The sequence below is a fragment of the Scleropages formosus genome, chromosome 8, assembly GCF_900964775.1.
Source record: "Scleropages formosus chromosome 8, fSclFor1.1, whole genome shotgun sequence".
In the NCBI taxonomy this organism is placed as follows: domain Eukaryota; kingdom Metazoa; phylum Chordata; class Actinopteri; order Osteoglossiformes; family Osteoglossidae; genus Scleropages; species Scleropages formosus.
This window is the reverse complement of record NC_041813.1, coordinates 20,924,384-21,030,989: the sequence shown is the minus strand read 5'-3', so window position 1 is coordinate 21,030,989 and position 106,606 is coordinate 20,924,384. Positions and strand designations below refer to the sequence as shown.

The following is a 106,606-nucleotide window of genomic DNA, read 5'->3' as shown; positions in this document are numbered from 1 at the left end:
AATATATATAATCTATATATTATTTAATGTTTGAAGCAGTATGTATCAGTATTGCCTTATTTAGATTGATGGACATAAATCATTTGAAATATTTTTTAATTTAATTCAGAGATTCAAAAAAAAAAAAAAATCCCATTTTAAGATTATTAGAACTCGTGTGTTCATTTTAGTTGTTTGTTGCTCAGTTCCAGCACCTCACTGAAAGGGGACGGCAGAGAGAAAACAGAGCGCTTGTGTTGAAAATGGGAAATTTCCTCCATAAAGTGAAAGGGCCAGCAGGTGTTGTAGTGGTTAGGTGTGTGACCTTGCAATCTGATGGTGCCAGTCTGAATCTCACCTCCTGCTGTAGTACCCTTGATCAAGGTACTTACCCTGAACGGAGACAGTGAAAATGACCCTGCTGTATAAATGGGTAAGTCATTGTAATTATCATTTTATTGATAACGGAACGAAACAAAGAAAACAATCAGAACACAGTAAGGAGTGCTGTCCTTCCTACAACCACATGATGATGGGCAGTACTGTCATCTGCACATGTGCTCTGACTGCACCCTTAAGCAGAAATAAGTAAAACGACGTTTGTTTTCATTTGCTTGCCCCGTTTCTTGGCACTGCGTCGGAAACGTTACGGTAATTAAAAGCACACTTTTTGAAAGCGGTCACCCTGTTCGCCTCACTCGAGAGAGCACGCCACATTTCTGAAGTCGGCATCGAGGGTGACAGTCCATTAGTCATGTCAAAATTGGTGTAAATCTTCCCATAAGAACGTCTCCTGCTTTCAATATGCACCACATTTATCTTTGTTTTTTATTTTTTGGTGGAAAAGGAGACTCTGTTTTACTTTAAAAAATGAAGCTAATGAAAGTTTATATGTTTATTGGAATGATAAAATATCAATATATGTGAAAAATGTTCTCGACAGAGGTTTCACATTGTAGTTACAATGAGTTTGCTAAATTACCGATGTGGTACAACTCATGATTGCTTTGGGAAACTTGCTGTATTTGTCAGCAGCGGCCAAATCACACTTAATGATTCTTGCACTGCTAATGATTCACAAATAATAGTAACAGTTTACAACCACATTATTTAAACTCTCATGTATGCTGTTTGTTTCCCGTCGCCTGTCTGCACATTCCTGCCCATCGTTTGTTTTCCAGCTGCTTTGTCTCCGTGTTTGAAGTGGTCGTTCTGGCCATGAAGTGTCTTGGGTGCTTACAGCTGTTCCCGTGCCTACCCCCACCGCCCCCATCTCTAGATATTGTTTATCGAAATCTTGATGTGCATTAACCAAACATTAGGAATCGATGGGCGGTCTTACACGACCGAGTGAGGCGCAAAGCATTCCCATGTCTTCCGGCACGCAGACTTGATTTGAACAACAAACCATTTACTGCATGACGTGACCTTCCTCTTTACAAATAGCCGAGTCAGGGGAATTCAGCGTGGTGTTCGTGAGGTCTGATCGAGCTCCCCTAAGAATCCACCCACGAGCACACAGTCCTGGCGGTCAGATCATCAAACTGCTGATGGCCATACAGAAAGCTGATAAGGTGTGAAATGAATATTAATACGGAGAACAGAAGAAAAAACTGTGAGTGGGTTTAAACAAACCATTTCTTCTAAAATCTGGCTGTTTCTCTAACAGTGAGAATTGAGCCCACGCAACAGTTTCACACAAAGCTTTTTAAAAAAATGAATTTTTATAAACCTTGAGAAGCAACAGATTATTGTTGAAGGGCATCGATCTGAGACAGTCTCATTTATGCTGGTCTCAGCTTCTCGGGTCCTTAAAAGCAACAGGAAAGTTACCGTTAGGGCTTTGCACCAAGATGTCTCCCTTCTGTTTGGAAATATTTTAACCTTCTGCAAGAAAGTGGACTGAAAGCCATCAGTTCCTTCTCTATAGAAGCAGTGAAACAGGGAGGAGCTCCATGCTCTTCGGGTTGCGGGTCTAGAAACCCTGTCCCAAAAGGGCCTGAGAACCTATAGAGTGAAGCTCTGCGGCTTCTTGTCTCTGCCAACTGGGAAAATTAGACTCACGCTGAGAAGAGGCATGGGGCATAAATTGATGTGGAAGTGTTATGAATAGAGATTTGTTGCAGATGTGCCACTTTGCACACTTGAAGCAGCTTCCCATCGTGTCCCACCCCCACGACGCCGCATGATTAACGCAGGCGGCTTTACATTGTACTGAGGTCTGGAATGCGGATCTGTGGTCTTGAGGCAAGAAATGCTGCATTCGCTTAAACGCGTCATTGTAGCTGACTGCGTTGTGTGTTGCAAGCAACCCACCTGGTAGCCTGATGGTTCTGGTTCAATACAAAATAGCAGTGGAGTTTATGTTGTGGGCCAGAACTGGACCTCTCCTTCTCACACAGACAATTTGATGTGGCAGATACACTGCTTGGTAATAGAATTAGGTCGGTAGCGTAGAATTGCTGGCTAATTTAGGATTAAATTTTCAAAACAGTTGTCAAGCCATCCCAGGTTTGTCTCATGGCCAACCCAGTTTAGTTGCAACAGGGCTACTGCTCATACTACTTCGGGGGATAGTTTCTTTTTAGGGAAGTTGGAGAGAGAGATCCACAGGAATGCTGAGGAGCTCAAGGATACACCCATAGAACCTTACGGTCCTCATCAAGTGTGAGCAGCTACTTTCAGGTTTTGCAAGAACATCTCATTTGGATTTAGGACAGGACTTTGACTTGGCCATTTCCAAACTTTGTGTTTCCTCCTTGCCATTCTGATGCTTGGAAAGGAGGCCACAGCACTGCGTGTCCTACAAGTGATGGGAGTGGACAGCGAGACAGAGTAAGATGGTGGCGATGAAGGCCACAGCTCTGTCTTCTCTCCATCCACTATTGATCACACCAGCTCACAAGTCTCAGCACCTGGCAATTAGAACCAGGACCTAATGATAGGTTCCCTCTCTTATGGCAGCAGAGTGGTGGTGACTTGGGGGATTAGACGCCAGCCTAGTGGAAATGAAAGGGCACTGGCAAGAGAGAAGCGAGAGTTTTGTTTGTTCCTCAGATGACACCAGTCCCCCCATTCCAGGTGTGCTTCACAGAGGGGCGTGGCTCTGCTGGGGGAGGACGTAGTGCTGGGGCGCTGGGAGTTGGGGCCATTGTGCAGGCGAAAGTTCTTGTTCCCGTCACCCTGTTTTACCTCACAGCTCTCTTGAGTTATAGGCCCCAGGCCCTGAGTTTGGATTTAACAATCAAGTGCTGTTGCTGGAGACTGTGGATGGATAGTGAGACGGAAACAGGGAGGGAGGAAGGGAGAAAGGAACCACGCACAGGGCATTTTGTCCCTTTTTAATCACAGGAACTTCAAAGCTTCTTCCCAGGTTGGGCGGACATTTTCCCCTCCCCTGCGCAGCAGCCGGGCCCTAATAACCATGGGACGCCAGACAAATCAGAGGGTCTGCGAAGACCGACACACCGGAGGTGGGTGGTGTAAGGTGGGGCTTACGCCACAGCTTTAGTCGAACCCTAGTCACGGGGACATTTTCACCCCAAATTCTTTTGTGCAAAACGGGGACCTCCTTTCGGGTACCTCAGAGACACCCTGTTCAAACTGGATCACATCCGTGTACATCAGGCCCCCCCATACGTATCCCATGGCCCCATCATGTACCATTGTTTGTTAAGATAAAAAAAGAAGGATAGCTAAACCCACCACAGTCTCTCATCATCAGTCACAAAAGGCTGCTCACATTAAAAAGAAAAATAAAAATCCCAGCGGATAACAAGTGGAGGGCCATAAAAGGGATGACATGGCTGGGGTGGAGGAGAAGGGGACTTGCAGGCTCTGATCTTTTTTGTGACGGATTTACTGGCAGGCCTGAGATCAGGCCTTGGCGAACTGGGATCTTTACTTAATTAAGTCACAGAGAGTGCTCACCCAGCTTTGATGTCCACTTCTCCCAGACTGGAGCCAGCAGCATCGCCCGCCTCCCTTCCTCCCTCCCCTCTCCTTCCCTCCAAGTCCCGCGTGGCCACACCAGACAGTTAGTGCCACTGTTGTTCTCCAAACATGGAGGAGCAACGATATTCACTGACCGAACGAACCTGTCTGTCCTGACACACACACACACACACAATTCATCGCCCCCCTGCAATTTTCATTCACTCCCCGCACTCAAAAAACGTAAGCAGCACAGATTAAAAAAATTACAAAATATTTAATTTTTTTTATTTTAATGTCAATGCAAAAGGCTCAAAAGCACCAGTAAAGAAAAGCCACTGCAGAAGAAAACATCTGGAGACTGCAAAAAAAAAAAAAAAAAAGAAAAGAAAAAAAGCAAATTTATGTTGTTACAAAGATGCACAGAAGAACATAGTGGGCTTCAGACCCATAAAACCGGTTTGTTCCTGTCGCAACTAACAGTCATGAATATTGTGATTATTTCATTATTATATTCCTAGATGGCATCTCCAATGGCACTGCTGTCACACAGAGTCATGTGACATCTGGAACAGAGTGCTCCAAGGAGGAAATGGAGAACAGATGATCCTTAACTCGTCTGGGGAAGGGGGGGGGAGAAAAAAAAAAAAAACACAACTGCGAATGCTTGTCTGCAGCAGGTCATACTTAGCAGGATGTGTGAGATTAAATCTGTTTGTCAACAAGCACTGGAACAGTTGTCTGGTAAGCACGACAAGACTGGCTGAGCATGGACCTGTGCAAAGAACACGAGTGCAACGCGCTCACGTCGGATTCCACAGACGAAGGCGCGGGTGACGTGGTGGCGGGAAGTTGGAGTCACACACTCCTATAAATAAGTAATTATTCTCAGCTGTGGCGCATCTGCGTGGTGTCTGTCTGGGCCCGTCAAGCTCTCGCACTCGCTTCAACCCAAAACACAAACAACATGAGCTAAGGCGTGTTTACGCCTGCAAAACCTCCTGTACTGAGCCAACGACCACACCGTGTTGGAGTCTCAGTACAGTTACAGTTTGGAGCGGACACTCGGAAGGAGTCTGAAGACGTGTTGATGGTTTCACAGTTAAAGGAAAACGTCCTTATCTGTGGTGAACTTTGACCCTGCAGTGTTACCTACTGTTTAACATATCACCGTACTTCCAGCCCTTTTTCGGGGATGCGTTTGGAAGGTATCTGTAATAAATTTAATGAAAAGGGAAAAAAAAAAGTGAAGGCTGAATGGAAGTTACTGATTTCTTGGCAAGTATAAGAAAACTGGTTCCGTTAATCAATTTTATCTACATTATTATTTAAAACTTTCTTTCTGTCCAAAGGATTAGTTACCTAAATGTATATGTCATTGTAATTTAAACTGTTCTGTAAAAGTTTAGGACTCTAGCCAGGCTAAGAAATAAAAGATTTTGTAAAGATGATCCAAAAGAATGATGAAAAATTTGTCACAGCCCCTGTATGACTGACTGTATTCATCCAGTCTTGTTCGCAACCGCAAAATGTCCCCGTCACCAAAAACGGTGCCTGACGAGTCCCCGAAACCCTGATGACGCTCTGCTCTTTCTTGGATTAGTGTCACAAAAAAGAGGATGCATAATGTCAAACGGCTGCTTCCATCACAAAAAATCTGGCATTTACACACAAAAATCATGCGCTCATCAAAAAGTGACATGGATACGAGAAATTGGCACAGGTTGGGAGTCTCAGTGCATACAGGCTTGTTTCAGCACTCTCTGTTAACTTGAACCCTCAGTAATTGTTGGGTTTGATGTGAGAAACCAGACGTCATGAATTCCATTCTCACTTTTTACACCTACGCAGTAAACCCCCCCACCACACAACCTGCCCATAAATAATGTCAAAAGTATGAACCATTAAAATAATTACACCCCCCACGCATGCATTACACAGAGCCAAAAGAGGAAAGAGTCGTTTAGTGGTCTAATTAACCGAGTTCACAATGCTTTCTGATAATTGGCTGAGGGGAGAGAAAAACATCCAAGTGGATCGGCGGTAAACTACATACAAGACAAAAAAAAAAAAAAAAAAATCCTTGTTTTGATTTTCGCTGACACTGGGAGGAAAACAACAGAAAAGAATTCAAACTTTCGGAACAGCCAGCCGGAACTGCTTGGCCCTGGGGACTCAGAATTATTCTGCAGTGGTTCCACCCATCAGGGTCTCCCAATTATTTGTGTGTGTGTGTGTGTGTGTGTGTGTGTGTGTATGTGTGTGTATGTGTGTGTGTGTCTCAGTCCCAGAGGCTTTTGCACTCGTCACTGCGGGAGGTCCTGGGCAAGCTGGCAATCCACAGGAACGCACAGCGCTGTGGGAAACGGCAGCGGAAGGAGGAAGGGGGGGAGGCGACACCAGTAGGACTCGATTAAAGGATGGGATCCTGTATTTCCTGTCTGGCCTTTTGCCTCAAGGCTCCTCTGCTCAGGTCTTCCTGCAACCATTTCCACACTCGGACAGAAAAGGGGCGATGAACAAAGTTTAAGTGTAATAGAAGGAACCATCACAAACTAACAGAGAGGAAGAAACGGAGGGAAAGTTCCACCTGATATGGGCTGAGAAACACCGACGCACCGGTTGTATTTCTAGAGCCTGCTTCCAGAGAGCAGCGACGCAGAAACCACGTCTCGCTGTGTCCCGGAGGAGGTGCCGTGGCTGCCAGGCGATAGGACGAAGCCAGGCGTCGGGATCAGTCACTGGGCGCCGGGATGATGCTGATGTGGAGGAAGTTGTCCGGGTAGCTCAGGTGCTCGCTAAGCCATTGGATAGGAGTTTCCAGCATGGGCTCAATCCCGTGAATCATCACCTGATACTTCTTCTGCCCATCTGGATTGCAACAAAAACAGAGAGGGTTACCAGCAGAAGTGTGCCAGGATTAGTTTGCACTCACTCATTAGTCGGGACCCAGGAACCCTTGATCAACACAACAAAATAAACCTTCCATCAGCTTTCTTGGTCAGACTGAGGTCAGAGTTCAACACACGTCTCAGTGCAACCACAACAGCATCTGTGCACCATCCCTAGTCAAAGTGAGAAGTGGAAACAGGAAATATAAAGCAAGTCTGGCACAACAGGTGCGATGTGCATGGTCCCTGTACAAGATCTCCGAACACTACATGTAAACAAAGCTTTCCTCAGGGAATTATTCTGAAGTCAGGCGATCGAGGTCTGTGTCATGACGCAATGGCTTATAGGTGCGTAAGAGCTGCAACAAGCTGGTGACATCAGTTCCAGTCGATGCCAGGTGAGCGCTGCTACGGGAACTTTGAGTGACTCACTGTGTGCCATAAACACAGATAACTGCAGCTTTCACAAAACCACTTCCCCCCAAAAGCACTGCCTTCGTTCTCACTTTCAGAGCCACCGACCCTCAGACACACATCCTCCTGCATGCAAGCACCCAACACTTCATGTCATAGCATGCTGTGCGCATGAGTTCTGTATGTTCCTACAATATTACACTTACTCATTGTATCTGCATACATTACACACACTTTCATACTGTAATACACTACACCCACTCATATGCACTTCTGAGCTGCAAATACAATCATTTACTAATACAACATACACCCCTGTAATACACTACACCTACCTGCCCATTGCTTTATTATGCCTGCTCATTAGCATGTGCCTTTATAATGCTGTAGCAACAAATGCTAAGTACCCTGTAAGTAGCATTTAATGGTGTTCTATGACTGTCGCTTAGTTGTTCCAGTCACTGGCCCTCAATGGGCTTGTATAACAAAGGGTAGCCCTGGAGTGCAGCTGGTAGAACTAGTCCCTCAAATTCTTAGGCTGGGAGTATCGACATGAGTTCAATCTGCATGGAGTTTGCACGTTCTCACAGTTTTTGCATGGGTTTCCTGCAGGTGCTCTGGTTTCCTCCCACAGTTGAAAGACATGCATTTGAGGCAAACTGGTAACTCTAACCTGCCTGTAGCGTATGAGTGAGTGTGTGTGTTACATTGCTCTGCTGGATATGTGTGAATGAGTGTAGGGAGTTCAGTGCAGTGAATCTAACACTGTAAGCGACCTTGAATAATAGTGTTGGCTAAATTTCATTTAATACTCTTATATCAGGAGGAAAGTGTCTGTTACGTGAATAAATAAAAGTCTGCTGGTTCTCACCAGAGACTGAAGCCTGTCTCCATTGCAGCCCCAAGTGAGCTAGTGAGATGCCCACAGAAGCCTGGCTCCATGATTACATAAATGATCCTTAACGAAGAACCCATACGAACAGCTTAAATTGCACGCAAACAGGCTGCACCGAAGCAACATTAAGAATATTTATAACACAAAGCAGTTTCAGCACTAACCCCATTTTAAACATAATGCAACACTGGCGTTAAACCAGTGGCAGTGGAAACCAGGGCACAACATTATCTGTAACCTGAGCAGAGTGGCAACGCAGCAACCCAAGACCCTGTGACACAGGGTGCAGCACAGGTGGGATGGTGCCTTCTTCCAAGTCATCGTGAATCTCAGCCTTTGACTGCATCAAAAACACCTTAATTGAATACATGGGTCCTGGGCCGATCATCCATCCCTCCAGAAGAACTGTTTTCTTCACCAAAGCAAGGGGTAAACCCAAGAGCACACATTCACTGGCCTATTCATTTCTTGGGACAGGTAGAGACAGCGGTGGAAAGAGATGGAGCGATAAGAAAGAGTGATGGGGAAACAGTGATAGGAAGCTGAAGGAAGAGGAGCAGAGATGAAGAGTCTACAGAGGCAAAAGAAGAAAGGATACTAAGACGTAGAGACTGGAGTGAAACTGGACCGAGTCTCACCCAAAGAGGTGTCCTTTGACCCTCTCAGATGCAATACATTGCTTTCATGGTCCTGTTGCATTAGGATACTTACTGAAACACATACTGTACATAAGAAATTTTCAAAGCACAACGGAAAACAGCTGATTATCAGAAATAAGACAGCCCACTTCTCACCTGGTCCCAGTCAACAATGCTTCCAGGAATGAATGGCTATTATTAGACTTGACTTCTCGAAATTCCCGCTAAATGCGTCAACATACAGACGGTGCTGTAGGAAAAAGACCCGGATGTTCAGAAACATTACAAACGGGCAGGAGTGGCTGAGTCAAACCTTGCCCCTTTTCAAAAGCTCTAACCGGACTGGGTGTAGGCCACATCCTCTCAACAGTAATACCGTAACAGGCGGACACCACAGAGGTGGGTGGGACAGGTAAGAAACCTTAACATAATATCAGGAAAATTGTTTCATCAAGCAACTGTCAATATGGTTCACATTCGGGTGTTACAAAATCAATATCAGCATCTTTCAACATAGGCCCACTGCTTCAAACATACCGTGACGTGCAGAAGCCAATAGGCATAGAGAGGAGAGTTCACAGATAAAATAAAAATAATATTTAAATGTTCTCCATGTCAACCATTGCACAACAGCACGGCATCTTCAAGGAGAACTGGAAACACAACACTGAGGCTAAAAGCCCAGAGTCTTTAAAATTATGCTGCACTGCAGCCTTATGGGGCAAAAGAGTCAAAATTTACATTTAATGTTTCATTACAGGGGCAGCATGGTGGCACAGCTCCTGGCCCAAATGTAGCTCAGTATGTACAGCGTTTACACATTCTCCTTGTGTTTGTGTGGCTTTCCTCCCACAGTCTAAAGATGTATTTCATGTGAACTGGTGACTGGTGCCAGTCATGTGTGCGTGCGAGAGAGACAGAGAGACAGACTGCCCTGTCCAGGCCTTACCCTGTTTCACACCCTATGCTTCTGAAAAAGTGCCAGATCACTGCAATTCTGCATCAAGACAAGTGATTATCAGTAATTATTACTGAACATTTAATTAAAATTTTGCACTGGTGTCTAACAAAATTTAAGAACTGTCAAAAAAGCCTACTCAGGTCTAAAAGAAATTGTATAAAATGATATATAATGACTGCAGTATGAGAACTCTGCATGACTATCACAAGACACAGAAACAGCAACTTACATATAGGCAGATGACCCTCCCCCTGCCGACAACGGTCACAGGAATATGAAACACTGACACTGAATGACATTTGCACATAGCCACATTCACAGAAAGGCACTCAACTCTCAAAGCAGTCACCGGGGCAACAAGCAGAAAATCATGCATCAACAAACAAGAAACTTGCAGATGCTGTGTAGTGAGGATGGTTAGTAAGGTTCTGGTTCCTCGAACCCTAGGCCATCTTGCCTGAATCTTGAGGCTGCAGCTGCAGGGCTGGGGCCTCCCCGCTTTCACTCTCACAATGACGTGCCGGGGAATTCGATTATTGCGCCAAAAAAGGAAATGGCATACAATGCCAGTGGTACCAGTAGTACAAAAATTCTGGTCCAGGCAGTGGTCTGGCTGGCTGTCTCTCTCTCTCCTCTACCTCCACCCCCCCCCCCCCCCCCCATGGAGGCAGAGCTGACATGGAGAACACAGGACACGTACAGCATCAACACAAGAAAGGCATCCCACTCCTGACACCACATACACAAGCTCTCCAGGCCACTATTTCAGGAGAAACAAAACCAGAACCTCTTTATTTCACTGAGTAGCTATCAATATTACAGGAATTGAAGGACATGTTGGATTTTGGCAGTTAGACTTTGTGTCTTTGACAGCTAGGTAAACTAAGAGGATAATTATATCTGCCCGTAAGCCAAGAAATATTTTATTCAGTTGCTACTAATATGACATATTAGGCAGCTGTCCATGAAGGCGACGTGCAACGACAAATTCCCGCCTGATGACCCTGGCTGCGTCACCTTGGTGAGAAGAGCACTCTATAAATATAAACTGGATTGAAACTAAAATTTCACAACTATCATATAATCTTCAGGATACACCTTTGCGCATCTGAAACAAGTTCATTCCATGTAATGCCAAAGCTGCCATACATTACTGACATCACCTTTAGATATTCACATAAAAATTACCCCAAAACAAACTTTTTTATGAAAACACTGCCTGTTGGCAGATGTTTTCTTCCATTCAAGAAAAACTAAAAAGTATTAAAAGGATGAAAATAAAAAGGAACACAATTCTGTTACAGTGTAGACGTCATCATGTGGAATAACATGTACCCAGTAATAAATATGCATAAAAACACATCATCATTACCTGGACAGTATGGCCTCTTGGTTTCTGTTCAACCGCTCGCTTCCAAACATACTGCTTAACACAGGATTATCATGAAAGATACACAATGGCATGCCACAAATTCAACAATTCAACACAAATATGAAGAAAGCTAGAAACGGGATTACGGATACACTGCCAACCAGCACCTGTCTGCATTGTTAAGCGGACACCATTTCAGCAAATGTTAACGCCCATTTTTTTGTTGTCAAAAAAAAAAAAGAATTTATCGCTTCTTTTAAAGTAGAACGTATGCAAGGAAATGTATCGATCCATTTATGTTTTTTAAAAGCCTGCATGTTTTCTTGCAGGGGTGCTGAACCATCCCCCCCCAGGGGTAGGGGAAACACTGCACTGAAGAAGGCTTGCCAACATATACATGCATGCGTGCACACACAAATTTCGGGAGGAAAACATTGTCTTTGGCTCAGAAAGGATCTACCAGGACTTACGGGATCCCTGATGTTTACCAGACACACACTCTCAGCATCCCTGGGTTGCAGCACCGTCACTCCTTTCAACGCACGAACATTTCTGTGATGATATCTGTGCTCTGAGATGCATGACAAACACATGAGCAACTCTACTTTAAAAATGCTGTGGGATTCTGATAATCCAGGGATGTGGGAAACATCTGCGATTAAGTAAAAGTTTTAGTTTTCAGAAAGATTTCCTCTTTGGCAGTAAAGATTAGTCCTTTAGTTCATAAAAGAGCAGTGAACCAGCACATCCAGGGTGGAATGCAAGTAAACAAATACTGTGAAGTACCAACATTCTTGGGCTAACAGTGAATTGTGGCACCAGTGAGGTATGTCCAGGGCATCCTTTGAACACACACCCCCACATACGCAGGAGCGAGCATGCACGCACGCACACGCACACATTTGTACACATTGTGTTTTTACGAATATTCCAGTATAGATTGCTGTAGCTGAGTAACAGGTCAGACCCAAGGCCTCCTCATTGTGTATGTACCTCCTGGAGGCCTTCTGACCCTCAGCGACATCTAATCACATCTCCATAAATCCTCCTCATTCTTCTCACCCTCACAATCTCCTCAGTCTTCATACCTCAATATTATCCCAGTAATTGCTCACTATACACCAGGTCATTTTGGAGCACAACCCCATAAGACAGAACGAAGACCCCACAGCCATGGAACAGCCCAACTCAGAGGATGCCAAGCAGTTCACTGTGAAACCCCAGAAGAGTCCTCGTTGGAGAGAGCCAAACACAAGACAATAAATGATATAAACATGAGGGGAACATCCATGACAAAGCAAATTTAGATTCTGCCCTAGTTCAGAAGGTGAATCGGCAGCGGTAAGTCCTCGCTTGGGACGCACCATCTGAGACACGCTCAAATACAAAAGAAACGTGGGCCCGTCCGAAGCCTTCGGCTCACTATGAGTAGCGGTGTTTATTGGAACCAGTGACACTGGAGGGTGTGACAAAAGGTGGGCGGGCCTGATGAAGGCTTGCGACTTGCTGCGTGGGCAGACCCGTGAGCTAGGTCACTGTGGGGGGGTGCGGGGGGGGCAGTTTCACATGTGGGCTGTTCCAAGGGTTCCTTAGGGGTGGGGGGTTTTCTCTAGTCTCCATTTATTAGAAACAGGGCCACAAAGTACCTTTTACAACCGGAATTCGAAATTCTAAAACCGCCAAAAATATAAATGGGGAATCCTAATCAAACCAATTAAAAAGAAGACGCATCAAAGATAACACAGTTTCTTAAAAACCAAGCGCTTGTGCTTTGCGCTCCATGACAAACGCCCCCAGAGAACCGTTTGGGCCGAGTCCACCAACCGGCGTCACCCCCTTGCCTGCTCACGCGGTCGAAATACGAAACAAACGACGCGCATATACGTTCGTGTGGCTCATTTCTAATGAAAAGGAGATGTTTGCCTTTGGAACGGGTGCTGGAATGGAATCGCTCTCTTTGTGTTTCTTCCAGTGACTCTTCCTCCGTCTGGCCTGTCTGACTGGGGAAATACCCTGAACACTGACCTCACCGCCAACGTCAATGTGTGCATCCACATCTTCTGTGCCGGAATAGGATGCAAACAACAACAACAAATGTAAACATTTTCCATTTATGAAATCGATGTTATTTCTCATGACACTAACATCTTGGAACAGAGGAGCAATATCCCTGTTCCTGTGATCCCCCGTAGGAAAACTCTTCAGTATGATTCTAATCAGTAATGAACACACAGACATCTGGTGTTCAACAAGATCTGATAACTGTATAACCAAAAAACTCAAACTTATAATCGGGGCAGCCACAAAATGATCTGAAATACAGATGCCCTTATATATTTAATTAAAAAAAAAAAAAAAAAACGGTTGAGGCATCCCTTGAATAAGTCTAATTCATTCCTGAAAACCTGCTCATAAGGTCAATTCTCACACAAACTGTGGAGTACCATTAAATAGAAAAAGTATATCATGCAATCAAATACAAACAAAACCCAATTTAACATCAAGTGCAGAATTTTAGAAGCACCTTTCATTTCATGCGCAAGACCACAAAAATCAAAACTGCTTATATACAACATTTGCAGGCTGCCTTTTTCTATCACATTTTCATATTTTTTGCCATAATTTTTTATTTTGTTTCCTTCTGTTGTTCTTGAGGGCAGCAGGTGCCTCACAGCTCCTCGTTTACACTGCTGGATATGGGATCAAATCCTTCTGAAACTGTGTGGAGTTTGCACGTTTTCTTCATGTTTACATGGGTTCCCACCAGATGCTCTGCTTTCCTCCCACAGTGAAGCGGAGAATTCTATGCGTTTTATCACTTCCAGGTTTTAAACATATGTAAGGATTTCCTTTGCCTTTTCAGCTTCTATTAGCACTTTGTTAAAAAACTTCTGCTTTTGCACCAAGGCAGATATCCTAAATTGATACTTTTGTTCTCAGAAGGCATTTCTCTTAAGTGCGAGTTGATGGGATACAAATTAAATGTTACATGTAAGTGTGAATCATCGTAATATGAGCACTTGTTATGCAATGGATTGTTAATAATGGCACTTTTAGTACTTTTGGTACTAAAATGGGTCAATTTTAGAATAAATGCACTCCATCAAGTTTTAAGTATACTGAAAGTAAACGAATGGGGTATAATTATGTGTAATTGTTTTATACTATAAATAACATGCAAAAAAGCAGTAAAAAGCTAATAAACATTAAGAAATTTGTGACCAGATCAGACACACAACCGGATGCAGGTAACCACAGCAAAGCTGCTAGTGTGACACACATCACACACATATCCATACTCAACACACCTGTCAAAACAGTGGGAAGCCAGAACTGGTGAGACCAAAGGGTTTCTGAACTGCCAAAAACATCCAAAAAAAAGAAAAAAAAGTATAGTCCAAACAGTGTGGTATCATTCCAATCAGAAGAGAATCCACAAACAAAGGAGTAGTGGAAGCACAACAAACTAAGCATGAGACACAAAAGGAGACTTTCGCCTTCATCCTGCCGCCCTGGCCGCTAGCGCCAGTGCTGGAGGCCCGTGCGTGGCCCCCAGAGCCTGCAGGCCCACTGTTTCCCAACGCTATTGTCGGCTTATCTGCTTCCATCACGGGGGGCTCCAGACGGCTGTTATGGCTGCCTCCGTTGGCCTCCCTTTCACTGTCACCTCTTCTCTCTCTGCACCAACATCACTTCCGACAATCTACCCACTACACAGAAGGTCTGAGAGTGAATATTTAAACTTATCAGGCTGTAAAGAATCTGAGTATACACAAGCTTGGTTTCAGCGCAAAATCAGCATTTGTAAATGCTTATGAAAAGGAACACGAACTAAGGTATACACTCTGTGATCCTCTTTCATTCTTCCCCACGAGCACAAGGGTCAGAGATAACTGGGCAATTGCCCTAGGAAGCTGTCAGGCTTTTGTGGGCAAACATGTGGCAGCACATATGTTTCCCAGGAATCGGGATGAGTGAGAAAAGCCATCAGTTTCTAAATGGAGCTGAAGGGTAGCAAGTATAAGGTGAGAGTGGGGCGAAGGGTTTCTCCGTGGATATTGGAACATACCATTCTGGGGTATGGCAGCTGGGAACACCTCCTTCAACAAGTCCCCCAACGTGTGGGGACAACCATCTGATGCCACGGGCCGAAACAGCTTCTGGATGAAGGGCCGATTGCTTGTCACCTGGGGGGAGAGAGGTAGAGAAAGAGCCAAACTCAGGTCATGGAACGAGTGGCTGGAGAGCTGGGAAGAAACCACAGCGAAACAGGCCACAGCATCAGCCATGCCTCTCAACAACCCACAGGGCTATTACATACACACCTGGCTTTCCAGCAGAACCAAAGCGTACTATGAAAACAAATCCAGGAAAGCTCACGCAGATATTTCTCCTGAGCACTGCAGACTGCTTTGAATAAGGTCAATTGCAAACCCAATAAATAACAATGTAATGACATCACCTCAGAAAGTTCTCAACAACTACATTTACCACTTTGTGTGCTCACTATCAAAGCGTTTAAAGCCAGCTTGCCCATTAGCCCATAAAAGGGACATGGCGACTGATTCACTCCATACGGATGGGCACTGATGTCACGCTATGCACTTAACAGCCGGTCGTCTTTCCTCAGCATCACAAGCCTATTATGATACCCCACCGGGGGGGGGGGGGGGGGCGCATGACACTAATTTGGGCCGTTTCCTACAAGCTCAAAAACAACTTCAGAGGGACAAAGTGGCCCCTCTCTGGCACCCTCCTCTGCTTTGTCTGTTCTCCTCCTTATGGCTGTGAGCAGCATCTGCACCGAACTGCTCATTTCCCCATTGTGCTGGCTCTTTACCCCCCCCCCCCCGATGATGACTAATATGTTTGTGCGCTGCTGAGTGAAGAGCTGGATGAGGTTGGCGCCGGGCTTCACAGCAGGCACAGAAACCCTCGGGTTTGGGACCAAAGATGGCACCAGGGGGATGCTGCTAGGGTTTCAACCAGAGGACCTTAGTAATTTTCTCCAATGTGGAAACTGACTGCAGTTACTCAAGCACCATACTGACTATGCCCTCAACTCATGTTTTATATTTATGTTTTTTCTAGCCATGTTGTAAATTAAGTATTAAACATCACCTGTCAACTAGCCATACCCCTATAAAAAACAGCGCGGAACTGTACAGCTTACCAGTGTTCCTCTAACGCTAAGCCAAAGAAAACTGCTGGGCTGAATCATACTCAGTGAATCCCGTTTTATGTTTACCAAAATCACCAAAACTCAGCATGTTTCCGATCAACAGCAATGTGACCAACTCATCGGTACTGCACATCCAGAACAGCACATTCCAGCAAATGGCAGGAAACGACGGTGCGCTGACACTGTCCACAACATGACATCACTTTACCGGCAGCGCTTACAGTCAATTCTGCGCAACGGGCTTGCAGGTGTCAGTTCCAGCCTGTTTGGTAAACAGCTATTAATTGTGAAGCCACAGTATTTCTCACCCCGCACAAAATCAATGTTTGGAAGAGAGAGACATGTTTGGGAGTTTTTGCCTTTATGAGAAAGCCCATCTTGTTTATAACCAAAGTCATTAAAGTTTTTAATGTGTCATAAATGGCTTCGCAGCACACTATAAAACAGCGCTCTTACTTTCTCTTTATTGAAAACAGCATGCCAAACTCTCCAGCTAATAATGAAAAAAGTAACTGACAGATTGACTGGGTACTGAATGTAGGGGGTAACAGCTACAGAATGGAACCTGAGACCAAAGTCTCCTGGTGTAATTCACTGAACGATACATTGTTTTTACTTTTAATGTATATCTCGTAAATGTTTAAATGCCACAATATTCCAAACAGTGGCTGTATGAAGAAATGCACCCACAAACCAGAATAAATGTAATAAAACAGAAATGACACTATTGGTGCTCATCTATAGTCCCTGTGGCTGCAAGTACCCAGTAGCAGTGTAAAATGGTAAGATGCGATGAGGCTGTAACACAAATGATAAAACGAGCACAATTTGCTCTGCGGCCCCCCCTCCGACTGATTAAAATGTGTTTTTTTTTTTTTTTTTGAAAGTGCATGATGTCATGCTGCTGAACAAGGGTGGCAGGAAAAGCATGCTGCTGAACAAGGGTGGCAGGAAAAGCATTTTTCATTAAAATGTCACTTCCTGTGCATCTGAAAACCCACCACATAGGCCAGTGGAAATCAAATGAACAAAAAAGTGCCATTTAGGCCTTGTGCCATTTACAGTTCCACTGACTACAGATACTTCTAAGAAAAACAAACGTTATTTTACAAATGTATTTCCACAAAGATCAGTCACGAGATGCAGTTAAAGGTTAGTGTAACATTTAGTGTTTCGGGGTTATATAACTTTGTACTGTAGTGTTATTTCAGACAAACGCTGCTGTTTATCGAGATCTGACTGCATTTACACGTGGTTATGGCTGTGACACTAATACAAACCAAAAAATGTGCTTCTTATAGTGAAATTATGTATAGTAGGACCATTTTTCCAAAAACAAATAATTGAAAACTCTATTAACATTTCCTCTTTTTGCTGGGAGAGCCTTTGTTTAAAAGTTGATCCAACGTAATCTGATTTAAAATAAAAATACAGAAAATATAAACACTTGATTCGCAATATATACCAAATCTACACAAAGCAAGACAACGGTAGACACACTGAACGTGAACAGTCTTACCATTCTTAGCCAACTGATATAGTATTTGATACCTAAAAATATGGCAGGAAAGTTATTTCACTGATGTAATAAGTAACTTCAAAATATATATATACACACACACACACACACACACACACACACACACACTCAATTTCCTTAACCGCTAGTCCACGCCAGGGTTGCTGTGGTTTGGAGTCTATCCTGGAATCACAGGGTATTAGGCTATCAGGGTACACTCAGGATAGGATGCCAGTCCATTGCAGAACACCAAAATATGAACTGGTACAGTATTTAAAAACACCTTTTATGATTTTTACATAAAATTATTAAACACTTTCTGCCACTTTAAGTTTTGAGTTAAAACTGCTTTAGTAAGGGGTTACAGTGCCTTACAGAAAGACATGCTCACAAATAAGGAACAACATATCTGCGACACAATACAGAGCGTGGCACTGTTTTCTTTCACCTTTGCGAACTATTTGTGTTAAGAGTTCACCACCAACCAAGGACAAAGAGATTACTGAACGCAGTTGGACACATACAAAAGTCAGGGACAAATACAGACATACACACATATGCATATATATCCCCTTATGCTCGGAAGGGCTTTGAAGTGCAAGTTTCTTGAGGAGAATAGCTGAACGTAGAAGTGAAACAAGGGTGTCACGCTCAGGCACTGCTTAATTGGAGTTCAGCGGCAGAGGCGCTGCACGCGGGAGGCTGTCCAAGCTCCATTGTCGGATATCACAGTGACAGTGATAAAGGTGTCAACCCACGACACGTGAGACTTGCAGTCCGTGGCAATAAACTTCGCTCCGACACACTATAGGAACTAATCATTGGGTCTTGAAAAGCGAGCCGGTGACACGGCAGGCTTGGGTGTCGCAGCTGTAAGCCACACCACCGGGCCGAGGGGAAGAGAAGGTGGTGGACATGGCATCGCTCGCGATCCAGTTTCCAGAAAAACTGACTCATTTGGCTGGGAAGCGTCAGCTCGCTCAGGATCGGCCTCCGACAGCGCGCAGAGAGAGTGCCTCGCCTTTGATGCATTTTTAAGCACCGCCATTAATTATTGACTCCAGCCCCATACAAAAAGGCCCATTAATCCCAATGAGGTGCACGATATGCTGGACACCGACACTTTCTTTTGGGGAAGCGTGACAGGCAAGCTGGCAGCGGGGAGATGAGAAATGTCCTCCGTCACCCCCACAATCCGGCTGTCTCGAGCAACAGACGAGGCCTGCAAAACCAACAACCGAGTAAACTGACGTCACTATCCGTAAATAAAATACCAATTAAGAGAAACAGAGGGCAGCAGATAGCACAGATGTTAGGGGTGCTGTCTATGGATCTGAAGGTCGTGGGTTCTACTCCCCTTTCCTGCTGTAGTGCCCTTGATTGAGGTACTTGAATTCAATTGCTCCAGTGAAAATTACCCAGCTGCGAAAATTGGTAAATCGGTGTAGGTATCTTAAAACACTAAGCTCCTTTAGACAAAAAGCTTCAGCTAAATGAATAAACATTAATGAAAAAGCACGTGTGAGAAATGGTCACACAAAAAGAAGAAAATCATCTGCTCCTCAACTTCTTCAAACATTACTTGAAAACAAAATTAGATTCAGCCTCTCAGTTTGGACTAAAATAACAGGGCTCTAATGTTATCACTCCATCACACAGCGATAAAGTAAATCACTGCTTCCTTGAGCACCAATTTGGAGGAAAATTACTCCGAAACTGGAAATAACGGCAGCCTAAGTGGTACAGTGAAACTCAGTGGAGAGAGGGGAAAAAAATTAAATTTAAAAAAAAAAAAAAAATTCCAGGACATCCTACAGAACACCTCACGCTGACATAAAAATGAAACAAGCTAAAAATACGTAGCTACTGAAAGAGGTATATTTTTAAGAGAATTTTTTTTTTTTTTTTGTAAGTCTTGTTTCCATAATGGATAACCATAATTATATATGTACCTCCTACAATACCTTAGTCAGGTAGCCGTCGCGCGGCATGTGAACACGACAGGCTTCCAGAAGGATCTGAAATATTTTAACACTGGCAAACAGCTTAATTTCTCCTCGCAGACGAAAACCTAGCTGAAAGCTTAGTCATGAAGAGAAGATAAAGAGAACAACTATGTACGAAATACAGCTGTGACTCAGTAGACAGCGCGGCGCGATGGCGCGAGTCACCGCGTGAAACGCACGCCCGCGAACCCATGCTCCGCTCGGACTGCACGCGCCGGGCGAGCTTCGCGCTTCGCGTTTCGCGCGCTGCGAGGAGGCTTCCGAGAGCGTCTGCCGGGCAGCGCGAGCGCGAGCGCAAACGGGGAAAGCGCGTCCCCGACGGAAGTCTGCGATGGGGACGCGGGGCCATCATTTGAGTAAATGTTATCATTAATTCTGTCTGCGTGGAAGATAAACCGTGTTATTTACACGAAAGACCGCAACGTGTTTACAGACGCTCAATTAGGCCTAATGGTGATTTATACATCCGGAGCGGTGGGAACTACTTCTTTCTTTCCGTCTTGTTGTGTGTGTGTTTTTTTCTTTTTTCTTTTTTTGCGTGGTCGTGTCTGGAGCACTGAATCACGGTGAGCTCCATGTGCGCGCCGCGTGTTTCCCACCACTGTCTGTCCGCTCCCAACACCAGAGCGAAGCGCCACGGAACTGGTTCGAAATGACCTTTCATGTCACGAATAATCGAACAATACCAAATTTACCCCAAGAAATTAAACCAAAAAAAAAAAAAAAAAAAAAAAACTATCGAATTTCAATTCCCGCGTCACTATTTTAGTCACTATTCCAACCAACGTACCTTCCGCAATAAAACGTTTCCTTTTCTTTCGATTATTGCGTATATTCATACATCGAACTGAGACATTTAAAATCACTATTGTTTCTAACATGACGTTTGTATGATTTTTTTTTCTTAAAATAATAAACACTCCAAGGCAGATATACAAATTTTCTGTGACTGCAGCCTGTGCATTTAGTTGTCTGTTTATTTTTGTTAAGATGAAATTGAACAGAATTAACATTAACAAAAACACCCTATTCTATTTCTTAGTTGAATGTTTTTCTAGCTTTTATTTTTCTGTTTCATTAGGGCATAGTTTTAATTTAATTTTCACATAAAAGCATATTAAAGTTAAAAAAAACTTAATATATTCTTTAAAGATTTAGGTAATCTGACTGAACAAAAAAAAAAAAAAAAAAAACTTTGGTGTATTTGGATAAAACAGGGAAAGTGTCCCCCGTTTGGTCTTTTTCATGTTTGTCATCTCAACAGCTGCCAGATGTACTTGTTTCCTTTGTTTTAGTCATTCACATTTGACGAAAGTGTCCAAAACACAGAGACAGCTGACTTAACGCATAATAATGATAATAATAATGATAATAACACAACAAATAATCCTAAGTAAGCACCGGACACCCTTCGCTAATGAGGTGTAAAGGCTAATCCAGTTTGCCGCCCCATCTGCTGTTTTATTAAGATTTATCATTGGGTTTCGGGAAACACAAGTCCATAATCCGCTGCAACCAGAGACACAAAGCGGGGCCTAAAGTTTTCCAGACCTCAGCCGTGTGCATGCCGAGACGTTCCAGTTTAATCACTTTTGGGGAATTTCAACTGACTCACTCATTGAACGGGATCCCCCAAAGGCTAAGCGACGACCACACATTGGTACAAATTTACAGTCCGGCTCCCTTTGACCGTACCATGTCAGGCACAGTCAAAATAAACAGCCTGTGTACATATGCATGATTTGTGAACATTATCCTTCAACACAAACATGACAGGCAATGATAATAATAATAATAATAATAATAATAATAATAATACCAGCAGCAGCAATATGACCAGCCAAGATGTAGTGGAGGTAATCAATGCTGCGCAACAAGTAGAATTGTGCTTGAGGAACTGGGGTTCTGTTTACATTAGTTTCAAGCTCAAAGGTTGGCTCTGCTGATCTATTTTTAAGTAAGGCAGGTCTTTATCCAGAATTTTAAAAATTAAAAAAAAAAAGTTAAGAAGGATAAAGCAGAATACCGGAGGCTACATAAATCACACTGCATAACCAGCATATGTTTTGAGTGAACAGAAAACCTTCAGTACAGCTTGAGAATTTAACTTTGTAGGCTCAACGTTTACATTGGACTGTTAGGACCTGTTCTTAAATGGCTAAATTCTTATTTGTCAAAATGCTTTCAATTCATAATGAAATACAACAACTCCAATTTTGTTGTATTGCACAGCAGCACAATGACAATGAAGTCTTCAGTTCAGTTATTTCAACTGCACTTCATCATCTTGTGCATTAATTAAACATGATGTCCCCCAGGGTTTGGTGTTGGGTCCTGTGTTATTCTCGACATGCATTGCCTTAAGGCAAAATATAATCAGATTAACTTTTACTAATATTCTGATTTGTTTATTGACAAAACGTAATGATGCTTGCTGTCTGACCTTCCCAGTAAAGCGTTATAATGAGGGGAAAAAATGGCTGAATGCAAGCTACTTACACCTAAACTCTGATAATATGGGAAATCCTTTTACTGGGAGGAAACAACAGGTATGACAGTGTACTTTTGTTAATTCTCAATTCACTATCAAAGACAAGCAGCTGTAGCTTGAAAATATGTCTAAATTAGACAAATTTATTATCCCTCTAAAAAAAGAGAAAGTAATACACTATTGTAATGTCTGACACTCAGGAACTCCTAACTGCAATATTAATTATCAGTTGATTCAGGATGCTGCTGCATGGACAGCAACAAGTAAAAGATACAAGCATGTTGCTCCACAATTAAAATATACAAATCAGATTTGCATAACCTTAATGTAACATAGGAATTGCATGATCAATTTTATACCGCAGTAGTATAAAAATTCAAACATTGAGAGGTTTTTAACGCAGGGGAACTCCAAGTTTGGTGTCATTTCAACCAAACAATTCTGAGGGTTACTGATGGAGAATTCTGGGATTCAGGGTGGTTGTAACCACCCATTGTGAGCTTAGCCACTTAAACCACACTGGTCAAAAGTTTCCACCTAGTCACAGTGAATTGCACATGCCGAAAAGGGTATGCAGTCTCATTCGGAACTCGCTCATTCGCTAACATCACAATGCCGCTCTTACTACACATTGTGCAGCGCCTTCAGACGAGACGTGACCGTGCTCCACCGCCACCAGCCGAGGTCCGTTCGTCTTGGAGGAAGGAACCACTGGAATACCATATGAGGCAGGCCTATTCAATCCATTCGTTGTACACAGCGTGCCGAATTAACGGTCGGCCGTACAACGAGAAACAAAGATGGGTTCAGAGAAATCGGCCAAAGTGGAACGTGCCAAGCATAAAGTGCGTGAAGTGCGTGTGCTGTGGAAGCGGTCAGACAGCAGGCTCCAGCCTGAACGCCTGGAAAGAGGGAGAGCTGGAGTTCACACAGCTCGTCTCTGCGTCCCCAGTCGGGTTTTTCCACCCACAATGCCAAACCGAAGGGCAACAAAATACAGAGCGTGAGGCAATATGCACTGATGGCGTGGGACGAAGGGGCGATGACGCATGGCGGATCAGATGGGCCGGGCCGAACCCAGCCTGCGTCATCTGTAAAACCGGGGCCTGCGGTGCGCAGACACACCCCCTTCTCCTGCCCCCCATGCCAAAAAAAGGAGGTGTGCCTGAGCCCACCCATCCCCCATGGAAGCCCGAAGAAAGGAGGTGTGACGCTCTTACTGGAAATGGGGTATGAAAGTGTCGACCGGCTGCCTGCTGGTTTGAGGTTCCCGGTCTTGGCCCGGGAACAGGCAGCTATATAACCGGGGGCAAGCCATGAAGCGCTGTCTCCTTTCCCAGCATCTGCTGCTCTTTGAGCTTGCCTAACGCTGACCTCCAGCAAGGGGTGAAACAGCACCCAGTCCAAATCCTCTGTGAACATGCAGCATGACATGGCCGTACTGCCATCGCCACCTAGTGGAGAACATGAGTACTGCAGAAAGAGCACAGCCTGCCACACCAGCAACAAGAAGTGAAAACTGCCTAAAATCACAAACTGTTCCATTATTTTATTCTAAACTTAATACCTCCTTGGTGAAAATCCAGAATTTACAAGAAAAATATACCCGGATTTCCACTAATATAAGCCTTGACCTTTATTAAAGACACAAGTCTTTTACAGCACATGCAGCAAATTGGACGCGGGCCCACACTTTCAAAACGTTTACGAGTGTGGATAGAATTTCTTGTGATTTTGGCTGAAGGCCCCCACAAGAGGACGAGTAAAGCACACAAACATCTCTGTGGTCAAGTAATGCAATGCAGCTTACTTCAACCATCAAATTGAAGTACATCACACAGTGGTACTCAAAGTTCTAAAACTCTTGTCATGCATCCGGTTACTTCTATGTGCTCATAAAGAGGCAAAGTTACGTAACATGTGGTGTCATACCTGGTATATCCTAAAGGGGATATAGCGAAAACCCCCTTCCTCCGTCGGATACTCCATCAGCTTCCTGTTCATGGCCCAGAACTGGTCAAACTTATCTGTGGAGTGACCAGATAACATCATCAGCATCACAGGGACACGTTTTCAATACTCACTTTCATTTTCTTATCTACAGAGCGGGTGCTTTTCAATTTCACGGCAACCCATCTAAATATGTACACAATAAATATGTACATAAAAGACCCTTTTATCATTCCTTCGTAGGAACCAGACAAGTCAATTAACATCTAACAAAGTTTAAGTGTGTCCTCCAAATGACTCAATGGACCAGCATGAGGTTCGGCGCACGAACGCATCCGAGTGGATTTAAACTGCAAGAACACAAATATAAAATGACCAGAGTGAAAACAGAACTGAAATTTAACAGAACTTTCAAATGTATCTCTTGCACTTTGCTTCACAGAAAGTGGAACATGCATTTTGAAATCACACTACCCAAGAAGTCATATTAATACAATAAGCAACACATTGTAAGAATTATACAGTTATTGATGATGAAACATATCAATGCAGAACTGGGGAAGGTCTTGCGTTCTCAGAGTGTGGATTATGTCAGTGCAGGACAAGACGAGAGCTTCCTTCCTGGCCGAAAGCTGACGAACGGGCTACTCGGTGGAGATAAGAATCCCAGGGAGAAAGCACAGGGTCAGGACCCCTCTACCTGCTGCTGAGGTTGTCGACAGCGAGTTCTCAGCCACATGTTATCATACTAGTGAGGCATGCGAGGCTCGAGACAAATAAAAATTAAATTACCATATCTTAGAAGATTCCTTTCTTTGTCTGAAAATCAACAATTTAACACGGACAAAGAACCATTACTGGTAGCGGAAGATTTAAAAATTTAAAATCAGAAAATGTAATCTGGTTTACACTGGTTTAACCCTTGTTGCCTAGGATACCCAGCACAGGCACACAAGCCACACACTTTCAGTGTTACTGGCAAGAGAAAAGCCTCCCAGTACAGGTGTTAAAAGTTCAGCTTTAGATGGGTTCTGCTTTGTGGAGAAATCTCTCCAACTCAGCTGTCAATCTGTGAATGCAACAACAGCTCTTTTGAGGATCTAACCAGGCCTGAGGACACTGTCAGGTGTACAAGCTCTGGGTGAGGTTCTGTAGCAGGCCATCTCCTGGTCCCACAAACAGGGTTTCACAACTGCAGGTGCGCCTTGTGGGGACCGGGTCCTTGCCCCAGCTAACTTTCCCAGCTCCTGTTTTGACATAATTTTAGCGCTTGAAAGTTTTCAGTGTGACACCCTTTTTGGAGTCCTCCATCTCTTTTCTCTTTTCTCAGTTTCTGAAAAACAACTCAAGGGCAAACTTGAGGGGTGGAACAAACACAGCTGTTCCCCCCCCACCTCCGCACAGCTGCCCGATTCCCATCACTATAGTACCTGTGTGTGAATGATGGTGAAGAGTGAGATGATGAACTCCCGCATACCCTTGGAGTGCCTGCCAAGCAGTGCTCAGATGAGCCAGGTAAAATTCAACCATAAACGGTCCCAGAACTTTCCCTGGACAAGAAACTGGATTTGGACCTCCAGAACAGTCCCAGGGCCTCAAAAGCATGACCTACTTATTTGATCCATGGACTGCAGCATGTAAATAATACTACTTATTAAACATTAGACAAGCAGAAAATAAGGACTAGATTAAAAAGAGAACAACCTTTTGACCCGTTCAGCTGTGGCTGTCAGCTGCGAACAGGAGTATTACAAAAGAATGTCAAAATCACACGGATAAACATGTCAGAAATGAGCCAATTCCAGCTGCGGTGGTAATTTTCTCTGGTCAGTAATCTGGCATCAATTATACAGCAACGGAAAAGCAGCGTCACACAGCGCGTTCCTCACAGCCGCAAAAGGCCTTCGCATCATACCCCAGGTCTTCCTCAGCAACCTGTCTCAGCGCCGTGGAATGCTGCAACACAAAAAGCCGTGCTGCGAGTTCCATAGGGTGCAGATACGGTGCTCCGTGTGCGTGATGGAAAAAGAGCAGAGTGAGTGGAAGCCCCCGCCTCAACCCAAACAGCGGTACAGTCCCACATGCATTCTGCTCAGATCAGTCAGAAATCCCCCCTTTTCGCTAACATTACTGGAAGTGTCCTTCCCGAACAGCGGCGGCCCAGTCCTGGAGTGAAAAGTGCAAGATGGTATTGCACACGGGACAATCTCAGTAACTCAACCCCCACTGAGCACCTTTAGCTCTTGTACTGGTTTAACCTATTTATTGTTGTACTATAAGTGTATAAATGTGTTCATGTTGGGCATTGTGCCTTACTGTTTATGTTGTTATTGATTATTTTATTACCCGTTATTATTTACTGTTTTACTGGCATAACAGTGCATGTTGTTGTGTGTCATGTTCAGCTGCCGTGTGTGAATTTCCCCACTGGGAATAATGAGGTATCATCCTGTTTTATGGACTTCCAGTACACTTTGAGGAGGGCAATTAGGTTCTAAACCAGTGACGAACGCTAGAAAATAAACACGTTGTACCTTGTGACGATTACTCTCAGTAACAGGATCTGTAGGAAAAATACATGCTGAATTCCTTCCAGCATTCAAGATGGGTCTCAGACTCATTTCCATCCTGACACCTTTCTAAGTCAGTCCTTCACAACCTCCTACTTTTAATCTGCCTACTTTCCTCGTTGTACGTCTCTTCTACAGAAAGATGGTGGAATACGTGGGTTATGATAACAGCTGGTTTGAACAATAAAGCTGTGCTTCAGCAACCGTGTGTAAGTGGCTGAGCCTTCTATCTGCTGTCGATGCGCTTTTGGAGAAAAGCGTCTGCAAAACGCAAAAATATAAAAGCAAAATGTCGCACAGCTGTGTCCAAATAGCGGACCAATCAGTGCGCTCCACAGGCCACCTCTCCGTCGTAAAGATGGTTCTGCCAAACACACACCGTTCTGTAGCCCCATCCACAGCTGCTTATGGTCCTTCTTCTGCATCTCGTTGACAACGGCGCCTTTGTGCTTCAGCGCATCCGCTTCTTTGATGCTGGACATGAAGTGGGCCTCGATCACCGAGTTGGAGGGGCAATGCAGCAGATCTTGCTGAGGGAAGTTCTGCAACAAATAAGTAAGTAGACACTGACATCTAGAAGCATGGAGGAAAACTTTTCATTCACAGCATTTTCGATTAGTCGCATCTGAAGATGTAACAGCCATATATAAAAAAGGTAAGCCAATGGCACCAATAAGTTGCAGCAAATTCATTCACCAATTTCACGGAGCACTATCCAAAACTGCAGCTGGAGACCAGACGATCCTTTCCGAAACTATTCCTCCAAAGTACATGTCAACACGAGACAGCGAAAACAAAGAGCTCCTCTATCATTATTAATGGGCCAATAACATTCACAGTGCCACCACCGTGGAAACTGTTTCAAAAAGGAGTGAAACAAAGATGTGAGGAACTGAGAAGACGGTACCTTAAAGTGCACAAAGATACTCCAGGGCAGAGTGGTGTTGGAGGCATAGAGGTCAAACAGCAGGCCAATTGGGTAGTGCCTTTAAAAAAATATTAGTGGTGACATTCCATTGCACTGCAGGAAACACAAGAGGTCCAATGTAGGGAGAAATCTTTCTATTTCAAACTATTACTGGAAGATTTGATCATTATTGTCTCTGAAGTTGTATTTGTCTCTAGCGCCACCTGGTGGAGTAAATATGAAACTTCCCCAAATATATAAATCCTTTTTCTAGCCAATAAATGGAGCCATTCACGTGTAGCAGGAACTTCCCCTAAAAAAAAAAACTCACTTCTCAAAATGATTTTTTTCATAATCTCAAGGAAAAAAAAAATTAGCTACACAAACTACACGTTAAGTTTTACTGCGGGCTTTCAAAACAAAGGAAAAGAAGATCAGGCACGTAACCATAACTATGTGGGAACATTCTTTGCTATGGCAAAGATCAGCAATGATGGAAGTGTTTCCTGCCAGCACATCAGTTAAGACTCACCAGAGTGAACCTAGACCAACACACACACACAGTACACAAAAACACTACTTAATTCCATCTAACAGTGGTGTGTATGGGTCATCTATGGTTGCCATTTACTCTCACCATTTTAAAGGCGTTCCTTCGTACTCAAACCACATCTCCCCCACGTCGTCGGGCTTCATGACCTTCTGAAAGTGCTTCCTCACCTTGTCCGTGACCAGAGGCAGGTAGCTGACTCTTGGCAGGAGAAGCTGCAATGGATGTTGTCAGACTGAATGAAGGACAATCAGTTGGCCTGACAAGAGACACTAATGATGCACAGCAGCAGCACGATTTGTTCCAGTCAACAAAATATTAAGCCAAAAGTCATCAGCAGTATAGTATTAATGTGGATTATTTACCTTACTTGTGTGTTTTAAAGACTAAATGGAATCTCAATCTGAAGAGACTGTGTGACCGCTTGACGGCGCCGGCCCTCCGAGTCCCCTCAATTTCTTTTGACACATGCGTTAGTGACATCATGCCTTTATTTCTTTGATTTTTATTTAATCAAAATATCTCAGCTCAGTAGAAGAATGGATAATTGCATACTTAGAGCCATCACGTTAGGACTCAAAGGACCCAGGTTCAAATCCCACCTCCTGCTGTAGCACCCATGACCAAGGTAATTATGCTGAACTGATACAGTAAAAATTACCCTTCTCTATAAATGCGTAAACCAATTTTAAGCAGCCTGACACTAAGTCATTTTGGAGATAAGAAAAATCTGAGATCCATGATTTTACATTTCATTACGAATGATGTCCCACTGCATGTCTAATAAAGAACCAAAGTAAATGTACTTGATGGCTCGTGCGGCACCTGCAAACCAGATATGGGACACTACTGTCCAGAACACCTGCTCATGTCCAACGCTGCTCACCTATGGATGGATGCCGGGCTGTCCCCGTCTCCACCTGTACTTACATAAAAGGGTTCCGCTTCCCTCTCTGTTATCTCATCCTGGTAGAGGGTAAAGCAGGTGGGGATCCGGCCGAACCACACGTCCCGCAGAACGTCCTTGTCATCTGCCATGGCCTGCTGCCTGGAAGGGGCACATACAGGACGTCGACACGACACACCTGGAAAACGATGACATTCACATTTATTCATGTAGCAGATGCTTTTCTCCAAAGTGACGTCCAATGATTTTTAACTAGTATTTAGCAGACACCTTTACCCAAGTGTTAGGTACACTGCCCTAAATTCCCTACTGGGTGGACATGGTGGCACCGTGGCTAGTGCTGCTGTCTCACAGAGCAGGAGAACCCAAATTTGAGCATCGATCAGTCTGCGTGGAGGTCTCACGCTCTCCGCATGTTCATGTGGGTTTCCTCCCACAATCCAAAGACACGCATGTGGAACCGTCACAGTGGCAGCCTGAGTGAACTGCCCCATGGGGATTAATAAAGTGCCATTGTTAGTGCCGGGGGAAGCTGGCATCATAGCGAGTACAGCTGCTGCCTTTGGACCTAAGCTGTAGTACCCTTGAGAAAGCTGCTTACCCTGAGTTGCTTTGGAGAAAAGTGACAGCTAACTAAAATGTACAGGCATTTTCATTTATGTTTATTCACTTAGCAGATGCTTTTCTCCAAGCAACATCTAAGTACATCTCACTGAAAAATACAATGAGTGAATTACATCATCAGAAAGAGATTTGGGTGCAGACATGTAATTCTAAAGCACAGTTAATTTGTCACTTTCCACCACATGAACCAATGCACATCACACGAGTAGGTTTACCCAAATAATCAAGAATTGCTAACTGCAATTTCTTTTAATTACAACAAACATTTACATCACAGGTGCATCTGCATGAAAGTTTCTCCGTTATTCAATAGTTATGATCTCAAAGGTATACACTTACACCTTAATGTGTACTTAAGAGACTGTTAGAAGTGAGTTCTATATGGAGATTTAGAAATCTATAAAGATTTACCCATCTATAGCATTGGACCAATGATTGGTACACTAAGGGCAATTTACAGTAAGCATCAACCTTAAACACACCTCTGCCCTGGTGCGTGGGAGGAAACCCATGCAACCACAGGGAGAATAAACGAACACACACACACACACTCCACGCGGGCGGCCCGAGCTGGATCCACGAGACGAGCGCAGCCCGCTGCACCACCGTGCCTCAGTCAGTCACAGAAGCGCTTATGCTCATTTCAACCTCTATCTTTGACGTATAAAGTTTGCACTGCACATGAAACAAATGTGAATTCATCTCAGTTTGACCTGAGGGAATCTGTCTAGTTAACTCCTAAAAACAGTGTTTATTAGCCTAGGAAAAGCTAACACTAGCGCTGACACACAACACTTCACACTACTTGGCCACACACCCTACACCAGAACATCGGCGAAAAATGATCGGTGCTCTCCATATTTGTCGGGATACAAAGGAAAACGAGGCACCTACTTGGTGAAAATGGTTGAACGAGCAGGCGAAGCAGCAGTATGGCCACTGACGGGCCCCACTGTTGTCACCCTGTCGTCTGCTCTCGGAACCCTGCGCCCGCGGCGGAAATGACGCACGACACGGAAGTGATAACAGGAAGCGACCGCGGCAGCGTTCGGCTCGGCCGACGCACGCGAAAAAAAAAAAAAACACTGTCACCTACTGGGCGCCGGCTGTCACGTTGTTAGTATTGACTGATTGCGGGCTGGTGGATTACATTACTGATGGGTTTTCAACATTTCATTGATTTGCCAGACGTTGTATTACGTAAAAAAATGTAGCGTCTCGCTCCGCTGAAAGGCAGCCCTACGATCAGGAGCAGCCTGTAATTTAAGAGAATGTTGAGAAATATGAAATGGTTGTGCAACTCAATTCCAAGAAGGTTCTCTCTTCGTTGTAGGGGAACTTCAACCAGCAAACGAAAAAAAAATTCTGAAAAAAAAAAAAATTGCCGTAATAAAACGACTAATTCCCTGACCGGGAATCGAACCCGGGCCGCGGCGGTGAGAGCGCCGAATCCTAACCACTAGACCACCAGGGAAGCTGTAAAGAGGTATATAAATTATGTCCTTGGTTTACTACTGTTAATCTGAACATTTTTGTGCGTGTGTTCAAAAACTGCGCAGAACAAATTAAAATCCATTGTGCAGCGACTCCCGAATTCACGAGAAACATTTGAATACAATATAAAAATGTAATAGCCTTCAGGTTCCATCCCATTCAGTCTGTGCGGTACATCTCCCCCGTTGCCTTGGTTTCTAGCTGATATTGTATATAAGAATATTGGTGACCCTGCCTGAGTAGCCTCTCTAGTAAAGTTATTTATTTAGCAGACGCTTTTCTCCAAACCAAAGCGACTTCCAACAAACTATGTAGTGTTATCAGCCCACACACCATTCACCAAGGTGACTTACACTGCTAGACACACTACTTACACTGGGTCACTCATCCATACATCAGTGGAACACACTCTCTGCCACTCACACTATGGGGGAACCTGAACAGCATGTCTTTGGACTGTGGGAGGAAACCAGAGCACCCAAACTGAATTGGATCTGAACCCAGACCTGGGCACAGAGGCCAGGTGCTGTGAGGCACCAGAGCTAACCGCTGCACTGCCCCAGAAACCTTAGAAAAATGAGAAAATTAAAAACAATTAAACTGGAAAATATCTGCACGTGAAAAATTCAGTACATTTGCAACACAATGAGAATGTATTTCTGAAAAAAATCATGGCATAAATGGGCAAGGTGGACTTTGTATAAGTGGCATCACTGACCCTACCAATGTTCTGGAGGCCCGCGGTTCCATGTGCTTCCATAAAGCATATTTAAGCATATCTCTAAATTGGGTCACCAGCGCTTGTAGCGTGTAACGAATGCACTTTTCCCTCGTAGTAGACACTTTCCTGTGCAGCTCCACAAACACATTAGTTACGTTATAACAGAGTTTATGCCCCTCAAGATGAGGGTGAGATGAGGACATCAGGCTTTAGGCACCTTCCGAAACGACACGCTTCTGTCGAGCGTAACATGCAGCCGAAACACATTTAGGTAAACCGGTTTTAACAAGAAATCGGTTGTTCAATCTAGTATTTGTGAAAAAAACAATGAAAGCAACCAAAATCTGGATTTAAGTTTCAGTTAATCTGATTAATGAGGTATTTTTGTCCAGTTTCAGATTATGAGACATTAAATATTTGAACATTTATTGTGTAAGGAATGCTGACAGTAATGTTTAAAAATGACCCACTTAGATGTTCTAGTAATTTTAATGAAAGTGAAATAAATGCATAAAAATTGTTTTCTTGAGCCAGTTTCTTTGATGTCCTAAATCAATATGTGTGGAGTTTGAAAACTATCTTGTTTATACACATATTACCGTGTACAGTGTAAACTGCTGACTGCAGTAGCGGAAATGTGACCTGTTAAGATGGCATTTGTCATGTATTATCCGTTGCATATTCAATGATGTCAGGTCACAAAATCATGCATTATGACATGTATTTGCCAAAGGGTTCGTTTTTCTTTCATGCGCTATGTAAAGAGATTTTACTTATCTATTTGCAAGTTTAATTCATTTTTTAACTTACTGCAAAAACATTTCCTTGTCATTTGCTCTTAAAATCAATTTGTAGGGAAACATCTGCCAAACAAAGAGATACATGTAAATGGGGCATTTGTTTTTATTCATTTAGCTCACCCTTTTTCTTTAAAGCCACTTACAGTTATTACCTATTTATATAGCCAGGCAATTTTACTGGGGCAATTCAGGATAGATATTTTGCTCAAGGGGATTACAGCAGCACTCTGAGTCTGAAGGTGGCCTCTTTGACCACTGTATATATAGTATACACCGTGGTGTGCTTGCCATAACCTTGAGCTCCACACCATCAAGACAGCGGAGATGCCAGTCAGCTTCTGCAAATGACCTCCAGCTTGCTTGCCTTTGGAAATGAAGGGTCTGGCCATGTCTGTGGCCAACTCCCATTACTCACACCTTGGAGAGAGACAAGCAAATCATTGCCTACATCAGGAAAGCCCAGCTGAGACTGATCCTACACCAGCTTAATGAGCTCAGTATCTCACAGTGTGTCCTGATGAGCCTGTACATAACCATCATTGATAGTGTTTTCACCACTGCCATCACCATCTGGTTCCACCCTGCGTCCACCCTCTTCATGACCAGGCTGCAGCAAGTCCACAACACTTGTTCACCTACAGGGTGAAGAAGAGGTCTGGCAAGATTTCTGGGGGTGGTACAAGTCCATCACCACTCGGACTTCACATCATCTCTGCAGCTTTTTTCCTTAAGTCATCCACCTCCTCAATAAAATAAAGTAGGTGTACCCCCCCCCCCCCCCAACCACTTTTGGTCATCTCTTAAATCTTGTTTATGTCTAGAGTGCATCTTTTACCTGCACTCCCCTTTGCACACTGCTGTCAGTTGCTCTGCTCTGTTATTTGCACAAGTTCTCCCATCTGCAGTCTTGTTATTTACTAATATCACATTATTGTTATTGTGTTGTTCACCGTGTTATATATTGCAGTTTTGTGTTTTAAGTTGGGGGCTGAACCACAACCTATCACAGCGGAAGAAAAGAGCTCTGAGTTTTGATTTATGAGTCCATACGTTGCTCCCAGGGGGCGCTAGAATATGCTCATTCTCATCATTGATGCTTAATGGCACCTGTATGATATCGTTAAACCATAACTGAGACAAATATGAGCTGTTACAGCACTAAAGTATTTTTACGTGGACAACTGTCGCAAGATGACAAATGAACAGTAGAGACCAGAATATTCTGTTCAACATGAGTACCGGTGACAGCGGACATAGAGTGAAGCCTAACACGGGATTGTGTTTGGCTTCAATGCAGCTCTCTTGGGGGGAATCTCTGCTCCCCTGCAGGATTTTATTTTAGGTGGCTGGTCTGCTGTCCCCAAAGGGATTTTGTTTCTAGTCTTTTTCAATAGTTAGCCCAGTTCTCCCAAAGATGCTGACAGCTCTGAGAATCTAGAGGATGAAGATGGCAACAGTTTCTTGGATGCAGACCAGTCTGAAAAACATTCTTTGCTCCTAGTGGAGGAAGATGACAGCTTTCCTGAGTGAGTTTCTTTTGCTTGGAAGACATGTTGTGTGAGTGCCAATCATATCAGCTTGGACCCCTGCTCTGTGGAACTGAGGGGATTGAAGAATTCTTCCACTCCCCATGTATTTTAACATCTGTTGAAACAGAGGCTACCTGCTTTATCAAGGCCAGCCTCCTTCCTGTTGCCTGTGAGGGGGTAGGGGTTACATGGAGAAGAACTGTAAGGATGTGATGTGCCAGCAATGTTTGGAGACTGGCCATATTGCAAAGATGGTGTAGGTCTTCCCTGCTGTACCTGGTGTGGAGTGGACGGTCACCTCTTCTGCAGCTGCTCTGTCCCAGGAGTATGGAGAGTTATTTGAGTACCTGGAGTGTTTTCAATGGATACAGACATGGAAAGTCTTAGTCATGTACAACATTTGTTTGTTAATTTGTTACAACTTAGCCTGTACCCATTTGTAATGGTATTTCTGAGTGAAAATTATATATGGGGAAACAGCTTACATATTACATAGTATTACAAATGATCTACTATCAATTATATCTGGTGTGTATATATACATGTACTGTATATATTTTATGTAAAAGTTTTCATATGTTAGTAAGTTAATATACATGTAAATACTGTAACAGTAACACATATAAATGTTGAATATAAAGTTTTTCACTACCTTTATCTGTATATGATATGTCCAAACATTTTTGTTTGATGTCTTTACTGAATATACACTCTACAGTACTTTCTATTTGTAAAGCATATATAGGTTTGGATTATTTTTTCTGAATAGAGTAGTATTACAATCAGAAGTGTGGTAAAGGTGTCCGGTAGTGGTGTAAACCACCCCCAGTCCCGTACAGGGCATGTGAGGTGGCAGAGAAACACACTTGTGTAAGGGGTGGACTAATGCGTCCTAATCCTTAGGCCTTCCAAGCCAGCAGGAAGAAAATGATGTTGGCATTTCGGGTTGTTCTTTGATTAGTTAAATATGTTTCATAATAGACTGGATTGGACAAAGTCTGCTTTTCTCTTTTCCACAGGTCGAGATCTGTTTCTGTTTTCAGGGGTAGCTGAAAGAATGGGAACTGCTGCCTGGCAGTTACAGCTACACATGTACATGATGGCCTTAATAAACAGATGTGAACTAATCTGAAACAGTTTTGAATCTCATTTCTCTTGATATGCTTTATTTAACCTAAAATGGCAGTTAGTAATTTTATTAATAGGTTTACTAATCATCAGCTTGTAGCATGACAATTTTTTTCTTCATCTTTTATGTAAATCAGTAGTTTATCTCATTAATCTTAATATGGTAAAAGACTGTTATGTTTAATTTATGCCATTTCCTCAGTAGCATACCATCCGGTTGGGCTAACCTGAAACAATATGGGCTGAGACCTATTGGTAACTTTTATCTATTATAAACTGGGTTTCTTTCATCTGGTTGCCATAAGGCTTCATGAGATCCTCCATATATGAAAATCCTGAACACATAAAATTATTGATGACCAGTTTCATTCAGTTTTATGTTTTATTCATATTTTGTGCATGTGTGGTGTGTTTCGTCAGCTCAGTGCGGTATCATCTAAGGTAAATGTGGTCTGTACACCATAAAGTCCAAAAAGAAATGTAGAACTTGTGATAATGAATAGGAATGAACTTGGTTGAAAGATGCAACACAACATTAGGTGTTCATGAGAGTTTTATAACTGCTTCGTGAACTATTACAATGGGCCTCCCAGTTTTGTATGGGAACACCTTAAACAGAAAGCTCTCGATCACAGCCCATGTGTTAAAACCTGAAACCGAGGCCTGATTCCCCTCCCAGATAAGTCCGCAACCTGTCTGTGTCTAAGAGAGTTCTTGATGGTTGTGTCATGAAGTCAAGTATGATCAACAGTGACCACAAATGGTTTCAAAGGAACAGAAGTAGTTTGTCAATGCTTCCTTCTACGTATATCTCGAGGTTCAAACAAAACTCCACATCCGCTGACCTGGATTCAAACCTTACACCCACAAAGCAGCTCAGGACCAGTAAGCACTCATGTCCTCTTATTTTCTTCTTCGTTGCCTGTGAAGTCAGCCAGGATTCTTGAGTTGCTGTGGGCTCTGGGTATTTAATTCTAAAGCTCCTTCCTTCTTTACAGGAGGATCAGCTGTGTTTGTACTGAAAACGTTTTGAAAAATTACCAGCAGTGTCATCATGGCAGGAATTATTTCACATTACTGGCATTTCCATTTGCAGGACTGTCAAACAGCTTCTCAGACTCTTCTACTAGTGTAATTAGTGGCACCCTAAGATGCATCCATGCAGATTATGAGAATCTGACTTTAGGTGGATTTTGTGCCTCCCGACAACTAAGTGGCAGTTAGATTTACATTGATTCATTCAGCAGATGCTTTTCTCCAATGCGACTTACGGTGATGGTTAACTAGTATTTGGCTTTACCTTTATCCAAGTGTTAGAAATACTGCACTAACTCCCTACAGCCATTCACCAGTTTATACATCAGATCTACGAAATTTATGCCTGCATAAATACATTCTATTGGAAATGTAGTCACCAGTTCACTTAAAACATGTCATTGTTTTTCTTTTTACTTATTTTGTCTTTGTCTTTACTGCTGTTTTTTTTTTTTGCATTAAAGGTTGAATGAATACATGAACACTGAGTGGCATATCTATTGTATGTTCATTGTATTTGTGAGCAAAAAAATTGTGTCTATTGTAATGGGATTTTTTTTTTTTTACTGTAAATGGGTCTCAGTTTTGGAGCTGAGGAATGCATAAACACTTTTACCATTTAAACCGATGGTCATTACATCTTCAATTTATGAGAAATCACCTTATGAAGGGTTTTTCAGGTATGCCTTTCCTTCGTGAGGTGAGGGTAAACTGTATCTGGTATTCCTACAGAGATCAGGAGGCAGTTACAGACTCTTGTATCTCATCAGTATCAAGGCAGTGCGTAGCCTTGGGTTAGGCCCTGGTTTCAAGTCTATAGGTGGGGTGGAGATACGCCCTGAGTACCCCAGAAAGCCCAGATTGCCAGAACCAGGATTTTGAACTTGGGCGGAGCTGAAAGTTAGTTTAGATGGTGGGCATTTGAGTTTTGTTCATTGAGGCATTATCAGCCTTTATAATTTCTCATGGTTAAATGATGTAACACATAACTGATAACAATTTTCCTGATGTTGTGAATTGAAGCCTTGCACATTGTGTCGAAAACCATCATCACAGAGGAAATTTGCACAACTCTTTTTTTCCAGTCTAGATTGCAGAAGATCTATCATCCATCGCTTCTGTTTGGATTACAGTTTATCAATTTAGTTTCACTGCAGAATTAATTAATTTAAATTTCGTGACATGAATCTTCATGTTTTTCTCAGTGAGACATTTCGATTGTGTCAGGGATTGATCACTGCCATATGAAAATTGTAGCTGGAATTGAACCCCAGTGCAGCTGAATAAGTTGGTTCTGATGGATAAATGAATATAAAAACCTGTCATATCAAGAATAATGGAGTATATTCCTCTGTCTCCCAGCTGAAAACATAAACTTGGTTTTTTTTAAATTTTGCATAAACTAGAAAAATAAGCACTACAAGAAATTTTAAAATGAAAAATTCCTTATTCTGTATCTGGAGTGTAAATAAATAATGTAGATTTTCCAGTTTATAAATGAGTTCTGTTTGGTACATTAAGTGATGCAGAATTTTGGGAATTTCAGGAAGTGTGTTATGACTCCTGTGCTATCTGATGGATGTAAACAGATCCAGTGAAACATGACAAAATAACTACTGAACAAGTGTGGAAGATTGTATTGCAGTGAAGGAGAGGTGACCTTCAGAAGGTGTTTCTTGTACATGGTCAAGAGCTTTCTTGTTTTCTGTCACCTTTATTGATTGCTTTCTCTTTCTAGTCTTTTATCTTTATAGGGGGCAGAAATTGTAAAGCTTCCAAGATAAGCATTTATAGTAAATGGAACGAATAGACCATATCATTTGGAAAAAACTGGTCATCTCAAGCATATTCCAAGTTGCAAGAAAGTGGGTCCGTTTAAGATAATGCTTAAAACGACCTTAAATATATATAGTATACTGCTTATACACTTTAAATATATTCTTTCAAAGTATAATTCATTATGAATACACTTTAGAACAACAGGCAAGGGCATTTTGAATGTACTTACAAGGAACAGTTTAAAACAGAATATCACCAGCTAATTTCAATAACCACTTGTCCCGAGCGGGGTCGTGGTGAGCCAGAGCCTATCCCGGAGACATTGGGCGCAAGACTGAAGGGGTGGTGGTGAGGACGTCCTGGATGGAACGCCAATCAATCATAGGGCAACAATTACATACTCAGTCACACAGCCAGGCGAAGGCACTGGAGTAACTGCAGGGCAAACACCTTTATCAAGGGCACTACAGTCGGAGGTGGGGACCGAACCAGCAACCTTCGGAGCTGCTCTGTCCACGACGTCACCAGCCGCCCACTAAAACAGAATAGATATGAAAATCTTAACATTCATGCATAAAGTGTGCTGCATTCCTCATAAGGAAATTGGTTTCTGACTTATGGCATGGCAAATGTGAAGTGGCAGACATGTGAACCAGCACCTCCAAGTCCAAGGTTGGAGTCATCTGCCGGAAAAGGGTGGGTTGCTCTCTTCAGATGAGGGGGGAACAACTACCCCCGCTGGAGGAGTTCACGTATCACAGGTTCTTGTTCACGACTGACTGAAGAAGGAAATGGGAGACTGAGAGACAGACTGGTGCAGCATCAGCAGTTTAATGAACACCGCACCAGTCTGTGGTGAAGCAGGAGCCGAGACTTTGGGCAAAGCTCTCGGTTTTCTGCTCAATCTATGCCCCCGTTCTCACCTATAGTCGTGAGTTTTGGGTGATGACTGAAAAAACAAGACAGTAAATACCAAAAAGTGACTAAAATGAGGCTGCTCATTGAATTTGCCTAAAACACATGGTTATGAGAGGGATTAAGAGCATCCTGAAGAAGTTCAGGTGATGCAAATACTGTACTGCCGGAGCTGGATTCAAACCCACAGCGCAGGAGCTGTGAGGCTGCTGTGTCACTATTCGGATAGGTATGCATTTGCTTTTTGAGGACAGACTGGAAAAGTGCTGGGAATTTACATAGTATGGAGTGGCTCTACTGATCAGTCTTCTCGCATCTTGTTTAATGATTCCTCTTCTGTGAGACTCAAATCATGCTGAGTGCAAGTCAAACATTTACAGGCAGCATTGTTCTCTGCCCCCACTGCAGTGTGCTGCCCATCCACACACGTGCAGGATGCTGACTACGTGCTTCGTACCTCTGTCCCCATCAGCCGTAGCTGCTCCGTCGTATTTCTGGGCTGGTGTCCGTGGAGCCGATGGGCCGGAGCCACCAACTTATGGACATTTCCCTGGTAGTGTGACCGTTCGATCTCAAGCCCACTTCTCTTCCACACTGCATCACAAACAGCAGCTATTAAAAATATGCTCCAGTGCTCCTCCGTAGGTGGTATGATCTTCAATGTGTCCAAGGGCCAGGCCTGCTTTGCTTTTGTCCAGGTCCTGCTTAGACCCCAGTTTATGGTTTTGTTGGGCATCCTACCGTGATCTGCATACTTTCTCACCTTTTTGAATAATTATGTCATAAAGTGTGACAGTTACTGTGTAAGGCTGGGCTTGTAATGTACTTTAAGTTTATTGGTTCATGCTCCTATATAATTACGAAATCCTTTCTAATCAGTAATACATTTTACCACTGCTTCTGGAAACAGTTCACGTGTTAATAATGATCACACACACACACACACATTTTCAGAACCGCTTGTCCCTTACGGGGTCACGGGGAACCGGAGCCTACCCGGCAACACAGGGCATAAGGCCGGAGGGGGAAGGGGACACACCCAGGACGGGACGCCAGTCCGCCGCAAGGCACCCCAAGCGGGACTCGAACCCCAGACCCACCGGAGAGCAGGACTGCGGTCCAACCCACTGCGCCACCACACCCCCCATCTAATAATGATCAATGGAAGCAAACCTACCTCACTGTTTCTTCCTAAATTGTGAATTCCATGTTTATTTTCAGGAGAAGAACAAATGAAAAAACTGCGGACAATGCTTTGGTCAGTTTCGATTTACTTTTGCAGAAATTTTCACAGGGAGTTATTCGCAATGATGCCAGTGTTTTGCTAGTCGTGCAAATGCCCACATTGCTGTTTATGAAGAGGTGCGTTATGCAATAGGGGCTGTTTGTATATACAGTAGCATCCGTTAACAGTAGTATGTGTGTGATCTTAGGCTTGTGCACAGTGAAAAAAAATCTGTGAGTGGAAAAGTTTTTTCGACTAAATTTGACGTCTGCCTCTTCTTATTTCCTGTCTAGCTGTTTGTGAAGTTCCATTGACTCACCACAGAATTTGCAGAGAAAGTACCAGAGTTTCTGTGGAAAGACTGTATTTACCTCGATGTGGAGGAACGTTACACTGCTGGTAACATTTTCTTCAATTCCATTCTGTCCTCCATCAGAGCACCAAACATGACAGTGTCTTTTTGTCCGAAAATAAAACAGAAATTGCTTTTAACCCCTTGAAAAAACATTTACTTCATTTACAGACTTTTTGCATCTGCGTTCTTGGATAACTTATAATGCCCTATATGAAGCCAGGACTTATATCAGACTGCATTTAGCAGTGATGAATTAGTCCCAAAGGTGTTTGCTAAATAAATAAATATAAATCCAATCCACAACCAGGATGTCTTAGCTTGGGCTAAGCAGGGTTATATGACAGATTCTCAGGATCACACCTCATTTCCACGGTGAGATGTACTTCACAGGTTGTGCAGGGCAATGGCTTCCACATCCCAGGACTGGTGAGGACCCAGCACTACTTGGCCGTGATAGCGCTCCTGTTCGCTTCTTCACAGTTCTCTCCTCTGCACTTTGTTGGACTTTTACTTATTTCTTGTGCGCAGGCCAAAATATTTCTGAAGCAGTGCAATACCTTGCTCCAGGTTACCACAGCAGGGATCCTCTTGGGACCCAAACCCACAACCTTCAGTTTACTTATCTGTGCCAGGCCCACTTTTCTCCACGAGATTTCCTCACAACTGAGCTTTCCTCATGTATCATAATGCAATTATTGTAATATAATGTAGTATGACAGCAAGGTATGAAAACGTGCCCATTTTCCGCAAGGTAACTACGTGTTTGGCAGAGTGACAGCGGCTTGAGCAAGAGTCGCCAAAAGGGGTTGAACTTTAATACTCGTTTTGTGTTTATGAAGCACTGTGCCAAGGCAATCTATCTGTGCAGTGCGTAATGAGAAATGCATCAGAGCCGCAATGTACCCCCCAACCCTCACGTACCGCACTGAGCACATGGCAGCAATTATTCACTGAAAATGAATGTGTCATGGTCAAATCCTCAGATTGTTCGAAACTGGTATATTGTAAAACATCTTCTGTGTCTGTTTGTGTGAGACAGAGAACTGAACTGGAGCTTATTTCTAGGTGCTTACACTGTCATTTTAAAATCACAGTTCTTGCAGTGACATGTTATAGTTCATGTGTTCTGGCTTATTCCGTTTCTATCTAGAGTATCTATCCATCCATGCATTTTCGTTAACCTCTTGTCCTGGTCACGGGGGACTGCAGCCTGTCCCTGAATCAGCGGGGAAAAAGGCTGAAAGGATATACCCTCTGGATGAGATCCTAGTCCATTGCAGAGAGAGATGCATACACACAACGTCTACAACCGCTTGTCCCGAGCGGGGTCGCGGCAAACCGAAGCCTAACCCGGCAACACAGGGTGCAAGGCTGGAGGAGTAGGGGACACACCCCGGACGGGACGCCAGTCCACCGCTAGGTACCCCAAGCACAACGGGCCCTGGCCAAATCCGCTGCGCCACCGCGCCCCCCACAGCCCTGTGAGATGGGGCTAATGAAGTGTCACAGGTCATGAAGTTGGGAATGGGGGTAAGCTGAGACATCCAGCAATGTCTTACTGAATGAAACTTTATTAATTCCAGAGGGAAATTCCACTCCGTCGTAGCAGCAACCAATATACATACACACAGTGACGCAACACAAATGGATAATAAGTCAATAAATAAAGTTATTTTTGGACCCCTTGTGCTTGGAGCCACATGAAAGAGTAACAGGAGATGGTCTATTTTCAACGGTTCGACCTGTCGGTGAAAAACCTCTTTATGGACAGAGAATGATGCCAAGACCTGTTATGATAACCGCTGCAGCCTCTGACTATGAATGACACAAAATCCACCCACCTGCAGTCTCCATCCACTTAGTAGAAGTAAATGCGTTTTATGGAGGGTGTAGGAAGTAGCAGAGAATTTTTTCAGTTGTAGGCACCTACAGTTTCACATGACATATTAACTGACATTTCAGCAGCACTGGAAACCACAGACCCATTTAAAGAATCTGGGTTTACCAAAGCAGGGCAGCTTGGAAACTGAAGAGATCGGAGTACCACAGCAGGGGTGGTAGAAAACAAGGTGCTGTCGTCATCGCCGTGTACAAAGATATTCTTCTTTTGACAAACAGGGCATCTTCACTGGGCACTGTGCTCACACTGCAGTTCCAAGAGACTGATGGACAAGAAATTAAAACAAGTCACAACTTAGGATGCAAAATAAGTTCTCGTGTGAAGTTTAAACCCGACTTTACCCTGAGTGAAATGATGCTTTCAGTCTAATTTAATGCACAATGCATTCAGACCTTCAAGAGACCAAAAATAAGATATAGCTACAGGTATAGATGTTTTAGGTGGTTGGAACTATTTGCAAATATCGGTTTTAGATGTGTGGATCGAAATGGAACTCAGCATTGTGTATAAATATGCTTGCTCCCTTTATTGAGTTATTTATCCATAACTCATAAGTTAATAAAACACTTTGAGGTTCTCAGTTTTGGCCCCAATGTAGTGGAAGGAGACTTTTCTGTCCTTCAGAGCCGCTGAATCTCTGCCAGCATCCGAGAAGAGCCTCAGAATACGTTTCATACTGTTGCCTCTGTGTTTTTGTTCCACCTCGATGTTCCTTCAACACATTGATGACATTCTCCATAAATGGCTCATGAGCCAGTGATGTAGCGCTGGGGATTTTTACAGCAGATGATTTACACCAGTGAGGTGAAGTTGGAAAGATATGTGACAAGTTTCTTTCACCTGGGAACCCAGTATCTTTTTTTGTATTGCTGAGCAATAAGTCTGAAAAAGAGGTACTGGCTGAAGGGTTTGTGTTCAAGCAACAAAAATGCATTTAGTGTTTTGAAGAATAAGCAACTGAGAATAAAACTATTGATTTAACTATAAATGTTGTGAAGTCTTCTGGACAGTGGAAAATGCTGCGAGCCCCCAGTCCAAATTCCCCCAGTCAGTCTCATCCCTGAGCCAGAAAACAACACCTGTTTTCCAAAACTGCACACACAAATCCCATTACTAAATACCTTTAGTAGTTCTAAACGTATGTGGTCAATCTGATCAATGAGGGACTTTGACAATTAGTTTTCAGTAACCAGGTCACATTCATGGTGCCTCCAAAAACTGTCAGATGTACATACACAGAAGAGAGGTAGTATGGAATCAGAAGAGAAAATTGTAAATGTCATACCTGAGGGACGTGAGCTTAAAATATATCAGCGCTAATAGTTAATGTACTTGAACCCTGGGAAAAAAAGTTAACAGCATGGGTAATGAACTTCAGGGCTGGGTGATTAACATACCATTCAGCTATAACTTAGCTGATGATTAATAGTCCATTTAGGCAGAGCTATTAATCAGACAAGAAAGCCAGGTCTTCACTAAGCACTGCAATTGCAAGCAATGAGAAAAGTTAAAAATATAAAAAGGCTATGCTAAAAAAATTGCCGGTAAATCATGATGTTAGAAAATGGTACGTGCCACATCATAGTATATTATCAATACGGGAGCTGGGCGTAGACAAGGAGAGAGCCCATTGTGTTCAGTGTCACCTCACAATTTAGCGTGTGTATACACACACACACACAAACGTTAAATTGTGACTGCGATGATTTTTAATATTGTCCCCATTAAACGTGGTTGAAGAACATACCCAACTCTGCCAAACTGGTAGAGGACCCGAGCTTGAAGGAATAAGACCGCCCGCAAAAGGGGGCGAGTGGGGAAATTTTCTATATATACAGTATATATACTGTATGTGTACACATAGATATATACCCCCATTTTTATTCTTAAACACTCACAAAAGGTTTTTACTACAACTGCTGCTTACACTCCTTGCAATGATATAGAGTTTAATATGATCAGGTTTAATTTGTCTTGTATATTCACATTTATTCATTTTCGCTAAAGAGAAATAAAATTCAGGGTATATAATCCATAAATCCTTGTTTATTCTGTCATTTTCCTAGAAAAAGGAGTGAACTCTGTAAACCCCCAAACTCGACATTGCCCGATTCGGTTATCTGCCTTTGTTCTTGAACAGACTGACAGAAACGCAAGTAAAGAGGCCCTTATCATTTTTTTTTCCCTTCAAATGTGTTTGTTGCAGGGAAGGAGACAAACAGACAGAGAGATTCTTATTTACTCTGAGCTCCTCATAAGCGAACGCAGGACTCTCAGACAGGCTTCTGCACTGGATATTATCGCGCTATTGATTCATGCACTTGCTGATAGACCAATATTTTAATGTGCAAATGTACAGAGTACTGCACTCCTTATTCATTTGTGGTCCCTACAGGTATGTTGCATACAAAATACATAAATGCACACTGAATACTGATCCTTGCAACAGTGTTTTAAGCATATTGTTTCATAGACCTATTTGAGGTGCTCCCAGGCATTCAAAGGACCTAGGTTCAAATCCCTGCTCCTGCTGTAGTCCCCTTGAGCAAAATACTTACCCTGAGTTGCTCCAGTTAAATCTACAAATAATTTTTACATCGTGCAATACTAGGTCACCTTGAGGAAATGCATCAGCTACATGAACTCTTGTATAGAGAGTGCACCTCTGATGTATCTTCAAAAGCTTCTTCCTTTGGCTTTTATATTGTCCTCAAGGAGGTTGGAGCTGGTTGTTGTGCCACCAACATATAATAATTACCCTAAACTGTTATAGTAAAATTTACCCAGCTGTTTAAATAATAACAATTATTATTATTATGCTATAAAGTGATAGCTAAATTAATGAATGTAGATCTAAGGCCTACCTACCTAAACCAGCTTGTTTGTTTGCTGAGGAACCTCTTGCTAATTTTTAGTTTTCACTGCAGCATGAGACAATGATTGAGGTGACAGTGGAACAGCGGTCAAAGCACCATTGTGGAGCTATAATACAGTTACACAATAAGCTGCATTGGGCAATAAATGCAAAACAATGAGCTTTTATTCCTAATGCTTGTGAGAACTCTTCTGCAGGATTACGAAGAACTGCACCTCTGCGGCTTTCTTGAGGAGCTTAACCCTTAGCTAATGGTTGACATTGTTGAACGTTACACTGATGTTCTTTGCACTGTTGCAGAAATGGAGAAGTGCCATATGCTTTATTCCACTTTCACTGGATTTTTGCATTTTCCCTTTCAGACTTGCCCTCTTTTATTCAAATTTGATTGTGTTTTCTATATTTATCTGACAGCTGCAGCACAGGCGTTAGATGACCTGCAGGAAATGTTTAAAAGGCACTTTTGCTTGTGCAGGTTTGCTCTGTCAAGTCTTGAGCAGGTCGCTTGATGTAACTTTAGTAAGGCTATTGATTGTGCAGCTTGTACGAATGCTTATCTTCCCCATGTCTGAGACAGATGTTTTTCCTATTTGTTATTGTGTAACCTCAAGAGCCCTACGGTGACCTGTGCTTGTCAGGGTCTTCCCCATGCGGTTGCCCTACGAGGGAGACGTGAGTTTTTATCGGGACCTTATCTCCTCAGCTCTGACGCCATTTGAATCCGTTCCATTTGGTCTTCTTCCAGGAACCCCCCCCCCTTCCCGCCCCACTGCCCCCAGAGGCCAGGTTAATGTGTTTCCAGAAATTTCTCTAACCAAGTTGTGAAACTCAACAGCAGTCTTGGAACAAGCGGTTCTTTGGTGGAGGTGAGGAGCTGCCCAGTACATAAGCTGTGGTGCGAATGGGAGGTGGTTCAAACAAATGCTCCCAGATCCACTTTACTGATCGAGACACATAAGCTGCTCCACCATGGGTGCAACATACAGCGTTGGAGAGTAAGTCCCCGCCGCCAATAGCTATGGATGCTGCTGCAGAAATGTCTGACTATTGTTGAGTTTCGTGAGACAATCCGAGCACTCTCTTGATTTTTCCTTTAGTTATTTGTGGATTTTTTTGCTCCATTGTATTTTGTGGAACTGTTAAAGCATAACTGAGGGCTGACAGCAAGTCCTGGCTGAAGCCTAGGAGTTCTGCAGACGTCAGAGAGCTGCTTTCAAAAAAACACTTGTGCTGAACGGTGCTTTTATTGTGATCTTGCACCAGCAAAGCTGAAGATTTCCTGGGTTCACTGGGAAAGGCATTGGCTCAGGCAGACATGTGCGAGGGTCTTCCGCTACCAGCTCTTACTTGTTTTCTTGTCAAACAATACAGGTTGTCATAACCGTCAAAACCTGCTTCTTTATCCTGCAGAACTGTTGATTTTGGCTGTAAACTGATCCATGGGACACTTTCGCTTTCTCGTAAATCATGCACGTGCGGGAACATGCTCATAACCTGGTTTCCGTTCCGATGGTATGAAGGATAGGATGGGACAGGTTCTTTAATAATCCCTCAGAGGAAATGTAGACAGACAAAAAGAAGTGCACTAACTTCATTTATTCCTCAGACACTTTTCTAGAGTAATGCACAATTAATGCTGTATAATTTTTGATTGATACCTTGGGTGACTAACAGTGCTAGATACACTACATTTACAATTATTAATTTAGCTGATGCATTCCTTCCCTGCAGCCCAATAGTGCTCAATAAACAACTGAAAAGTTCTTTGCTGAAATTTTAGTGAAATGGTGCCTGGTAACACTTCATCCAAGATATTGATCAAGAGCACAACTTGACAGGGATTGGGGGACAAATAATTGTAGTATTCAGCAGAGGTGCAAATATCGGGGGTGTATGTCCCGTGTACATGCTACAAATTCATTTATTAAGTGAAGGTAAATTGAATCATTCTGTCTTACAAACTCAGCGAAAGTATTGTTTTTCATTACCTAAATGTTAGTAAAATTTTAACAACACAAATTCATTCCTCATCAATGTTGGAATAGCACTGCTGATGCTCAGTAGTTCATTTACAGAGACAATATTTTCAACTACAATTGCTTTTGGCTGGTGCAGTCAATGACGATTTTGTGTTCACCTACTTACATTTATTTGTTTAGCTGACACTTTTTTCCAAAGTGACTTATAATGTAAAGCTACCTACAAAAATTTACCCAATTATACAGCTGGGCAGTTTTTACTGGAGACATTTTATGGTCATTACTTGACTTAAGTGAAGTGCAGCAGAAGGGGAGTATTCAAACCTACAACTTTTGAATTCAAAGGCTACAACTATTATCACTACACTTCACTCTTTAAAGTCATTCCACCATCTGGAGAGCAGAGCAGTGTAATTCACTTGTGAGGTAATTGTCTTTTTTGTCTTTGACGATCCATAAATTTACTGCGTCTCTCAGTACATTAATATCTCTCCAAAGCCATGAACATCATAACCCAGCTGTGTGTAAAATAAGGGATGCTGAGATATCCTTTTTCTCCATTTGTAATTTGAAAAAAACTTATCAGTAGGAAAGTAAAAATCAGTTATTCCATTTCTTGTGTATAATGTCTTCTTTCCTGCTGGTTTGTCAGGGTGAACCATTTGTACACCTTCTTCGTCCAGTGGTCACCGAACATGTATGGGATGGAAGCCAAAGGGAGGAGTTTCATTGTGCTGGACAAGGGCAGGTTAGATATGATGGAGGGCCTTCTAAGTAAACCTGTCCATAAGAAGTGGGAGGTGAGTAAAGCAATTGTACTTCTATAAATACACTTGGGAATTCGGTAGTTGACACTGTTTATTAGATTCTCATCCATTCATTTCCTCATTGCATACACCACAGATACACGAAATGTGAGTAAAGCACATAGAATTCAGCGAAACTGGAGATCATTGATTTTATATGTTCAAATGCCTGATGTACAGAAACTCATGAAGCCTTATGGCAACCAGATGAAAGAAACTGTATTTATGATATAAAAAATTTGTAAAAAGGTCAGATTTGACTGGGACTACACCCTGAGGTTGTGAAACAGAGAGTTGTTTTAGTGGTGCTTTTCATGATTTCATATATTTCCCTTTTTAATACAGTCATGTGTTGCTTACGATCTGAGAAATGCAGCGTTAGGCAATTTCATTGTTGTGCAAACATCATAGTCTACTTATATAAACCTAGCTGGTATAACCTCAATCATAGAGTATACTTATACAAACCTAGCTGGTATAGCTTCAATCCTAGTATACCTACACAAACCTAGCTGGTATAGCCTCGATCATAGGGTATACTTACAGAAACCAAGCTGGTATAGCCTCAATCATAGAGTGTACTTATACAAACCTGGCTGGTATAGCCTCAATGATTGAGTCAATCACAGGGTATACTTACACAAACCTAGATGGTATAGCCTCGATCATAGGGTATACTTATACAAACCAAGCTGGTATATTATAACCTCGATGCTGTCAGGACACGCGGTAAACACAAGATTTATGATACTGCTGCCGGCACAGCATACTGTAACTGTTTTAGTAAACATTTTTTTTGTAAGAAGATACACTCTAATAAAAAGTACACGATTGACGATAGTAAATACATAAACCAGTAACACAGGTGTTTATTATCAAGTGTTATGTACTGTACATAATTGGGCATGTGCTATACTTGTTTTATACGACTGGCAGCACGGTAGGTTTCTTACACCAGCACACCACGAACACGTGAGTAACACGCTGTGCTACGATGTCGCTAGTCGATAAGAATTTTCCAGCTCCTTGTAATCGGCAGCACCGGCGTCGTATATACGGTCAGTCGTTAACGACACATGACTTCAAAGCTGTATATTAATATTTTTTATCATTAAATCAAAAATTGTAACTCTTGCAGGCAGAGAGACGTCATCATTCATGACATTGGTGTTCTGCCATTGCATTGCCCCCTGTACCGTACGTACGATTTAAACTATGAATGGCACGGCTCGCATTACCACAGCCGTAAAGTAAGCACAGGGTGGCGGTTACAAAAGCAAAAAAAAAAAAAAAAAAAAAAAAAACCTGCGCAATTGTACCAGCCTCCTCCTTCTTCCTATTCCTGTACAGCAAGAAGGAGGAAAAGGAGGCCGTTTTGTTTTTCTGGAAACGAAACGTAACGGATGTAAGGAAACCAGTAGAGCCGTGCGTGGGTTGGTGCGGGGCGGGGCGGGGCGTGGCTTGGCGAAGAGGGGCGGGGCGATGCGTCTCTGGCCAATCAGGCTCCTCGAGCGAAAGGTTAAACCGAGCTGTACAAGCGCGCTGCTTTTTACGGTGGCGTGCGATATAACGCACGCGGCACGGAGATGCGGGCTTTGCCGAGGAACGTTAAGATACTGTTTTTTGCCAGCCAGTGTTCAGAGCCCTATGTAGAGGTAGGTGTGTGTATTTACTTGGCCCTGCGGAGGAGTTTATTTTCTTCATTTGCTGTCTAGTATGTGCGTATAGGGACGGCTCGCGTAGCGGTAGAGCTCAGCTGCTGCCAGTTGGGTCTAAGGTTGCAGGTTCAATCCCCACCTCTGGCTGTAGTACCCTTGAGCAAGATACTTACCGCAATTGCTCTAGTAAAATTACCCTGCTGTCTAAAGGGCTAAATAATTGTACCCTTAACATTCAAAGTTGCTTTGAGGAAAAGTGTCAGCTAAAAATGAATGAATATATATATACTGTATGCATGTTTCAAATAAAGAAAATGTGTCTGTGGGAATTTTTTTTTTTTTTTTTATTATGTATGTGTCTTTTTTTAAGTTGGACCACTGGGAACTTATTCTTTTTTTTTTTTAATTTTGTGGTAAAGCTAAGGGATACAAGGGGTCCCCATTCTGGTCAGTCAGGATGAATGAGAGAATGAATGATGGATTTTGAGAAGTTTGCGAAGGATGACACAGGGCAATTTGACCACGAAGCCCTTTTTTAACTCTCCGGTGGTTTTTGCTCCCCAGATCATCACAGTGCGTGAAAGGAAATGGCAACAGAGCCTTTGCAGCTCTGAGGGGGAAGAGTCGGAGGAGCCCGAGGAGCCGCTTCCCGAGCTGACTGACCAAAGCGAGCTGCTGGATGAGTTCCACCTTCAGGAGGTGAGCACACCCCCTCTCACACCGTTTGTGCCCCCTCACGACTCCAGAGGCCTCCTGGCCACGTTCTCACTCTGAACGCATCCCTCTCCCTACAGCTGGCCACTCACCTGCCAGCGAGGACCCAGGGGTATCCATGGCGACTAGCCTACAGCACCATAGTGCATGGCACAAGCCTCAAAACAATGTACAGGAACCTGGCTCACCTGGACAGCCCTGTGCTCCTTGTCATCAAGGACATGGACAACCAGGTGGGTTTATACATCTTTCCTGCACACATGTACATTTACATGTGCGTTTATTTAGCAGATGCTTTTCTCCAAAGCAACATGCATCTTAGAGAAAATACAATTTGTGCTTTAGATTGAGAGAGAGAGACATAGTTGCAGACATGTGATTCTTAAGTAAACTTAGTGTTTCTTTCCACTTTATACACTGATGTCCAGTCCTGTCGAAGGTCAAAAATGCTCCAGGAGAGACTCAACAGCCTTACAGTATTATCCATAGAAAGTGATACAGCAAAACTTTCTATATTTTGTAAGAGTTTGCAGAACAGAGCAAAAAAGATTACTTCATAAGTATAGTTTTATTTCAGCACATTTTATGTGAAAATATGTCAGTAGGTATTGTGACATGTCTCCCTCTCATCCATGCATCCATTTATCTATTTTTCCTTCCGTCCATCCCAGGTGTTCGGGGCGTTCGCATCGCATCCTTTTCGAGTGAGCAACTGCTGTTATGGCACGGGTGAGACGTTCCTTTACAGCTTCAGCCCCAACCTGAAGGTAAGTGTCCACTCTCCCAGTGCTCCGTGTGTGTTGTGTGGGCCTGTGTTGAGAAGCACTGTTGACCTAAGGGTAATCGTCTCTCCTGAAGGTCTTCCGCTGGACGGGAGAGAACTCCTACTTTGTGAGAGGCCATAGGGACTCCCTGCAGATGGGGGCAGGAGGGTAAGTACAGGTGCACCAGCAGCCCTTTCATCAGGGGGTGGGGGTGTGTATGTGTGTGTGAGATACTCTATCGGACCAGGTGGTAGCATAGCAGTTAAGGACCTAGATTTGTCCCCTCAAGTCCCATGAGGATTGCTGATGCACTCCCCTTGAGCAAAGTGCATAAATTGTTGTGTTAAAATATCCTTCCATCTACATTAATACATTTTAATGGCCTTTGGATGAAAGTATAAGCCATAAAATTAAAGGAGTTTTGTTTGAAGCATTTATGTAAATATTGATTAATAAACATGAAATAATTTGAAAACCTGAACAACTGTGAACAAGCCAGATAAACAATGATGACAATTTATAACAAATTACATATTTTATAGAACTGATTTGCACATGAATTTAACAAATTGTTTCTAAAAATATGGCTAAAGTTGTTTTGGGGGATAAAGTCACACCCTAAATATGGTGCTTTCCCCTGCGTTCCTCAAGGGGGCATTTCGGCTTGTGGCTGGACAGCAACCTGTGCCGTGGCTCAAGCTTTCAGTGCAACACCTTTCACAATCAGCCCCTCTCCTCCAAGCATGACTTCACCATCCAAGACCTGGAGGTTTGGACCTTCCAGTTGAGCGATGGCTGAATGGCCGCAGTTCTACCCGAGGACACAACATGTCGCCGGACAAGACGCCGGTCACCTCTGCTGACACTACAGGCTGCCTCAGCGAGACACATCACAGCACACGTCTGTACCCGTACCTGGAATCAGGCTGGGCTCAGTTCCTGCTCCAGCTGGAAGGCTCTTCAGAACCAGCCTTCCTCCCAGGAGGTCTAACTCTGTTATGTACTGCTGGGGGTTTGAACTCAAACCCTTCAGGTGCAGGGTCAAGCAGACCCCTGGACAGTATTGCTCCACAGAGTGACTGAAAAGAGTAGAAGTGGTTACTGACACTACATGTGCCTTGTGGAGAGTAACTCACAAAGGTTTAAATGCTGTTGCCTTTATTGACGACGACGAAGCATTTTTCCCATTCAGAAAATATTCAAAATATGCTGTATAAAATAAGATATATTTATTGTGTTGAACTTCTTTTGGATTTAGTAAACCTTTTCAGATTTTTTTTACATTTTGTGTGAGATGCACTAATTTCTGGGAGGTTTTTTGTTAGTTTTTTAACCTGTCTATGGTTTCAGTGCAGGCACAATTTGCAATGTAATGGTTTTCTTTTGACTGCAAATTATTGGCCATTCTTCTAAAACTATTAAACAGCAGTGAGTAGAGTCTGAAAGCATTCTTGTCTGGAACACAAAAATACACTAAAAATCAATATAATATGAAAGCATTATGTGCAGTATATAATAATAATAATAAATCTGCTTTTCTGTTTGGAATCCGAAGAAGAACCGAACTGCTCCAGTACGTATATCCACAGTTTCCAAGGGCCATGGTCATTACAGGCAGCCCGGGTTACAAATAGCCGACTTTCATACAACCTGTAGTTACGAACCACCTCCCGTAATGCCTTTTATATTAAAAAATGATTACATACAATGGTTTAGTAGTAACAAACAGGTCGTATTTTGTAATGTGCATCAAAACATTGCGTGTCTACATTACATCATTACATTGTATTATTAGTGTATCATATTAAAGATGTTTTAGTGTATCTATAAGTGTTTAATGTTTTCTATGCATAGAAAGGTACACTATATACCATGTACTAAGACAAACATTTTACTAACTGACATTAGATATGAACTGCACCTAACTGTTTTGACTTGTGTACAAATCCAATTTAAAGAGACTGAGAAATGGAACTCGTTCGTATTCCAGGGACTGCCTGTATTGTGAACTGATTGAAGGGCCTCACATGTAAAAACCACAGTATGTGACATCTTAATTCAGATTCAGTAAGTTAATCTTAAATATCTCTTAAACTGAGAAAATTGATTGTAGAGTGAAACAGTACCTTCATCTTGCGCTCAGGGTCAAGTAAACGCGAATATTTTAAACAGAGTAATTAACTCAGTGAAAAGGACTTGATCGTGGTAAAATGAAGAGGCACAAAAACAAAATGTGCTAAATAGATGTAGTGTTTTACCACTGAGGATGATGAAGTTGGAGCTGAAGACAGTACTCAGTGTCCAGCAGATCTGCTGTCCTCTGTTGTCGGTCAGAACCTATACTATATATAGATACCGTTTCAATCACCATTTCTATTTATTTATTTATTACTTATCTATTTATCACTGACTGCTATTAGTTGAGAACTAGAAAAACTTTGGACATAAAAGATAACTGAAGGTGAAAAAGCATCAAAAACTTCAAAGCATTTCAAATTACAGCACAAATTACCCAGAAGAGACACCAAAATGCAGAATAATAAAGATTTATGAGGGAGCTGAACAGGGAATTTAAGAGATATCAGTAGACAAAGAACATGTGCAAGTGCAAACAGATGTAAAAAAAAAATTAAGGCTTTAAGATGAAGTAAAGATGGAAAGACTATACTAAAGGCCTGTAATCCAGCACAATTTATATCCAAGACACATTATGATATAGTAGATCTTGTTTACAAACAATAAGATCTGAACTAATTGGAGAGAAAAAGCCACTGAATCTGATTAGATTGTGTTATCAACAGAACACAAATCAATGAGGGTGCAAACCAAAGCCAACAGATTCCAAAAAGAAGCTATACTTGGGTTCTACTGAAGAGGAAAAGCCTCAGATTTAACTGTCCATGATGTTTGAGTTTGTTTAGGGTCTGTTTCTCTTCCAGCCTCATAATCAATGTGGTGACTGTTCGAGACAGTCAATGTGATAGGAAGAAGTAATTATATACAGTAATTGTTTAATGTAAGAAGCATAGTGTCCACATGCCCTACAGTGTGAGACATTGAAAACAGTGACTAAACCACTGTGGAAACAGTGACTGCATATCTAGGGCAAAAATGTTGTTGCACTGAATAATAAACCCATTGCATGAAAAAGGGTATATAATGTAATGTCAGTGGTAGCAGTTTTTCATTATATAAGGGTACAGATGGATCTTGGACCAGGTCAAGCCAGAGCGCTCACTCTAAGCATAAATATTAAGACTAAGGTTGTCATACTTTGGCCACATCATGCAAAGACAGCATTCTCTTGAGAACATGGTAACGCTTGAACAAGTAGGAGGAAAAGAAGAGGATTAGCAGCACCAAAATGGATGAACTCAGGTTTTAAGTGCAGTTGACCCTTTCAAGCCTAAGGACACAAGAAGTCACAAGAAGAACATTCTGGAGATACTGTATATGTGGTCACCAGCAGTCAGCGTTGACTCGATGACACCTAACATCAACAACAAGGCAGTACAAATTTGCTAGGAGATGCACTTCCTTCTCCTTGGTTTCTCTCTCCTGTGTCCTCTCAGTCCTCAATCTGTGATGAGGTCCCCATATGGTACTCCTCATGTTGAATCACAAGGTGTCTTCATTAACTTAAGAGTTGGCATGTGCTAGGTTCTTGGAAGCTTTCCATTAAATGCAACCCTCTCCTGTGCCACTTTTCCATCCTCTTGCAAGCTCACTTCTTCCTTTTTAATGTCCCGCCTGCACTTCCTACTTCATCCCATTTAAATAAAGAGGGAAGTGATGCTCCAAGATCTCCTCTACCAGCTTCTCTACTATCACATCCAGTTGGTGCATGTAGTAGCGCTGATGGCTACGTGTGGGACTGATCCGTGTCCAGACTGTTTTCCTGACCGGGTCTAGGAGAATACAACTGGCTTAACATACAATGTGCTGAGGGAGTCATTCCTTAACACCTGATATTTAATATGCAGTTTAAACTAAATAGATTAACATTTAGGATGATGGGTTCCAAATACATGAAGGAATGTAAAGTGCAAACTTACTGCTGTAGCAGTAAAACATACAATATGAAGTGTGAACGCATGCTTGTCTAACAGCCCACATCTGGTCTCATTGTACTCACAAGTGGTGTGACTGAAAACGCTCGGTGTCGATTTCGCAGTCACTGTGACATCTTCAGAGGGCCAAGTTATATTCTACATTAAAGCAGAAAAAATGAGTGTGCTTCTGAAAAAATTGTTCTCTACGGCTTGAGCCAAAGCCTTTAGTTTTTTTAACTGTAACAGTAGTAACGCTGGCTCACAACAACTGCAGGTTTAAATCAAGAGCAGCAAATTACAGTGTTTCTCAGAAGTGATCAATAGCCATTTTCCAAAGCCTTCAGCTTAACTGTACAAACCGTCTTGGGCAGTGGCCTGAGTTTGTGGGGGGAAGGTCTTTGCTGCAGTGATGCTGAGTGCATACTTCCAATCCTGGTCACTGAGTAAAGAACAACAGAAAATGAAAATTTCACAGAAAATGACATTTGCATATACACATATGCATGTTGATGTGACTTTTCAAAGAAGTGCTTTGTCTTAGCTTATGACTGTCCGGCTATATTTGGTCAGGATTTTAGGTAGAACATTTCTGCATTGCGTCTCTTCACATCACCGTCATTATCTCCAGAAAAATTACGCTGCAGTGAGACTCGCTCCATGACACACAACTCTTGCTTTGCGGATCAGATTTCAACAAGATGTGTAAATGTTAGAGGACATTACACTGCAATTACACTAGCAGCAGAGCCGACCAGCGTCACTTCAATTACAAGCAGCTATAGAAAGCCTATATGTCTACAGAATCAGACATTTAATAACAGAGTACAGTTGAGCACATGTGTAACAGGGCAGACAAGAAGCATCAAATAAAATCTTAAAAGTTAAATAGTATTGTTATGTCTGACTGAACTAATTTATCATATCAGTTGAATGAGCATGAAGTAGATACTTTGAGAAATAGTAAAAGGCATCATTGGTAACAGTGAAAACTTGGTTTGGTGTATTAATAAGACTTGTCCACATCGCACATTGTTGATTCATTGTACTTACAAATGGTGCGACTGATTTATGTGCTTAGCAGTCGAAATGAGATCTTCAGATAACAACTATATGTGGGGCTTTACAAGAGCAAAAAAGAGCCTTACATGAGTGCCTGGACAGCTTGACAACATCAGCCAGGCCACCTCTAATCTTTCTTTTGGCTTCAATAAGCATTTTTAGCTTCTCCTCTTGAGAGACCAAAATCATGTTCTCCAACTCTTGTTTCTAGGCAATGAAATACAATTGCACTTTCTTTAAGCACACTTTAATACAATTCCTGTCTTTATACATAGTATTAATCTTGGGTTATGGAATTTAAAGGTACACAGGTGTTTAGAAATGTCATTCTTCAAAAAAAGGCAAACAAAAACCGAAACAGGTAATTGATTCAAAGGGTGCAAATTTTGAGCTTAATTCTGCGTTATCCTCTTTATGCAGATTTTCATTCTAACTACACGTTACCTGTTTATCCCTCATCTGCTGGTGCGCTTTTCTTTGTCGCTCCAGGTGCAGCTCCCGCCGCACCTCCTTCACCATCTCCTCCAGCATCTTTCTTTCCTTCACTTTCCACGTCTCCGTGTTTTGAACATGGATGAGTTAGTCAAGTATGCAGATTGTCAAGAAACACTTTTTGGGGTCGCAGCAACAATAAGTTTTATTCACGTCAAAAGCATTCACTGCTGCATTACCTGTCTGGACAATTTAATGTGTAGTGTTAGAGCCTTCATAGGAACCCTTTATCTCTTACCATGTGATCTTCACAAAAAGAGGATGTCAGGTTATTTATTTTCTTGATCTTTGGAAGCTTCAAAACCAAACAATCCTTCTCCCTCCACGCACTTGACTGGACCCTGCGTACACAGCAGACTTAGAAACATCTGGTGGAACACATGATACTCTACAAGACAAGTGTTTATGAGCACACATCTATTAAATCATTGGTGGCAAGCGAGCAATCGGTGATAACAGTATATGCACGGTTTGCAGAGTGAGGTTATGGACGACAGCTCTAGGTGCTACACCACTGTTATGCAGCCATCTGTGATATTCAGGGCATCCACACCTCCTCCAGTTCCTCCAGCTCTTTCTTTGGTCACACACACCCATACCTGACACCTGTGTCTCTCACCTGTCCCTAGGAGCCCCCTGTGGTTGTATAAAGAGACTTTGTTCTCTCTGAAGCAGCCTCTCTACCAGGTCAGCTATGGTTGTATCTGCTGGGATCTTTCCCTGATCTTGCAGAACCAGGAATGCACGTACTATTTTTTTCTATGCACAGAGAGAAGCAACACCATTCAACGTCTGCAGCAGTTCGAGGCCAAACACACGTCTGACCTGAAGGCATCCCCACAACGAAGCCGTGACTCTATTACCTGCTCCATCTTAAACTTTTGATCCCAACTCAACTGCACATCTGAGAGGTAATCTTTGTACTTGTTGAACTCTTTTGCTGAGCAAATGACCTGATCAGAAATGGAAAAGCAAATGCCAAGTTTAAAATTAAAGCCTTTTTCAACAGGGATCACTGAACAGCTCTGAAGCAGATACTTCCTCACTTTATCATCTTCTGTAATGAACCCATGGGTGATGAGGAGGCTGTGTACATCTTTGCGGTGCATATATGTTTTCAGGTTGGGGTCATGCAGGCAGTTGTATGGAAATGACGTCAGCCGGTAGCCATTGGGGTCTGTGATATCAAAGTCACTCTTCTGCTTGAACAGCTCGTGTTTGAAACACACAAACAGACACAGAAAGAACAAACAAAATGTAAACTGATGTATTATTTCTGCTGATATATATCAGGCAGTATTATCAGTGTATGAAAGTATAGGAGTGATTTCCCACTGCAAGTGACCAACAGACACAGCCTCTCGCTCTTGTTCTTACCCTTTCGCAGAGACGAGTCGTATGCAGGATGCAGGGGTTCTTTGGCCTGATGGGGACTTTCCTACCCAGTGGCCAGTCAAATGGGTTTGAAGTCCCTGATGGAGACTGAAATTTTGTATTAAATTGTGAGAAAGGAGACAGAGCCCAGTCATATAAAAAGCATTTATCTTATCTTATAATTCCACATGACATGTCCTACATCATCAAGTTTTTTCAGCAGTCATGTAGATGAACAGTCAAAAAAGAAAAAATGAACGTGGGAAGCTCAGCTGACTGCTGTCATTTTGGAAGCCCCTGCTGCATTTTTCCACCACCAGTCTCAGACTGTCTGTATTTGCTTTTTTCTCTCTTTTCTCTTATCCAGTACATCACGCCAGATCCTCAAAAGGTGAATAAACACCTAAAAAGCTGTCAAACCCCCCCAAGACGTACCTTACGGTTCATCGAAATGAGGACGCAGTCGAAATTGAACCGTCAAACTGGCGAGAAATTTGTCTTCATGTCCTCCCAAACCATGAAGTGCGTCTAGCAGCGGCTGAATGAAGTGTAGTGTTGCCGACACCTTGCGAGCAGAAGCGCACGGTCGCCATGGCAACGTTTATGTTGTAATGAGCTGAGCCGTCAAATCGCTGTAAGCGGATGATGCAACGCGGCAATACGTACCGAGATGCAGCCTACAGTACAGTCACACTTCAGGTGAATGTGTTCAGTTGTTGAAGTGCTTGTCACTTTGTTCAATCCAGTTATAAAGGAGATTGTATAGCTACGTTGTTTGTATCACTTAAGCATTATTGTAGTACTGTGTGTAATATATTGGGATTTGCTTCTTCAAAATGTCTTTTACTACTATGTATGTTTCTAGATTTGCGTTTCCTCCGTGTATTGTTGTCCAGCTGTGCTCTGTGGTGTCTGTGAATCAATAAAATGTTAAATTTGGTTAAACAACGTGTGTAGATTTATATAGCAATGATTTAGACTTAGAGAATAACAATGTTTTGATAGGCCATGCATAGCCGTGTTTAACACTAAAACCAGGGGGAGTTGCTTTACATTTAAGGCAGTTAAACCGTCGTAATGTCACGGTTTCTTCTAACATTTCTAGATTTACCGCTTCGGACGATTAATGGGCGGATCAACCAGACCACCCGTTGGACGTAAAACCGCCCTCCCTCGCGCCACATGTTCCTTGTAAACAGTGCGTCATTTCCGGTCGGCGAAAATGGCCGCTGGTCTTCAGCTGCAGCGATGCGTGGTAGCGCAGACAGGAAAACATTCCGCCTCTGTTATTTTCCTGCACGGCTCAGGTAACAGCGCTTGTTTATTACGTTTCACGCAGTGGCAGTACGATTTGGTCGCCAAGCGCGAGATTGGGCGCGGGAGCGACGTGTAAGTGTCAAACTAAGATAAAGTGTCAAAGTGTGACTGCTGCTGCAGCCACCACTGCCAGGCCAGTGGCTGGCGGCTGTGTGTGTTTGTGTGAGTGAGTGAGTGAGTGAAGACTGTGTGTCACTGTGTGTGTTGGTGTTTTGCAGGAGACACAGGACAGGGACTGCGGGCCTGGGTACGAGATGTGTTAAAACAAGACTTGGCCTTCCCCCACATTCGAGTTATATACCCCACAGCCCCAGCCAGGTAACTCACACCCCTCACTGTTCCATGAAACAACTACTAGGCAGCTGCAGAAACACTGTTGCAAAACAGTGCGCTCGGGTAAAAATGGTGTTGCTTAACAAAAACAAAAGACCCGATTAAAAGTGAAATGAAGATCTTGTGATGAACAACCAGATGCGGCGACTGATGTTTGGGATCCTCCACGATGAGGGAGACAGGCTTGCAAAATGTTAATTTCACATGTTCGTTTCCTGCGACACAGACCATACACGCCCATGAGAGGCGCCTTGTCACATGTGTGGTTTGACCGCTACAAGATCTCGTGGGACTGTCCCGAACACCTCGAGTCGGTGGAGGCCATGTGCAGCACGCTGGATGCGGTGGTGCAGCAGGAGGTGCGGGCAGGAGTGCCCAAGCACAGACTTCTCATCGGTACAGTAGGCGGCAGCGACTCCTTTCCTGAGTTTGCGGCGGTAGCAATATTTACCTTCAAAAAGATCTCAAACAAGAAAGATGCAGTTTTGTCTTTTAAAAAGATTTTAATTCAGTTCTGAAAAGGAGTTTTAAATGTCTCTTGATGGCGGGGGGTTATGGACAATGGCCAGCAGATAGCGTAAGGGTTAAGGACAAAAATCTGTAAGCTGGCAGTGCGCTTATGATGAGCACTTACCTTGAATTCCTTCTGTTGAATATTCTGCTGTTTAAAAAAAAATGTGAATTGTGAGTTGTTATATATTAAAGTACGACATCATTAAGGCAGGGGTGTAACAACAAATGGTAATAGTTCTTAAAAGTAATTCTGATACGTTGTAGGGGGGACAAGTTGAACCTGAGATATGACATGAGGGCAGCACAGTAACACAGTGAGTAGCACTGCTGCCTCACAGCACCTGGGTGGTGTGAGAAAACGTGTGTTTGTTCTCCTCACGTATGCACGAGTGTTCGTGCATGGTCCAAAGACATGCAGTTGAGGTTGATCAGTGATGCTGAATTGCCTGTAGTGTGTCAGTGGGTGAGTGATTAACTTCATCTGAGCTTTCATTTGTGTCTTTCTCTCTGGACAAAGGAGGGTTCTCCATGGGTGGTGCCATGGCTCTGCACCTGGTCAGCAAGTTCCACCCAGATGTGGCAGGGGTCTTTGCACTCTCAAGTTTCCTTAACAAAGACTCTGTTGTGTTCCAGGTAATTTAATTTATTTGGGATTCGAAAATAACGTATGGTACGCATGTGCCTTAATTGTAATGGAGAGATCCTTAATGCCTGAAGTAAATGGTACTGAAAGCATACAGTAATTGAAAATTTCTATATTTAAATTATACAATATATAAATATGTAATTAAGCAGCTGACTCCAATTTACCCCTTGAATAGCTTGATTAAATTACTTTTTCACACATCTGATTGCATATTTTAGGGGGTGCGGTGGCGCAGTGGGTTGGACCACAGTCCTGCTCTCCGGTGGGTCTGGGGTTCGAGTCCCGCTTGGGGTGCCTTGCGACGGACTGGCGTCCCGCCCTGGGTGTGTCCCCTCCCCCTCCGGCCTTACGCCCTGTGTTACCGGGTAGGCTCCAGTTCCCCGCGACCCCGTATGGGACGAGCGGTTCTGAAAATGTGTGTGTGTGATTGCATATTTCATTATTTTCCACACAAGGAAACTGACATAACGATACTGGTGCCATTTTTATTCACTCATGCTCAATTCATATCCTAGTAGAACTGAGAACAAGATCTGATCAAGTTTAATCTCAAAAAACTCCAAAATAGACAATATTGGAAATAGAGAATTGGGGCAAATCCTTTTTCGCAACACTGCATGTATCTGTCTGTGATGTAGTGTGTGTACATACATATACACACACGTCTGAGGGTACGTGTGGAAGAGGGGTTCGAGTGGATGTGACTCAGTGTTTCTTCTGCAGATGGTTCAGGCTGGCCCAAGGCAATCCCTGCCAGAGCTCTTCCAGTGCCATGGGACAGCAGACGAGCTGGTGCCCCATGACTGGGCCGAGATGACGGTGGCACGGCTGCGAGATGCTGGTGTCAGTGTGACTTTCCACTCCTTCCCAGGCGTGCAGCACCAACTGTCCCGTGCAGAGTTGGAGAAGCTGCGCTCCTGGATCATTAAAAAGCTGCCCCAAGAAGACCCTCCTGTCAGAGACTGAGCCACTGTTCAGTGAGCTGTGTGGGACTTACTATGCTTCACAGGGCAGACACATGGGAATAACTTTGACATTCTACAAAGCTCCTTTGTCATTGTCATTAGGGGGAAAGGTTGCTCCACCATCCCAGAAACAGCTTCTGTTTTCAGAGAATATGCCAGTGGGTTCTTCCTCTAGCTCCAGGGTACAGATAGAAGTGTCTCAAGTCATTGGAGGCCTTCCTGTCGTAATAATAAAACATAATTGCCCTGGGTCCATCTGTGTGTTCTTGTCCCCATGAGTGAGGTAGGGGTAACATTCTCTGTGCAAAGTTTTCACATTTTTAGTTCTCCTCTAGTTTACATGCACTAGTGACTCAGCTGTGGATGTGTGTCTGCCTGTGCCAGACAATGGAAGAGTAATTGCCTCTGATGAACCTTGTTTAGGACAGCTTTCTGACTACTGTAACCCTCAGATGGTGGATGTTAAAAATGAGCAGGTGAGGGGAGGCACAGCAGCATCTTTCTCATGACCCATATTGTACCACAAAAGGTCCATAGGTGCACTGTTGTCCTCTTTCCCAGAAGAAAGCCATATTTTTCCACATGAACAAGATTTATAGCAACTGGCATGTGCCAGTTAAGGGGATCTGAACATTTACCTTGGAGAATATTCAAAATATTTGCAATAAATTTCACTCCAAGGGAAGACAGACAAAAATTAAAAACAAACTATATTTTCAATAAGTTCTTTAATAAACAAAATGTTTAAAACCAACATCTGATGCATTTTCCTGTCTCTGAATACTTCTATAGAGCTAGGGGGGCATCTGTCATGTAAAAAACATTATTGGGGGTAGGTGTCTAACCCGTGCATATGCAGGACGGTGGGAGAGCACTGTAGAACTGCATCTGGTGTGGTCCAGTGCTGCAAACGGAGGATTTCCACACCTCCACTGAGAGCCTGGATTGACAGACTTGCCATACCGCTTACCACTGAGACCGAGTCACAATTAAAGTAACGGCTGCGGTAGAAAAATGAGATGGTTAAACTGTCTTCTGCTCCTTCTGACTGATGTTTCAAATATTTCCATGTTGTAGTTTAAGCAGCCTGGAGATGGAGGTGAGGATGTCCAAACTAGATGAAGCCAGGAAACATGTGCTGTAGAAGGAGAACCACTCCCACCACGAGGAGGCCACACAGGAGAAGCACTAACCACATGGGGAAGAACCCTACCGGGGACACAGGCGTGAGTGTTCAATAATGCAAAATCTGTAATCTTCCTATAGCAAAACAGTCCTCTGTAGAAGTCAGCACATCTTACTTAGTAGTTCAGTGTAGGAGGGACCAAGCCAGATCCTCAAAAACTGGATAATGCATTTTTATTTTCATGAGTACTAACTGCTTTACTAAAGTACTTTTTTAGCAATGTAAGTCACTTTACCTTGTGCTTCAGACGTCTTTAAGGTGCTTATTAAAATGCACACTTAACCCCATTAACTCATACTAATTCATTCCTAAACACCAACAGCTTATTGAAAGGGTGGTATTTTCAGCCCTTCCTTTTATTTGATCTCTCTTCCCCTTTTTCCTCTTACACTTAACTGTGTATCAGTTATCCTAATTGCTACGCATCTCCATGTGTTTTTGCATTACTCGTTGCTAAGTGCTCTATAGTGTATCAAAACAACAATAAAGTACAGCCATTAACTATCAGAGTCTAAGAGGATAGTGGCTGGCACTCCCCCACCTCACATGCTCAAAGAATAAGCACAACTGCAAACTTACTGCGATTAGGAAGAACATGCATCTTGCACCGGCTGTCAACTGCCACGCTCAACATGGCTGCTTCATTGTTCCCCAAGACTCTTTGGCCCTTCCCTAAGGCTGGCAAGAAGGCCAGATCTGTCACCACGATGCCGTGAGCTTCCTGTACATAGTACAGCTTCTGTAGGAGCCAAAGGGGGAGGGTGAGTGAGTGCAGGTGCCTGCCTTTACAGCACATGTGGGTTCAAACACAAGTATCAGTAAATACCTGTAGCGAGAAAGCAATGTAAATAGCCACGGATCCTGTTACTGTTCCTAAGCCCAGAAATGTCCCCGTGTCACTGAAACACAGCAGCCAAAAACATCACAAAAACCAGCAAACTTCTACTTAGGAGCTCACAACCAGAACTAAACTTGGTTTGGCCAGAATTATCTACATTATTAGCCATTTATAGAGTTAACGCAAAGTGACTTACAATGATTTATCCATTTATACTAGGCACTTTTTACTGGAGTAATTTAAGGTACAGTACCTATAATAAGTATCACAACCTTGGGCATTTTCATGATTTTTTTACAACACTGAATCACATTGAATTTAATTAGGCCTATTTGACACAGATCAAAAAAATATTCTTAAAGGCAATGCGAAAACACATTTCTATTAATTGGTTTTTAATAAATTATAAATACTAGCTAAATTATAACTGAAAGGAGTAAATACCCACTTATATTGTGTTTTAGATTAACCAGAGAGGAGGAAGAAAACCTCCTATATTTTCACCTGATATCCAAACAAGAAATGACTTCTCTCCCGCAGGGCTTGGTGAGCAGGGGCAGGAAACTCTGCCCCTCCCACTTGGTGACGTAGCAGGGAGGAGGCCTGCGGTCTCGCTTGTGGGGAATCTGGACCGTGTAAAGCCTTAGAGCACCTGGCTGATCCTCCACCTTTGCAAATCTGGGAGAAGAACAGAAATCCACAAACAGATTAGGACAAAAACATACAACTCAGACATGCAATCACTCAATATCTCGAAAGCCAATGTTAGAAGAACATCTGCAGCTTCAGAGGAAAAAAAAATCATGTTCTGAGGTGTTTTTACTTAAATGCCAGACAATGATGCTCTCAGACCTTTATAGAAAAATGTAACAATAATCCATCAGAAATGTTAAAAGCATGGTAGATGAAGACATATCCTGCCTGCAGGCTTGGTAGCGATACATCTTGTCGGTGATGTTGGGCATGTTGTCATGCCAACGCAGTCCCATGGCCAGCTGGTCCTCTCTCCACACACAACAAGCAAAGTCCCGGCCCACCGTTACAATGTGCTGCACAAAAATATACAGCAATTTCAGGGTGTATCAAATGTGTATGTGTGTCTAATCTCTACATTTAATATTTGAGTTTTTCACTCAGTAAATTGTCATTTTTTTGCCGAACTTATGTGTAGATCTGTATGCACTGTTTTGTTACAAATAGCATTTTAAATAATATTTAAAACATTTACTATAAAATCTTGAGATGCTACGGGAAAGAAACTGGACTTGTCATCAAAACACCTCAAGTGCACCTTTCTGTTACATTAACATTTATTTATTCAACAGTTTTCTCCAAAGTAACTTACAATGTCTTACCCATTAATACAGCAGAGTAATTTTTACTCTGCTTACAGAGTCCATAGGGAGCAGTTCTAACCACTACACAACTGACTGCCGATGTTAAACCCTTGAGTGAAGTATTTACGATGTTCTAAGCAACTAGATTAAATAGCCATATTTAGATGAATTAGTCCATTATCTAAAGTACAAAAACCTCAGCTGGCAACTTGGCACAAGCAAAGACATGATGTTTGTTAGGCAGTGTGTATCTGAAATACATTTAATACCTTTTTGTCTGAACTGATGTCCAAGTCTTCAATCTCCCCTTCGTGAGCTCTAAAATCCAACTTCTTCTTTAGAGCAGGATACTGGAAAAAAAACACATGGTTCTCAGAGCAGGTTTGGTGAGCTCATCTTCTTGATATATAAAGAGTAGCACCAACCACAGCCCTGTTATCCGTGAGAAACCGGACTCATGATTACTGAGCTGCACGCAGGGCTGAAGATGAACAGCAGAGCTACCACATTGCAAAAGTGGAGAAGAAAAACATACGGCAAGAAACATGATGATTTAAACGAATGGAGAAAAATCAAGAAATCGCAGGTCTCACCTCCCAAACACGCACGTGGCCGTCAGCCCCCCCAGTGAGCAGCAGGCTGAGGTCAGAGCTGAACCTTACACACTTCTGCAGGGCATCGGTGGGACTGAGGTCGGAGCAGACCTCCCCCAGCTCCTGCACCAGTACCTGGGAGCTATCATCTCTCGTCTCTGCCCCATCCCTCGCAGAACTGGCCTGACCCCGGCCTCCACGTCGCCTGGGGCCACCCTGGTCACCACCACCCCCTGCTGACAAAAACCATAAAACACTCAACCTCTGAGTATTAAACCTGTATAATCACACAACGATACACAGATCACCAAGGACTGAGAATCTGGGGAAATTAAGACAGATGAAAACTCGGTCATCACAGTAAATTAATCACAATGTTGAGCGATGTCAGTCTCCCTACCCTGCTTGGTGTCGGTTTTGCGGCCCTCCTTGGTTGAGCCCAGCACAAAACGCATGAGGCTGCAGCAACCGTCTTGGCCAGCTGCCATCACGTCACCGCCTATGGCCATGTTCATGGTGGCACGCGTGTTTGTGTCATGAGAGTGCAGTAACGTGGCAGTGTGCTGCCCGCTGTCCAGCTCCAGCTTGAGGAAGTGCTGTAGAGTGATTCCATTCATCAGCCGCCAAACAAACATATCCATAAGAATGTGGCATTCATCTGCCATGCGCCGCTATATATTTACATTAATTAATACATGTAAAATCCAAACATTACAATACTGAGATGGCATCACATAAGTACTTACGATTCCATTCTTTATGCCTGTTTTGGAAGCCCCGCCCCCACCAGCTGTGATAACCAATCCAGTTTCTTTGTGCACATGCACTGTGTAGAGAGGGAAAGGGGCACGATAGAGGTCTCCCATCTTTTTTCGACCCATGGTCACCGTACTCACTCACAGGCAAAACTCTGGAAACACATACCAAAGTGACAAAGCAATTCAAAGAACACAACACGGCAAGTAACAATGCAACCGCATCTCCTCGCATCAGCTGGGGGCAGCAGGTGGCATAATAATGTTATAGAGCAGTTGCCTTGTTATGTAGAAATCCAAGTCTGAATGAATGCCACAAAAATATGACCAGTGTCAGCAGCCAGTCTCTCTTTGTCATGCATACATGTTACAGGTCACACACATGACATCACACAGCAACTGTACAAAACAGCATTTTATATATATATATGCACACATGTCTGACATTGCAGTCTCTCGCCATTACTAATAACATTTCTAATGCATTGCACCAAATTTTCCTGGAGCTTCACCCCATTGCCTCTGCGATCCTTTTACGGGATCAGTTGATTCATAGTAAACCAGTGAGTACAGAGTGTACAGGACCAGGATGTGTGGTCCTGTGCACACTGGTTTCATGGCAGTGAGTGAGTGAACCTGCTGCTAATCATGCTCTGTCTGTACTTGCCTGTAGTACTGTACAAGTCACGTGTTTGTGGGACTTAAAGTAGTAGGCAAACATACTAGTTCAGTAAATAAACCATATACAGCCAGATTTTTTTTCCTCCTCTTAGATTTTGAAGCCAAATGACATCTACAGTTCGCCTCAGCTTCCTCCTGTGTGCTGCAGCAATCCAGGGAAGTACGAAAACACGGATTGTCAAACTAGTGACATACCGCGCCAGTGTGTACACCTAGCTAACATGTTCTAATGAGCCATACCTGCTGAGCTAAATGTGACCGCGTCCTTGCCTGCTAATTCAGTCTATAATCTGCCGATGTCCCATTGTGAGCTGTCACCAGGCTGGACCGCACCGAGAGACACCGTAATATGCGGCTACTTCCCGAATTACACGTCAGCACCGTCCACATTGCGCGATGACGTCACTGGGGAACGCCGTACGTCTGTACGTAACGCCGGCGTCTCACTGCTTTCCATAACATTTTGAAAATAATGTCAACGTTTGGATTTTTTCGTAGGTATAACAATTCTGTATTTTTATGTGTTAGATTTTAAACAGACACATACACACAAGTGTTTGCGTGTTGCTGGAATACATTTTAATGACTGTACAAACGAATTAAACAGTTCTTCACATATATACTTTATATTACAGAGTATATCCAGTTAAAGCCAATTCGCGCTAAGCAGGTCACTCGAGCCACGACCATAGTCGAGCAGAGAAGTGGTATCGCCCTATTGAAGGGAAATGTGGCACCGTGTTAAAAATAAATACAGATATATTACCTCTAAAGTGTAGTCGTTTTAAACAGTCGGGTAAGTTAAGTTAAATTTTAATATGCTGTTCTTTATCAAGTTAAAATACAATGATATGCATATGAATTATCAAGATTGTTTTGTACGTGTTGGCGCCCCGGTTTGAGGCAATGTTGGAACTTGCTGTGACGCCACCGCGTTTGGTCGCCGTTTCTGTGGAGTTTGCGACAGCTCGCAAAAGAGCAAACAACAATAATAACAACAAGAATAATAATAACAGCAGCGGCGAGCAGGGGAATAAACGGGTTCACAAGTGTGAAAGTCATGAAGTGAAGGTTCTTCTCCGGGCTTTAGCTGAGCGAAACCGCTCTCCGGCCTCCGCTCGCTTCGCCCGCCCCCCCTCCGCCTCGGCTCGGACCCCGGCGGAGCGTCGCAGTCCCAGCGGAACAAAGCCCGGCGGCGGACGGCGGAGAGAGCCGACGAGTCCGGAGCTCTCGATACACACAGCGCGGGCCTCTCTGCGAGGCTCGCGCGGGATCTTCTTGCGGACCGCCCTCCTCCAGCTCTTCTTTCCAAAAATTGGCCAGAGACGTCAGCGGCGAGATGCAGACGAACGGAGCCGAAGACGGACAGGAGGAGCTGGAGCAGGAGCAGGAGCTGGAGCTGGAGCTGGGCTGCCTCGCGGGCGCGCAGAACGGAGAGGCTGGCTCCTCGGCTGTGGTCGCGCACGCCAACGGGCTCGTGTCCGGCACGAACGGCGCAGGTGCCGCCGGGAACAGCGACAGCGAGAGTAACGGCGTGTCCGCGGCTCCTTCCGCCGCGCTCGGCCCCTCAGGGAAGCCGAAGAGGCGCTTCAGTCAGTCGGACGAAGACCTGATCCGACTCATAGGGCAGCACCTACACGGGTTAGGGCTCAAGTAAGTAAATAAACCCCGACACATTTAGCTGAGCAGTGTCTTTACTTACTGTCCTTCTTGTTTGTAGCACTTTGGGTCGGGAATTTGCCACAACACCAGGCAGGCGCTGCGCGACTCGACTGTGTCTGTGTGCGCTTGAGTTGCTGGATCCAAAATAGCGGGGATATTTTTATATTAAAAATAAACTGTGGACATAAATGTATCATTTTTAACCTTCTCTGAGAAACACACTTTTGTTTGTTAAATATTAATTAACCAAATAATAATACGCAGAAAATTTCCTGGGGGGTTGGGGGGGGAATTCTCAAAGAAAAAGTAACGTAAATGCTTTTTATTTTTTTTTGTTCGTTTTTTCATATTAAAAGTAATATGATTTTCTAAAAATATTTCTATAAAAATAAGCGATGAAGCTACAGTCAGTTCCTGTCATTGCCCCAGTGTGTCGTTTTCACCTTGTTTCCTCACCGTCTTTTTCCCGAAGGAGCAAAGTTGTTCATAAGCCTCAGTCAGGCGTCACTGGTCCTTGTCCTTTAACTTAAAGTTTAAGGTTTTCAACACTTTTATTTTGCTGTAAAAAATCAAACTGATTTTTTTTTTTTAATGTATTCAAAATGTGTTGTTCTTCCTTTTTTAATAAATACATAACACTGTTAATTGTTTACTTTTTGAATGCTCATTTAGATGCCAGAAGGCATGGCGTAAGATCAAAGTAACAAAGCTTGAAGAAAATACAATAAATACTGTGCAACTGAAAATTTTTACAGGAATATGTATAATCACATCTAAGTAACATTGGCACAGACTGACAGAGGTGGAAATAAGGGCTGTGCTAAACATAATAGTTTAGTAACAGGTGAGTTTTTAAAATATATTACTTTAGGATGTATATCAATGTCTGTGTTCTGTATGTTGAGGACCTGGACCTTAATTTACATCCACTTTGGGTTAGGGTTAGCCACAGTAAATAATGATATATATAAATGACTAATAAATACAAAAACATTTTGCCCACGTCCCACATAATATCCAGGTAACGGTGTCTCAGTTGTGTGCCGTCAGGTGCACAAAGGGGCAGGGATGCGCAATAACTTAATAAGTCATCGCTGTGTTTATTTTGGAGGAATCACAGTCCTGTGCAAGGAAATTTCCCAAACATACTGTTTTGACTGAGGAAGACATCATCTTTTTCTGAGGGCTATGGGAGTAAGGTCCTGATCCAGTGCTGGGGATTTATTTATTTACGGGGATTACATGTGTGGAAGACTTTGAGTTTAATGTGATTTAAATTGTACCATTTATTAGTGAGCAGCTTAATTCATATTAATTAATGGCAGTTATAATACGCAGGAGTCACAATTGACAGGACTGAGAGCCACTGTCTTAGGAGAACTGCATTATAGGACAAAGATGAACACTCTGGCTGATACGTTTCTCTTAGGAGCATTTTGACTTTGACTTCTAATACAAAAGTGCACTCAGAGTGGTAGCATACCATTAATGGAAAGCCAGAACTTTGGAGATGTGCATAAAGGCATCGAGCAACATGAAAAAGATTGTGAGTTATGAACTTTTTAGATCTTCCTGATATTGTCAGACCATAGCGAGTGGTTTATATATATATATTTTTTTGTCAGCATATTGCTTATGAGGTAATTTTCTGTATTTCTCCATGCATACTGTATAGATCTATGTAAATAAGAAATTTGTATATCCATGAATAAAATACGAAGAGGACGTGGTGGCTGTGAAGATCGCTCCCTGTGCACTTTTTTCTGGTTCTCTTGTACATTACATTTACTTTTTTCCCATTTAGCTAGTGTCTTTCTCCACTCTTCTACAGTGTTATTTGTAGCAGTGGTTCATGTGAAAGGAATTTTTCATTCATCTTCTCAAAAGTTACATAAACTGACAATTTAGGAAGAAAGAATGAGGTTTTAATTCTGACGGTTGATCAGGAATAAGACATGAACTGCTTGAACTGAGCTGTTTTCATAAAGTGTTTCAATTTATTACCGGTTAGAATTGTTTCTTTGTTATATAGGAGCCTACTTAGTCTGCTTAACTCCTGTTAAATGTGCAGCTATTAAAACTGGTAAATCTTAAAAGCATTATCTAAACATACTTTGTCATGAATAACATTCCCAGGAAACAATTCATGTGCAGTGTAAAACCAGACATTAAATATTATCCTTTAAAAAAAAAAAAAAAAAATTAGTTTAGTGTCTAGCTCAAAATATATTGCTCAGTTGTTTATGTCTGCCTTCAGTTTACTCCTCCGGAGTCTATTCCATAACATTTGTTGTCAGGTGTTACATCTCATTTGTCTACAGCAGCTGGCTGTGGTAAGTTGCCTTGTAAAATTCTTAACATCTGTCACTCATACTGCTTTATGCAACTATCGACATTTTCTCCAACAGTGCTTTTTTTTGTCACATGGTCTGGAGAAATGTTTGGCACCCCGAGGCTGACATCAGCGCTAAAAGAGTTCCATATGACATGATTGTAATTTCTGCAGTCTTCGTTACCGACTTACCTGTGACATGTGAATCGGTCACCCTGTTCACAGACATTATGCCCTTTATGCCAGAAAACAAGAATTCAAGGATTCTTGGAGTTTTAATTTTTAAAGTATTACATCTGAATCAGTCCTGATATGTTTCAGATTAACCATCGATTTAAAGTTTGTTTTTTTTTTTTTTTTTTTAACTGCTTATTTTGATTAACCATTGTTTTGTGTAATTTACATCTCTACTTTTCTTACAGAATAATTATCCCATTATTCCTTGTTCCCAAGTTGTATAAGAAGGAAATAGTGGGACTTGTGTTTCTCAGTATCAACAGGCAGCCGGTGCAGGGGCATTTGTGCAGTTTCTTTTTGGATTAATGAAGTTCTTATCCATCTGTATATCTATAGGTCTGTCTGTCAATTTTTGGTTCTTTCTTTTGCAAAGGTTACTGGTGAATTTATGAGCAGAGTAAAATTTTCTCCTTTTCTCAATGCAAAGCTGTACTCCAACATAAGTGTGCTCTTGAATTTCACAGTGGCGGTAGGACGAACAGTTAGGATTTGGTTTCACTCAAAGATGTTTATTGGTAGGAGGATAGAACCTGGAGGTGGGATGTTTGGATGAGGGTTGCTTTGGGGAACAAGGCAGTTTCAGAGCTGGACTGTCACATTGACGTAAGCAAAGTCGGGTTTTTGGAACTAGCTCTTTGTTGGAGGCTTTGAGTTGGTTGGCATTATGACTAGAATTCCATAGCACTGGAACAGTGAGCCTATGGAGAAATATTTCCTTGTTCAAGGGAAGTGTGCAGTGCACTGAAAAAGTGTGTCTGTTTTGTTGTTTAGGTGTGTCCCTTTTTGTTGTTTTCAGGTTTAAAAATGTAAAATTTTTGCTGCATAGAAGCCGACGCATAAAACTGGTGGGAAATATAACTATTGACATTTTTAAATTCAGTTCACTTAAGTAGTACACCTTTTTCCACTTGTTTGTGGGATAAGGGGATTGCTGGAAAACAAAGACAGCAAGTTTTTATTAGTTGCTTCCTTACAAATGCTATATTTATGTTTTATTTATGATCCATTTTAGTTGCTGTTGCACATTCACTATGATCACAGCCACTGAACTCTACAGGCCTTTCAGATTTCATTTTAGCTTCACAACCGCACTCTTCAGTGTTCATGATGGCTCCATGAACTTCCCGCAAGGCTGTTTGTACAGTTTTTATTAGTTAATTTTATATATTCTGGATGTATATTCCTGACCTTGTTACTGCCTGTTTTGAAAATTGCTTTGATTTCCTGTGGATTTTCCATGCTTTAATTTTCCACTGGTCAAAGCTGCTTGAACCCTGACCAAGGAATTTTACAAAGCCGTCGTCGAATATCACAAAAACTTGTTCATACACAAAGGCATTTCTGCGTGGATTTTAAAGACAACTTTATGAATTATGTATGTGTTAGGCTACAAAAAACAATTTGAATTCTTAATGTGGTTATGAATATTTGAAGTGAAATACGAATGGTGTAAGACTCTGGAATGTAATTTTTGACTCTCAAGGCTCTGTTGACCAATTCTAACATGTGGATTCAGCATTCAAACGCTAATGAATCTTCAAATAATTTAAATTTGTCACAACCCATTCTGAGAATCAAATTATTCCTTTCCTCCTCCCCACAGTCAGACAGTGGACCTGTTGATGCAAGAGTCCGGCTGCAGATTGGAGCACTCCGCTGCTACCAAGTTCCGTAACCACGTGATGGAGGGAGAGTGGGACAAGGTACGAGGCGCACACCTGGTCGATGATGATGATGAGTATACCAACTCTTAGCATAAATATATATAGTAACCCTTCTCTGTGTCACATAATTACCGATGCACAGGACAAGAGTGATGCCTAATCCTTTATGCCTATATAATCGTCCTCGTGAAGCCATACCTCGGTAGACACCTGTTTATTGGATCATGTGAAATTATGTAGGTCCTAAGCACCGAATTTACAAAACAGTAGTTAACCATCCATAGAAAAGGTATTGTGCTCTGATTTGACTGTTATAAAAATGTTGAAGCATCTTTTTTGCCGTTGACACAGGCTGAAAGTGACCTCAATGAATTGAAAGCATTGATGCACTCTCCCAGTGCTATTGTGGTAAGTCAAAACTGCATAGCTGAAGGGTGCTGCAGCTGAAAACTAAACAGCTGATGAGTGGGGTATCATGCAAATGTTAGTTTATGCAGTTTAATGGAGCATTCTTCTCAGCAGAATGACACAGAGCCCTGTACAATGTTGCTGTAAATGATGCAGTATTTCAATGGCAAGAAAATGTTTGTGAACCCTGTTGAATTGTACTGCTTGTCAATATTGAATACATAATTTGAACATTCACAGTCTGGGCTCAGGCTGGAAAAAATAAGCAAACCCGTTTGTTTAATAACTACTTGGCAGAACCTCTTTGAGCAGTAGTAACCACCACCAGATCTTTCCTGTTGCTGTTGATCAGACTTGCACAATTCTTTTTTTTTTTTTTCTTTGAAACCATTCCGCCTTAACTGTCTGTTGGTATTTCTAGAATTCTTTTGTTGATCCAGTTCATTAAAAATGTTCGCAGACCTTTTCTTGCAACTGTGTAACAGATAGAAATAACAAGAGTAAGCCGGTTGGCCACAGAGGAGAGGATGATGAATAAACTCCCAACTAACAAGGAATTGTTGAAAAATAAACCTCTGGGGTCCAAGTACCATTGTTAGTTCACCTCTCCTGGGCATTCTAATGTGGTGATGGGGACTACATGGAGGTGTCTAATAAGTACAAATGTCAAGACTGCCAGGTGTATCTGCTATAATATCCGCACTTGAGATAGTACTTCACACTAAGTGGTCTGGAATATCTTGAATATTAAACAGTGAAATGTAGCAGTAATTGCACGGGTATGATTTAATATCATACAAATGTCTTTTATCAGGGTCATGATTTACCATTTGGGATATAGTCATCCGTTAGTATTTTTCTGTTATTCCAGTTAACAAAATCCAAACAGTATTCTCTTACTGCTTGCCCTGCTGTTCTCTGTTTGACTTGTGTAAGCTGTGCAAAACACCTGCATTCTCCCAGCTTGTGTTGTTCTGTCCAACAGCGAATGAAGTTCTTGCTGCTACAGCAGAAGTACCTGGAGTACCTGGAGGATGGAAAGGTGTTAGAGGCGCTGCAGGTGTTGAGAGGCGAACTCACGCCGCTCAAGTATAACACCGACCGCATCCATGTCCTCAGCGGGTACGGCAGCCCTCCCCTCCTACTGTACCTGCTGTCTGGTAACCTTCAGATTCAACTGCATTCACGTAAAGTTGAGTTGCAGCATGTCTTACTTCCCGTAATGTAAAGTGCCTGTCCGACATGGAAATTAACGAGAAACTTTTTGTAGATACGGTGATTAAAAAGTATTTGTGGAGGTGAAGTCTGTGCTGTGTTTCGCTGGTTTTTGATTCGCTAATAATTATGGCATGTGTTTCGCCTGTGTGTTCCCAGGTATTTGATGTGCAGCCATGCAGAGGACTTGCGAGCAAAGGCAGAGTGGGAGGGCAAGGGGGCTGTGTCACGCTGCAGACTGCTTGACAAGCTGCAGAGTAAGGCCACACACACGAATACACACCTTCACAGGACTCGAGTGACACTGTACATGTACACAAATGGCTATATGTATAAACGTGTATGTATAGTAGAATTATATGAGCAATGGCTGTAGTATTAAATTTCACTGTTCAGTGAGTATTTAATATTAATATTGGTACTATTGCGATAATTTTGACCTCAAAACCAGAATGTGGAGAGGAAAAGATTTACATTGTGCAAGTAATAACAGTAAACCTACATGCAAATGCTTCATTAGAGCAGGGGATAACACTTTGGCAATATTTTGATGGAATGCTTGCGCAAAATTACTGTCATTTTATTCGTACGCCTCATTGTAAATGCGCAACAGGCAGACAAGACATTGTTACGGCAGTATTTTATAGTTAATGCTGTAGGTTTAACTGACTGCAGTGATATTCTGATAACCAGTCTGTCTGCCCATACCAGCATACCTGCCTCCTTCGGTGATGTTGCCCCCACGCAGGCTACAAACTCTGCTGCGGCAAGCTGTGGAGCTGCAGAGGGATCGCTGCCTTTATCACAATACAGCACTCGATGGCAACCTTGACTCTGTTTCCTTGCTGATTGACCACGTTTGCAGTCGGTATGTTCTCTGCTGGCCTTCCTTCTGTCTGCTTGCAGTTTCTTGCCTTTTGTCCCTTCTTAATACCAGATGTGTAATTTCCTGTATTTTATTTGCCCCTCCTAAGCTTTTGTGTATTGTAACTGTTTTTATATACATCCCACCTGGCCCTTTCTGTTCTTAAATGTCTTTCATCGTCGTCTTTTTCCATAGCTGCCTTCTGCTCTCCTCCCCTTGTGATCCTCATTCCCTTCCTAACATTATTTCCAATTGCACTAAAGCAGTTAAACAGCATCACAAGGGTTAGTACTTAGATCAGAGGTAGTAAAGTAGAAGGACAGATTTGAACCTGGGTCCTTTGAATGCACAGCAGTGGCTCTAACCATTACGCTAACTGCTTTTCTCAGGTTTTTTTATTGTTGACAAAGCATCTGACGTATCAGTTTCAGCAGCCTGCATGCGGTTCGTGTTGTTGCTTTATTTAGCGAATTACTTTTCTCAAGGTGACTGCCGTGTTACTGTTTTTATTTTTTTATGAATTGTATCACACAGGGAAAACAGCAGACTTTTTTGTTAGTTAAATTGCCACAGCTGCACTGTTATCTTAAGTTTACCTCAGAAAAATATTCAGAAACTTTGACTTCTCAGATTTTGTGCATTTGAAGCTTGTAGCCACAACCGTCTCAAGCTGGATTTTGTGTCATTCACACAAGCTGCTGTACATTTTCAGAGGAAACGATAGATCACTAATACGGAAGATAATATGGGAAAAGGTTCTGTGCCATTAGATTGTTTGCTGTGCCTTAAGTAACAAATTGTCTGCATTCAGTTGAAATGTTTCTGGTGTTTTCAGTGTAAAAAAAAAATGGTCATTTTTGTTTTGTACATAAAAAGCCACTTATGGCTGAGTAATTTGCTTTCTTTGTCCGTCAACCAGGAAACATTTCCCTTGCACCACCCAGCAGGTTCTGACAGAACACTGCAACGAGGTGTGGTTCTGCAGGTTCTCCAATGATGGCACCAAGCTGGCCACGGGGTCGAAGGATGCAACTGTGATCATATGGCAGGTGGATCCTGTAAGTGTTTGCTCCGTTTACCTTTCTGCCCCTCGGAAGAGGATATTTCTTTATTTATGGTCTAAGGTGTTTTTCATTCAGCTGAACTCAGGTGTTTGAGAAAGTTCAAGGAACTTTTCTAAAAATGGGACATCTGTATTATTTCAATTAGGCAACTTAAAAATCCATCTGAGCAAATTTTTACAACATGGTGGTTTTTTTTGTTTCAGTGTGTTTATAAGATTTTTTTCAAGGAGTATCTTATTTGTTTGCATATAAGGAATATTTATATGCATAACAGTACATTTATGGGACATAGAAATGCATGCTGTAGAAATGACAAACCCTCACGATGACTCTGTATACACTTTTCTGAGCATGACGAAAGTTGTTGCTGGAAGGGACGAGATGTGGGCTGGTTATGACTGGCATAGATGTTGACAGGATACACATCAGTTGAGAGTGCTGCGTACCCTGGAAGGCCATGCCTACGGTGTCTCTTACCTGGCCTGGAGCCCCGACGACACGTACCTAGTAGCATGTGGTCCCGATGATTGCTCTGAACTCTGGGTCTGGAATGTCCAGGTAACTCTTTCTCAAATTCACACATTTGCATTTACTGTGTATCACAATCGCAGGTGTATTCTATATACATACTGAAACTCATGCTCACACATAGCCCTGCAGACACACAATATTCATAATCATTTATCTTTCATTATTCAGTAGGCTCTACTTGTATGTTTATCCTAGTGTGCTGTAACACAGTCGGGGATAAGTACGGGGCAAGGTGCACACGTGCCAAATGTAATTCCTGTTTAGATGCAAGTCCAATTTGAGCACACTGGCTGTTACTTCATGGAGATTGTGGTGAATTGTTTCTAGTCTTTCTCCTGTTGTTGCTGTTCTGGGGTCAGACAGGGGTGCTGCGGACGAAGATGAGTCAGTCCCACGAGGACAGCCTTACCAGCGTGGCCTGGAATCCAGACGGCAGACGATTTGTGACTGGGGGACAGAGGGGGCAGTTTTACCAGTGTGTACGTTTTCCTTCTTGTACTGTGGAGTACAGGATTCTATGTGTTTCGGTCTTTCAGTGAGGTAGCTGGTGTCACTGTCTGTGTATATGCAAGTCCCAGGTGCTCTTAGACCTGTGAACCTCATCGTGTTCCTGGCATGGGGTGTGAGTGTTTGCGAAAGATTGATCCATGTCCTGGCTGTGTTGTAGGACCTGGATGGGAACCTGCTGGATTCCTGGGAGGGTGTACGGGTCCAGTGCTTGTGGTGTTTGAACGATGGACGGACAGTCCTGGCGTCGGACACGCATCAGCGTATCCGTGGTTACAATTTTGAGGATTTGACAGACAGGAACATGTGGGTAGTGCATGCCACTGTTAAACTGTTGGGGCTATGTCACATGACTGTATGGGGGTGATAAGTGCCAAAATTAGAGTGTGGTGTAGTTTAGAATGACCTGTAGTACCACAGGAGTTCTAATAAACTACAGTTAGCACTATTACAGTGTGCTATATTATCATTTAAAAACCTGTGAAAACCAGTTTTTGGGGTAGCTTTAATGGTTTCTGCCTTTGGCAGACTTGCAGCATAAGCATTTTTTTTTTATTTTCGTTAGTAAATTTAGTTAAGGGTCTCCTCTACCGCTGTGTTGACACATTCAGACACACAGACACATTCAGATGCAGTCTGAAGGGATGCCAGTCTGTTGCAAGACACCCCAAGTGGGAGTTGAACCCTGGACTTGTTGGCCAGAGCAGGCATAACCCAGCCTGCTGTGCCCCTGCACTTGCGCCCCTATCCCCACTGGTGCATTTAGGCAAAACATTTCTTAGGAAAAAAAATGCAGGCATTGCTTCTGTGAAAATTACCTCTTTATGCAAAAGTAGAAGCCTTCCGTATTGCCCCATGCACATGCTGGCTAAGGCTGCTTGTCCTAAGCTGGGACTTGAACCCCAGGCTCGCCGCACGGCGGCCACTGGCCGAGTCTGCCGCGCTATTGTTCCCACCCACCACCCTACTGTGCATTTAGTCAATACATTTCTTACCTGCTTATGCAAAGGTTAAAAAGCCTATTTCCCATGTTGCCACACACACGCTGAGGCTGCTTAGCCTGGGGGGGAGCTTGGACTTGAACCCCAGACTCATTGCACAGGAGACACGGGCCAAGCCTGCTGTGCCACTGTTCCCACCCACCTACCTGGTGCTGCATTTAGTCAATATATTTCTTACCTGCTTATGCAAAGGTGTAAAGCAGCTTTGTACAAGTCCTACTGGTGCATTTAGTGAAAACATTTCTTACCTGCTTATGCAAAGGTAGAGGCTGGGACTTGAACCCCAGGCTTACAACACAGCAGGCACAGGCTAAGCCTGCTGTGCTACTGCACCTGTCTCTTTCCTCCTGCTGCATTTAGTCAAAACATTTCTTAGGAAAAAATGCAGGCATTGCTTCTTTGAAAACTACCTGCTTATGCATAAGTAAAGCCTAATGTATTTGCCTCAATTACATGAAATTACTATACCATTTGTGTTTCTGAGGGATGCGTGTGTTGTACTGCTAATGAATGCTTATTGTTTTGTCCACAGAGTACAAGAAGATCACCCTATAATGTCTTTTACTGTTTCAAAGAATGGAAGATTAGCTTTGTTAAATGTAGCAACTCAGGTAAGTGGTGTCTGACATTTTCTGTCACTAGTACAATCTGTTGGAAAGATTAAGTTTTCGGTAAGTGCGCGTGTGTCTGGAAACATCTGGTTTTACTCTATATCTGTGGCCATGTCTTATGTTTTGTGGAATATGTATGGTACTGGTAGGATTCTCTGGTGAGACTGTGACAGCTCGCTCTCCTTACAGGGAGTGCACCTGTGGGACCTGCAGGACCGTGCACTGGTGAGGAAGTACCAAGGTGTGACTCAAGGCTTTTATACCATCCACTCCTGCTTTGGAGGTCTCAACGAAGACTTCATTGCTAGTGGGAGTGAAGGCAAGCATCTTGCATATTGTACAATTTACCAAATAATTACATAATTTAGAGAGGCACTTTCCTCAGGAGAACAGCAGCAGGTAAGGGACCTTGGGGTCATCAGGCCAGTTCCTAAACCGTTAGCTTACCTTGTGCTGGCAGCAGTCAAAAGTCCTGATGCGTTCTCTCTGCAGACCATAAAGTGTATATCTGGCACAAGCGCAGTGAGCTGCCCATTGCCGAGCTGAGCGGACACACACGCACGGTGAACTGTGTGAGCTGGAACCCCGTCTATCCAGGTTTCATGGCCAGTGCCTCAGATGATGGCACTGTAAGGATCTGGGGCCCCTCACAGGATCCACAGGACTGCGACGAGCTCAATGGTAAATAATTTTGCACTCGCTTATTTCACTCCAGATGTCTGGGAAGAAATCCTCTCATGCTGTTTTTGCAGCTGGATAATTTGAGATGAAAGCAATGATCATGACTATAGTTGAGGAAATGTCCTCAAACCCTTGTTTGGATAATATATTTCTACCTGCACTCTTAAGTCAGAGTGGAGTTAGCATTTTCTTCCCGTGTTTGTGTGGGTTTTCTCCCGTGGACCAGAGATAGATAGATAGATAGATAGATGGATGGGAACTGAACAGAGAGCAAGAAATATATAATATATATATATATTATATATCTTGCTCTCTGTTCAGTTCCCATTTGAGGCTGTGGTTAATTCTTCTTTGCTATCTGTGCCACTGACCATGTTTCATGGACCTTAACTTGAACAGCAACACAGAGATCTGCCATGTCTTTATAATGAGGAAAGTGTTTGTGGAGCAAAAGCAAGTGTCTTAACTGCAGTGCTTTTCTCTCCCCAGACGGCAGCGGTGGCATGGATAGTTGATGGGGAACTATGAAGTGGAACTCTTCTCTGAAAACAATAGTTAAAAAAAAAAAAAAAAAAAAAAAAACGGAGAGGAATACAAAAAACATTTGTTTGGTGAGGCAGTTACCACAGCAGCCACGCGCATACATTTGCAGACAAAAAGCCCCTCTCTGACTTCACACCTGGATGCTGTGTGATGACACGAAGCGTTGCACTTCTGCACTGTCTTCACATCACCACCTGGGCTGCTCCTTTGCACCCGTTTCCAGCTGTCGGACTAAATCATGACTTGAGCCACCACCAGACACGAGACGTCTGCGGCCCTTTTACTCTTCTTCTCTTTTTTTTTTTTTTTTTTTTTAATTCTTTCGTCCTCATCCAAAGCATAGCATTGAAACTCCAACACAACAATGTTAAAGATCATATTATTTATATTGAGTTGTATATTTAAGTGCTGACAATAGGGTATGACAGCTGTTCATCTTTACATTTATACAAAGCTAAGCTAACACACAGAGATATGATGATGATGAAAAGGCTCACTTGCATCAAGACCTCCTTAAGGGGTATGCTTGGTCCCAGGGAACCTTTTGCTTGAGTTTCATGAGCGCTACGGATGGGAGAGACAGATCATCCTTTTACATTATTTATACTACTTGTAAATCACATGTGGAATTATTTATATACCCATCACCCTTTTTCCTTTTGTGTGCGCTTATGTATTGTTTATGCCAAGTGCAGGTATGATCACTCCTATACTGACACGGTAGAAGTTAAGGTTGTGAGACTTCCTCAGTTTGTTCCTTTTTATGTTCCAGTGGATTACACTGCGATTTTAAAGGACCTGACATTTCTGTCAGTCCACGGGGCAAGAAGAGTGTCTCTGAAGGGAAAGGAGGGACTTGTACGTGCAAAAGAGTTGTGTCCTACTGCAGAATGTTACTGAAGCTCTAGTGAAGATCAGGGGGAGCTGGATGGTCTCAGCGGGATATAGTGCTACTTCCTCAGCCGTCACACTAGAGCACTGGAAGGGCTGACAGTTTCCAAAATAAAATGTAAACATGTGATATGGCTGACAGTACAGACAGCCAAACTGTAAAGGTAAGATCACTTTCTGATTCATAACAACAAACATGAGCGTGCTATTAATGTAAGCTAGGGTTTGGACCCCATGTTTACTCTGTATGAACTATACATTCAAAATAACTGCTTTACAGAAAGCTGTACGTAATATGGAAAAGATTAATAGACATAGAAACAATTTGTAATATGGTGAATATGCAGTTTCTGAGCCCCTTCTCTGTCGCATCTGTGGGGACATTGACAAGTCATGCCAGTGGAGACCATCATCTTTTGATGTTATATCCTGCTGAGACTTTTTTGTCCTTGTGCTCAAGAAAGAGCCTCGAGTCCTTTGCTGTTACCCACTGCTCTAATCGTCACAGAGTTCTGTGGAGATGTGTACAGGGTGGGAACATAGTACAAATGGCATATAGACCTGTTTCTCCAGTGTGTTCCACTGTCCCTGTCCCCTCCTTTGCGTTTGTTATTGTCCCCAGCTTTGACCTTATTTTTCTTGTGTTTTATTCTCTATTTATCTGCAGTGTGGTGTTTTCATGGCCTTACCTGACCTTGGCTTTAGGTCTTGCTCAGTACAGCAGCAGCTATAGAGCAGTACTATTGTCTGTGATTTTGCTTTTAATGGCGGTAGGGGATTACTAGCATTACCGTACAGTTACTTTTATTTGTTTTCTTGTAGTACAACATTGAAATATGGCTAGCTTATGGATCTCTATTTTTCTATTTCTACAGCTTTTTATCTCATCCACTCTCTTGTAAATGTAAAATGTGAGCGAGAACCAAGATGTTGATGATCCTTTGCACTGTTCCAAGTTAACAGGCTTAAAATGACTACCACTTATGACATGTATGCAGCGTGTTGTACAAAAGCTTGGGACCTGTAGGATTGTACACTACAGCATGCCATGCTTATGACATAAAGGCGCCTACACAGGTGATGGAACAGCACCATATCTCACCACCAGCAGAAAAGCTTCCACAAAAATGATGTTCTTGCAAGTTTGTCTGTTTTGTCTACATTTAAGACTTCTGTGGTTATTGTACCACTGTGTGCCTAGGAGCAATGGAGGGCCTGGGTCATTTTTCATTTAAATGTATCACTCTTGCAGATGTGATTGTACCGTTATGTGATGTAGGAGAATGTTATGTATGTACATTTTAAATAAAGCAATCAGGGAGCTGAGAAGAGAATCTTACAAAAGAAAGTACGTATTCGTCGTACACTTCTGTCTTTAGAGATCTGGGATAAACCAAACACACATTGGCTGAAGCCATGCCGCGGCGAACAGGAGCCTAACCCGGCAACACAGGGCGTAAGGCTGGAGGGGGAGGGGACACGCACAGGACAGGATGCCAGTCCGTCACAACCGGGACTCGAACCTCAAACCCACCAGAGAGCAGGACCCAGCCAAACTCGCTGCGCCCCCACGCCCCCCTGGAATAAACCAATAAGCTGAATATTTACATTGTACTTCCAAACAATTGAGTACACGTAGCATACAAGACAATATTTTGCAATCTTTATTTGATTATCCAACAGTATAAAAAGACAGCCAAGCTAACTCCACACTAATCATGCATTCTCTTCACAACACCGTAGACATTACTGAACAAGCCTTGGTACAAATACAGAATTAGTGTTTCTGAACTGCAAGAAACCAGACACAAACCATGCTGCTTGTCCACTTGCCTTGATTGTCTTGTCTTTTACAATACTGATACAATTAAAGTGTTCAGTAAAAAAAGAAAATCTACAGTTCCAGGTACGTAAACAAAACTAAATATCTTGTCTAAATAGCGCAACTTTGCATATAAGTTTACATGATGAATGAGTTCAGAGTCACTCTTAAGTCTGTGTATGAGTTCATAGAAAGAGGGGACAAGTCACTAAGTGAAGATGTTGAGCTGACCATTGCAGTGCAGAAACTGCACATTTCGCAAGTGCATAATACATAATAATATAAAATCCAGCCATCTACCCAGGGTTGTGTTGTAACTATGTACCAAGCCATTATTTACACAGACAGTGCCATTCCTTGGAGTTCTGGGTGTTAATCAGTTAATCCAGCATTTACAGCTATCCACGAAAAGTTTGTTCCATCACATCCAAAATTTCTTTTTTTTAAAAAAAAAAAAAAAAAAAAAAAAACACAGCCCAGCTGCATCCTCACAAAAACAATAGTCACCCAAAGTCTACTCACTTTACACAGACTCTCATATCCCATTATCAAGTTTCTCAGTGGATGCAGTGGAAGTGATTTGGCAGAGTTTTATTACAGAGCATTTGGACGGGGGAAAAAAAAAAAAAAAAGAAGGTTGTGGTTCAGAAGAAAACGCATCCTGATTTTGCCATCTGAGTGCGATTTCCGCTGGGTACCATCAATCATTGATCAGAGCCAGGATCATGCTACAGGAAACAGGATGTGTATCAGTGACCAGGAAAAAACAATTGTCATAACTGCAAAGAAAACTAAACATGCAAATGTGATAACATTGCCAGGGTATTTGCATGCATGTGATTTGCAATCCCTGACATACAAAGCCAAATCTTAGCCTAGCCTATTCATCTCATGGTCCTCGAGCAGCAAGTCCTGCAGGTTTCTCCGCTGTCTTTACAACAGCGTGAACTCCAAAAGAATAAAACTTTCAAGACAGTAAGTTGAATCAAGGGTTCACCAACTGGAACAAACACTTTTGGACTCTGCCTTTGAGAACCAGACCTGAATGACCATTTAGAACATGACTGGACATTCCTACTCTGGATGTAAAATGTACGCAGCACAAGTTTCAAAGCTGCAGTAAAACCAGTCAGACTGCTCTTCCTGGTACACCCAGTCACTCACTCACTCAACCCCAAAGAGCTTATTGCGCAATTCTGACAGTAACTGTGGGAACTGACAGGTTAAGCAAGGGAGTCTGTAATTAGATACTGTAATTTTATAACAATGTTTAACATCTTTCATTTGCAAAAGAAAACATCAATGAACGTAGGAAAAGCGCTATCTCACCTGTAAAGATAGATGAAGAAGCAGAGAAGATGAAAACCCAGCTTGATCATAGCCTCCTTCATGTGAGATTTCAGCTGGCCTCGGTTGTGAATCTCAGTGGGGTCAAATATCCCCATATTACCCATGGGCACTTTGATGTACCTGCAACATGGCAAAAGATATCCACTAAAAATTAACATACTGAAATGAAATGTATTTTTACGCATAAAAGCAACATCCAGTCTTATGGAAGAGATGCTCAGTGATGGATCCCATGAAAACACAAATCTAATGACAAGAAAGCTGAACAGACCGCAGATCACATTTAGATCTCACCTGTAGAGGTTCCAGGATGCCACAGGTAGGTTCAGCAGGAATATGAACCAGTGCATGGAGACCAGCATGAGGACTGTGGCTAAGGCTTGACCTACTAGCTCCGGCAGGACCCACTGATGGGCAAAAAGGCAGACACACACACACGCACACACATCACTTGTCCTCATTGCACAGTAGCTTGCAGCACAGCATAAGAGATTACAAGTATATTTTCATTTAGCTGATGCTTTTCTCCAAAGCAGTTTTAAGATACTCAGTAACACTACTTAACAGATTCATCCCAATTAAACAGCTGGCTAAATTTTTTTAATTTAGGCTAAGTACCTTCCTCAAGGGTACTGCAGCCAGAGGTGAGATTTGAAAACGTAATGGTTGTGGGCAGGGACCTTTTTTATAAAAATCAGCACCACTCAATGGAATTATAAACAAATTTATGGGCATGGGATACATCAGTGCTGACTCAACATTCAAGGATACGCCCCCTTATCAATCATATTTCCAGTAAACTGCTTTAACCAAATGTTGCCCTAAGTATATATATGTTACATTTATTCATTTAGCTGACAAATTTTCTCCAAAGTGACTTACAATGCTAACCCACTTATTTACCCATTTATACAGCTGGGTAATTTTACAGGGGTTATTCAGGGTAAGTACCTTGCTCAAAAGTACTAGAGCTGGAGCTGAGACTGGAACCCGCAAATACCAGCTACACACGTTAGCATGCTAGAGACAGTAAAGCAAAGACGATTAGAGAGAGTAAAGCAGAGACAGTGAGTGAATAGGGACAGTAGAGAGCTAGAGAGAGTAAAGAGTAGAGAGCTAGACAGTAGAGCACTAGAGACAGTAGACAGTATAGAGCTAGAGTGCTAGAGAGAATATAGACAGTACAGTAGAGTGCTAGAGAGAGTAAAGTAGGGACAGTAGAGTGCTAGAGACAGAGAGCTAGAGAGAGTAGAGAACTAGAGAGAGTAGAGAGCTAGACACTAAGACAGAGACAGAGTTAAGTAGAGAGTAGAGAGAGTAGGGAGCTAGAGAGAGTAGAGCACTAGACACTGTCTAAGACAGAGACAGTTAAGTAGAGAGTTACAGTTAGAGAGCTAGACACACTGTCTAAGACAGTACAGACAATAAAGTAGAGATAGTGTAGAGCGTTACAGAGAAAGTAAAAACTTGCACTTACTTTGTTCAGCTTGGAGCAGCAGGCGCGAGCGTTGATGTAATCGCACTCGAGATCGGACAGTGTGATTATCTGACAGTTCGGTAAAGGATTTCGGAACTTTTCCAACAAATCCACTCAGCTCACACACTACGTCTTAGGCAATTTATTATCGCTTACGTTGTTCAGTCTGTCTGTGTACAACAATACAGCCAACCGGAACGTATCGAAGCGAAACGCACACAGGAGCAGGAGAGAGATCAGTAACTGGTCTGGATCTTGATACCAGCAGCAGGAACACTCTTCTGGGGTAAATAATAGCGGAAACTTGCTAACTTATAATAAGAACAGAAAAGGTGCTATGTTGCAAACCCAAGAAAAGGCTTATATTAAGAAGCTTTATTGTTATTCATGAAATTATTTCAAAAATAGAAAGTACAGAGACAGTACTGAGTACAGTAGGCAGCCAATCTCCGATCAGAGCTAACCTAGCATCTTTACTGAAGTGCTAAATAACACAAAGAAACGTACCGCATGTTGCAAGTAACACATTTTAAAATCAGTGAAAACTTCAGCGCCACACAAAAGGATACGAAGTATACGGAAAGGAAAATTAAAGCACAGCAGTCTATTAATGACAGAATGAACACGGCAGCCTCCATCTTGAACTTCCTTATTTAAAGCCACTTCCGGCGGCGGCGGCGGCGGAGGTACGTTACAGGAGCGTCAGGATTGCGGAACAGCTGCACTTTTGCGCAAGTCCTAAAGTAAATCGAAATAACGGATAAAAACGACATAAAGGCCTGATACCCCTTAACTAGATATGTATAAATAAAATATATAGATACACATCTATCGATGAATATATGATTTTATATATGTATAACATATAAATTAGTATATGTAATGTGTGTGTGTGTGTATGTATTTTTATGTAAATAAAACAGACATTCATTGACATACGTGTGTCCATATAATTCGAAACATCCACTGCTCCCTTTGGATCCAAAAGTTCCCCTGTGGCTCCAAGCTGAGCCTGTGGCCCTCTGCACCCTAGCAGCTCCCAACAGCACGGCCCAGGGCTCACCAGGCACCACCTCTGCTTTTACACTCCAAGCCCCCCCGAGAGTCAAGTAAACTGGTGCAGGACAGAAAGACACGGGTGCGATCCGTGATTCTTCGGTCTTGAGATGGTCTTTGGATTCTGATGATTCCATTTCAGTAAAATTTGATAATGACAGTTCGTGCTTTGTTGCATTTGGGTTGCGGAGTGTAATCGTGGTGTGTTTGTTAAAAACGAATAAACATAACAGACAGCTACACGTTTATTGTGCACTTAGGAAATCGGGGAGAAGCGAGTTGTGAGTTTTGAGACCCTTCTTAAACGTAGGGAGAGACGCAGCAGTTCCGAGTGAGAAGGGGAGGTCGTTTGCACTCGATGCTTAGTTGACTTTTGGAACACCAAAAGGCCTTGGAGACCATGGATAACAACTGTTGTGGATGACAAAATACCCTCCAGGAGGCAGGCCTACCTGTGTTAAAGTCAACGATCAAGAGAAGATTTCACCAGAGTAAATAGAGAGGGTTTGCCACAAGATGCAAACTATTGGTAAGCCTAAAAACACACACACACGCTGTCGGAAACCGGTTATCCCAAGCAGGGTCGCAGCGAGCTGGAGCCCAGCCCGGTCACGCAGGGTGCAGGGCTGGAGGGGGGGAGGGGACACACTCAGGACAGGACACCAGTCCGCCGCAGGGAACTCCAAGCGGGACTCGAGCCCCAGAGCCACCGGAGAGCAGGCCCTGGCCAAACCCACTGTGCCACCACGGCCCCTTAGCCTAAAAATAGGAAGACCAAAAAATATCTAAAGAAGCCTGTAGAGTTCTGGAACAACATCCTATGGAAAGATGAGACGAAGACCAGCTTGTACCAGAAAGATGGGAAGAGAAGAATATGAAGAAGGGAAGGAACTGCTCATGATCTGAAGCATAGCACCTCATCTGTGAAGCATGGTGGAGGTATTTATTGAGGATGTGACTGCTGACGAAAGCTGCAGGATGAATTCTGAAGTGCACAGGGCTATATTATCTGCTCAGATCAGCCAAATGCTTCAAGACTCATTGGACGGTGCTTCACAATGCAGATGGACAATGACCCGAAGCATACTGTGAAAGCAACCCAAGACTTTTTAAAGGCAAAGAAGTGGGATGTTCTGCAGTTGCCAAGTCAGTCACCTGAGCTGAATCCAACTGTAAATGCATTTCAACTTCTGAAGGCAAAGTGCCCCAAGAACAAGCAGGAAATGAAGATTGATCTAAGTTCTGATCTACTGATCTACTAAGTTCATGTAGTCTGTAAATGTTCATAAACTATAACTCTGAGATCATACCTATGATCATACAATGGATAAACCTTCATGCAACTACTCCTGTAATGTAATGTAAACGTTTACATATCATACAATCACAATTATCCGGACCCTGTCCCAGAAGCATCCAGAGGAAACCAATGCGGACAAAGGGAGAACAAGCAAACTCCACGCAAGCTGAGAAGGAATCAAATCCACCTTGTATCACATAACCCTAGCAACGTGAAGCAGCAGCACTGCTCACTGTCTCACCCTTAGACAAATACATTAAAGACTGAAATTATAAGTATAAAAAAATTGTAGCTACCTATGCATAAGTGCATAGATCAACAAATATATATCTATATACACACACACTTTCTGAACTGCTTGTCCCATACGGGGTCGCGGGGAACCGGAGCCTACCCAGCAACACAGGGCGTAAGGCTGGAGGGGGAGGGGACGCAGCCAGGACGGGACGCCAGTCCCTTGCAAGGCACCCCAAGCAGGACTCAAACCCCAGACTCACCGGAGAGCAGGACCCGGTCCAACCCACCGCACCGCCACCCTATTGCTATATATGTAAAGATATTTTTACATGTATCTCTATGGCAGCTGGTAGCATAGTGGTTAGAGCTGCTCTCTTTGAACCTAAGGGTTGCAGGTTTGAATTCCTCCTCTAACTGTATGATCGTTGAGCAACTTATCTACCCTGTATTGCTCCAATAAAATGACCCAGCTGTGTAAATTATTGTGGTTAGTTTCACATAATAAGTCACTTTGGAGAAAAGCATCAAATATATGTGTCAATATATTTGTATGTAGATATGTACAAATAAATAGATCCATATATGTAAATTTATGTACACACATACAAATACATCATTACATATATTTATAGAAATTTACTTTTACCACAGGGACGTGCAGTGGCGCAACAGGTTTGGCTGGGTCTCGCTCTCCGGTGGGTCTGGGGTTTGTATCCTGCTTGGGATGCTTTGCAACGGACTGGCGTCCCGTCCTGGTTGTGTCCCCTTGTGCCCTGTGTTGTCGGGTTAGGCTCCGGCTCACCACTACCCCACTTGGGACAAGCAGTTTCAGACTCTGTGTGTGTGTGTGTATATTCATGACTACACATATATCAATGATATCGATACAAATATTTTTGTATGCACATTTATTTCACTGTACTGACAGTATACATGTGTAAATACTTAAATTTATGCAGCAAATTTGCAGAACAAAAACTTGACAGCTGCACCTGCAAGTTTAGCTTTTTTTTTAAAAAAAGTTATGTGGTTTAGAGTTATTCAGAACATTAAACTGCAAATGCAGCGTTATTAAACATCTTTATTAATAGAAATGTAATTATTTGTAAAATTAAATTTGCTGATGTAACGCTCACCTTTTTTCCCCCATGCAATGTGTATACATGTGCCCATACATCAAGATGAAAATTTCAAGTGCTTAAAAAGTGAGCTTAACAGATCTCTAAAAACTATTTTTTGTAGCAGAGCTACAAAAACAAAAACCATAACTTGGCTCTCGTGTGGGAATGGCAGGAGGGCCTAATGGAGGTGCCTTCAAGGGATTCCTAGCAGGAAAGATAGAGCAAGAATTTGGGTTAATGAAACCCATCTGACTCAAGTTCAGCTAATAAGCCAATGGCTCAATAGAAATCCCATTTTGGTCAAAGGAGGCATTCCTAAATGAGAGAAACCTCAGAACATATGGGATGTTGGAAGTAATTCCCAAGTTGCTATGAATAAGACCACCCACTAAAGAATAGTTAAACAAACATCCTGCCTTTGAAGCTGTGCACTGTGGTTGGTCCCAGGTGGTGTTCTACCAGGACTGTCCTGCCACACACTTTTATTTCACAAGCACCACACACAACTTTTTACACTGACATGTCTTTATTGAACAAACGGTTGGCCTATGCACGAGTCATCCCGGCTCACCAGAGGGAGGGGCCGTTTGCCCCTATGCTGGTGAAGATGCATCTCTCCACTTCTCATTTTTACTTAGTTTAAATCATTCCGTTAATGACAATCACTCTATAGATCTTGCTGTAAATAGGTTTGTTGTATTTTAATTAACATCAGAACAAGGCTGGCTCGCAACAACACAGATAGGAAAATGTGCCACATGGGTGAGATCTTCCAAAACTCATCTGAATTATTATGCAGCTGTAATGTTCATTCACTGAAAATTTCAGGGCAATGTGGAGCTTTGATACAATACAAATAGTCACATTATAACAACAAAAATAGGAGAAAGAAAAAAATGACCCAGATGTATATAATTGCAGGTTGTTTAATATATTTACATTTATTCATTTAGAAGACGCTTTTCTCCAAGGCGACGTACATCTCATAGAAAATACAATGTGTGCATTACATTAGGAGAAAGAGAGACATAGTTGCAGTCATGTGATTCCTAGTTTGTTTCTTTCCACTTTATGCACCAATGTTCATTCCACGAATAGGTGCACAAAACTCAGGGTAGACTAATCCTGATCACCTTCCTACAATTGTTTTTTTTTTTTTTTTTTTTTTTTAGAGGTACACAAATATTTACATATTGGAAGTCGCTTTGGAGAAAAGTGTAATAGAAATGAATAGAAAATCCCATTTGCTCAATGGTAGTACAGCTGAAGGTGGGATTCAAATCCACAACCTTGTGCTCCTAAAGCAGTACCTTTAAGCACTCTGCTGCCAGCCACTGTATTACAGTATAGATGTCATGATGAAATGCTTGTGGAATTTGAACTGAGCAGAAGGGTGCAGTAGCCAAGTGTAGACAAAGTTCATGCTAAAGAGCTGCGAACATTAAGGTGAAGAGCAGAAGAGATCATCATCAATCATTCCGAGTGGACAGACAGGACTGAAGTTCTACGGTTCGGCCACTAAGGGTCAGCCATAGCCAAGATGTAGAAGCTCCGCGGTGCCTTTGACACACGCTTTCTGACTCATATTCTAGGCATTGACTCAATAATGAACTGTTACCATTTCATTGTGTCTCCTTCTAACGTTCCAGACCTCTTAACAGTTTTTAATGCTTTTCCCCTTAAGTTTTGGTGAATAACTTGGAATTTGTATATCTTTTTTTCATACACCATGATTTCCACCACAGCGCTATAGCATTTAAAAATCTAGCTGATGCTTTCCTCCAAAGCAGCTTGGAAATGGGTTACTCATTTATTTGGCTGGACAAACATTTTTTACAGTATAAACTCAGGGTAAGTACTTTGCTCAAGGCCACTGCAGCAGGAGGTGGGATCGGAACCAAATATTCATTTTGTTTCACTTCCCTGGTCTGGTTTGGCCTCCCACAATTGCTTATTTATTCATTGTTGTGTCTTTTAGGCTGGATGGGTCATACAAGGGGACAGTAACAGGACAAATTGTTCTGTACCCCATTGGTGGCTTCTTGGAGAGGCCTTGTGAAGAAGATAACCCCCCCCATGCTGCCTGACAATTCTGACCCCATCTCCCCACCCCTCTGCAGTTATGAACTTGTCTAGCGCCACGTACACTAGAGCAATTAACATACCCATACAGTCCATTATGTAACACCTTGCACAAAAACCTCGAACCGATGGCCAGAAGCAATCAGGGCTGCTGTCACACAACGCAGCAGGAGTTCGAGACACATTTAACCCCATCGCTCGGAGACGGGTGGGTCCAGGGATATCTGCAACAGGGCATTTCCACCCTCCATTCTGCAGGGCTTAAATCCCGTGGGGTTTCTCAGCTCTCCTTACACCACTAAGAGCTACAGAACGGTGTGAAATTGCTTTAGACAATAAACTGGAACAACAAGATTATTAGTAAACTACGTGGAGTTTGCATGTTCTCCCCGTGTCTGCGTGGGTTTCCTCCCAAAGACAGGCTGTTCAGGTTCCCCCATAGTGTGTGAGTGACAGAAAGAGTGTGTTCCACTGATGTATGGATGAGTGACCTTGCTGAATAAGGTGTGTGGGCTGATAACACTACATAGAGTTTGTTGGAAGTCGCTTTGGATAAAAGCGTCTGCTAAATAAATAAATGTAATGCAAGTTATCAGCTTGTTCAAAATTCGCTGCAAGTTCTTATGTTATTAATTTGTTATTAGTCCCCAAAAAAATACTTTCGCGATATTGCAACGCAAGCATGAAGGTAAGCAGTGTAAGAACGGACGAACTTGCGACAACCTGTAACCCGCAAGTCTAGAGGTGGTGCCAGTTGCTATGCTGCTACACCGATATATTACTGTATCGTACCATATTATCGGAGGACAGCATGAGTTCCGACAGCGCAGTGACCGCTGTGATGCTCACACATCCGTCACATGCATCTCCTCTGTAGTCGTTCCATCAGGGTGTCGAATGACCTGTGGCATTTGCCTTTATCACCAGTGCAACAAAAATACACACCAGGGCTCTGTCTGTCTCTGTGTGTGTGTGTGTGTGTGTGTGTGTGTGTGTGTGTGTGTGTGTGTGTGTGTGTGTGTGTGTGTCATTGCCATTTATATTTACTCAGCCACTCATTCACTGCGTGACCAAGCTGAGGTTCACTCTGCAACACGGGTGTGTTTTCTCCTGGCCAGTTTTTTTTTTTTTTTTTTTAATCAAACTAAAAATTTATTTCAGAAATCACACGCATCATCTGAAACCACTTGTCCCATACAGGGTCGCAGGGAGCCGGAGCCTAACCCAGCAACACAGAGGGCGAAAGGCTGGAGGGGGAGGGGACACACCCAGGACGGGACGCCAGTCCATCGCAAGGCACCCCAAGCAGGACTCGAACCCCAGACCCACCGGAGAGCAACACCCAGTCCAACCCACTGCACCATTGCGCCCCCCCTTTCGGAAATCTAATTGCATTAAAAGTCAAATATATTTAGTGCTTGAACTAAATAAATACATATGTATGGGATAATGTTTTGGTTCACCGACATCAATTTCACCACACATTTGCACAGAAAGGTCACTTGTGGTTACTGGCCCCAGAGTCGGCCACCTGCGATCAGGTCTTATTAACGGCAACAAATAGTGAGGATGACTGAGTGCACATGTTGGGCAGTCCACTGGAGTCACAGCGCTGGAATGTGGTCAGTAGAAGCGCTATTTATTCTTTTCTATAGAACAAAAGGTGACCTTTCCTGCAATAGTTAATAGGACGTTCAAAAAATGTTTTATGTGCCCCAGGTTTAATAGACTCTTATTAAGAATTAGAGTCCTATCTAACAAAAGCTTTTGCAAAAAAAAACCGCACTCCAAACTGACAGGATTATTAAGTTATTATTTTCTGAACATGCGTTCACGCTGCGGTTGCTCCGACCCGAGAACACGGCTCAGAAATCTGCCCGGCTTTGCCGTGCCTTGAGAGCGTGGAGTTCGGTCCAGCCCACGGGCATGGGAAACTGCAGACTGGGGCTGCGGCCAACCTGCACGGCCAGCTGCGCATTAAATCCTGAACCCGGGCCATGACCCGTTCTGCTGGCTCGAGTCCAACTAGTCAGGGCGAAGCATTGCGCAGCTGTGAACCAGTTCTCGAGCGCACGAACGTTAACTGCACGCATGCATCCATTTACAGATTAATGCACATGTGCCCATCGTCAAGTGATCGCCCAACGTATTATATTATAGCAATATCATAAACCGCTGTGTGGTCCTTATCCTCTTAGCAGTAACCATTGGCCCTCTCTTTACCCAGAATGCCCAGGAGCAGTGGGCAGCCACTGGCACTTGGACCCCCCAGAGGTTCATCTTTGTCCGTTGCCTTTTTTGTTTTCCTTTCCTCAGTCGCCATCTGGTTTACTTTTATGGCTTGACAAGATGGCATAGTTATTATAGCCACTAAATGCATAACTAACTTTTTACCTGCAGGCTTACTTTAACTCTGCTATAATTTGTTAGTACTGTGTCTCGATCCTTTGTTCAACACACTGCTTTTCTGTGTGAGAAGCGCTCCTTACAATTACAATGAATTGAACTGAAATACAGGACCGTATCCATGATCCTGCGATTTGCGTACGTGGAAATTTTATATATATGTAAAAAAATGAATTTTTAATTTGTTGCGTCTTGCCAATAAGCTATTAAGGTGCCATTCATGTTCTCAATGTGAACATTAGGGGTGCGAGGTTGGACAGGATGGTATAGAACTGGAGTACCTGGTATTCAAGGGTGTCCCTGGAAGAGTGAGCAGCTATTAAACTGTAACCGTAAACTCACTCACTAGTCATGGTCACGGCAGTCCAAAGCCAATCTGGCACAGTATGCTGTAAATAGTTGGTGTCAATATATTGAAATTGTGAAACTTCACATATAATAACTGTATCCCTTCTATTGATGCATTTCCCTCTGCGGTTTGCGCCGCTTCGGAGAAACGCGTCTGCTGAATGACTACGAGGAAGCGTTTTGAAAGAGAGCTGTCAGTGGTGTTTTATAAGACTGTTTTGGGGGCATTGTCTCCACATGCGTTCATTATATCCTCTCAAGCTGTGCTCCCTTGCTGTCTCATGTCTTAATAAACTCATGGAAACCACGCTGGCGTCTTCACTCACGCCGTCATCACCCATCACCACTGGATATCACAGGGCTGCTTCCTTCTCCAGGATCCCGCGATTTCCCATTTTTCCCCGGCTTCGCACGGCCTGTCCCGTGGAGCGGAGTAAAGACGAGGCCAGCGCTCCGTCATACGCTGGTAACTTCCGCAGGCGTCCACCGAAATGAAGACATGCAGCAGGAATGCTCACGGCAACCACTACTGCGTCACGCTCCTCCTGCACTTCATTTAAACAAATCCTTTCTTATGCAAGAAGCGAGGCTGCGAGTGTTTGCTGTACTGTGGTTCCTTTCTGGTAAAGCGATCGCTAAAATGACTGAGAGTGAAAGTGAAGTCGGGGCACATTTACGGTCCATGGAAGCGGACCTGCGCTCTGCACTCAAGGACAGTGGTCAGCAGGACTGACCAAAGCAGACGGGGCCTTGAGTCACTCAATTATACACAGGTTTTTGTTCTACCCGAACACCTGAAATGCTATTTATTTCCCTGAACAGCTAACTACGGGTTCTTCAGATCACGGATAGTAGTAATTAAAATACAGATTTCCAGTTGCTCGAGTAAATATATACAATAAAGGCATACATATATACAGCTGTGGGAAGGGGTTTACGAAGCCTTTGGAAGTATCTGCATTTCTGCATGAATGGGGATTAAAACGAGAGTTGATCTCCACCTAACTCATAATAATAAAGACTTTTCATGTAATAAACCCTTTATATATATATACATATTTCTTTTGCTGTAAGGAACTTGCTGTGTGTTTTTTTTTCCAGTTCCAAAGAAGGGGGGGGGGGCAATCTTTAAACACACACACACACACACACACACACACCATCTGAACCACTTGTCCCATGCGGGGTCGCGGGGAGCAGGAGCCTAACCCAGCAACACAGGGCACGAGGTTTGAGGGGGAGGGGACACACCCAGGATGGGATGCCAGTCCATCGCAAGGCACCTCAAGCGGGACTCGAACCCCAGACCCACCGGAGAGCAGGACCCGGTCCAACCCACTGCGCCACCATATTTAAAAATATTATTTCATAATTCAAAAGGATCTAGCAGTACCAGCATCCACATCTGTCGCTTAAGCGGTTTGACAAAAATGGCATCTGATGCCCGAGCGCTTCTTTGCCACCACTTCTGTAATCCAGACGAATTACTAACAAAGCAGGAAACGGAGCGAGGACTTGCAAAAGAAAAATATGTCCTATAAAGTCTCTTCAGCCATTTACAGAAAACACAGCGTTATTGTTTTTTTATGAAGCTGGGGAACTGTACATCTGTTTATGCACTTGGGTTACAAGCAGTCTGGGTTTTTTTCACGAGACGGGAAACCACTCGTGCGTTGCGTCTCACTCCCTGTCCAGCGCGTGATTCTCGCGGTTCCGCTGATCCCTCACAAAGATGGCATTCGCAGATTCCTATGTGCTGTGTGTTCAGCAGCCACAAATGGTAAGGTATGTGTCGAACCCCTCTACTGGGGATTTGCACCTTCGCTGTACGCCACTGCACGTTGAGTCATTCTTCTAGAGCTCGGAAATGAAGCATCCGAGGGTTGGGCCATCGCGTCCCACCGGCAGTGTAGGACGCGCGAGTTTCCGGTCACATGCTCATTTCTGTTCTCAATAGGCAGGTGGCTTAAAAGAAAAAGGGGCAAATTTAATGAATGAAGTTAATGAAGTGAGGCTCGGCGACAGCAGGGCTGAGTCGCATAATGTAACTCATCCTCTGTATGTTGAATGCTGTTGCTTAACCCTAATATAGGTCCTGCGCCTCCCATCACATACATGCAGTAAGTTAAGCCTTCTTTGTGTCTCTACTGAGGTCTACAGTTTAAATAAGCCCTCAACCAAAAATCAAGATGTCATCATTAATGGTTGCTTTTATATGCCTTTTAAGCACATCATATATGGGAAAAAATATTTCTCCTAAGATACAGGTTTGACTATACATGTATAGTTATACATTCAGCTGATGCTTTTCTCCAAAGCAATTTACAATTATTTGCCTATTTATAGAGCTGGGTCATTTTTACTAGAACAATTTAGGGTAAGTACCTTGCTCAAGGGTACTACAGCCAGAGGTGGGAATCAAACCTGTGACCTTTGGGTCTAAAGGCAGCAACTCTAATCACTGTAGTACCACCTGTCCCACAACAGCTGCTCCATTTTCGTGCTTTTTTTCCACAGTTTAGTCTTCAAAATTACAGGAATTAATAATATATTTGTATCTTAATATAGAAAAAATATTATGTGGATATAATGTGACGTTTTGTGTGTGCTGAAACTTCCCATCCTCCATCTCTTTTTAATAACCGATGCAAGTTGCGATGACTTCGTAACCAGTCCTGGGAAGGACAGAACATGACGCCGGCCTGCGCCGAACAGCATGTCTTGGAACTCCAAGGATACCGGAATATCCAGAACATCCAGAACCTTCTAGAGCTGCAAGGCCACAACACAGTGTTCCCCAGAATCTTTTGGAGCAAAGCCACGCAAACCTTTAAAATAATACAACGGGACCACTTGCTGTTAATACCTGTTACGGAGATGTTGGGCTAAAATAAGCTGGCAGCTGCAATATAACTTTCTAAACTTAATTTTTCTCACATCAGAAGTTTTTCAGAAGCACGAAGTCCTAACTACACAAACATATAGAGTAATACACCAATGTATTTCCCAAGGTGAGACAAAACTAATGAATATGTATTTCAGCTTTTCCCTGAAATTAATGTAAAGTCAACACCTTTCAACACATTTCTGCTGAGAACAGAAAGTGAGCGAAGGGCACGGCGCTCTGCACATGTGCACCGCAGTGATTTACGGTCACGGTGAGAGGGCACTGCCCACACGCTTTCTCCCGGCTGCCCGAATTAATAGCCGCTCAGCTCGCGCTCGTCTCCCCTAAAGGCCACCTGAGGATAAAATGCGTTTGTTGTGACCGCGGAGAGGGAAGCAAGGTGGCCGCTTACCGGTGTTGACGACTGCGCTTAGCGAGAGTCGTTTGACCACCTGACACCTGCTGTAGGACGTCCTTCAGATCTGTTCGGTAAATTGAGGTCTTTGCATTCCTTTCACAGTTTGCATCACACGTCTCGCGGCCGTTCATGGCCACCCCCTCGCCTAGATGATAAGCCACCCTTAACGCTGCGCCAGCGCAACGATTCACACACTTACGGTGTGTGTAAGTGAGCCACTAACACTATCGCAGGAGCCCTTATTTCAGATATTTACACTTTATCAGTCTATGTGATAAACGTTGGATGTTGCATGTAGTATGTGGATTGTTGCTCTATACTGCTGTATATCACCCCCCCCCCCCCCCAGTATCGAATGTTTATTTTATTATTCATTTCCTCGTATCTGTAACAAATCAGTGTGAAACAGGTGTGCTTTCATTTTGACATTAATGTGTATTTTTCCTGTTGAACGGTGCGAAAAAAATCGAAATTAAATCCACTGTAATTCAACGTCAAACAATAAGACGTGAAAAAGTCCAGGGGAATAAATGCTTTTAAAATACTGCACGTATGTTATATGTTGCTGCTCTAGGCCTTTGTATGTTTATACTTTATTTTATTATAGTCATCTAATATTGACGCTCTTAATTAGATGGCTCTGGGGTCCACTAATCTGCACGTATCTGCAAGATTAAATAGTGTAAATGCTACGTCTTAAGTATATACAGGCTGCACTAAACTTAGATCTTCTTCCTTATGTTTCCCAATATATTGCATGAATATCTGCCCACGTCCGAATAAATGCAGAACTTATTCTCGGTCATCCTTCTCCCAGCATTTCTTGGTCCCTCACGCTGACGCCGAGCGCTCCTGATGGCTCCCGCTGAACCGTGGGCAGAGAAAGGCCGGAAACCCGAACGGATCGTAGCCGGAGCATTAGAAGGTCATCTATGAAATGTTTGTTTTTAATTAGCCATTTGTCTCATGGCTACAGTTAAAGGTCAGGATCTGGCGAAGGCTCCGTTCTCACACATTTATCTGGAGGTCCTCCAAGGCCGGACGAAAGCGGGGTCAGAGACGAGTTCTGCCAAAACACGAGGCGGGCGTCGAGTCGACATTCTGCGCTCCTCGAAGCGAGGGCGGTTGTTGCTGCGGTCGCTTTGTTGGGAGGGAATCCCAGCCCGCTGAAGAGGTCAGGGTGTCGGCCTTCCGCACGAGGCGTCGCGTATCGGTCTCCCGGGCCCAGCGGGGAGCTCGCCGAATTTCCCAGCATGTGTCGCAGCAGCCCGTCCGCGACGCGCACGTCCAACTCCGCTACTGCTGTCAATGATCTATCGACGCCGTGACACGCTTGAAAAAGCACCGCGCCTAAGAGTAACATCGGTGTTCACGATACCACGGCAACGAGAGCTTATAGCTTTAAATATGCCACTATTACTGCAGCAACATCTTCCGCAATCAAATACGCAGAACATACTGTATATCCCGATATAGTTTGAAACATGACTTAGGAAAGTCTTCCTGGCCATGAGGGATGGGGGGAAAAAAAAAACGCAGCATGACTGTGATCGTCCATGACTAACACTAGGTCAGTTTCCGACTTTAGCCAAGTGTCTGGGCTCGCTAAATTTACGCCGTCACCACTCACTAAATTTACGCGCGCACCGTCACTACTCGCTGGTTTTTATTAAGGTGTTCGGAGTTAACGGAGTTTTTCACTTGGCTGGCGCTCGTTACAGGTGCGACGCTACGCTGTCATGACTTGAAGATGTTACGAGGGGTCTCCACTAAATAACAACAACATTGATGAAAAAATTAAGTATAATTGATGAAAAACATTTCATTAAAGTGGACCAAGCCCTAATGTTTGGGCAGGGGCGTGAGTACTTTTTGACAGCGCTGTACATAATTTCAAAAGAGCAACTATTTAATCACCTATTCCAAGCAAAGGAAAAATTCAAACTTGTCTTATGTACATTTTTATGGGTAAAAGACTGCGTCTGAAGGGGCTGCGTGTCGGTTCCGGCCACCGTGGTGTGTTCACAGAAAAAAAAAAAAAAAAAATCAAACGGCTTCTACTTCTGACCTTCGGTAAGAGACGTAATAAGGGACCAGTTGAGCTGCTCAGTATCCGCTCACCGGAAATTTATTAGATATCAGAACTAGACCATGAGTAGATGATCTGGAGCGAGGAAGAGAATTAAGGAGCCCCCTGATTGGTTGGCGGGGCACAAGTCTGCTCTGTCACTGATATCTGTGCTGGGACTCATAGCTGACGTGTCAAAGAGAGCTTTCCAGTAGGAGTCAGGAATAGAAACCTTGATGAACAACATTAAAAATAACCCATTGAGTGGCAGCTGACATTCATGGGACTTCTGCCAAAACTGCAGGTCTGATCCGTCATATGCTTTGTCTTGCGTCCAAAGAAAAGCATTACACAACACTTTCCAGGTGTCCTGCCGCCCTGCCGCTGATGTTTTGTGTATTCGGTGACACTTGGAAAAACCAACACAAATGGGCTGATCTCATTATTTTCCATTCATGCCATTTTCCATGAGTGCAGCAGCAAATCAGTGCAGCGCCTTAAAGCCATTCCAAGGCAGAAGCACTGATGTTGCAGAGGAATGTTTAAAGTATTCTGGCATATTTTTTCCCCCCACATTTCAGTGCTGACTAGAAGTTTTATACCTCCCAAAATCTTGTTTATTCGAACTGAAACGTGATATTTCAAATATACCTTTCTAGGAGAAACTGGAGAAGGAAATTAAACAATTACACAAGGTATTTGGAGTATTTGTAAATTTGGTAATCGGGATGCTGTACTCCTCGATAGGAAGATGCTACTGCGGTCTTCGCATCTCTGCGATTCTCTTTACCCTCTGCCGGTTCCAACGCTCTTCGGAGAGCGTGGTAAGTGCTGCATGGAGAACGACTGACACCAATGCCACAAACGGATGATTGTTGGCCACAAAGATATCAAACTGTCAGATACAAACAAGTACCTTTAAACACAAACTGTATATCGCCGTGCTTGTGCACATTACCAGTTGTACATCACTGATTTCCTATAGTAACTATAGTCCCACATTTGACACCACAATCTATTCATTAACTTTTAAACCATAAAGTGCCCTGTAACAGCTTAGTACTTATGCTAAATAATATCGCTACTTGATTTGCCTTTAAATATGAACTCTATAACAGCCACTCCATTGTCCACAAATAATGTCCGTAAGTGACTGTCCCGAACAGGGTGAAGGCGAACCGGAGCCAAACCCGGCAACACAGGGCATGAGGGCGGAGGGGAGGGGACACACCCCGGAGGGGACACCAGACTGCCGCAGGGCACCCCAAGCAGCACTCGAACCCCAGACCCACCAGAAAGCGGGCCCGGGATAAACCCGCTGCGCCAGCATGCTCCCTCAAAAGAAATAATGGCTCACTGCATTTCCACATAAGCAATATTTCACGGAACTTCTACATCGATAACGTTTCACTGAAGATCCGCTGCATGGTTCCGCTCGCAGCGCTGGTTCCGTTGGAGCTGGTTGGTTTTTTCAAGGTGAGTAGGTCGTGGCCCAAACGGGTGTGACAATGTCCCTCCCAGCACAAGCGCGCTTCCCACGTGGGGTCAAAGTCTGGTGCTACCGGCAGAGCCGCTCGCCCTCCTGCAGCCGGATGGATGTGGACAGCTGCAGCGGGCTTGCGGTGTGCATTACATCGTGCGACTAGGGTCACTCCGTCAACTGACAAGCGTAAGGCCGGTCGGTCAAGCTTGAGATCATTGGAGTGGGCGGGGCGGGTGGTTAGTGCCGCAAGGTCGCAGACGAGCCCCTCCCAAATCCCCTTAACACAGTGTCGACATCAGTCAACGCACAGAGCTAACACCACAAGCTGGCATGATTCATTCTCCTCTTTGGATCGTAATATTATTTATGAATAAATATTACGCTACATTGTGCAAATTACATAATGTATTAATATCATCGTACAATCCCAGAAGTGGCATGGTGGCACAGCAGGTAAAGTCGGCGGCAAGCAGGCGGAAAGCTGCATGTGCAGGTGTAGATTCGAGGGAGACTCAGGGTGTGTGAAACCTGTACCGTGTTCCTCTGTTCACGGTCCTAAGGCGGATACAGAAGAAGGGGATGAAATGTTCGTTTATAAACAAATATAAGTCAAAGTCTACGTTATTGTCATTCCCACACTGTGCTTGGGATGTACATAGGAGCGAAAAAGCGTTTCTCCTGGACCATGGTGTGAACACAGAGGACAGCAAATTCTACTATTACTACAATAATTTCTAACAAGAAAAAAATTGCTATAATACAATAAACACATTGTCATGTGTCCTAGCCCCGCTTGCCTGAAATCCATGTAAAAATGAACTGATTTTAAGGTCAGAAGGAGGTGCAATTTTCATTGCATCCTACGAAATGAGCAGCTTCGCGAGAAAAGGCGACTGGTGTCTGGCAGGGCCGCTTTTAGAAATAGGCCAAGCTGGAAAATGTTAATAGAAAACTTTCTAAATAAGAAATGAGCTTTTTCAGAAAGCCGAAGAAGATCCGATGCCTAGCATGTTACGTGCGCGTCGTACGATGCATCCTCACCCCAGAAGTCGAAGGGGTGCTCTGCCGATTCTTGCCGAGGGGTGCCGAAAACTCTAGTTGCAGCCCGGACCCGCGGAGCTTGACGCAAGCGGTAGAAACCGAGGCCTGGATTTTGGAGCACGCAGTGCCTGGAGGGGGCGCTCCAGCCCTTACCGCTCGAAACGAGTCAGCATTTCCACGTGTGGCTTAAGAGGACAACATTTCGTCTCAGACACGGGCCGTCTGCGTGTCGTCCACCGGCTGGGCAGCTCTGTCATTACACGCCGCTGGAAGGCAAGAACTGACTCGATTTGACGACCTCGCATCCTGTAATAAAGCATCCGCTCAAATATACACGGTCCAATATAGACATAATTGTGCGTATTTTTAGGCTTAAATCGACTTCTAATTGCGTCCGCTCTAAAAGTGACGAAGACGACAAGCTCGGCAGAAAGCAGTGGTTCTCGACTGTAGACGCACAACTCCGGAAGTTCGGAAGTCCGTCGCGCCGTAACCCGGCCGATCGCGACGTCGGGCGTCACGATGCGGCTTCGCGAGTCGGCTTCCGCTTTTGAAATACAGCATTTATCATTGTCTCTTTTCAGTGGTCAGCAGGCTCTCGGAGACACGAGGAGCACGATGAAGCGAGGAACAAGAGAGAGCGCCGAGGAGCTCAGCACCTTCGTTTTCGCACCGACTCGATGACAAACATCGCTCAGGGCTTCGCTTGCGCTCTCGTTTAATGTTCTTCACTGTGAACGTTGTGCCATCCTATCCTCCGCTCTTCTCCGGCCCTCGCATCTTCCTCATCCTTCTTATTCTCTCAAGCCAGTTCCAAACTCCATCTGTCACTTGATGGTCCGAGCACTTAGAGCACGGTGTTGATTTTAGTAGTAAATATTCCGCCTGTAATGGAAGACATTTGTTATCCCAGTACACCAGAGAGCCTCTATTTCCCTCGCATCTCCCAGGCAACACATACCTGTGTTTCAGCAGGTTGGAGCTAATCATTTGGAAGGAGCAGGAGAAATGAGCCATGATGGATTTCCACCTCAGTGAAATTCCCCTTTTTGCGTTAATTTTTATCGCCTAAGCTTTCCATAAACATCTGACCTTCCTGGACACCTTAAGTTAATTTATAATTATGCAATTTGGAATAAAATACACGCACTGCCGCTCCATTGACCGAGCTCAAAACGCCAGAAAGCATCTGTGTCGGCGGTGCGATTCCCCTTAGTACAAGCCTTCCTCTACTCTGGGTCTGCTGCAGCAATTCTTCGCCGCACATGGGAAACTTTATATGTTCTGCTCACAAGCCGAACGTTAAAAATAAAACTGGGTCACTGTATTTTATTTTTGATTATGAAAATCTTCTTACCGGTGCTCAGTCAGCGTGTGCACCTGGTTAATACATGCCGTGGGCATCATTACGGGGTAACGCCGACGACTGCCGCGACTCTGAATTCTTCTGTACAGAGCTGACACTTTCTCTCCTTTGTACTTCGGAGAACAAAAATATTTGTCATATATATAATTCTATATTAACGATCAAATATTTTGTTTTCTGCAAGGGTCTCTGCTGCCTCATCCCCTTTCCCTGAGGGTTTTCACTCCTAACATGGCCAGCTGGCCATCGCTTGCCAGGGACGGGGGGGCGCGGACTGCTGTCTGACAGCAGCAACGGTAGCAGGACACGGTTGACACAGCGATAGTCATCGGAGGATCATTTACATTTATCTGGCAACAGATGGGACTGGAAAAGTACTGTAACTTAGCCATTGAGTGTGTGCAGCAGGACACACGGCGAGTGTTTCATGAATGGCTCTTAGTTTAAATCACCGCATGCTACCCTACTGAAAGACAGCAACAAAGGAGAACAACACATTTCTAGCTGTCATTGAGTGCAAGCGTGTGTAGTAAATACAAAAGAATGTAAATAATAATATCTGGTGCTTTGTGTACAATACAGCACATAATGTTGGCCAGGCAGCAAGTAAAAATATTTCACAGCGGAAGCGGTGAAAGGAGGCATAAATATCGCATTAGCAAAGATGAATCAGGCTTACACAAATGACTAAAAGAAGTTATGGCACAATAAGAAGACGAAATGCTAACACGAAATAATATGAACACGCGATGACCTGATTAACGTGAGATCGTATTATGTTTGGGGAATTTGGATCCCCAAAGGTTTATTCTAGGGGCATCTGGTAGCATAGTGGTTAGAGCTACTGCCTTTGGATCCAAAGGCTGCAGGTCTGATGCCCATCTCTGGCTATAGTACCCTTGAGCAAGGTATTTACCCTAAATTACCCAGCTGTATAAATGGGTAAATAATTGTAACCTTAACATTGTAAGTTGCTTTAGAGAAAAGCGTCAGCTAAATGAAGTAAAGTAATTCTACATGATTGGGGCTTTTTTGTTTTCCTCTCCTCAACTGCCATTTACCTTGCTTACTGACTGCTTCTCCCAGTATCTCCTCTTTTTTTCCTGTTGATGTTCGGTCATCTGTGCTCAAAGGACTCCAAAAGAGCCCGCTGTAAAAATAAATAGAACGAAACTGAAATGAATAATTGCGGTCATGCTGAAATGCAGAGAGGTCTTCAAAATTGGTTGTATTACGATCTACTTTTAGGGCATTGCCAGCTGACATTTCAGAGAAAGTGAGTGAGCTGTAATTACAGCGAGAGAAGGGGAGGGCAGGAGAAACAAAGGACATGCTGCACGCTGACCGCTTCGCAGCACAGGACACCCAAGCTTCACACTGTCCCTGCAGGTCACCAGCATATTACATTACCTCCGATAGGCACCTCCCCACCTTCAGAGGAGCTATAAACGGAAAGCTGTCAGCAGCCTGCAGCCCGCCAGCTGACCTGGTGGATCTGGGAGAACAAACACGACCACATCTGTCTTTTTCTTTGTGTTTTGCCAGATTGCTGATAATAGCGCAACCTTTAAGCTGAGCGGGCACTGTGTTCCAGGGTGCTATGCAGCCCACATTCATCTCCGTCCTGCGCGGTCTAACCCGCTCGCCATAGACGCCTTGGCCAAGCTGGTCTTTCCAGGACCAGGGGCTTTAAAGGAGCAGAGCCCAGCGGACACAGAGCTACTATGCGTACGTAAGAAAGAGCCTACTTGTCTGCAGTTCTCCGCAGCTACGGAGCACTCCCTCCCTGTAGCACGCCGATAGATCACATCACGAGGAATCATTACACGCAGGCCGCGTCACAGGAGGGCATAGCAGGAGCGTGGTGTCTCCTCGCTATGTTTGAAGTCATGACTCATGAGCAAAGATCATGGGCGAATCACCTGAGCCACATCACCTATGCCGCATGAATCATGATGTTTACTGACAAAAGGTAAACAGAGCATTGTGCAGTAAGTTCTGCTCGATTTTCAGCATCCTTTCAGAAACTCTTATATTTCAGCTCCGCTTTTGCTTTAGCGCTGGCAAACGGGGTACCAGGACTACAACATGTTAATATATAATATTAGTTAGCACTCTCACTAGTTTCATATAAAGTGCCTAGAGGCTGACTGGGAGCATTATACTTTTACATTTGCTTGTCTTCAAAGTCACTTGCAGAGTTCGGTAGTTTCAATGATTTACATATGTTTACCGAAGGGTCAACTTTGTTTTACTTGAGCAGTTCTGGGCAAGGAAGTATGTTGCTCAAGGGTGTTTCGGCCACAGGTGGGATTTGAACCTGGG

General features: G+C 43.2%; 7 protein-coding genes and 1 non-coding gene across 14 annotated transcripts; 3 read left to right on the top strand and 5 right to left on the bottom strand.

Moving 5' to 3' along the window:
• Positions 1–4,237: 4,237 nt before the first annotated feature.
• Positions 4,238–30,786, bottom strand: atg5 (ATG5 autophagy related 5 homolog (S. cerevisiae)). Of its 2 annotated transcripts, none has more exons than XM_018757311.2 (8): positions 30,684–30,786; positions 29,189–29,343; positions 28,346–28,473; positions 27,709–27,787; positions 27,181–27,343; positions 24,214–24,308; positions 15,153–15,270; positions 4,238–6,783 (listed from the first exon to the last, which is right to left on the bottom strand). In XM_018757311.2, the coding sequence occupies exons 2-8, from the start codon at positions 29,294–29,296 to the stop codon at positions 6,647–6,649; spliced, it is 828 nt and encodes a 275-aa protein (XP_018612827.1). In that variant the 5' UTR covers positions 29,297–29,343; positions 30,684–30,786; the 3' UTR covers positions 4,238–6,646. The 2 variants fall into 2 exon arrangements, 1 of the variants encoding a protein (XP_018612827.1); XR_001966346.2 differs by lacking the exon at positions 4,238–6,783 and adding an exon at positions 23,502–23,735 and having other exon boundaries at positions 15,206–15,270.
• A 405-nt stretch (positions 30,787–31,191) lies between these two features.
• On the bottom strand, positions 31,192–31,263 carry trnae-cuc (transfer RNA glutamic acid (anticodon CUC)). Its single transcript has one exon. It is a non-coding gene; the product is annotated as a tRNA-Glu (tRNA).
• Positions 31,264–46,447: 15,184 nt separating this feature from the next.
• ncoa7a (nuclear receptor coactivator 7a) lies at positions 46,448–52,982 on the top strand. 2 transcript variants are annotated; one of them, XM_018756971.2, is made up of 7 exons: positions 46,448–46,540; positions 48,177–48,324; positions 50,553–50,687; positions 50,783–50,935; positions 51,374–51,469; positions 51,561–51,634; positions 52,118–52,982. In XM_018756971.2, exons 1-7 carry the CDS (start codon positions 46,515–46,517, stop codon positions 52,263–52,265), a joined length of 780 nt encoding a protein of 259 aa, XP_018612487.1. In that variant the 5' UTR covers positions 46,448–46,514; the 3' UTR covers positions 52,266–52,982. The 2 variants fall into 2 exon arrangements, with proteins under 2 accessions (XP_018612487.1, XP_018612488.1); XM_018756972.2 differs by lacking the exons at positions 46,448–46,540; positions 48,177–48,324 and adding an exon at positions 49,676–49,985.
• A 1,165-nt stretch (positions 52,983–54,147) lies between these two features.
• Positions 54,148–59,010, bottom strand: LOC108937289 (fibrous sheath-interacting protein 2-like). Of its 2 annotated transcripts, none has more exons than XM_018757113.2 (11): positions 58,879–59,010; positions 58,447–58,551; positions 58,116–58,280; positions 57,933–58,022; positions 57,689–57,828; positions 57,308–57,410; positions 57,022–57,132; positions 56,664–56,784; positions 55,878–55,957; positions 55,602–55,674; positions 54,148–55,374 (listed from the first exon to the last, which is right to left on the bottom strand). In XM_018757113.2, the coding sequence occupies exons 1-11, from the start codon at positions 58,888–58,890 to the stop codon at positions 55,226–55,228; spliced, it is 1,149 nt and encodes a 382-aa protein (XP_018612629.2). In that variant the 5' UTR covers positions 58,891–59,010; the 3' UTR covers positions 54,148–55,225. The 2 variants fall into 2 exon arrangements, with proteins under 2 accessions (XP_018612629.2, XP_018612630.2); XM_018757114.2 differs by having other exon boundaries at positions 58,116–58,268.
• A 61-nt stretch (positions 59,011–59,071) lies between these two features.
• lyplal1 (lysophospholipase like 1) lies at positions 59,072–62,468 on the top strand. 2 transcript variants are annotated; one of them, XM_018756898.1, is made up of 6 exons: positions 59,072–59,142; positions 59,549–59,750; positions 59,979–60,078; positions 60,320–60,489; positions 61,124–61,239; positions 61,976–62,468. In XM_018756898.1, the coding sequence occupies exons 2-6, from the start codon at positions 59,666–59,668 to the stop codon at positions 62,216–62,218; spliced, it is 714 nt and encodes a 237-aa protein (XP_018612414.1). In that variant the 5' UTR covers positions 59,072–59,142; positions 59,549–59,665; the 3' UTR covers positions 62,219–62,468. The 2 variants fall into 2 exon arrangements, with proteins under 2 accessions (XP_018612414.1, XP_018612415.1); XM_018756899.1 differs by lacking the exon at positions 59,072–59,142 and having other exon boundaries at positions 59,336–59,750.
• Positions 62,469–62,542: 74 nt separating this feature from the next.
• On the bottom strand, positions 62,543–67,981 carry preb (prolactin regulatory element binding). 3 transcript variants are annotated; one of them, XM_018756895.2, is made up of 10 exons: positions 67,848–67,981; positions 66,918–67,081; positions 66,572–66,767; positions 66,172–66,407; positions 65,848–65,928; positions 65,163–65,290; positions 64,746–64,919; positions 64,230–64,302; positions 63,983–64,142; positions 62,543–63,426 (listed from the first exon to the last, which is right to left on the bottom strand). In XM_018756895.2, the coding sequence occupies exons 2-10, from the start codon at positions 67,050–67,052 to the stop codon at positions 63,332–63,334; spliced, it is 1,278 nt and encodes a 425-aa protein (XP_018612411.1). In that variant the 5' UTR covers positions 67,053–67,081; positions 67,848–67,981; the 3' UTR covers positions 62,543–63,331. The 3 variants fall into 3 exon arrangements, with proteins under 3 accessions (XP_018612411.1, XP_018612413.1, XP_018612412.1); XM_018756897.1 differs by having other exon boundaries at positions 63,332–63,426; positions 66,172–66,404; XM_018756896.1 differs by having other exon boundaries at positions 63,332–63,426; positions 67,878–67,981.
• A 113-nt stretch (positions 67,982–68,094) lies between these two features.
• LOC108937211 (WD repeat-containing protein 26-like) lies at positions 68,095–83,158 on the top strand. The gene is made up of 15 exons (XM_018757006.2): positions 68,095–68,403; positions 68,931–69,260; positions 73,442–73,541; positions 73,854–73,910; positions 74,896–75,032; positions 75,285–75,382; positions 75,837–75,993; positions 76,910–77,048; positions 77,472–77,612; positions 77,945–78,064; positions 78,253–78,398; positions 79,626–79,704; positions 79,894–80,023; positions 80,197–80,385; positions 80,875–83,158. Exons 2-15 carry the CDS (start codon positions 68,947–68,949, stop codon positions 80,898–80,900), a joined length of 1,833 nt encoding a protein of 610 aa, XP_018612522.2. The 5' UTR covers positions 68,095–68,403; positions 68,931–68,946; the 3' UTR covers positions 80,901–83,158.
• Positions 83,159–84,091: 933 nt separating this feature from the next.
• On the bottom strand, positions 84,092–98,478 carry cnih4 (cornichon family member 4). Its single transcript, XM_018757232.2, has 6 exons — positions 98,318–98,478; positions 87,038–87,206; positions 86,469–86,537; positions 85,286–85,398; positions 84,971–85,111; positions 84,092–84,369 (listed from the first exon to the last, which is right to left on the bottom strand). Exons 2-6 carry the CDS (start codon positions 87,104–87,106, stop codon positions 84,342–84,344), a joined length of 420 nt encoding a protein of 139 aa, XP_018612748.1. The 5' UTR covers positions 87,107–87,206; positions 98,318–98,478; the 3' UTR covers positions 84,092–84,341.
• Between the last annotated feature and the right edge of the window lie 8,128 nt (positions 98,479–106,606).

What these genes read in the sequence shown, in the direction of transcription:
- atg5 (XM_018757311.2), bottom strand. Translation starts at nt 29,296, where the DNA reads ATGGCAGATGACAAGGACGTTCTGCGGGACGTGTGGTTCGGCCGGATC. An exon ending in GTATCTTTGTGCACTTTAAG is followed by an intron (nt 27,344 to 27,708) that starts GTACCGTCTTCT and finishes TATTTGTTGCAG; the next exon opens with AACTTCCCTCAGCAAGATCT. An exon ending in TCCCCTTTAGGATATACCAG is followed by an intron (nt 15,271 to 24,213) that starts GTATGACACCAC and finishes CTCTCCCCCCAG; the next exon opens with GTGACAAGCAATCGGCCCTT.
- ncoa7a (XM_018756971.2), top strand. Translation starts at nt 46,515, where the DNA reads ATGGGTGCAACATACAGCGTTGGAGA. An exon ending in CTGTCCATAAGAAGTGGGAG is followed by an intron (nt 48,325 to 50,552) that starts GTGAGTAAAGCA and finishes TTTGCTCCCCAG; the next exon opens with ATCATCACAGTGCGTGAAAG. An exon ending in TCAAGGACATGGACAACCAG is followed by an intron (nt 50,936 to 51,373) that starts GTGGGTTTATAC and finishes CGTCCATCCCAG; the next exon opens with GTGTTCGGGGCGTTCGCATC.
- LOC108937289 (XM_018757113.2), bottom strand. An exon ending in TCATTACAGAAGATGATAAA is followed by an intron (nt 58,023 to 58,115) that starts GTGAGGAAGTAT and finishes ATTTCTGATCAG; the next exon opens with GTCATTTGCTCAGCAAAAGA. An exon ending in CAAGCTGTCCAGGCACTCAT is followed by an intron (nt 55,958 to 56,663) that starts GTAAGGCTCTTT and finishes TTCTTTACTCAG; the next exon opens with TGACCAGGATTGGAAGTATG.
- lyplal1 (XM_018756898.1), top strand. Translation starts at nt 59,666, where the DNA reads ATGGCCGCTGGTCTTCAGCTGCAGCGATGCGTGGTAGCGCAGACAGGA. An exon ending in TATTTTCCTGCACGGCTCAG is followed by an intron (nt 59,751 to 59,978) that starts GTAACAGCGCTT and finishes GGTGTTTTGCAG; the next exon opens with GAGACACAGGACAGGGACTG. An exon ending in CAAGCACAGACTTCTCATCG is followed by an intron (nt 60,490 to 61,123) that starts GTACAGTAGGCG and finishes CTCTGGACAAAG; the next exon opens with GAGGGTTCTCCATGGGTGGT.
- preb (XM_018756895.2), bottom strand. Translation starts at nt 67,052, where the DNA reads ATGGGTCGAAAAAAGATGGGAGACCTCTATCGTGCCCCTTTCCCTCTC. An exon ending in GCCACGTGCGTGTTTGGGAG is followed by an intron (nt 65,929 to 66,171) that starts GTGAGACCTGCG and finishes TTTTTTTTCCAG; the next exon opens with TATCCTGCTCTAAAGAAGAA. An exon ending in GCATGTTCTTCCTAATCGCA is followed by an intron (nt 63,427 to 63,982) that starts GTAAGTTTGCAG and finishes TGTCCCCGGTAG; the next exon opens with GGTTCTTCCCCATGTGGTTA.
- LOC108937211 (XM_018757006.2), top strand. Translation starts at nt 68,947, where the DNA reads ATGCAGACGAACGGAGCCGAAGACGGACAGGAGGAGCTGGAGCAGGAG. An exon ending in TCTGGGTCTGGAATGTCCAG is followed by an intron (nt 77,613 to 77,944) that starts GTAACTCTTTCT and finishes TTCTGGGGTCAG; the next exon opens with ACAGGGGTGCTGCGGACGAA. An exon ending in GATTTGACAGACAGGAACAT is followed by an intron (nt 78,399 to 79,625) that starts GTGGGTAGTGCA and finishes TTTTGTCCACAG; the next exon opens with AGTACAAGAAGATCACCCTA.
- cnih4 (XM_018757232.2), bottom strand. Translation starts at nt 87,106, where the DNA reads ATGGAGGCTGCCGTGTTCATTCTGTCATTAATAGACTGCTGTGCTTTA. An exon ending in TTTTCCTTTCCGTATACTTC is followed by an intron (nt 86,538 to 87,037) that starts GTATCCTTTTGT and finishes CCGAACTGTCAG; the next exon opens with ATAATCACACTGTCCGATCT. An exon ending in TTCTTCATCTATCTTTACAG is followed by an intron (nt 84,370 to 84,970) that starts GTGAGATAGCGC and finishes TGTTTCCTGTAG; the next exon opens with CATGATCCTGGCTCTGATCA.